Raw genomic sequence first — 133,412 nt, 5'->3', positions numbered from 1 at the left:
GTAAGATGATATTTTGTGTGTGTGTGTGTGTGTGTGTGTGTGTGTGTGTTTGAGACAGTCTCGCTCTGTCACTCAGGCTGGAGTGCAGTGAAATGATTTCAGCTCACTGCAACCGTCACCTCCTGGGTTCAAGCGATTCTCCTGCCTCAGCTTCTGGGGTAGCTGGGATTACAGGTGCTCACAACCAAGCCCAGCTAATTTTTGTATTTTTAGTAGAGTTGGGGTTTAACCTTATTGGTCAGGCTGTTCTGAAACTCCTGACCTCAGGTGATCCACTCGCTTTGGCCTCCCAAAGTACTGGGATTACAGGTGTGAGCCACTGCGCCCGGCCTTTATTGTGGCTTTAATTTGCATTTCTCTGATGATTGCTGATGTTGAGCAAGTTTTCATGTTTGGTGGCCACTTGTATGTCTTCTTCTGAGAAATGTCTGTTCATATCCTTTGTGGTCTTTTTAATGGGGTTGTTTATTCTTGGTTGTTGTTGAGTTGTTTGTGTTCTTTGTAGATTCTGTGTATTAGTCCTTTTTCAGATGCAAAGTTTGCAAATATTTTGTTCCTGTTGTGTAGATTGTCTGTTTACTCTGTTGATTATTTCTTTTGCTGTGCTCTTTAGTTTAAGTCCCATTTGTGTATATTTGGTTTTGCTGCATTTGCTTTTCAGGACTAATTTATGAATTATTTGCCTAGGCCAATATCTGGAAGAGTTTTTCCTACATTTTCTTCTAGGATTTTTATAGCATCTAGTGTTTCATTTAAGTCATTAATGCATATTGAGTTAAAGTTTGCATATGATAAGAGATGGGGATTCAGTTTCATTCTTTTGCCTATGGGTAGCCAATTTTCGCATCACCATTTATTAAATAGAATGCCCTTTCCCCATTGTTTATTTTTGCCAACTTTGTCAAAGATCACTTGGATGTAGGCATGTGGCTTTATTACTGGTTCTTTATTCTCTTTTCTTTCAGTTTTTTTCTCCCTTTTTTAGATGTATCCTTCCTAGCAATGGACTCTTTATTCTGTTCCTTTAATCAATCGGTCTGTTTTTGTACCAATGCCATACTGGTTTATTTAGTATTGCATTATAGTATGATTTGAAGTCAGACACATGATGCCTCTGGCTTAGTTCTTTTTGCTTAGGATTACTTTGGCTATTTAGATGCATTTTTGGTTCCATATGATATTTTGGATTTTTTTTTGTAATCCTGTAAAAAATGTTATTGGTAATTTGATAGGAATTGTGGTGAATTTTTAGGTTGCTTTGGTTAATATGGTCTTGGTAATGTTATTGATTCTTCCAATTGAAAAATTCCATAAATTTTTGGAATAGTTTCAGTAAGACTGATACCAGCTCTTCATTGTACTTCTGGCAAAATTTGGCTGTCAACCCATTTGTTCTTGTTTTTTTGTTTGTTTGTTTGAAATTATTTTATTACTGAGTCTATTTCATTACTGAGTCTATTTTATTACTGAGTCTGTTTAGGATATCTATTTTTTTTCTGGTTCAGTCTTAAGAGGTTGTATGTTTCCAGGAATTTATCCATTTTCTTTCTTTTTTTTTTAAGGAATATGAAACCATTATTGACAGCTGTTCACCAGTATTTACAATAAGGTAAACAACATACAGTTGGATAACATTCTCATTACCACAAAGTTGTTTTTCCTGGCTTTTACTAAACCAGTAAAGCAAATGCTGAAAAGATTGCGTCTATATGTAAGGAATGAGTTCGGGTAAAGAAAAACATGTAAGTCTTTTAGTTTACTTTTGTAATTTAAGCCATGAAGAGGACTTTTTTTTTTTTTTTTTTTTTTGAGACAGAGTCTCGCTCTGTTGTCCAGACTGGAGAGCAGTGACGCCATCTCAGCTCACTGCATTATCTGCCTCCCGGGTTCAAACAATTCTCTAGAAGAGGCCATTTTTTATTGCAGACTTGAAGAGCTATTATTCACTGCCTCCAAGCTGCTCTGGGTTGAAGGTCTGTGGCGTCTCGCCCTGTGCACCTCCAGCTCGAGCCACATCTGAGCAGGGAGGGATAAATTTAATGATTTTATCTAGGTTTTCTAGTTTGTATGCATAGAGATATTATATTAGTTTCTGATGATCTTTTGTTTTCTGTGGTATCAGTTGTAATGTCACTTTTATCACTTCTGATTGTGCGTGTGCTTACTTGAATCTTCTCTGTTTTTTCTTGGTTAATCTAGCTAGCACCACATCAATTTTCTTTCTTTTCTTTTCTTTTTTTTCTCTGAGACAGAGTTTCACTTTGTTGTCCAGGCTGGGTGCACTTCGGCATGATCTGACTCACTACAACCTCTGCCTCCCAGGTGTGAGCACCTCACAGCTCAGCCTCCTGAAGTTGGGATTACAGACACCTGCCCCCATGGCCAGCTGATTTTTGTATTTTAGTAGAGACAGGGGTTTCCTATCTTGCCCAGGCTGGTCTCGAACTCCTGAGCTCAGGAAGCATTCAATCTGTCTCTGCCCCTCCGGCGATAAGATTTTACAGGCATGAGCCACTGTGCCTGGCCTGGTCGACCATATCAATTTTCTTATCTTTTCAAAACAAACAGGTCTTTTGAACTAACACAGGTAAAAAAAAATAAAGAAAATTTAAATAAATAAGAGGTCAAGAAATAGGAAATTATGTAAAGCAACCCAACTTATGAGCTGTAGGCATTCCTGAGAGAGAAGAGGAGAAGGTAAAAGATTTGAAACATATTGGAGGGAATAACTAGAAAAACTCTCTTTGGCCTTGCTAGAAAGGCATGACATCCAGATGCAAGAAGCCTTAGAGAATTTGGAAATACTTTGCAAAATGAACTTCACCAGACTCCAAAGTCAACTAGAAGGAAAATACCTTGAAAGAAGCAAGGAGAAATTTCAAATCACCTATAAAGGAAATCACATTAGACTAAATTACAGACTTCACAGAAGAAATCTCATGCTCCAGAAGTCAGTGGATTCTATTTTCTGTCTGCCTTCTCTGCTTAGTCTAGCTCTATTGTTAAAAGCTTTCTCAACTGTAAATCGGTCCTTCAGTCTGTTTTTGTTTGTAGAAATTCCATTCTTTTAATTTAAAGATATCTGTATTTAATTCACATTCTGCATTGCTCTGATATTCTTTGTGATGATTTTCAATGTTCTCTCGATCTCATTGAGCTTCCTTATAATCCATATTTTGAATTCATTATCTTTCATTTCAGAATTGCTTCATTTTGGTCGGTTAGATCCATCGCCAGAGAGCTTTCGGTGCTGCCCTTTGGTAGTGTGTCAAACATTCTACTTTCTTTCTTTTTTTTAAATTCATGATGCCAAAGTTCTTATGATGGTTTCTTCTCATCTGGGAAAGCTTTCGTCACTTCTTGTTTTTGAATTTACTTAATTTAGATGGGGCTTTCCCCTTGTGGGTGTAACTATAACATCTATTGGGTAGGGGCTTTGGCTTTGTTTCTTGTTTGTGCCCTTCTGTCAGTAGATTTTTATTGTTTTGTACATTTAACCTTCATGCCAGTAAGTGGCACTCATAAGTAAGAGTCAGGCTATGGCAGAAGCAGATGGTGTGTGGTTTGATCTTGTTTACTGTGATTTCGCCTCCCTGTTGTTTCAGGTGATAGGCTGGCTCCAATGCCTAGACTCTGAGTTGCCTGTTCACCCCAGAGGGAAGACAGCTGGGCAGAGCTGCACCAGCTTACCCACCAACATCTCAAGATGAACGTGAACAGTAGCCTTACGGGGTGGCTGGGGCAGCCCTGTTGAAATGCTCACAGGTCTCTCAGGAGTGGAGGAGCTGTACCAGCTCTGCCTCCTAAGTGTAGGTAGGAACATGATCGTTTCCCTATCCTTACCCCTAAGTCCCACAGAGCTCATGACTGTTAGTTCAGACAGACACTGTCATCTACCTCCAGGTCATAATGTAGCCAAGAGCCATTGAGTGCCTGTCTGATGACTCTTTCATAGGAGCAACTCAGGGTAGGACCTCTTCCCTCAGCCCACAGACAGCCCTGTGGCTTGCCTGTTCTCTCATGCAGGAACGCTGCTACTTTGTGCATAGGGGAAGCAGCTTCACCTTTCAGTACAGGAGGGTGGGTTTCAGCTGCTGTAGTGTCGGTCGGCTGGGTCAGCACAGCCTTAGTCTCTAGAAGAAGTGATCAGGTGCCAGTGGTGGACTGGGCTAGCCATTTTCTTGATTCTCAGATCCCAAATGGTGTTCTGATGGTATGCAGCATAAGTACTGGAGGGACTGGACTGTGAAACAGGCTGGCATATGTGTCCTCAGGTACCCAGGGTCTGGGGAGCTGGCTGTGATAGAGAGGGCAGGCTGGCCCCACACAACTGGCAGAAAACTTAGGCAGGGGTGGCAGAAGAATGCTCAGGCAACTGCAGAATGCTAAAGCGACAGCAGTGCCAGGGCTGATTGCAAGTACCTGGGGCTGGGCTCTCAGAAGAGTGCCAGGCCACAGCTGAAATGATCAGATGGGAACATTGTTCTTAATTCTTTTTCTTTGAGACAGAGTTTTGCTCTTGGTGCCCAGGCTGGAGTGCAATGATGGGGCCTCAGGTCACTGCAGCCTCTGCCTCCAGGATTCAAACAATTCTCCTCCCTCAGCCTCCTGAGCAGCTGGCATTACAGGCACCTGCCATCACACCAGCTCATTTTAGTATTTTTAGTAGAGATGGGGTTTTGCCACGTTTGCCAGGCTGGTCTTGAACTCCTGACCTCAGGTGATTTGCCTTCCTCAGCCTCCCAGAGTGCTGGGATTACAGGCGTGATCCACCGCGCCCAGCCTGTCCTTTATTCTTAAAGGACAGTTTTTTGGGGGTAAAGTATTCATTTTGGTCTTTCTCTTTCTTCCAGTACATTGAATCATCCCACTGTTTCTTGACCTGCAAGATTTCTGGGGAGATACCCATTGATAGTCTTATGCAGGCTCCCTTATATGGGACAAGATGTTTTTCTCTTGCTGCTTTCAGAATTCTCTTTGTGATATAGGTCAGAGTATACAAAGATTCAGTTTGCAAAATGAGTAATTTATTTTTCTTTCTTTTTTTTTTTTTTTTTTTTGAGATGTAGTCTCACTGTGTTGTCCAGGCTGGAGTGCAGTGGCAGTGATCTTGGCTCACTGCAAGCTCTGCCTCCTTCTGAGATTTCTATAATGCGTACATTGGTTTTCTTGATGATTTTCTGTAAGTTCCATATGCTCTCTTCACTTTTTCCATCCTTTTTGTTTTTGTTTATCTAATGATAATTTCAAATACTTTGTTTTAGAGTTCACTCGTTCTTTCTTCTGCTTGATTGAGCGCCCCAGACAAGCCGTCCACTAAAAATTCTCAGTGCACCTTATTTTACTTGTGGAGCCAGAATTTTGTGTTTTTTCTTTTCTTTTATTGAACTTCTAATTTTGTTCATGCATTGTTTTCCTGATTTCATTTTGTCATTTATCCGTATTTGTTTGAAGCTTATTTAGCTTTTTTTAGACAATGATTTTGAATTTTGTTTGGTGTGGTGGCTCACACCTGTAATTCCAGCACTTTTGGGAAGCTTTGTGATGGGCGGATCACCTGAGGCCTGTGGAGCTCGAGGCTAGCCTGGCCAACATGGTGACACCCTGCCCCCTACTAAAATACAAAAACTAGCTGAGCATGGTGGTGCGGCCTGTAGTTCCAGCTACTCGGGAGGCTGAGGCAGAATCGCTTTGAACTTGGGAAGTGGAGGTGGTGAGCTGGAGATCACACCACTGTACTCCAGCCTGGGTGACAGAACGAGACAAACAAAACAACAAACAAACGTAATTATTTTGAATTCTTTTTCAAGTAGCACATGGATCTTTCATTATTTTAGGGCCTGTTAATGGCTCCATATTGGGGATTTTTTCTCTTTTTTTTTTTTTTTGTGGGGTCATGTTTGACTTATTCCTCATGATCTTCATTGTCTTGCATTGGTCTTTGCTTATTTAAAGGAGCAATTTTGTCTCTTGTCTTTAAAGACTCATTTTATTAGGTAAAGACACTCTCATCTTAGGCTCCCAACTGGTGTAACTACCTTTAGGACCATGGTTGCAGGATTGGATCGGTCCTGGTCTTCTGTGAGTTCTGTAGTCAGTCTGTATGTGGGTGCAGGAAGCCTGGGCGGAAGGACTTTGGACAAGGAGCTTCAGTGCTTCGGCATGTGGGCTGGAGTCAAGTCCACAGAGAAATGCGGATGCTTATGTAGTGGGTCTTGCCGGAGTCTGCACTTTGTGTGTTTGCTACTAAGGTGTGAGCCTGTCTTCTTAAAGCTGCTTTCCTTGGTCTTCAAAATGTACTAGAATATCATAATCTGGTATCTGATCCCAAAGCTCCCATTAATGGCCCTTTTGTCCATGTAGATATTACAAATTAGCATTTTTCGGGAGATAAGAACTGGGATCTCCTAGTCTCTTATGTTGCAGGTGTCACTTTAATTCTTCTTTTTAATCTTGCTTCTCTTATATTCGGTAGGACCTAATTATAATGACTATTAGAAATAAAATATTTTTGATAAATCCAACATCTGAACAGTGTCACAGCCAGTTTCTTGCTTGACCACTTTTGTTTCTTTTTTTGAGACGGAGTCTTCTGTCACCCAGGCTGAAGTGCAGTGGCCGGATCTCAGCTCACTGCAAGCCCCTGTCTCCCGGTTTCCAAGTGCCATTCTCCTGCCTCAGCCTCCCGAGTAGCTGGGACTACAGGCACCTGCCACCTTGCCCGGCTAGTCCTTTGTATTTTTTCTTAGAGATGGGTTTCACCGTTAGGATGGTCTCGGTTTCCTGATTCCTCGCGGATCCACCTGTCTCGCCTCCCAGTGCTGGGATTACAGGCTTGAGCCACTGCGGCCCGGCCTGTTTTTTTAAGGGCATATTTTGTTTTTATAAGACAGCATGTAATATTTTGTTACAAATGGGGTATTTTAGATACTACATTGTGACAACTTGGGATGTGAGTTCTATCTCTTCCCCTAGAGCTTGTTATGTATTTGTTCAGTAACTGGCAGAATTGTTTGAGTAAAGTCTGTTTCTCCTCCTACAATGTTAAGCCTCTGATGTTGCTCAAGGTGCAGTTTTAGGCAGGCCCATAGCCGCACTGAACATGGGTTTTGGTTGCCCTCTCTCTTTTCACATGATCATACCCAGCTGATAAGCTCCACTAATTGCCAGCTGATTGCTCAATTGTTTGCAGCACTGCCCTGTTAAAGATATTGTTCTCTAAATGAATTCTATCAAATTGTCTCCTTTTAAGGAATGATTTCTGAAGTCAGTGTTTGACATTTGTTGCAACCTGAGGATGCCTCCTCCCAGCTTTCTTATTGTTTGTTTCTGTCTTGCAAACTAGTTGGACTACAATTTAGCCTTTATTGGAATCTCCTTATAATTTTATTTCACCCCAACCTCCATCTTTCTTTTTTTTTTTTTTTTTTTTTTTGTGAGATGGAGTCTTACTTTCTCGCCCAGGCTGGAGTGCAGTGGCATGATCTCGGCTCACTGCAACCTCTGCCTCTGAGGTTCAAGCAATTCTCCTGCCTCCACTTCCTGAGTAGCTGGGATTACAGGCACCCACCACCACGCCTGGCTAATTTTTGTATTTTTAGTAGAGACAGGGTCTCACCACATTGGCCAAACTGGTCTCAAACTCCTGAGCTCAAATGATCCACCCACCTCGGCCTCCCAAAGTGCTGGGATTACAGGTGTGAGCCACAAGCCTGGCCCCATCCTTCTTTTTAAATGTAAAATACTTTTTTTTTTTTTTTGAGTAGTTTTACATTTGTAGAAAAATTGAGTGGAAAGAACAGAGAGATCTTAAGGCCCTTCCTTGATTTTCTTCTATTATTAACATCCTGCCTGAAGTGTGGTACATTTGTTACACTTAATGAGGCAATACTGGTAAGTTGTCAACTAAAGTTCGTATCTGACAAGTCTTCACTGTTTGTGTTGAACATTGTATGGGTTTGAACAAATGTCTAGTGACCTCTATCCCATACTACAGTAACATTCACCATAGTTTCACTGCCCTAAATATCACCTGTACTTGACCTATTCATTTCTGTCTCCTCCTCTTCCCTTTATCCTTGGCAACTATTGATCTTTTTACTCTCCATAATTTTTTATTTTGGGAATATCATGTAATTGGAATCATAGTTCGTGTAAAACTTTCAGATTGGCTTCATCCACTTAGAAATATGTATTTGAGTTTTCTCTGTGTCTTTTTTTGTGGCTTGATAGCTGATTTCTTGTTATCATTGAATAATATTTCATGTTTAGGTACGTCACAGATTGTTTATCCACTCACCAATTGAAGGACATCTTGGATGCTTTCAAGTTTAGCAATTATGAACAAAGTTGCTATAAACATTTGTGTGCAGGCTTTTGTACGGACGCAAGTTTTCAACTTATTTGGATAAATATTGATGAGTGCACTTCTGGATCATATGATAAAAGTACATTTAGTTTTGAAAGAAACTGCCCAACAATCTTACAACGTGGCTATGCCATTTTGCATTCCCACAGGCAATGAGTGATAGTTCCTGCTGCTCTGTATCTTTGCCAGGATTTGGTGTTGTCAGTGTTTTGGATTTTGGAAATTTAATTTTTTTTTTTGAAATGGAGTCTCATTCTTGTTACCCAGGCTGTAGTGTAGTGGCGTGATCTTGGCTCACTGCAACTTCCACCTGCCGGGTTCAAGCAATTCTCCTGCCTCAGCCTCCCAGGTATCTGGGATTACAGGTGCACACCACCATGCCTGGCTACTTTTTTGTGTGTGTTTTTAGTAGAGATGGGGTTTCACCATGTTGGCCAGACTGGTCTCGAACTCCTCACCTCAGGTGATCCAACCACCTCAGCCTTCCAAAGTGCTGGGATTAACAGGGGGGAGCCACTGTGCCTGACCTAAAAATTTTTTTTAACTTTTATTTTAGATTCAGTGGGTGGAAATTTAATAATTGTGTAGTATCATGTATTTTTCTTTTAATTTGCAATTCCTTGAGGATGTATGATGTTGATCATCTTTTTTACATGCTGATTTGTTATCTGAATACCTTTTCTGTTGACGTGGCTATTTGGATCTTGTGCCCATTCTTAATTGGGTTGTCATTTTCTTGTTGAGTTTTAAGAGTTCTTTGTATATTTTGGACATCAGTCCTTTATCAAGTGTGTGTTGTATAAAGATTTTCTCTCAGTCTGTGGCTTATCTTGTTATCTTTAACAGTGTCTTTTGCTAGCAGAAGTTCTAGTTTTAATGAAGTCTAACTCATCAATTCTTTCCATTCATCGATGATGTTTTCAGTGTTATATCGATGAAGTCATTGCTAAACCCAAAGTCACCTACATTTCCTTTTATGTTATCTGTTGCGAGGGAGTGATGACTATCTGGACTGGTGTAGGCATAAAAGAATTAACTGGCCGGGCTTGGTGGCTCATGTCTGTAATCCCAGCACTTTGGGAGGCCGAGGTGGGTGGATCACCTGAGGTCGGGAGTTTGAGACTAGCCTGACCAACATGGTGAAACCCTGCCTCTACTAAAAATACAAAATTAGCTGGGTGTGGTGCTGCATGCCTGTAATCCCAGCTACTTGGGAGGCTGAGGCAGGATAATCACTTGAACCTTGGAGGCGGAGATTGCTGTGAGCCGAGATCACTCCATTGCAGTCCAGCCTGGTTACCAAGAGCGAAACTCCATCTCTAAAAAAAAAAAGAATTTACCTCATTGAGGCAAAGGTTGCAGTGAGCCAAGATTGCACCACTGCCCTCCAGCCTGGGTGACAGAGTGAGATTCTCTCAAAGAAAAGGAAAAAAAAAAAAGGAAAAATTTAACTTGTTGTAGGTAGGGAAGGTAGACTTATTAAAGAAAGTAGGAAAATACATTGCTAGGGAGGCAATGGGCAGCTTGCAATAAAGAAGCTGACTGCAAACAAAGGATTGCCTGAGATTTTATAAGCTAGTTCTTAGGCTGTATGCTGAAGAGGGCTTTGTGTAGTGCTGATAATGCCAAAGTTGTGATGCAAGATTCTTAGTCATTTTGCCAGCCAAGGACCTCTGGCCAGTGACACCCCCACCTGGGCCTTGCTTGGGCACGCTACCTGCCACACAGGAGGCTCCCCATCCACTTGGCCCAGTCTGGCTTGCACAGCAACTCAGCCTGCGGCTGGACCAGCATGCCCCAGCCTGCCTGTGTTATAGCTTCTACCTGAGATGGGGGGTTCACCAGCTCTTTTCTCACATCCAAGAAGAATGAGGATACCTTGACAATTGAAGGATGAGGAAGGCAGAGAAGAATTTTATTGAGTGATGAAACAGCTTTCAGTGGAGAGAGGACCTGGGGGCAGTTTCTCTCCTTGTGTGGCTAAGCCCAGGGCTTTTATGGGCTCAGAACAGGGGAGTGCATGCTGATTGGTTTGTGCGTGTGCAAAAAGATTAAAACAAAGGTACCACCCAAAGGTGGGCACAGCAATGTGAAAAAACAATTAGGAAGTGTAGGTGTATTTAAACCAGGTGAAGGGCGGGGATCAGTCAGAGGAAAGAGCACCAGGCAGGGAGGCAGCTTCTCAGTCCAGTCCGTGGATTTGACTTGTAGCTTGGCTTTTAGGCTTTAAATTGTCCTTGGCTTGGAGGTGGGATTTCCCTGGGGACTTGTCCCTGTCTGCCTAGGCATTTGTCTGCCTCCTGCCACTATCAGTGCAGTGAGCTAACTTGCAATTTTTTATGTCAACCGAGGGTCTGCTGGTAGCCAAGCACAGGAAGATTATGAGTTGTTTGTGCAGTAGGGCTGTGTGTTCCAGATTATGAAGAAAGGCAGACTTGTAGCTTATCTGCTTCCCTTTTTTTTTCGGTTTCCCCTGCTCCCACGAGTCTGACTCCCCTTCCCTAATTAGGACTCTACATTATCTTCTAGGAATTTTATCATTTTATGCTTTACATTTAGGCCTATGATCTGGTTTGAGTTAATTTCGTGAAATATGTAAGGTCTATTTATAGATTCTTATTTTTGCATGTAAATATCCAGTTCCAACACCATTTATTGAAAAGAATATCTTTTCTCCATTGAATTCCCATTGCTTCTTTGTCAAATATCAATTGACTATATTTGTGTAGGCATATTTCTGGGCTCTCTATTCTGTTCTGTTGATCTGTTTGTCTATCATTTTGCCTATGCCCTGCTGTTTTGATTACTATGGATTTGTAGTAAATCCTGAGGTTGAATAGTTTGTCTTCCAACTTGGTTCTTCCTCAATATTGTGTTGGCTATTCTAGTTCTTTTGCCTTTTCATATAAATTTTGGAGTTAGTTTATTATTCACAAAATAATTTGGTGAAATTTTGATTGGGATTGTGGTGAATCCATAGGTTAAATTATAGAAAATTGACGTGTTGACAATAGTGAGTCTTTCTATCCAGGTACGTGGAATGGCTCCCCATTTATTTAGATAGTCCCTGAGTTTTTCTTTTCTTTTCTTTTCTTTCTTTTTCTTCCTTTTTTAAAAAATTTTTTTATTTTTGTATTTTTGGTAGAGATGGGGTTGGCCATGTCAGCTGGCCATGTTGGCCAGGCTGGTTTTGAACTCCTGACCTCAGGTGATCCACCCTTTGTGGCCTCCCAAAGGACTGGGATTACAGGCATGAGCCACCACACCCAGCCTGTCTCTGATTTTTTCAATACAGTTTTATAGTTTTTCTCATGTAGAACCACTACGAATAACAATATGGTGGTGGTATGGTTTGGCTGTGTCTCCACCCAAATCTGAACTTGAATTGTATTACCCAGAATTCCCCCATGTTTTGGGAGGAACTCAGGGGAAGGTAATTGAATTATGGGGGCCGGTCTTTCCCGTGCTATTCTCGTGATAGTGAATAAGTCTCACAAGATCTGATGCGTTTATCAAGGGTTTCTGCTTTTGCTTCTTCCTAATTTTCTCTTGCTACTGCCATGTAAGAAGTGCCTTTCACCTCCCACCATGCTTCTAAGGCCTCCCCAGCCATGTGGAAGTGTAAGTCCAGTTAAACCTCTTTTTCTTCCCAGTCTCGGGTATATCTTTATCAGCAGTGTGAAAACAAACTAATACAGGTGGTTTCTCCAAAATTGAAAATAAAATTACAATATGATCTCACAATCCTGTTTCTGGGTATATATCTGAAAGAATTGAAAGCAGGGTCTTAGATATTTGCAAAGCCATATAAATTGTGTTATTATTCACAGTAGCTGAGAGCTGGAAGCAACCCAAATGTCTATCAACAGAAGAATAGGTAAGGGAGGATTAACTCTGGGCTCTGTATTTGATTCCATTGGTCTAAATGTCTGTCTTTATGCTACTTCCAAACTATTTTGATTACTGTAGCTTTGTAATATGTTTTGAATTCTAGAAGTGTGAGACCTCTAACTTTGGTCTTTCTTTTCAATACTTTTTTTGGCTATTCAGGTCCCTTGGGATGACATTTAAATTTTTGGATGGGTTTTCTCTGTTTCATGGCCTGTTCCCCCTCCAGGGCAAAATCTCTGAGGCAGTGTTCTGTAATTGTGGGTGGAAACAATGACAGGTTACCCATCCCACCCATCCCACCTTGAAACTTCAGGCACCCACTGGTAACTAACTGAGCTCATTGTGGAGGAGCAGCAGTCTGAGGTTCTTTGAATTGCTTCCCCACATAATGAGCCACTCCCTCATGAACTAGGCAAGGATGGTCAGGGCCCCCATCTCCTCCATTTGCTGCATCTAAGGCAGGGCCCCTATTTCACAAGTAGGTCTTGAGTGTTAAAAGGGAGCCTCCAACTCTCAAATGCACTTGCCTCAAAACAAATAGATGGGGGTTGGATGCGGAATGCTGTGTTGTCTCTGGTTTTAGAATCAGGGCAGTAGTAAAGATGACTAAACTCTTTATTTGTATAAACATTTTGTGGTAGTAAATACCTAAAATATTAGCTTAAACTTTGAAAGGTGATAATTTTTTTTTGTTGTTTTTTTTGAGATGGAGTCTTGCTCTTGTTGTTCAGGCTAGAGTGCAATGGTGCGATCTCAGCTCACTGCAACCTCTGCCTCCTGGATTCAAGCAATTCTCCTGCCTCAGCCTTCTGAGTAGCTGGGATTATACATGCCCATCACCACACCCAACTCATTTCTGTGTTTTTAATAGAGATGGGGTTTCACCATGTTGACAAGGCTGGTCTTGAACTCCTGGCCTCAGGTGATCTGCCCACCACGGCCTGTCAAAGCGCTGGGATTATAGGCATGAGCCACCATGCCCGGCTGAAAGATGATAAATTTTGAAAGTATGTAGATTTAGATTTCCATCCTATCTTCTCTACTTAAAAGCCAAGAGATCCTACACAATTCACTCATCTTCCCTGAGACTGTTAACTTATCTATGCTATGGGATCAATGACACCTCTATTAAGGCTTTTTTTTTTTTTTTTTTTTTTTTTGAGGTGTAAGTGCCAAAATCTTTGTGAAGGATCTGAAACACAGAATCTAAACTGATAACTGTTAATTCCATTTCTTCCAGTTCTCTTTTCTTATTATTTATACCTCCTTTATTTATTTTTTTTTTTGTGAAATACTTCCTTTATTTTAAGATACTGCAAACAGTAAATAGATTTCTGAATTGAAATGCTAAGTACAAAAAATGTAAAAAATTATTTTTGCTGGGCATGGTGGCTCATGCCTGTAATCCCAGCACTTTGGGAGGCTGACGTGGGTGGATCACCTGAGGTCAGGAGTTCAAGACCAGCCTGGCTAACATGGTGAAACTCAGTGTCTACTAAACAATACAAAAATTAGCCAGGCGTGGTGGCGGGTGCCTGTAATCCCAGCTACTAGGGAGACTGAGGTGGGAGATGGAAGGTGGAGGTTGCAGTGAGCCAAGCACACACCACTGTGCTCCAGCCTGGGTGACAGAGCCAGACTCTGTCTGAAAAAAACAAATGTAATTTATTGAGATATATACAGTATTGCTTATTAATACATTTTATATTATATCCATTAATTATTCTAATAGTTGTAGTTATTTTTAATACTTTTGTCTTTTGACTTTATACTAGAGTTAAAAGTTATTTGTATGTTATTTCTTCAACATTCAGGGTAAACATGGTTCAGGGTAAAGATAGTGGGAGAAAAATTATGTCTACTAAAAATCTTTTTACTTTGTGTTTCCCACAGCAGGATACCTTGCTTTAGGCTCTGCTCAGTAGACAGTTTCCAACTGTGTGCACAGCCTGAGACTGATGCTGACAGAAACCAATTAGTGCATATTGTTAAGTCTTAAAATGAGATGCAGGGTAGATCCCTAATTAAATATACTACAATATCATCATCACTGTCATTTTTATAACAGGATTGAGAGTAATAGAGTAAGCTCTATTGGTGCTAGAGAATTCAATTGATATCATTCTTGATCTCTAGACGCTGTTACCCTTTGCTGTGGTGGGGAGTATGGATGAAGTGAAAGTTGTAGAAAGGATGGTCAGAGGCCGTCACTACCCTTGGGGAGTTTTGCAAGGTAAAAATGAAAGAGGGCAGGCTTTGGAATGATTAAGTTAAATATATGTGTATCATTCATAGTCTCAAAGTAACATTTTAACTTGGGCTAATATTGGTAACTCTGGTAATCTGTAAGTTAACAGTTACTAATGAGGAACATAAACTCTGTTTTATTTAAACTAATGCTTACTTTAACCGTGATTCATTCTCATAGAAGTTTGCTGAACGCTGCTTTAAGCCAAAATCTACAGAGTCTGGGAAGAACCTCTTTGTTTATCCCAGTGTTCCCAATGCGCCATGTGCATATTATCTGTCTCTGTATCAATCATGACATTGAGAATGCTGGAAAGCACTTTAAACAAAATGGAAGCAAAAATACTAGTGTGTAGACATGTTACATAAACTCATTAGTACCTAATGTAGAAACCATTTTAAGCTGGTCACTAGAAAAAAGAGTGATAAACTTTTTAAAACAAGAAAGTACAATTTACCTTTGGCTAAAGATTATACCTTTGACATTTATATAATTATTTAGCGTCATACTAAGCTAGAATAGTGTAGTAAGCAGTAATTTATTGTCTGATTCATATACTTGTGGTACTAATTATTGGAGAATGGAAAATTTCTACTTGTACTGGTTTCCAAATGATACGTTTTGTTTTTTTGTTTGTTTTTTGAGACAGAGTTTTGCTCTTGTCACCCAGGCTTGAGTGCAGTGGCACAATTTTGGCCCACTACAACCTCCACTTCCTGGGTTCAAGTGATTCTCCTGCCTCGGCCTTCCTAGTAGCTGGGATTACATGCGCCTGCCACCAGACCTGGCTAATTTTTGTATTTTTAGTAGAGACAGGGTTTCACCATATTAGGCTGATCTTGAACTCCTGATCTCAGGTGATCCACTTGCCTCAGTCTCCCAAAGTGCTGGGATAAGGCATGAGCCACTGTGCCCAGCCCCAAATGATGTTTTTAGTAAATTGACATATTAGAGATTTTAAAATTTGTTAAACATACTTAAAACTTAGTGTTTTAATATTTGTTGTATTATGTTGTATTACATATTAGTATATGTTATAAAATATATAACTACACTATATGTGGATGTATAAAATTTGGTCACAGTATTAATCACAATAAACCATATATTATAGTCAGTTTTCTGGACATGATAAATACAGGAGAGAGCCATATAAATTATTTTTCTTTAATGAATCTTCATTGACAAAACTGTATGTACTTTTCATGTACAACATATTGTTTTGAAATACATATACATTGTGGAATGGTTACATTGATTTAATTAACATGTGTTATCTCAATTATTTTTGTGATGAAAACTTAACATCTATCTTAGCAATTTTCAAGAATATAAAATATTTTTATTAACATGGTTACTATGTTGTACAATAGATCTCTTTAACTTTTTCTTATCTAACTAAAATTTTGTAGCTTTTGACTAACATCTCTCCTACCATACCCTCTACCTAACTCACATAACCACCATTCTACTCTCTGTTTGTACAAGTTTAACTTGTAAAAATTTGATCTATTAGTGAGATCATTTACTATTTGTCTTTCTGTGCTTAACGTATTCACGTAGTGTAAAGTCCTCCAGTTCCATCCATGTTGCTGCAAATGATAGAATTTCCTGACTTTTAAGGCTGAATAGTATTCCATTGCACATGTATGCCACAGTTTTTTCTTCATGCATCTATTCATGGACACTTAGATTGCTTCCATATCTTGGCTCTTGTGAATAATGGTAGTGTAGGTATCTCTCTGACGTACTGACTTCATTTTTGGGAGGTAATATATCCAGTAGTGAGATGGCTGGATCATATGGTCGTTGATTTATTTTTAATTTTTTGAAGAAACTCCATACTGTTTTTCTATCCTAATTTACTGCTATCCTAATTTACATTGCCACCAACAGTGTACAAGGGTTCTCTTTTTTCCATGTCCTCACCAGCACTTGTTTGTCTTATTGATAATAGCCATTTTAGCATGGGTGAAGTAACAGCTTATTGTGTTTTTAATTTTATTTTTTTTTTTTTTGAGATGGAGTTTAGCTCTTGTTGCCCAGGCTGGAGTGAAATGGTGTGATCTTGGCTCACTGCAACCTCCGCCTCCTGGGTTCAAGCAATTCTCCTTCCTCAGTCTCCCAAGTAGCTGGGATTTTTTTTTTTTTTTTTTTTTTTTTTGTATTTTTAATAGCGACAGGGTTTTGGCATGTTGGTCAGACTAATCTCAAACTCCTGACCTCAGGTAATCCACCTGCCTCAGCCTCCCAAAATGCTAGGATTATAGGCATGAGCCACCACACTGGGCCTGTGTTGTTTAATTTTTAATTTTTATGGATACATAGTAGGTGTATATATTTATAGGGTGCATGAGACATTTGATACTGGCGTTCAATGTGCAGTAATCACATCAGGGTAAATAGAGTACCCATCAACTCAAGCATTTATCCTTTCTTTGTGTTACAAACAATCCAATTATACTCTTAGTTATTCTAAAATGTACAGTAAATTATTGTTGACTGTAGTCACCCTTTTGTGCTATCAAATACTAGATCTTATTCATTCTATTTATGTATTTGTACCCATCAACCATCCCCACTTCTCTCCCTCCCAATCCTTTCCTAGTTACTGGTAATTAACATTCCACTCTTTATCCCCATGGGTTCAATTGTTTTAATTTTTAGCTCCACAAATGAGTGAGGACATGTCTTCCTGTGTGTTGCTTATTTCACTTAACATAATGTCCTCGGTTCCATCCATGTTGTTGCAAATGACAGGATCTCATTATTTTTTATGACTGAATAGTACTCCATCATGTATATGTACCGCATTTACTTTATTCATTCATCTGATGATGGATACTTAGGTTGCTTTCAAATTTTGGCTATTGTGAATAGTGCTGTAACAAACATGGGAGTGGAGCTATCTCTTTGATATACTACTTTCCTTTCTTCTGGGTATACACCTACTAGTGGGATTGCTGGATCATATGGTAGTTCTATTTTTTTTTTTTTTTTTTTTTTTTAGGAAACTCCATACTGTTTTCCATAGAGACTGTACTGATTGACATTCCAACCAACAGTGTACAGGGATTCCTTTTTCTCCACATCCTCACCAGCATTTGTTATTGCCTGTCTTTTGGATAAAAGCTTTTTTAACTGGGGTGAGATGATATCTCATTGTAGTTTTTATTTGCCTTTCTCTGGTAATGAGTGATGTTGAAAACCTGTTCATTTGTTTGTTTGGTATTTTAAAAACCCACAATGAAAGCAGTTACTTCACACATGTTAATATGGTTGTTGTCATTAAGACAAAAGAAGATATTTGTAAGGTCTCTTTGAGAAATGTCTATTCAGATCTTTTTGGTCTATTTTAAATCGGTTTTATATTAAATTTTTCCTACATGAGTTGTTTTGAGCTTCTAAATATATTCTGTTATTAACTTGTCAGATAAATTGTTTGGAAATATTTCTTTCATTATGTAGGTTATCTCTTCACTTTGTTGATTGTTTCCTTTGTTTTGCAGTTTTAACTTGAGATGATCCCATTTTTCTATGTTTGCTTTGATTGCCTGTGCTCATAGGGTATTACTCACAAATGTCCTAAAGAGTTTCCCATTGTTTTTGTAGTAGTTTCATAGTTTGGGTCTTAAATTTAAGTCTTTAATCCTTTTGACTTGATTTTTATATGGGTGAGATAAAAGTCTACTTCTTTCTTCTGCATATGGATAATATCCAGTTTCCTTAACACTACTATTGAAGAGCTTATCCCCTTTCCCCAATGTACATGTGTGCTTGGCACCTTTGTTGAAAATGAGTTCTCTGTGGTTGTATGGATTTATTTCTGTGTTCTCTATTCTGTTCACTTGGTCTATGTGTTCAGAGTTTTATAATTGATACCATGTTGTTTCACTTACTCTATAGCTTTGTAGGCATAATCTGAAGTCAGGTAATGCATCTAATTCAGTATTGTTATTTTTGCTCAAAATTGCTTTAAGTATTTTTTTTTTTTTGGTTCCATATACATCTTAGGATTGTTTTTCTTTTCTATGAAGAATGCCTACTGGTATTTTGATAGGGATTGCATTTAATCTATAGATTGCTTTAGTAGTATGGACATTAACAATATTATTGATTCTTCCAATCCATGAACATGTTTTGTGTCCTTTCATCAGTGTTTTATAGTTTCTACAGATTTTCATTTTTGGTCATGTTTATTTCTAGGTATTTTATTTTATTTATAGCTACTGTAAATTGGACTGCTTTATTTTTCCGATTGTTCACTTCATTATAAAATGTACTGATTTTTGTAGGTTGATTTTTGTGTATTGTAACTTATTAATTTTGTTTATCAGTTCTAATAGTTTTTTTTTGGTGGAGTCTTTAGGTTTTTGTGAATAGGAGATCAAATCATCTGCAAACAAGGATAATTTGACTTCTTCCTTTCCAGTTTGGATACTCTTTATAGCTTTCTCTTGTCTTATTGCTCTAGCTAGGACTTCCAGTTTAATAACAGCAATGAAAGTGGACATCCTTGTCATTTTCCAGACCTTAGAGGAAAAGCTTTTAGGTTTCTTCCCATTCAGTATGATACTAGCTGTGGGTCTGCGATACATGGCTTTTATTATGTGGAAGTATGTTCCTTCTATCCCCAGTTTTTTGAAATTTTTTATGATGAAAGGATATTGAATTTTATCAAATGCCCTTTCAGCATCTATTAAAATGATCATATGGTTTTTGTCTTTCATTCTGTTGATATGATGTACGATATTGATTGATTTTTGTGTGTTGAAGCATCATTGCATCCCTGGGATAAAGCCACTTGGTCATGATGAATGGTTTTTAATGTGTTGTTGAGTTCAGTTTGCTAGTAGTTTTTTGAGGGGTTTTTCATCAATGTTCCTCGGAGATATTGGCCTGGAGTTTTCTTGTTTTGATGTATCTTTATATGGTTTTGGTATCAGGGTAATACTGGCCTTTTTGAATGAGTTCTGATGCATTCCCTCCTCCTGTATGTTTTAGAAGAGTTTGAGTAGAATTAATATTAGTTCTTTAAATGTTTGGTGAAATTCAGCAGTGAAGCCATCATATCCTGGACTTGTCTTTGCTGGGAGACTACTTCTTATATCGGTTTTGATCTCATTACTTGTTATTGGTCCATTCAGGTTTAGAATTTCTTCATGGTTCCATCTTGATAGGTTGTATGCATCTAGGAAATCATCCATTTATTCTACGTTTTTTAATTTATTGGCATATGTAGCCTTTAATGAGCCTTTGGATTTCTGCAGCATCAGTTGTAATGCTTCCTTTTTCTTTTTCTTTTTTTTTTAATTTTTTTATTTTCAGAGATGGGGGTATCACAATGTTTCCCAGGTTGGTCTCAAACTCCTGGCTCAAGCAATCCTCCTGTCTCAGCCTCCCAAAGTTCTGAGATTACAGGCATGAGCCACTGCACCTGGCCATAATGTCTCCTTTTTCATCTCTGAGTTTATTTATTTGGGTCTACTCTTTTTTTTCCCCCTAGTCTGGCTAAAGGTTTGTAGATTTTGTTTATGTTTTCAAAAAATAAACTTTCATTTCATTGATCTTTGGTATTTTTTCATTTTAATTTCATTTATTTCTGCTCTGATTTTTATTCTTTCTTTTCTTATACTAGTTTTGGGGTTGGTTTCCTCTTGCTTTTCTAGTTCTTTAAGATGCATTGTTAGGTTGTTTATTTGATGTTTTTCTGCTTTTTTTGATGTAGGAACTTGTTACTATAAACTTTGTTCTTAGTACAGCTTTTGCTGTATCCCATAGGTTTTGGTATGTTATATTTCCATTTTCATTTGTTTCAATAAATTTTAAAATTACCTTCTTTATTTCCTCATTGACCCACTGGTCATCCAGGAACACATTACTTAATTTTCATGTGTTTGTGTAGTTTCCAAAGTTCCTCTTGTTATTGATCTATACTTTTATTCCTTTGTAGTCAGGGATAATACTTGATTTCATATTTTGAATTGTTTGAGACTTGTTTTGTGGCCTAACATATTCTGTATCCTTGAGAATATGCTACATGCTGAGGAGATGAATGTGCATTCTGTAGCCATTGTATGAAATGTCCTGTAACTGTCTTTTAGGTCCATTTGGTCCATACTGCAGATTAAGTCTAATGTTTTTGCTGATTTTCTGTCTGGATGATCTGTCCAATGCCAAAAGTGGAGTGTTGAAGTCTCCAGCTATTATTGTATTATAATCTTTTTCTTTAGCTCTAATAATATTTCCTTCATATATCTAAGTGCTCCAATGTTGGGTACATACATATTTATATTGTTTATGGTCTCTTGCTGAATTGATCCTTTTATCAATAAGTAATGAATCTTCCTTGTCTGTTTTTACAGTTTTTGTCTTGAAATGTATTTTATCTGATATAACTATACATTTTCGTGTTCTTTTTGGGTTTCCATTGGCATGGAATTATCTTCCCGTCCCTTTATTTTTAGTCTATGTGTGTCTTTTTAGGTGAAGTGTGTTCTAGTAGGTAACAGATCGTTGTTGTTTTTTTTTCTTTTTGGAAATCCAATCAGCTACTCTGTCTTTTCTTTTCTCTCTCTTTTTTTTTTTTTTTTTTGAGACAGAGTCTTGCTCTGTCACCCAGGCTGGAGTGCAATGGCACAATCTCGGCTCACAGCAACCTCCAACCTCCACTTCCTGGGTTCAAGCGATTCTCCTGCCTCAGCCTGCTGAGTAACTGGGATTACAGGCGCCCACCACCATGCCTGGCTAATCACTCTATATCTCTTGATTGGAGAGTTTAATCCATTTACATTCAATGTTGTTATTGATAAGTAAGGACTTACTCTTGTCATTTTGTTATTTGTTTTCTGGTGGGTTTGTGGTCTTCTCTTCCTTTTTACCTACTTTCTTGTCTTCTCTTTAGTCAGGGTGATTTTCTCTGATGGTATGCTTTAATTTCTATTTTTGTGTATCTTTGTACGTTTTTTGATTTGAGGTTACCATTGGGCTTGTATATAACATCTTATAACCCATTATTTTAAACTGATTACAACTTACCCCGATTGCATAAATGAACAAAGAAACTAACAAACAAACAAAAACTAATAAAAACTTTACACTTTAATTTCATCCCTCCACTTTATTAACATTTTAAAAATTTCTATTTATATCTTATACTATGTCTTGAAAAGTTGTCGTACTTATTATTTTTGATACATTTAGTTTTTAGTATTTCTACTCCAGATATGAGTGCTTTACCCATCACAATAAGCTTGTTTTAACATTCCATGTGTATCTGTATACTTACTATTAGGTTGGTGCAAAAGTAGTTGCAGTTTTTGCTATTAAAAGTTATGGCATTAAAAGTAATTGCAAAAAACACAGTTCCTCTTTTTTTCTTTGAGACGGAGTCTAGCTCTGTCGACCAGGCTGGAGTGCAATGGCGCGATCTCAGCTCACTGCAACCTCTGCCTCCCGGGTTCAAGCAATTCTCCTGCCTCAGCCTTCTAAGTAGCTGGGATTACTTAGGTACTTAGGTGTGTGCCCACCACCATGCCCAGCTAATTTTTGTATTTTTAGTAGAGATGGGGTTTCACTATGTTGACCAGGCTGGTCTCGAACTCCTGACCTCGTGAGCCTCAGCCTCTCAAAGTGCTGGGATTACAAGCATGAGCCACCGTGCCTGGCCTGCAGTTCCTCTTGAGTCAACCTAATATTACCAGTGAGTCTTGTACCTTCAAATGGTTTCATATATATATATATGAAAGAATTCTCTTTAGTATTTATTTTAGGACAGTTTTGGTGTTAATGAAATCCTTCGACTTCTATTTGTCTAGGAAAGTCTTCATTTATCCTTCATGTTTGTAGGATATTTTTGCTGGTTATACCATTCTTGGCTAAAAGGTTTTCTTCTTCAGCATTTTACATATGTCATGCCACTCTCTCTTGGCCTGTAAGGTTTTCACTGAAAAGTGTGCTGCCAGACACGTTGAGCCTCCATCGTATGTTGTTTGTTTGTTTTCTCTTGCTGCTTTTAGGATCCTTTCTTTATCCTTGACCTTTGGGAGTTTGATTATCACATGCATTGAGGTAGTCTTCTATGGGTTAAATCTGCTTGGTGTTCTATAACCATCTTGTACTTGAACATTGATATTTTTCTCTAGGTTTGAGATGTTCCCTGATATTATCCCTTGGTCTCTCTGCCTCCTTTTTAAGGCCAATAACTCTTAGATTTGCCATTTTGAGGCTATTTTTAGATCTCATAGGCACACTTTATTTTTAGTTTCATTTTTCTTTTCTTTTTTTTTTCTTTTTTTTTTTTTTTTGAGATGGAGTCTCGCTCTGTCACCCAGGCTAGAGTGCAGTGGCACAATCTCGGCTTACTGCAAGCTCCGCCTCCTGGGGGTCGCGCCATTCTCCTGCCTCAGCCTCCCGAGTAGCTGGGACTACAGGCGCCCGTCACCATGCCCAGCTAATTTTTTGTATGTTTTTTAGTAGAGATGGGGTTTCACCGTGTTAGCCAGGATGTTCTCGATCTCCTGACCTCGTGATCCGCCCATCTTGGCCTCCCAAAGTGCTGGGATTACAGGCGTGAGCCACCACATACGGCCTCATTTTTCTTTTGTCTGCTCTAACTGTATTTTCAAATAGCTTTCTTCAAGTTCACTAATTTTTTCTTCTGCCTGACCAGTTCTGCTGTTGAGAGACTCTGATGCATTCTTCAGTATGTCAATTAAATTTTTCAGTTTCATTATTTCTGCTTGATTTTTAAAATTATTTTAATCTCTTTGGTAAATTTGTCTAATGTAATTCTGGATTTCTTCTCTCTGTTATCTTGAATTTCATTGAGCTCTTCTAAAACAGCTATTTTGAGTTCTCTGAAAGGTTACATATCTCTGTCCTGAGATGTGTGATTGGGATTGGTCATTAGTGCCTTACATGGTTCATTTGGTGAGGTCATGTTTTCTGGGATGGTCTTGATGCTTGTCATTGTTCATCTATGTCTGGGCATTGAAGAGTTAGATATTTATTGTAGTCTTTGCCATCTAGAACTCAGTTGTACCTGTTCTTCTTAGAAGAGTTTTCAACCTTCAAGGGAATTTACAAGGGAGTACCCTAGAAGCCCGAAGTAGCACTGCGTTTCTAGCAGACTCGCCTGCCTCAGTGGTCTTGGATAATATCTGGGAGAATTCCTTGGACTATTAGGCAGAATCTCTCAAACTGTTTTCTCGCTTTCTCCCAAACTGAAGGAGTCTCTTTGTCTGTACTAGGTTACTTGGAGTTGAGGGAGGGGTGACATAGTTACTCCTGTGAACACCACAGCTGCTACTGTGCTGGGTCACGTGTAGAAATAAGCGTTACTAGGTCCTGCCCAAAATTACATGGTAACTACTGCTGCTTACTGCACAGTCTTATAAGGTCAAGGGCTCTTTAGTCAGCAGGTGGGCAGAGTCCTGCCCAGGCTGGGTCCCATGCCACTTCAATTGTAAGGTTCCATGTCACAGAGTGAGTCTAAAATGTATCCAGGAAGTAGGGCCTGGAATTGGGGGGCTTCAGGAATCAGTTTAGTGGTGTGTTTTTCCCTGTGGCTCAGGCTGCTACTCAGGTTAGACACAGTTCTCTTCTAATCTTCCTTCTCTTTCCACAGAGTGGAAGGAGTCTCTCTTTGAGCTGCATTGCCTGGAGTTGGGGAGGTGCTTAATTACAAGCACTTCTTGGCCACCAAGGCCGTGCTCTCATTGGAGTCATGCATTCCCATTCCACTGGCTCTGAGCAGAAGTTTGGCACCTGGATTTGCCCAGACTGCTGGACACTTGTGGTCTGACTGCCTTTTCAAATTTATTCAGGACCTCAGGGCCGCTGAGGTGGCAATTAGTTGGAGGCAGCTGGAACCAGAGTTCCTATCTGTCTCTGGCATGGGAGATTCCTCTTTAGTGGGAGCTAGGTTAAATGCTCCCTTTGGCCAGGAGTGGTGGCTCACACCTGTAGTCCCAGCACTTTGGGAGGCCAAGGCGGGCAGATCAGCTGAGATCAGGAGTTCGAGACCAGCCTGACCAATGTGGTGAAACCCTGTCTCAACTAAAAATACAAAAATTAGCTGAGCATGGTGGTGTGCAGCTGTAGTCCCAGCTACTCGAGAGAATGAGACAGGAGAATCACTTGAATCTGGGAAGTGGAGGGCGCAGTAAGCCGAGATCATGCCACTGCACTCCAGCCTGGTTGAAAGAGCAAGACTTCATCTTAAAAAAAAAAAAAAAAAAAAGGAGCTCCCTTTGTGGGCACTAAGCAGAATTCTGTCCTGTGTTGTGTTCCACTGTGACAGGGCAGTCACTGAGTTCCAATGCAAAGTCCCATAATCACTTCACTCTCCCTCCCCAAAGCACACAGATTCTCTGTTCAGAATCTGCTGCTGGGGGATGAATGTCAGATGGTATAGGCTATGCAAGACTCTCTTTACTACAATCTTCAGTGCCTCTTTTCTTGATATAATATTAAAACCAGGTACTGAGATTGCTCACCTGATTTTTCATTCTTACGAAGGTGCTTTTTTGCATGGATAATTGTTTAATTTGGTGTTTATGTAGGGGAATGATTGATGAGAGATTCTATTCAGCCATCTTGCTCCACCCCACTCCCCATTTTAGCAATTTTGAAATATGGAGTGGCTTATTATTAACTATGGACACCATGCAATGCAATAGATCACTGAAGCTTATTCCTCCAGTCTAACTACAACTTTGTACCGTTTGATCAATATTTTCTGTTTCCCCATCCCTCTGTCTCCCTACTTTCCTCCACTCACCACCTGTCTACTCTCTATTTCTGTGAGACTTTTAGTTACCACATGTAAGCGAGATTATACAGTATTTGTCCTTCTGTGCCTGGTCTATTTCTCTTAGCATAATGTCCTACGGTTTCATTCATGTTTTACACATGACAGGATTTCATTCTTTTTAAAAGCTTTATAGTATTTTATTGTGTACCTTGTTGATGGGCACTTAGATTGTTTCCATATCTTGGCTATTGTGAGTAATGCTGAAAAATAAAATGCTTAAGAATAAATCTAACCAAGGAAGTAAAATATCTGCACACTAAGAACGGTAAAACTTGGCCAGGTGCAGTGGCTCATACCTGCAATCCCAGCATTTCGGGAGGCTGAGGTGGGTGGATCACTTGAGGCCAGGAGCCTGAGACCAGCCTGGCCCACATGGCAAAACCACTTCTCTACTAAAAATACAAAAACTTAGCCATATGTGGTGGCGGGCACCTGTAATCCCAGCTACTCAGGAGGCTGAGGCAGGAGAATCACTTGAACCTGGGAGGTGGACGTTGCAGTGAGCCGAGATTGCACTACTGCACTCCAGCCTGGACAACAGAATGAGTCTCTGTCTCAAAAAAAAAAAAAAAAATGCTGGGTGCGGTGGCTCACATCTGTAATCCCAGCACTTTAGGTGACTTCCTACTGAGCAGCCTTCAGCCCTGAGGATGGACAGCAATAGGAGACCTTGGCATCCCACTGCTCCCTTATGCAGCCTCCTCCACCAGCATAGCTTTTCCCATGTCCCTGCTCCTTACTGGAATCAAGGGACACCTGGTCAGCCAAGACCACGACCACAGCATCTCAATTCCAAGGAGCCTGGGATGTGTGGGAAATGGTGCCTTCAGGAGCAAGGGCTAGAAGACAGCCCAGGAGTGCCTCATGCACACTGCAGAGGGTTCTCCAAGGGGGGCAGCTGGAGCAAGGGCCTCAACATGGCCTGCTCTACCCACCAGCATCAGAGGGCTCTGTGTGCTGAAAAGCCCAGCTGGTTCCTGTTTGGCACCTGCAAGAAACCATGAATCCAGCTCTTGGGATGAAGGTAGGGCCTGGAAAACCATCTGGATGGGCCCCTGGACAGTGGGCACAGGCAGGCAGGGGAAGGTGGGTGACCTGCATCACCACACACTCTCAGCATCCAGTTTATCAGCATGTCATCTACTGTCATCTCAAAAAACACCCCTGCCAGCCAATGACAGCAAGTGTCCACTTCCTAATGCACAGTATATAAACTGCAGAGACACACATCAAACCCAGGGGGTCTGACTGGATATTCAAAGACTGCCCAGGGTGACCTCATACTGGTAAGCCCCCAGGAACTACTCTATAGGGAACTTGACAGTGGCTTCCTTGAACCCGTTAGGTTAAAATGCAAAGTTGCCTTTAAAAACAAATAGAAGGCGTGGATGACAAGATTCTAGATAATGGTCCTGCCTAGGACCGGAGGCCCCCTTTGCAACACAAGTGGTCAGCTCAACTTGGTGCTGTTTTTCTCTTATGAGCTTGGATTTCCAGAAGTAGAACTCCTGCTGGCTTCCTTTAAAAACGCACACCCTCCTTTAAAAACGCACCCCCTCCTTTAAAAACGCACCCCTGCCTTTAAAAACGCACCCCCTCCTTTAAAAACGCACCCTCTCCTTTAAAAACGCACACCCTCCTTTAAAAACGCACACTGTCTTGCGACACGTGTCAGGCGTAGCTCCCACTACCGGAAGAAGTGACCTACTCTTTGGCTGAGAGAGCTTAGGCCATGGTCCTCACACTCCACTATGCGCCAGAAAGAAATTATTGCTCATTTTTAGGTGGGATAATAATATTATGGTTATGTCTTTAAAAAGGCTCCCTTATGTTTTAGATTGGGGGACCTGTCTATGGATGAAATAATTTAATGTCTGGGATTTGATTCAAAATAATACTGGGGACAGTGAGTAGGAGTAGAGATGCAACAAGATTGGCCATCTATGGGTAACTGTTGAAGCCGGGCTGTGGGTGTATAGGGTTCATTTTACTATCCTGTCTACTTTTGTGTATGTTTAAAGTTTTCTATAATAAAAGCAGAATGAGGAGGAGGAAGAAACACACAGCAAGGTGAAAACACAGCTCTTCAGGTTCTGGCTCAGGAGTGTGAATGAAGGCTGAGGGCCCGTGAATCTGCTTTTCTCAGGCTCACTGCAGGCCAGTGAGAAACCTCACCTTCGGGGTCCCAAAGCCTGCAGAGGCCAAGAGTCTGAGGCCAGAGGTCTGCTGGAGCAGCCCCTGAAAGGGTCCCTGTCTATAGTCAGCCATCATTTAGGCTGCAGTGGGCTCATCAGTGCCAGGAATATGAATGGCCTCACAGTCTATTTATTCTTGCCCAGCATCACTGTCAAGATCACAGTAAGCAGCGTGGCAGGATCTACGCACGGAGCCGGCTGAATCTTTATTAAAATCTTTTTTTTTTTTTTTTTTTTTTTGCCCACAATGTTCCCAATTTGTTGCTTTGTTCCTGGTATCTGGAGTCATGCAGTTTCTGATATTTGTCTTGGAGATGGAGGAAGTTTGACATGTCATGGTGGTGGAAAGGTAGTATTTATATCCTGAAAAACCTTTTCCATCCAGCGAGAAATACCACCCCATAGTCCAGGCTGCTGTGTCCGAGCCGCCTCCAAGGCTCGTCATTTTGGAGGCCCTGGTGAGGTTCTCAGCATGGCTGGCAGGTGCTGTGGCCCAGAACGTAAGTGAAAGTCCAATCTGACTCACGTTTATCACCTAGAGCGGGTGTTCTACATGTATGTGTTCTTAGGACCCCAGAGCTGGAAGAGGTGACCCAGGGCCTCAGGCGCCACACACCTCCTACAACCCTTCTGCCAAAGCATCTGTCTCCTTACACACTTTACTCACTAGGGGTCTAGGGATGGCTTTTTTTTTTTTTTTTTAAGGTTTCTGCTTCTTAAAAAACAAAACAAAACAAAAGACATTGGGAGGCCAAGACAGACAAATCTCTTGAGGCCAGGAGTTTGAAATCAACCTGGGAAACATGACAAAACCCCATCGCTACTAAAAATACAAAAATTAGCCAGGGATGGTGGTGTGCACACCTGTAGTCCCAGCTACTCCAGAGACTGGGGTGGGAGAACCCTTGAGCCTGGAAGGTGGAGGCTGCAGTGAGCTGAGATCATGCCACTGCATTCCAGCCTGGATGATAGATCAAGACCCTGTCTCAAAAACAAACCCAAATTTTTTAAAGTTTGAAAAGCACTAACTTTGATATATGGGGAAGAAATGAAAATGTGGCAAGAGAGTATGTAGAACTAGAACCAGTGGGAATGTAAAATGGTACCACCACATAAAAGAGCTTAAAAATTCAATAGATGCCTACCCTTTGATCCAGCCATTCCACTCCTAGATATTTGTCAGGATAAATGAAAGCATGTGTTCATATAATGAGTTATACACAAATGTTTATAGTAACTTTATTTGTAAAATCCCCAAACTGGACCCAAACAACCCAAATGTCCACAGATGAACTGATAGTGGCATATTCATGAAAGGGAGCACGATTCAGCAGTGAAACAGAACAAACTGTTGATATACACAACAACAGATGAATCTCAAAGTCATTCTCTTGAGTGAAAGAAGGCAGACAAAAAAATACAAACCATACAACTCCATCAACATATGGTTTTAGAAAATACACATTCAACTGTCGTGACAGGAAGCTGATCTGTTTTGGAGTTTGTCGGGGAAAGGGAGGTAGAGATGACAAAGGGGCGTGGGCACCACTCAGGGGTGAAGAACATGTTCACTCTCTCGATTGTGGGGCGGCTTTACAGGTGTATACATATCTCACAATTCATCCAATTGCACACCTTAAATAAATTATACCTCAACACATTTGTGGGAAAAAATTTAGTAGGAAAAATAGCTTTAATAAAATGTGGTCAGGAAAAGAAAAACCCTCTCCAGGGCTGAGACAGAAATTCATTCCAAACCAGGTTTTTCCAGCGATCTATGTCTCCTGAGCCCCACAATGTGAATGGCACCCTGCTAGGTGCTGGAAGAGGCACAAAGCTAATGGTTTAATTGGGAAGATAAGATCTTGACACATCAACCACCACAGGGCGACATGACAGGTGTCTCATGTATATCAGCGAGAGCTACAGGTGTTATGACTTGAGATGATCAAAGAAGGCTCCTTGGGAGAAGCAACATTTGAGTTATGTCTTGAATACATAGAGTTTTGAAAGATGAAGATGGAGCAAGCCGTGTTCCAGGCGGAGAGGCCAGCATGAAGAGATGTACAGATGGAGAAGGGCCACTGTTTAAAAAAAAAAAAAAAAAAAAAAAAAAGGTAAATTCAGCAGCAGTGATTTTCATCGAGAGGAATAATGGGAGGACATTATGGAGGCTGGATGATGGAAGTCCTTGAGTGCCAGATGACAGAGCCTGGATTTACAAGGCAGCCATGGAGGGCAGAGGAGAAACATGGCTCATTCATTAATGAAGCCTTTACTGCGAACCTGCCATGTGTCACGTCCAATGTGGGGGGCCTTGGGATACAAAGATGACCCCTGCCAGCAGAGCATGCATCTGGCGAGAGATCTTGATATGTAAACACATAAACAAAACCAGATGGTGTTGGTACCTCAAGCAGAGCCTCCAAGGGCACGTATTATCCAAGATTCTTTTACTTGAAGTGATAGACATTGAACTCCAATTGGCTTAAGTAAAAAGGAAAATTTACTGGCTCACATACATGAAAGTTCCTGGGGGCATCAGGTACAGTTGGATCCAGGAATTCCATCCATGTCATCAGCACTGCTCCTTGTCTCTCAGCCTTGCTTTCCTCTAGGTTGGAACCATCTCAGGTCAGCTTTCTGTAAGGGGTAGGCTGAGGATCTCAGCAGTTTATGCTATGCTTAAATCCAAACAAAAGATCTCTTTCCCAATAGTTTCAACTGAAGTCCTGGAATTGAGTCTCATCATCTCTTAATTTCCCTAGCTTAGTCACATGCCCTTTCATGAAACAATCCCTGTGGCAAGAGTGATGTCATGCTCTGATTGGTCATCAGTGACATGCCTGGAGTGGGGGTCAAGTCCGCCACATGTGCTGAGACTGGGGAGAAGTTTTCTATAGTAGACAGCATTGGCTGCATAACCCCACACCCCCGAGCTCCTTTTCTCTTTATCTCTATTTTGGAGGCTAGAAAAATGAAATGCTAGCCTTCCTCATCTCCTTTGCAGCTAGAGAGAATCTTAACACAGCTCTAGCTAATGAGATATAAATGGAAGTATGCTGGGGACAACTGGAAAAACTTTGGCTTTTCTCATTTAAAAAAAAAAAAAAAAGAACAAATGCAAATTGTGCTTCCTTCCTCCATTCCTTCATCCTGCTTTGAGTGCTGATGTGATGCCTGGAGCTGCTGAGCATGAGGATAGAAAGGCTGAATCAAAGCAGGCAACCACCTATCTTCAGACTTAGTGCTATGTGAATGAAATAAATCCTTATGTTGCAGCCACTCTGCGTCAGCTTTCTTATTTGCAGCTGAATGCATTCCTAACTTATCCATCCCCATATGAAAGTCTGGGTGCTGTCATCTGAGGAATGAGGAACTGGGGCTGGAGAGACAAAAACAATTTCAGGGAGGGTGCAGAAGAGGGCAAAGCCAGAGGAGGCTGCAGGCAGGTAGGAAGACGCAACTGAGTCTCTAGAAAAGGGGGACACATTCAAGAGAAACTGAGAAAGAAGAATTGTTAGGTAGAGGGAAAAAGCTAGGAAGGAGGTAATGACAAGGAAGGTTTGAGTCTGGACACCTAAAGTATCCTCAGAATCCCTGGTCATGCAATAGAAGCATGAGCCATGAGCCATTCGTAGGGCTGTAGATACACACAGAGACAGGATGACTTAGACCCAGCTCTTGTGCAACCAGGTGGGCATCACCTTCTCCCAATCTTCACATGGGCAACCGCCCAGGCCAGAGGTGGGGGAATCCCGATGAGTGCTGTTGACATCTTTCATGATGAGGAAGAGAACTATCACAGGACAAGTCCTGCCATGAAATAACTTGCTTCCTCAGTTGTAAATCATAAGCTGTAAGGTAGCTCGTAATAAGAGCATTTATAGGCTGGGTGTGGCGGCTCATGCCTGTAATCCCAACACTTTGGGAGGTCGAGGCAGACGGATCATCTGAGATCAGGAGTTTGAGACCAGTCTGGCCAACATGGTGAAACTCCGTCTCTACTAAAAATACAAAAATTAGCCATGCTTGGTGGCAGGCACCTGTAATCCCAGCTACTTGGGAGGCTGAGGCAGGGGAATCACTTGAACCCAGGAGGCGGAAGTTGCAGTGAGCCGAGATTGCACCATCGCACTTCAGCCTGGGGGACAAGAGCAAGACTTTGACTCAAAAAAAAAAAAAAAAAAAAAAAGATGTATAATAAACATAATAATGAGCATAATGATTGGCTTTTACTGAGCCTTCACCTGGTTCCAAAAACTTGTTAGGCATTCTACAGATACCACCTGATTAAAAACCACAACAACCCTATAAAATAGTATCATTCCCATTGACAGATGAGGAAACTAAGGCTCAGAGAGATTAAGTAACTGGCCCTTTTTATACAGCTGGTAAGTGGCAGTTGGAGGACAGCACATACTCTTTTAGTTATTGGCATCACACGACAGAAGTTGCTTCGCTGCTGCCTTTGATGTAGTCGAAGAGATTAATCAAATTCTCTAGGTCAAGTTCCCCATTTTGGCTTGCTATTTCATAAAAGCACAGGCCTGGTTATCCTTCCATCAGCACCTTCCTGAAGAACCATCGCTCCTTCCCTTTATACTTGTCGCCACGTCCCTGGCAAGGCCACCTAGGTGGAGAATGGGAATTTGATAGATTTGTTAAAGCATTGCTGGGAAACAGGGAAGCTGTCCAACGAGCCTGGGATTCCTCCATCTATGAAGTCCAATATGCATGGTCATTGCTACTCTTATCATAATAGTTAATACCCCTTGAGTGTTTTCTCTTTTAAAAAATGTATTAATTAACCTTCACACAATTCCTTGAGATTGATGCTATTATTATCTCATCTTACAAATGAGAACAAAGGCCTGGAGAGCTTAAATAACCTACCAAAGATCACACAGCAAAGACAAAAGTTCTCAGGTAGAAGGGTCTCCTGCTCTAGTTACACACAGATCCTGTGTAGTCCTGGGCTAGTGTATGTGTTTATGTCTTTGTTTTTAACAAAAAGTTTTAAGCCAGACATGGATTACACCTGTAATCCAATGCTTTGGGAAGCCAAGGCTGGAGGACTACTTATGCCCAGGGGTTGGAGACCAGCCTGGGCAACATAGTGAGACACCTTGTCTCTACAAAAAATTTAAAAATTAGCCTGGTGTGGTTGCGCACGACTGTGGTCCCAGCTACTTGGGAGGTTGAGGCAGGAAGATTGCTAGAAAAAAAAATTTATTTTAAAGAACAAACCAAGGAAAAGTACATATGCAACCAAGCAAATGATGGCCCTCCAAAGAAATGAAAGGGGCACTCTCTAAATCTGGCCAGCGTTTCCTTCCTTGAATGGAAATAGTGGTAGAGGGGATAGAAATCATGCAGCTTTTGATTGAATTTAGGAGAGAAAACACTTGGTAAAAATAATGGTATGAAAAGTAACCACTAGGACCCAAGCACCCCGGTACACCTACATGAAATAAATCATAGCTCACAGCTACACGAGATTTGCAAGGTAGTACAGAATGGGATGTGTTGGTAGCTTTGACCTGTGCTTGGTCAAGTGTTTCATGGCATGTCATGTGTCATCTTCCCTGTGAGGATGGTGTGTGGGGATGTAGGAAATACAGTCAGACCAGCGGCCAGCCTGTGAGTCCCCAGATGTCCATCCAGTTCCAGCAGAGCACAGCTCTTCCTTAGGGAGAGAGGTCCAAGCCTGCAGCAAGCTCACAAAATGCAAATGCAAAGAAGGCACTTGATTATGTAGACTGATTTAGAAATGTCCCCAATCTAAAAGTCCTTGTCGCCTTTGGGGGCAGCCATGTCTCCCATCACACAATGAATGCCAGAAAGCAGCTCTGGAATTCTCCTCCACATTCTTCTTTTCATGAAGACTGGAACTAGCTAGGCCAGATTATCAAGAGCTCCCAGCAGATGAAGCTCAGGGCTTGCTCAGACCTGGATGGGGCAAACGCACCCACTGTACTGCAGTCACTGTCCTCCAGGCTGCCAGTAAGCCCCATACTCAGATCACCATGCAGAAGTTATGTGAGGCCCAACCCACTTGAATGAGTCTTGAAAAATAACCGTCAGCATTGTGGAGAAGATGTGATGAAAGATACTAATTAAAGGCGAGGTGGGGGTGGGGAGGTAATACTCTCCCAATCCGTCTCAGGAGCCCAGAGCAGAGAAGGTAGAGAATATCCTTTCAGAGAGGGGAGCTGGGGCAGACCCATGGGCTCCAGTCCCCCAACCCCTGACCACACAGCCCCAGTGTGTTGACTTACTAAACAGCTAACTGCAAGCACAGCTGTGGAGCTTCAGAAGAGCCACACGGGGCTGGTGACACGCATGCTCAGTCCCTACCTGAGTGAACTCAGGGGGCCACATACAGCCACTGCCTTACTTGCTGGGGTTGTGCCCAGGCTCTAATCTTTCCAGGTCCATGAGGAACCAAACTCTGAAATGGACATGGTTGGTCTGACTGGAAAGAAACGGGAAAATGAAGTCCACTTCCAGGTCTAGCTTAGCTGCCCAAGCATCCCGGGGTCCAGGAGCCCCATTAATGGTTCTAGGACTTTGTTGTAGAAACGGAAAAGCCGCCTAAAGAAAACACTGTCCTGAGGAAGAAAATGCCAAAAATACCATCATCCCCTTCTGCCCCATATTCCTAAGAAGCCTCCCAAATTAAAGCCAATAGGCATTTGGCTAACACCGCCTGATGCCATTGGCCAGGCCCCTCCCGGCTCAGGGTCAAGGAGTCCAGGAAGGGAGAATGGCTGTCTCTGATCTCCCTCACCCCCACCACTTAGCCAAGAGGCCATAGAGCTCCAATATATACCCATAAACACACAAACCCCTAGCATCTAGGAAGGGAAATTCTATCTCTTGCTTCTAACCAAGTTACTCCACTTTCTGACTTTAAAAAAGAACAGCAGGTTTCCTTCAAAGGATTCAGACCTCATTAGCCACAGTGGGAAATGATGCTTTAATGGGCCTGTGATGGTCTCAGCTTCAGGTGTCTGTGTTGCAACCATATCACTTAGCAACACCATAGCCATTTAGGTTTAATTTCCTAGCTTGCCTGATAAGGAGGCTGCAAGTGTAATTTGTGATGCTTCAAGCTGGGCAAACTCACAGGGCTATTAGATGAGTCACTGGGTGATCCAGGCCGCTGGTCCCAGCTCTGCAGAAGAGAAATTAACTCTGATTCGTGGGGCTGATCACAATTTTCTAAGTGTCTGTGAGCTGTGCTTCCATCTCTCCTGCTTTCTGGTTTGGTGCCATTATTGATTAAGGGAAGCTTCACTCACCTCTCAACCCGTTAGTATCATCTTCCAGCTTTCTGAAATTCTCATGCAAACTCAAAGCCTGGCAAGGTAATAATAATAATATCAATAATAACAGCAATAACAATAATAGCTCACATTTCTGAATGCTATTTGAGTGCTACTCATAAGTTATCTCTGTTAATTTTCCTTACAGCCCCAGGAGGTAGGAACTACTCTTACTCCTATTTTCAAATGAGGAAATCAGGGCACAGACAGGATAGCAGTTGGCTGTAAGACAATGAGAGAGTAGGGGACTGAGCACGGCACACTTTACCGAAGAGCCGCACTGTTATTCATCACCACCCAGCATTGCCATATCTTTCACTTTTCCAAAAGATGCCGTAAATCCAGATTTTGATATAAACTCCCGCGAGTTTTAAACATCAACAAGTAATTTCATTGTTTAGTAAATATTGTGAGAACCAAACTAAACAGATTGGCCAGCCAGATTTGGCTCCTGAGCCACCAGTTTGCAAGCTCCACTTCATTCAAACAAGTAAGCATGTTCATCAATAAATACTCTCCAATTGTATAGCTTGGCTTCTGTGAGTTGGTGGTGGCCCAGCTCTTTGTTCCTCCCTCCCTCCAGCTGCATTCCCCCCAGAGCCTCGGTGAGAGCTCTATTCTTCCAGTTGCTCAGGCTAAAAATCTTAGGGTCATCTATGGCTCCTTTCCATCTCTCACACTTCAAATAATCTGTCAACAGATCCTGTCTGCTCTACTTTTAAAATTTATTCACAAGCCCTCCACTTTTCATACCCCTACCACGACCACTCTGGTTCAAGCCACCAGCATCTCTTGCCTGGATATCATGAGCCGCCAGCTGACGTCACTTTATCCCTTGCCGTGTTCTCACCAGAGGAACTGGGGTATCTGTGTAAAACCTAAGTCAGATCCTGCGCTTCTCTGCTCAGCCCCTCCAACGGCTCCCATCTCACTCAGTGAAAGTCAGCATCCTAAATGACCCACAAAACCCTTCATGACCTGGCCCCTTCCCACCTCTCTCTGCTTCCCTCCCTGCACTACAGGCACGTGGCTTCCTCCTTGCTGTTGCTCAAATACACCAAATGTGCTCCAACCTCAGGCCTTAGCTACTCACAGCTCCCTTGGAAACTCTCCCCTCCACTGTCTTCTTGACTTCTGCTCTCTTTTGCTCTGTTCAGTCTCTACCAAAGTAGAAACATCTTCCTAGACAACTTATCCAAACTGGTAATCTCCCAGTCACACCCCCTCCCCTTTCCCTTACCAAGCATCTCTGCTGCACAGCATACATTTATCTATTTCTGGTCCTCTCTCCTCTAACTGGAATGTATGCTCCGTAAAAGTAGGAAATTTGTTTTAAAAAAAAAGTAGGGAATTTGTTTGCTTCTCTGCTCTATCCCTGGTATCTAGAACTGTGCCTGGTACATAGCCAAAATTCATTATAAATATCTGTTAAATAAAGAATGGTCCACATAATAGTGCCTTATGATAGCTCCATTCTCCAAATGTTGCACACGCTTTGCCCTTACTATTTCCTCTGCATTCCATCTGCACCTGAGAGAGAGGAGCACTCCCCACTAGCTCTTATCACCTGCACCATGGCCATGGACTAACAACGTGAGTGCAGTATCATGCCATGTTGGCCACTGGCTGAAAAATGACAAGGAGGCAATCATTTCTCTCATCCACCTGCTATGTCAAATAGTAGCTTATGATTTGTGGGTGTCTTGCCCTTGATGGATACACAACAGCTCAATCATGAGGCTGATGAATTTTATAATTAGTCTTGCTGGCAGAGGTGGCAGATTTTATGTGAGGGTGAACCATTTTAATCCTTAATTATAAGGCTGGATGTAGCTGGGTGTGGTGGCATACGCCTGTAATCCCAGCTACTCGGGAGGTTGAGGCAGAAGAACTGCTTGAACTTGGGAGGCAGAGGTTGCAGTGAGCTGATATCACACCACTGCCCTCCAGCCTGGGCAACAGAGTGAGACTCTTTCTCTAAATAAATAAATAAACAAATAAATAAGACTGAATAAAAGTGCTTTACTCATTTATCTGCAGATTTTGTGTATTTACTCTTTGACCTTATTTATTTATTTGTTTTTGAGACTGGGTCTCGCTCTGTGACCCAGGCTGGAATGCAGTAGCACAATCACAGCTCACTGCAGCCTCAACCTCCTGGGCACACACAATGCCCCTGTTTCAGCTTCCCAAGAAGCTGGGACTACAGGCACACACCATCACGTGTGCCTAATTTTTGAATTTTTTGTAGAGACGGTCCCACTGTGTTGCCCAGGCTGGTCTCGAACTCATGGGCTCAAGCGATGCCCCCAATTCAGCTTCCCAAAGTGCTGGGATTAAAGGTGTGGGCCACTATACCAGGCAATTTTTGTTTCTGTATTTATTTGAAAGCCCATATATCCTAGGAAGGTAGATATGGTTCCGTCCTTCCTATTTTTTTCACATAGACAAAAACAGAGAAATATTGGCTAGATCTCAACTCCGTCCAGGTCCTGCATAAAATCTGGACAAAGCTGCCAATGATTTAGTGCAAGATCCCTCCATGGACAATTAAGGGTCTTTCGTATCCAGCATTGTACATGATCAGCTCAGCGAGATCCAGACACCTCTTTGTCGGCAGGTCCCGCCTGATTGCCATTAGGTGATTCCCCTGGATGCTTGTCCTTTCTTAGCCACCTAAATGCTCCAGCTCAAAAAGAGGTAAACGACGCCAGGGATGCCCCTTTCTGCTTCGAATACCTGTGAAGGAGTGATCTGCCACATCCATGGAGGAAAAGATCCAACCATCACTCAAAGTTTCGATAGAAGAGGCTCCAGGAAGATATTCAGAGGTATGGTCCACTTCTATGCAAGGGGCGGGGAATGCAGCTGGGCCACTTTTCTTTCTTTCTTTCTTTCTTTCTTTCTTTCTTTCTTTCTTTCTTTCTTTCTTTCTTTCTTTCTTTCTTTCTTTCTTTCTTTCTTTCTTCTTTCTTTCTTTCTCTCTCTCTCTCTCTCTTTCTTTCTTTCTTTCTTTCTTTTTTTTGAGACAGAGTCTCATTCTGTGACCCAGGCAGGAGTGTAGTGGTGTGATCTCCGCTAACTGCAACCTCTGCCTCCTGGGTTCAAGCAATTCTCATGCCTCAGCCACCGGAGTAGGTGGGGTTACAGGTGTGCACCACCACACCTGGCTAAGTTATTTTTAATTTTTAGTAGAGACAGGGTTCCACCATGTTGGCCAGGCTGGTCTCGAACTCTTGGTCTCATATGATCTGCCTGCCTCAGCCTCCCAACGTGCTGGGATTACAGGCGTGAACCATCGTGCCCGGCCAGCATTCAATCTTAATTATTAAATTGATTAATAATTAAGCTCTGCACTGTCAGTTGTATCTGCAGCTTCTATAGTGATCGGACAGCAGAATGGTTACACATATTTAACAGGTTATAAGAGGAGCCGTGAATATTCATGAAGGCGGTCCTGACACAGGTGTTTTGAATTAATGAATATGCATGTAATATAGAATCCATGTTCATTTTGGGATGCAGACTTAACATTTAAATGTACAGTTAGATTTTATCTGTCAAAAGGTCTTTTCAGTACACAAAGGCATGCAGATGTGTAATTTCTGTCATTCAGCCAGAACTAGTGCATGGTCAGTGGGCGTTTATCAGGAGAAAGTTACTAGAGTCTCTTGTCTCATTAAAATTGTCATTATGGCTGGTGGGATAGGAAATGGGGATCAGTTGGTCAGCCTCTAGTGAAGCCATAAATTGTTTTTTTGTTCGTTTATTTTTGTTTTTTTGTTTTGTTTTGTTTTTTTGAGATGGAGTCTGGCTCTGTGCCCAGGCTGGAGTGCAGTGGTGCAATCTCAGCTCACTGCAACATCCACTGCCCAGGTTCAGGCAATTCTTCTGCCTCAGCCAGGATTACAGGTGGTTTCCACCACGCCTGGCTAATTTTTGTATTTTTAGTCGAGATGGGGTTTCACCACCTTGGCCAGGCCGGTCTCGAACTCCTGACCTCACGAGATCCACCTGCGTTGGCCTCCCAAAGTGCTGGGATTATAGGCACGAGTCACTGCACCCGGACTTTGATCAGGCTTTCACCAAATACACAATGTACATCTGGGGGAATGGTCACTTATGCCTTTTTTGTTTTGTTTCATTTTGTTTTATTTTGTTTTGTTTCGAGACAGAGTTTCACTCTTGTTGCCCAGGCTGGAGTGAAATGGTGCAACATCAGCTCACTGCAAACCTCTGCCTTCCGCATTCAAGCAGTACTCCTGCCTCAGGCTCCTAAGTAGCTGGGATTGCAGGCACCTTCCACCACACCTGGCTAATTTTTACAGGCATGGTGGCTCACTCCTGTAATCCTAGCACTTTGGAAAGCTGAGGCAGGTGGATCACCTGAGGTCAGGACTTTGAGACCAGACTGGCCAAGATGCTTCAAGATATCCCGCCTTTTGGGGCCAAAGCATTTTATGGATTGATTGATGACTTTGCCTGTAACCTCAGCCTCCCTGCCTTTAAAAATCTTTCCTTATGGGCCGGTGGGTCCTGTAATCCCAGCACTTTTCAGAGGCCTGTAATCCCAGCACTTTTCAGAGGCCAAGGCAGACAGATCACTTGAGGTCAGGAGTTCAAGACCAGCCTGGCCAACATGATGAAGCCCCAACTCTAATAAAACAAAAACAAAAACAAAACTACAAAATTAGCCAGGTGTGGTGGTGCACATTTGTAGTCCCAGCTACTTGGGAGGCTGAGAAATTGCTTGAACCCAGGAGGCAGAGGATGCAGTGTGCCACTGTACTACAGCCTAGGCAACAGAGCAAGACTCCATCTCAAAAAAAAAAAAAAAAGATGTGATTCCCAGTATGAGATTGACAATGAAAAAGAAACGCGTTGGCTGGGCATGGTGGTTCACGCCTGTAATCCCAGCACTCTGAAAGGCCGAGGTGGGTGAATTACCTGACATCAGGAGTTCAAGACCAGCATGGCCAACATGGTGAAACCCTGTCTCTACTAAAATACAAAAATTGGTTGGGCGTGGTGGTGGGCACCTGTATTCCCAGCTACTCAGAAGACTGAGACAGAATCGCCTGATCCCGGGAGGCAGAGGTTGCAGTGAGCTGAGATGGCACCACTGCACTCTGGCCTGGGTGACAGAGCTAGACTCCGTCTCAAAACAAAAAAAAAAAAAAAAAAGAAAGAAAGAAAAAAGAAAGCATCTTCTCTGATACCTTTTAGTCTTTTTCTTTTTGGAAATGAAGTCTCTCTCTGTTACCCAGACTGGAGTGCAGTGGCACAATCTCGGCTCACTGCAACCTCTGCTTTCCAGGCTCACTCAATCCTCCTTCCTCAGCCTCCCATATATCTGCCCACCTGGCTAATTTTTTTATTTTTTAATATTTTGTAGAGACAGCAGTCTCGCTATGTTGTCCAGGCTGGTCACAAACCCCTGGGCTCAAGTTATCCTCCTGACTTCACCTCCCAAAGTGCTGGGATTACAGTTGAGCTGCTGTGGCCATGCCCTTTAGTCTTTTACAATATTTTACAAAACAATGTAGGTAAACAAAAGGCTAATCTCTAATCAGAGGAACAAAGATTACAGCTGCCTAGGTTACAGAGGTCTGCCCTGTGACTTAAGTCCCACAGTCTCATTCCTTTAAAGCTCCAAATAATTTAAAGTTCCAACAGCTTTGACTTTGAATTACTGATTTTCCCTTTTTTTTTTTTTTTTGAGATGGAGTTTTGCTCTTGTCACCCAAACTCGATTGCAATGGCTTGATCTCAGCTCACTGCAACCCCCACCTCCTAGGTTCAAGCGGTTCTCGTGCCTCAGCCTCCTAAGTAGCTGGGATTACAGGTGCCTGCCGCCATGCCAGGCTAATTTTTGTATTTTTAGTAGAACTGGGTTTCACCATGTTGGCCACACTGGTCTTGAACTCCTTACCTCAGATAATTCACCCTCCTCGGCCTCCCAAAGTGCTGGGATTACAGGTGTGAGCCACCATGCCTGGCCTGAATTACTGATTTTTACAAACTATATAAGCTTTTGCATCCTACTTTTTTTTAAACTTGTGTTAAATTTGGCCTAAAACTGCCTCATAAACAGTGAACTCTATCCTAATGTAAGCATTTCACTAAAAGACATTTAGTAAACATTTAGTAAACATTTCACTAAAGGAATATAAAAGTAAAATTTTAAAAAAAGAAAATATGAGAAAAAGAGCATAAACATTTGGGGAAAAGCCTTTAGGCTTTGTCAGTTCCTAGAATGTATTTATTTTCACTACGCTGGGGACTCCATTTCCAGTATTAAGGTCCATTTTCAGAAGGTTGATTTGGTGAGCATTAAAAAAGGGAGTGGGGGAGTAATTGTACAAACAATTGTGTCCAGGCCAGGTTCCTAGGACTTGAGGGCCCCCTCTTTATGGCAGAGGCACCTGACATCCGTAACTAATGTGAACCCTGACAATGACTTTATGGTCTAAGAAAAATGTGTGTTCAGAGCCCCAAGCTAAGGAATCAGGAGTGGCAAGATCCAGGAAGAATGCCAACCTATGAAACCCTGAGTCAAGAGGTTAAGCTGGGCACTTGGTTTCTCAGGTCGCCCGCTTAGCCCTCTTCCAAGTTTTACTTTCTCTCTTTCCTATCCTTCCTGTTCTAAAGCTTTTTAATAAACTTTTTTTTTCTTTCTTTTTTTTTTTTTTTGAGATGTTGTCTCACTCTTTAGCCCAGGCTCGAGTACAGTGGTGCAATCTCAGCTCATGCTACCTCTGCCTTCCAAGCTCAAGTGATTCTCCTGCCTCAGCCTCCCAAGTAGCTGGGATTACAGGCGCTGACCACCACGTCCAGCTAATTTTTGTATTTTTAGTAGAGATAGGGTTTCACCATGTTGGCCAGGCTGTTCTCAAACTCCTGACCTCAGATAATCCACCCGGCTCAGCCTCCTGAAGTGCTGGGATTACAGGCTTGAGCCACTGTGCCCGGCCTACGTTTTAACAAACTTTTACTCCTGCTCTGCAACTTGCCTCCATTTAGGTTTCTGCCTTATGACCCTCAGTCTGATTCTTTCTTCTGAGGAGGCAAGAATTGAGGTAGTTGCAGATGTGTACGGATTCATCACCAGGAACTCGGACACCTACCACCAGTAACAGGTGGAGGATGCTAGGTGAAAATGTTATGTAAGCTGCATGCTTTTTACAAATGGTAGTGCTTCTCATGTCCAGCCATGGCCACGGCACCTTCCCTGTATGAAAGTCCCCTCCATAAACCTATGTCTCCTTTGCCGTCTCCAGATCTCCTCCTCTACCCTCTTCCACACGGTGCCTTCCCTACTGGAGTAGGGTGGGGTCTCGCAGGAAACCCTCTCCCTGCAATTTTGTGTGTTGTGACAGAGTCTCGTTCTTTCGCCCAGAGCTGCAGTGCAGTGGTGTGATCTCGGTTCACTGAAACCTTCGCCTCCCGTATTCAAGCGATTCTCCAGCCTCAGCCTCCCTAGTAGCTGGAATTACAGGCACCCACCACCACGGCCCTTTTTTTCTTTTCTCTTCTCTTCTCTTCTCTTCTCTTCTCTTCTCTTCTCTTTTCTTTCTTTTTTTGTAGTAGAAACGGGGTTTCCACATTTTGTTCAGGCTGCTCTTGAACTCCTGGCCTCAAGTGATCCGCTTCGCTCGGGTTCCCAAAGTGCTGGTTACAGGCGTGAGCCACTGCGCCAGGCCCTCTCCCTGCATCCTTACGTGCCTGCAATGCCAAGAGGGAGCTCTTGGCCCCCGGGTTAGGATCAGGGCCCCAGAGGCCCAGGGTCAAGGCTACGGGCCGCATCCCAAGGACGTGCATCCCTCCAAGAGGCTGTGTCCAACAGGCATAGAAGAGGCTCTGCTGGAGCCTGCTCGGAGTCCGGCTGGGGAAAGCCAGTGGAAGTGCTTCTTGAAGAAAGAGGGGAATCCCGCCTATCTCAGGGGTTCTGTCCTGGCGTGCAGCCCTGGATCGTCAGGACTGGGCCGAGGTGGGGAGCAGACTTCACCCTTCTTGGCTGCGGCTGAGGGTGAGGGTCCTGCTTGAAGGGCCTAGCCCTGGGTTCCCAGCCACCGACTCCACTCTGTAGCACCTGGCCCCGCCCAGCCCCTCAAGGACTGGCAGTCGCCCTCAACAAAGATGGCGAGGATGGCCTCAGGCGCGTCACGTCGCGCGTCACGTCGCGCGTCACGTACGTCGCGCGTCACGTCGCGCGAGATGCAGGGCTCCTCCCGCGCTGCTCTTAGACCCGTAGACGGCGGCCCAGGGAGGAGCAGGAAGTGTGGTCTGTGGGGCTGCCTGACACCTGGTAGGCACTCGGGCCGCTCTTGTGGGACTGCGCCCTGGCGCTGCAGGGCTGAATGTTATACCCCCGAGAGAGGCCGTTGCGGGAGCGCAACGAGCTGGAGGCCTCTGGAGCTTCGGCGCCGACTTCTTCGACATCAGGTGCGGCGGTTTCTAGGAGCGGCCCGGGGGCGGGAGTGGAGGAGCCCGGGCCCCCCGGCAGGCTCCTTCACCTGGGCGTCCGGAGCTGGGAGCCCGGAGGAGGTTAAAGGTCAACGGGCTTGGGTGCGCCGGGTTGGGGGACAGGTGGACGGGGGGACCCAGGATGGCCGAGGAGGAGGAGGAAGCGCTTCTGCGGAGTCCCCTCCGTGGGCGAAGGCTGAGCCCGGGCAGTATCTATCTTTTTAGTGTTTATTTTTAATTTAAAAAAATTTTTTGAGACTGGGTTTGGCCCTGTCACCCATGTTGGAGCGCAGTGGTGCAATCCTATCTTCTGAGCTCAAGCGATCCCCCCACCCCAGCCTTGCAAGTTAGCTGGAGCCACCATCCCTGGCTAATTAAAAAAAAAGCCGAGGCCGGTCGCAGTGGCTCACACCTGTAATCCCAGCACTTTTGGAGGCCGAGACGGGCGGATCACGAGGTCAGGAGTTTGAGACCATCCTGGCTAACACGGTGAAACCCTGTCTCTGCTTAAAAAAAAAGAAAAAAAGAAAATTAGCCGGGTGTGGTGGCGGGGCCTGTAGTTTCAGCTACTCGGGAGGCTGAGGTAGGAGAATGGCATGAATCCGGGAGGCGGAGCTTGCAGTGAGCAGAGATTGCGCCACTGCACTCCAGCCTGGGCTACAGAGTGAGACTCTTGTCTCAAAAAAAAAAAAAAAAGAAAGAAAAGAAAAAATGTACCCGTGCTTGGTGGCGCACGCCTGTAATGCCAGCACTTTGGGAGGCTGAGACGGGTAAATCACCTGAGGCCAGGAGTTCAAGACCAGCCTGGCCAACATGGTGAAACCCCATCTCCATTGAAAATATAAAAACTAGCCGGGTGTGGTGGTGCATATCTGTAATTCCAGCTACTTGGGAAGCTAAGCCAAGAGAATCACTTGAACCCAGGAGGCAGAGGTTGCAGTGAGCTGAGATCACCCCCACTGCACTCCAGCCTTGGTGACAGAGTGAGATTCTTGTCTTAAAAATAATAATAATTTTTTTTTTTTTTTTAAGATATAGAGTCTCACTACGTTGCCCAGGCTGGTCTCGAACTCCTGGCCTCAAGCCATCGTCCCACGTTAACCTTCCAAAGCGCTGATTACAGGCATGAGCCACCCCGACACTGGGGGGCCAGAGCGGCAGGCGCTGCACAGAGCTGGGCCCAGGGATCGGGAGGAGGGGACAGTTTAGATGTCCTGAGGTCAGCCCTGCCAAGGCAGGAAGGTCCTTTGGTTTTCAAGCTTCAGATACGGGACAGGATGTGACAGGCCAAGGACGCCACCCCTGTTCCCCTCCTGACTTGGATGTGGCCAGGAGAGAAGTGGGACTGGGTAAGGTCTGGGCCACTTTTGCCTGGTCTGCATCCTCTTTTTCTGACTTTGTGGTATTCAGTGCAGGAGGAAGAGAGGAGAGAACTGGGTGCTAGTGTGCGCCCCACTCAGTGTCCTAAGGAAAGCCCCCTCAAACCCCCCAACCACAGGGAGGAAGCTCTCTGTGACAGGCAGTGGGTCATCTACCTCTTAGTCACCAGTCTAAACCTTCTTGCCTCGAGCTGGGATGAGGCCCTGGGCTCACTCGTGTTTCGAGAGATATTGGGCCCCATCCACTCCGAGGATGGACTCCTGGCCCCACTGGCCCAGGTGCACAAACCGCCCTGACAGTTGACCTGTCCTCAGCAAGTTATCTGTCTGTTTTGCTAAGATTCCCTGCTATGTGTCAGGGCTTGCGCTAGGCCTGGGGGCACAGCTGTGCAGCACACTGGTCCCGGATCCCTTTGGGGGCCTAGGAGCTGAGACTGGCCCTTCTTTCCACAGTCGGGCCCCACCCTGGACATGCCGGTTCCTTCCAGCTTCAACGACATTGGCCAGGACTGGTGGCTGCGGCATTTTGTCAGCCAGGTGTAGTATGAACAGGAGGTGACCCTGCCGGAGCAATGAACCCAGGACCTGCGCACAAGAGTGGTGCTGAGGCTTGGCGGTGCCCACTCCTATGCCATCGTGGTCAGTGCAGCCAGGAGCAGGCAGGGCGGGTGGGTGGGCATGGCTGCTGAACAGCCTTTCTCCTGGGGTGGGACTGTGGGGGGCCCTGCCCTGCCCTGCCCTGCCCTGGGGTCTGTGCCCTGTGTAGGGGGATAGGTGGCCTGATCTACCCCATTGGGATGCCATTCTTCCCGTCTGACTGGCAGGCCCCTGAGCTCCATGCTGTAGTTTATGTGAGGGAGTGCCCAATAGCAGGGCCCCTCCTCATGCCCTGACCTGCCCCCCACCCTCCCCATATCCCCTGTGTCTACAGTGGGTAAATGGGGTCAATGTGCTAGAGCATGAGGGGTCTACCTCCCCTTCAAGGCCGACATCAGCAGCCTTTTCAGGAGATGCCTGTTGCCTGTTTTCCCCGGGGCAGGAATTGAAGGGAGCCGTCCAGGCTGGAGTGGTTCAGCCGGGCTGTCACAAGCCTTTGAAGCTTCCCATCTTCAAGCCTGGCTGTTGGAGAGTGTGGGTTTGGAACTTGAGGATAGGGGGTTCTGTTCTGTCCTGTCCCAGCCAGCCACAGCCAGCTTTGAATGGGCAGAGCAATGATGGGGGGAGGGTGTAAAAGAAGAAATGAACTTAGGAAAGAGAAGAGGAAAAGAGGCTTCAACAACAGTCTAGGCCTGAACATGATGGCTCATGTCTGTAATCCCAGCACTTTGGGAGGCCAAGGTGGGTGGATCACTTGAGGTCAGGAGTTCAAGACCAGCCTGACCAACAGATAGTGAAACCCCATCTCTGCTAAAAATACAAAGATAAGCCGGGCATGGTGGTGTGCGCCTGTAATCCCAGCTACTCGGGAGGCTGAAGCAGGAGAATCACTTAAAACCAGGAAGGGGAGGTTGTACTCCAGCCTGGGCTACAGAATGAGACCCTGTCTCTAAAAAAAAAATTACTGTGGAGGCCTGGGGCGGGTGCTAGAAGCTCTGACCACAGGCTGGTCCCTATGTTGGGTTTTTCTTCCCTTTATCCCTCCTGGTTAACTTGACCTGGCATAAAGGCTGTTTCTTCTAAGAGGCTGTCCCTGACTCTCCAGTCCAAGTTATGTTTATTGTCTTGCAGAGCCCAATTCCTGCCACCACTTGTCATTTCCATTTGCAACATTTCTTTCATTGTTTCTTTTTCAGAGTCAGAGTCTTGCTCTGTTGCCCAAGATGGAGTGCAGTGGTGCAGTCATGGCTTGTTGCCACCTCAACCTCCTGGGCTTAAGCTATCCTCCCCCTCAGCCTCCCAAAGAGCTGGGACCACAGATGTGTGCCACCATGCCAGGCTAAGTTTAAATTTATTTTTTTCCCACTGAGAAAAAGTCTCTTGCTCTGTTGCCCAGTCTGGAGAGCAGTGGTGCAATCTCGACTCACTGCAACCTCTACCTCCTGGGTTCAAGCAATTCTCTTGCCTCAGCCTCCCCAGTAGCTAGGATTACGGGCAGGTGCTACCAGGCCCAGCCAGTTGTTTTTTTCTTGTATTTTTTTGTAGAGATGGGGTTTCACCATGTTGGCCAGTCTGGTCTTGAACTCTTGACCTCGTGATCTACCTGCCTTGGCCTCCCAAAGTGCTGGGATTATAGGTGTGAGCCACCATGCCCCACCCTAATTTATACATTTGTTGTAGAAACGGTCTTGCTATGTTGCCCAGGCTGGTCTCGAACTCCTGGTCTCTAGTAAGCCTCCTGACGTGCTGGGATTCTAGGCGTGAGCCACCTTGCCCGGCACTTACACCATTTCTCTGTGCATGTTTCTCCATTCCCACTGCCCAGGACCTGTGGCCTTCGATTTGAGCCACTACTGAGCACCTCGCACCAAGCCCCATGCCTACCTCCCAGCCTGCACTCCCTGTTTGCTTGATGCATTAATAAATATCCCTCCTGAATCTGCACCCATCCATTCCTGTGTTCAAGAGCTGTTTCAGAGAGTCAACCTCATTTTTGGCAGTGTCCAGCCCACTGACCTCAGCTCTGTGTGCCTGGAAGGGTGGCTGCTCCTCTGGGGGGATAGGATTCGGAGGCAGGGGGAGAAAGAGTGATGTTAGAGAGCTCGGTCTAGGACTAGAGGATCATGTGCCCTTATGTAAAATACATCTCAAGTTAGGGAAGAAAGCAGTGGCTGCATGTTTTTTTTCTTTTTGTTTGTTTGTTTGTTTTGAGACAGGGTCTTCTTCTGTGGACCAGGCTAGAGTGCAGTGGCGTGATCTCGGCTCACTGCAGCCTCCATGTCCCGGGTTCAAGCGAGTCTCGTGCCTCAGCTTCCGAGTAGCTGGTGATACAGACGTGCCACGATGACCGGCTAATTTTTGTATTTGTAATAGAGACGGGGTTTTGCCATGTTGGCCACGCTGATCTTCAACCCCCGACCTCAAGTGATCTACCCTCTTTCGGCCTCCCAAAGTGCTGAGATTAAAGGTATGAGCCATCGTGCCTGGCCCCGTGTTGTGTTCTGATGGGGGAAGATGGGACAGAAAGGATGGGAGGGTGTCTGAGCCCTTCCTGGACTGACAGAATCTGTGCCTTCTACCTTTTGTGGACAGGATGGTGATCGCTCACACCAAAGCCTTGGACCCTTCCCGGCCTGTGACCTTTGTGACCAACTCCAACTATGTAGCAGACAAGAGGGTGAGCCTGGGGGTCCCCACCCCATTTTCCCCACCTTTGCCTGGCCTTGTCCTGAAGTCTGCTCATGGGAACAGCTGGAAAGAACCATGAGCTGCCAGTGTGGGATTTTTTATTTTGTTTTTTTACTTGAAAAAATAGAGACAGGGTCTTGCCATGTTGCCCAGGCTGATCTCGAACTCCTGGGCTCAAGCGATCCTCCTGCCTCAACCTCCCAAAGGGCTGGGGTTACAGGTGTGGGCCACCGCACTCAGCTGCAGCCAGTCTGTTTTCAAAGATGGTCTTTGGGTTAATGAGAATTCTCTCCCTGCTTACTCGCCAGGCAGTGTGACTTTCTGAATCCAGGGAGGCTGCACATAGGGAGATGGGATTTGTTTGCTCAGTTTGGACTCAGCGTTTTTTGCACTTTGATTTAATAGACTCATAGAATGTCAAAGGTTTAAGGGGGCTTAGAGTTCATCTGGTCCACACCTGGCTGATCAGAATCTCTAGGGAGTTTTTTTGAAATGGCAGATCTCTGCATTCTGAGATCCTGATTCAGTAAGTCCTGGGTTGGAACCTGAGTTTTCTTTTTCTTCTGTAGAGGCAAGGTCTTACTCTGTTGCCCTGGCTGGAGTGCAGTGGTGCGATCACAGCTCATTGCAGCCTTGAGGACTGTGGGCTCAGGAGAGAGAAGGAAGTCCTGTTTATTGTTGCTTCCAAGGTACTCTGCAATATCTGACACAGCATGTGGTAAATAATACCTATTGAGGGTATGGGTGAGATCTTAGAGCCACGTTTAATCACTCACTTTGTCCTTTTTTTTTTTTTTTTTTTTTTTTTTTTTTTGAGATGCAGTGTTGCTCTGTCACCCAGGCTGTAGTCCAGTGGTGTGATCTCAGGGCTTCTCACCAAGGCCGAGATGGACCGGATACTACATGGCCTAGACAAGGTACTTGCCGTGGCCCAAGCCCCACCTGAGACCCCCTCCCTGTGGCCACAGGCTCCCACCAAATCCCTGAGCAAATAGTGCAGTGTTGCCAGTCTGTGGTTTCACGTTGAACTAAGTATATTCTCATGTGCTGTTTAACTGGGTGCCTTGACGACCACCTCTCTCCATCTTTTAATGACCCCTGTGGCCCATATGGCTCATGGGTAAAGGTGTGCAGGGCCCCAGATGCACCTTCTCAGGGTGCGCTTTCAGGACTCAGCTCCTGGACAGGAACAGTCAGTCATCACGGAGGGTGGGACCAGGGCAGGGGCCCTCTTGGCTGCTGATGCCTGCTCACCTGACCCCTGGCATTGCTGCTACCCGCTATAGGTGGCTGAGGAGTGGGCCCAGGGCACCTTCAAACTCAACTCCAACGATGAGGACATCCACACAGCCAATGAGCGCCGCCTGAAGGTACGACCCATGGAGCCCCACCGCTTTCCTGGCCTCCCCTCTCCACCTTGCCCGGGGCATCATTCTGTTTACTTCGTCATTGGCAGACAGCAGGTGAGACCTCAGGACATGGGCCAGGTGCGGTGGCTCGTGTCTGTAATCCTAGCCACTTTGGGAGGCTGAGGTGGGAGGATCGCTTGAACTGGGGAGTTGGAGATTACAGTGAGCGGAGATCACGCCATTGCACTCCAGCCTGTGTGACAGAGCAATACTTCACCTAAAAACAAAGGGAAAAAAAACCTGTTTCTTGAAACTAGTCAACTAGCAGCACCAGCATCACCTCAGAACTCCTGAGAAATGTGATGTGAGGCCCCACTCTAGATGGTTGAATCAGAGACTCTGGGGGTGGTCCCCAGGGATGTATATTTATTTTATTTATTTATTTTTTTGAGATGGAGTTTCATTCTTGTTGCCCAGGCTGGAGTGCAATGACGTGATCTTGACTCACCACAACCTCCGCCTCCCAGGTTCAAGCGATTGCCTCAGCCTCCCGAGTAGCTGTGATTACAGGCACGCACTACCATGCCTGGCTAATTTTGTATTATTAGTAGGGACGGGGTTTCACCATGTTGGCCACGCTGCTCTCAAACTCCCGACCTTAGGTGATCCGCCTGCCTCAGCCTCCCGAAATGCTGGGATTACAGGTGTGGGCCACCATGGCTGTCCAGTAATTTGTATTTTTCATAAATTCTCCAGTCACTATGCCTGGTGGCTCACGCGTGTAATCCCACCATTTTGAGAGGTTGAGGCAGGAGCATCACTTGAGCCCAGGAGTTCAAAACCAGCCTGAACAACATAGCGAGACCCTGTCTCTAAAATCAAAAAAATTAAATTAGCCAGTCATGATGGCGTGTACATGTGGTCCTAGCCACTCTGGAGACTGATGTGGGAGGATCCCTTGAGCCCAGGAGGTCAAGGATGCAGAGAGCCATGATTGTGCCATTGCACTCCAACCTGGGTGACAGAGCAAGACCCTGTCCCAAAAAAGCCCAAATCAGCAACAACAACAAATTAGCTGGGTATGGTGCCGGTGCGCTTGTAGTCCCAGCTACTCAGGAGGCCAAGGCTGGAAGATCCCTTGAGTCCAGGCTGCAATGAGCTGTGATGGCCACTGCAGTCCAGCCTGGGCAACAGGGCAAGACCCTGTCTCCTACAACAGAAAACAAATCCTCCAGGAACATCTGATGCATGCTAAAGATAAGGACTCTTTGAAAACATAAAGGCCAGTAAAACCTACAGGCCAGTAAGCGTTAATAGTGTATGTAAATATTATCAGTAATTATGGAGAAGATGGTTCAAGCTGAGAGTGAGACAGAGCCGAGTGGGTAAGAGAGGATCTGCCCAAGCCAGGGACATCCTGGCAGAGGGACAGGTCCTGGGTTTGACAGCTTCAGACCCGCGGGGTGCCCAGGGCTCACCACTTGCCCACCTGTGCCCCCAGGTTCACTGAGAGAACATAGGACAGGCCCTCAACCCTGACATACTGGCTGACCTCGCCTACTACCTGGTCTGCAAAGAGGTGAGTGTGTATCAGCCAGGGGGAGGTTGAGGAGATGGGGTGCCCCTCAGAGGGTAGGGGAGCTCAGGGTGCAGGTTCCTGGCCTGGTGGCTCACACCTGTAATCCCAGCACTTTGGGAGGCCTTGGTGGGTGGGTAACTTGAGGTCAGGAGTTCGAGACCAGCCTGATCAACATGGTGAAACCTCATCTCTACTAAAAATACAACAGTTAACTGGACGTGGTGGCACAGTCATATAATCCCAGCTTCTCAGGAGGCTAAGGCAGGAGAATCGGGCTCCTTTTACCTGGGAGGTGGAGGTTGCAGTGAGGTGAGGTCGGGACACCACTCCAGCCTGGGCGACAGAGTGAGACTTTGTATCAAAAAAAAAAAAAAAAAAAGGAAGAGGCGCAGGCAATGGAGGCAGATCAGGGCGTGGAGGAAGCTGCCTCAGTGCCACCTTCCTCCCCAGCACCCAGATGCCATTCTGCAAGGCCCACAAGGCCTCTGGGAAAGCCGTGTTCATGGCTGAGTCCAAAGGGGTCGCCCTCAACCAGCTGTCATTGCAGGAGCTGCACATCATCAGGTGCGGCACACCCTTTTCCCGACACTGTCTTCTAATAGGTGAGCTTGCGTGCCTGGAGGCCAGGGTGCCCCGGTGTCCTGGCCCACCTCTTCCTCTCTCCCCAGCCCCCTGTTCTCAGGTGACATGAGCCACGTGTGGGACTGTGGGCACAGTGTGGGGCAGTATCGTGCCCTGGGTGGCACTGCGTGCTCCGACATCAACAGGCAGATCTGCCAGGTGCGGGCACTATTGCAGGCACAGCAGGCTTAGGTCCTCCCATGCCTGGCCCCATATAAAGTGGGCACAAGAGGACGCTGCTGCGTGTTTCTTGCCCCAGCCTGGCTCCCTCATTGCTGCGCTTTCCAGGGCTGGCCAGTGGGGACAGTCAGAGACTGGAGAGGCAGGGCGGGGTGGCCTGTAATCCTAGCACTTTGGAAGGGCAAGGTGCAAGGATGCTTGAGGACAGGAATTTGAGACCAGCCTGGACAACACAGGGAGACTCCTGTGTTATTACCTGTACCTAATAATAAAACAAATAATTAGTCCAGCATGGTGGGGCATGCCTGTAAGTCCCAGCTACTTGTAAGACTGCAGTGAGAAGATCATTTACGTTCAGGAGTGGAGCTGCAGTGAGCTATGATCACGCCGCTGCATTCCAGCCTGGACAACACAGTGAGACCCTGTCTCTAAAAGCAAAACTTAAAAAAATAAAATGGAAGCAGAGAAAACTGGGCAAAGGCAATGAGAATCATAGATAGGAAGGGAAGAAGGGGCTCCTGTCATAGCCTCCACCTGGTCCAGGCCCCATCCCCTTCAAACAGGGTATCACAGTGACCTCAGGCCAGGATCAGTGGCTCATGCCTGTAATTCTAGCACTTTGGGAGGCCTGGGCAACATAGCAAGACCTCAGCTAACACATTAAAAAGAAAACAATACCCAAGCGGGCATGGTGGCTCACACCTATAATCCCAGCACTGTAGGAGGCTGAGGCTGGTGGATCATTTGAGGTCAAGAGTTCGAGATCAGCCTGGCCAACATGGTGAAACCCCGTTTGTACTAAAAATACAACAATTAGCTGGGTGTGCTGGTAGGATCCTGTAATCCCAGCTACTGGGGAGGCTGAGGCAGAATTGCTTGAACCCAGGAGGTGAAGGTTGCAGTGAGCCAAGATCGCCTCTACTGCACTCTAGCCCAGGTGAAAAGAGCAAGCTTCTGTCTTAAAAAAAAAAAAAAAAATGAAGAAGAGGAAGAAGAAACAGCCAGACGTGGTGGCTCACTCCTGTAAAGGAGAAGGAGAAGGGAGGAGGATGACGAAAACAGCTTAGGCAATGGCGGTCACTGCAAAGCTGAGGAAGAGGAGGAAGAAACAGCCAGGAGCAGTGGCTCACACCTTTAAATGAGGAAGAGGAGGAGGAGGAAAAGAAAGAACCAGGTGAGGGGTGGCTCCATGCCCGGTGGAGGAGGGAAACACCGAAGGCATATCTCACCTATAAAGGAAGAAGAGGAATTGCACAGCATGGTGGCCTCACACCAGTAAAAAGAGGAGGCGGAGGGAGCCTGAAACATGAGGTGGTCTACACTGCCAGGGAAGAGGAGGAGGGATGAAACAGCCAGGCGGGTGGTCTGGCGCCTGTAAAAGAGGAGGAGGAGGGGAGGAAACAGCCAGGCTGACCCTGGCCTTGGCGCCATAGATTTAAGAGGAGGAGGAGGAGGAAACACCCATGTGCAATGGCTCACACCTGTTGAGGAGGAAGGAATAGCCAGGCCGGTGGACTCATAATCTGTAAAGAGGAGGAAATGGAAACAAAGGAAGGAAGAGGAGGAGGAGGAGTGGAATGGAAAGAGGAGGAGGAAATGGAAGGAAAGAGGAGGAGGAGGAGGAAAACACCCATGTGCAATGGCTCACACCTGTTGAGGAGGAAGGAACAGCCAGGCGAGGTGACTCACACACCTGTAAAGAGGGGAGGAATACACAGGCGGTATGGCTCATGCCTGTAAAAGAGGAGGAGGAGGAGGGAAATGAAGCTAGGAATGCAGAGTTCATGGCCAAAGAGGGAGGAGGAGGAGGGAGGGAAATAGGGTGGAAGGAAGGGAATGGAAGAGGGAAAGCAGGGACGGAAGGGGTGGAGGAAATAATGGAAGGAAAGCACCTGTTGGAGGAGGAATGAATGAAATAGGAGGGGGTGATCTCATTAATAATCCAACAGGAGGAGGAGGAGGAGGAAACAGCCAGGCGGGTGGCTCACGCCCGTAAAAGAGGAGGAGGAGGAGGAAAGCGGTGGGTCTGCACATAAAAAGAGGAGGAGGAGGAGGAGGAGGAAATGAAGAAGGTGGAAGAAGAAGAGGGGAATGGAGAGGGAAGGATGGTGGAAGAGGGATGGTTCGCTCAGGACGCGGCAGGTCCGCTACCGCGCGATGATGATGATGATGAAACACCATGGGCGGGCGGTCTACCGCAAAAGATGATGATGATGATGGTTCGTACCAGTAATTAACTTTATTCACGGTAATGCAAAAGATGATGAGCGATGATGAAACAGCCAGGCGGCACCGCCCGCAAAAATATGGATGATGATAAAACGTTTCAGGCGCATATCTCGCTGCACAAAGATGATGATGATGATGATGATGATGATGAGTGATGGTTCGTTTCAGCGATCTGGCCCATGCCTGGTAGATGCTGGTGATGAGGATGGAACAATCTACGCGCAACGGTCCGCTAACTGGCTGATGATGGCCGAAAATCGAGCCAGGCCGAAAGTGTGGACTCACACCCTTTGTAAAAGATGAGGAGGAGGAGGAAATTGCCAGGCGGGTGGCTCACACCTGTAAAAGAGGAGGAGGAAAACAGCCAGGCTGAGGATTCCAGCACACCTGTAAAGAGGAGGAGGAGGAGGAGCCTGAGCCAGGGCGTGAGTGGGTCTCAACAATGCCTGTAGCAAAGAGGAGGAGGAGGGAGGACAGCCAGTATGTGGTGGACTTGGCTAATGCCTAAAAGAGGAGGGAGGGAGGAAACAGCTGAAGGAATGGCCTTATGCTTGTAGAGGCAGGAAGAAATGGAATGGAATGGAATGAAAGGAGGAATAGGTGGAATGGGAGAGGAGGAACAGCCAGGCGGGTGACTCACACACCTGTAAAAGAGGAGGAGGAGGAAAACAGCTGAAAGGGAATTCCACACCTGTAAAAGAGGAGGAGGAGGAGGAAATGGAAATAGGTGGGTGGACGAAGGAAGAGGGAGGGAGGGAAGGAAAGGAAGGAGGAAGGAAGGAAGGAAGAATGGAATGGAATGGAAGAAGGAAGGGAAATGGAAGAGAGAGGAGGGAAGCAGCTGAGGTGTGTGTGGGATCACACCTGTAAAGGAGGAAGAGGAGGAGAAAGAAATAGCCAGTGGCAGTGGCTCCTGCATTAAATGCCGAGGAGGAAGAAAAGAAAGAACCAGTCAAGGTGGTTCAATCAAATGCACATTTGTCTCAGATGAGCAGAGGAATGACTTAGAGTTCAGTAAAGTTTTCGGGGCTCACAAGGAATTTCCTAGCAGGCAAATTCGGTAGGAGGTATGTAGTGTTTTGTTTTGGTTTTTCCTTTTTTTGAGACAGCCTAACTCTGTGGACCAGGCTGGAGTGCAGTGGAACCCTGTGCTCACTGCAACCTCCTCCTCCTGGGTTTCCAGGCTGCATTCTCCTGCCCCCAGCCTCCCGAGTAACTAGGGATTACAGGCATGCACCACCATGCCCAGTTAATTTTTTACATTTTCAGTAGAGACAGGTGTATCACCAGGTTGGCTAACCTGGTCTCCAACTCCTGACTTCAGGTTATCTGCCCACCTCAGCCTCCCAAAGTGGGATGAGCCACTGCATTTGGCCCCTCTCCCTGTATCTTCATATGCCTGCAACCCCAAGAGAGGGCTCCTGGCTCCTTGGTTAGGGTCCGGCCCCAGAGGCCCAGGGTCAAGGCTATGGCACCATCCCAAGAACATTCTTCTCTTCAAGTGGCTGCATCTGACAGGCATGGATGCTACAGGCTGGGGCCTGCTCGAATTCCTGCTGTGGAAGGCAAGAGAAGGTGCTCCTTGATGAACGAGAGATCCCACTGATCTCAGGAGTTCTGTCCTGGCCTGCAGCCCGGCCCAGGTCTGTGGGTTTCACCTGCCCTTCTTGGCTGGGGTTGAGGGTTCCGCTTACCCAAAGGCATAGCCTGGGGTTACAGCTCCAGTTCCCACTGGGCAGCACCGGGCCCCGCCCTGCCCCTGCAGGCCTGGCACTTGTCCTCAGCAAAGATGGCTTGGACGGCCCTAGGCGCCTAATGCAACCCTTCCGCTGGGCTCCTCCCGTGCTGCTCTTAGCCCCGCTGCTCTTAGTCCCACAGATAGCGGGCGGCCTAGCCGTGGAGCGGAAAGTGTGACCCGGTGGACAGGGTGGCCTGGACGGCGCTCTGGCCACTTTTGTATGGCTCTGCGGCACTTTTGGCTGCAGAGTGAGGATGCAGCCTTGCCCCTGGGAGGCTGGGCAGGAGGCTGGGTGGCCTCTGGAGCTTCTGCTCCGACTTGGACAACCGAAGCGGGGCATTAAGGAGCAGTGGTACCCCTGGCAGCTGCAGGAGGTGAGGGCTCCGGGCAGGGCCGGGAGGCACCGTTGTTCACCCTGCCTTAAGATGTAGTTTACTGTAGCCCCAAACTCCTGGCTCAAGCAGGAAATCCTTCCCGTAGCCTCCCAAATGCTTCTGGGGCTGCTGGGCTGCAGGCCAAACACCACCAGACTTAGCTCATTTTTGTATTTTTGAGGAAAGTGGTTTCTATATTTACTGAGCTGGTCTTGAACTCCTGTGACTCCATGATCTTCCCTCAGCCTCCCCAAGTGTTGGGTTGAGTGTGACCACTGTGCAAAAATCTTTTTTTCCAATTAAAAAAGCACTGGACGATAGCCTGCAATTCTAGCACTTTGGGAGGCTGGTCAGTGGGATTACCTGAGGGAATTAAGTCTGACTTCTACAATTGGTTTGGTGGAAATCAAATCCAAGTACAACTACAGCCGATGTCAAGGGGACCAGACCTTCTGCGATGGTGAGTGATAGCATCCCCAAAAAGTTAAAATGCCAGTTGCATGACAGTGCTCCCGTGACTGGTTAATAGGGTGATAGTCACTAGTCCATCGAAAGTGTCTTATTTAAGGGAACATGTGGGCCAGTCTTAGTTTTACAAACCCTGAGGTGGGAACCAGATGCAGGTAGTTTCAGTACAGTCACCGAGTATTCCGGGCCATTTGAGGCGAGGAGGTAACAGCCGAGTGGGATGATGATGATTTCTCAGAGGTTGGTAAATTAGAGACCAAAGGTGGTAGGAGATATCCATGTGTTGGCGAAATTGGTTTTGACTGAAATGTACTGTCAATGAACAAATGAATGTACTATGTAATATATGAAGAATTTTGAGTACTGGAGTGATATCAAATTGTAGAACTAGTTCTGTATATAGAAGTGTGGCTATGTATGATAGTTAAGAAATTGTAGACACTTGCTTACGCATGCATGTGGAGCAAAGCTTATAATATCATCTAATCTATGGAATATACTATGCACAATGCGCTTATTAGCAATTACCTATATAATCACTGGGACTAGCGGTAATGCACCTGCAGAAGTACATAAAAGTATTAATGTATTGGTGGCACAGTGGTCAGTATAGAAATTAAAATGGGTGCGAAGAATGCAGAGGAATAGTTTAAGTCTCAACTGGGTGTTGATGGTGAAATGGGAATACTTTTTTCTCTGGGTGCCTGGGGAGAGGGACTCTCCATTTCTGGTTTACAAGACTGGCGTATTGGATTATACTACAAAGGCAGTTTCATTTCAAATGAATTTATTCTTGATTAGGGCAGTGATGCCAGTGGTATAGGAACAAAAGGAATAATAGAAATATCTCATAGATGCTGTCATATCCATTAGTGAAAGGATGTTCTTGGCTGTCCTCCGATCCATGTGGTGTTAGTAGGTCAGGCTGAGATTCAAGAACAGATGTGTGCCTTAATGGAATATTATCTTTGTTGTTTGGATGTGTGGAGTGCAGGAATAGCTACTAGAAAGGAGAGTGGAATAATAGAAAGACCAGGCCACACCTCTGGTTTGCTTGGGGATGGACTGTAAGATTGAGTATGCAAATAAAAGTATCACTCTGGGACACTGAGAAATGTGGGGCAAGGTATTTAGGAGGTTGACTAAGGTAATTATCTGTGTCCTCAGGAGGTCAGGTGAGAAACGATACTAAGAGATTATTAAAAGGGAGGGAGGGAAAAAAAGAAATTAAAACAGCCACAGACAGCTTTGGTTGTAGTAAGGGTGGAAGGTGACTTTTGTTGGATGGTGGGATTTCTAAAGGTTAGTTAGACCTGTTTGGTGGCAGGAATATAAAAGGTGGAGAATTGTTAGGGCTATGATGATGAAAGGTAAGATGAAATGGGAGGTGAAGAATTTGGAACGTGCGCGGGGAGTCGCATGGGTTTAGTCAGACAAAGTCAGTTCCAGTATATAGGATGGCTGATAGGTTTGCTTGATTACTGTAAGCCTCAGAATGATGTGGCCTCATGAGCACATAGCCTATAAATGCTATTTAACTGCTGTAGTTGTGAGTAGGAGGATAATCACCAATATTTCTGTTTCCCTACGTATAGAGTAACCCATAATATAAGCCTCCACCAACGTGTAGGAAGAGGCAGACGAAGAATGTTGAAGAGCCATTAGTGTGAAAGCCATGGACTCTTCAGCCGTGAGTCCCACACATCTTAAGTTAATATGGGCAACAGAAGAGAAAGCAATTGAAGTGCTCCGGTGTGTAGTGGCATGACCAGAAATGCTTTCATGATGATCCTCTGGAGGATTAAGCGGGTACAGAAGTAGGCTAGAGTTTCATCATATACAGAATGTGGAGATGGTGTGGGGAAGATCAATGTATTAGATGATTAATGGTTTTATTGGTGAGCACACATATAATGGTCGTTAGTATTCTTATAGTTGAAGTACAATGATGGCTATTCATATCAGTCATGGCTATAATCCATGTGGGATAGTGACATAGGCTTTTTTCTTACTAAGTGTTCTTTTGTTATGGGATTTGTGGTTTTTTTCTAAACCTTCTCCTATTTATGGGGGCTTAGGGTTCGACAACTGTAGTGCTGTAGGGATATTTATTGTGTGTTGAACCATGGTGGGGCTTTTATGGGATTAATAGTCTTTTTGATTTATTTGGGGGGGATGATGGTTGTTTTAGTTGCCACTGTAGTAATGCGGCTGTGAGGAATACCCTGAGTAATGAGGATCAAGTATTGAAGTTTTAGAAACTTTATTATTGGGGCTCTCGTAGAGGTTAGTGTGTATTCATTGAATAGTAGAGTAGGTAGGAATTGGTGATCATAGTTAATTTTATGAGTGTGGGAAGTTGAATAATCTTTGAGGGTGAGGGCCCAGGGCTGATTCATAGAGATTCTGGTCGCAGGTGCTATATATAATTATAGATGTTGATTGAGTGTGTTGCTAGTTGGAACATTTATTTATTGAAGTATTTATGTTACAATTAAAATTACTCAAGTATGGATAGATTGGGATGAGTTAGAGGGATGGAATGAAAAGGGGGAAATAAACAATTAGGCCTCTTTTGAGTGGTTATGGTAATGGAGGCTGTGATTTGGGTCTGTAGAGAGTGTCTTTGGTAGGGACTTTCTGGTCAGGTGGGTCTGGCAGGGGTGTGGTTCGTTTAGCTTGTAGATAGGTTTAGGTAGGGTTGTGTGAGTGAACTGTGATTGGAATAGAATCCTAATATATTGGGAGAAGCTGAATATTTTGCGTGGATAAACATCTTAAGATTATTAGTTATAAGAAACTAAGTTCCATTGCCAGTAAAGTCCCTGGATGGATTACCCCATGTGCTGTGAGTTTAGGAAATTAGTATTGTTGTTTGGGGGGACGGTGGGGATTATGCTCTTGGTAATGAAATCAGTGAAGACTGCTGACTGTAAAGGCATTAATTAGGTTTATTAGAGAAAGTTATTTTCATCAGTAGCACTGTGATTAGGAGTTGGGAAATGGGGTTGTCCTATTGGAGGCAAAGAATAATTTGGATACTATAGACACTTGTGCAGGAAGTAACAATAGAAGTAGTAGAGAGCTCAGGCATTGGTATATGATATGTTTGCGGTTTGATAATGGGAATCTTTAGAAGTAAAAATCCTGTGAGAAGGCATGCCTGTAGAGTGCAGGCTGCCATTAAGGGAGGGAGAGAGAGTAGGGGTAAAGGTCTTTGGTGGTCCTCCTGTTTCGGATGTCTTGTTCGTCATTTGAGGGTTATGGATTGATGGATCTGGACATGTAAATGATATGGGTTTTAAAAAGGCGTGGAGTGTAGATGTGCTTAGGAATGCCAGGTGTAGTTGATTCATGCCAGTTGTAACTATTATAAGGCCTATGAATTGACTTGGGAGATGGGGAGATGTTACGATTTTGGTAAGTACCATTTTGTATTAGAGCACAATTGCTGCATAAATAAGGTGTTAATAGCCCCTAAACACAGGGTAAGGGTTTGGACTAATATACTATTTTCTATTAAGGGGTAGAAGCGGATAAGCAGGAAAACTCCTGCTACAGCTATAGTGCTACAGTGGAGTAGGGCTGAGACTGGGGTTGGGCCTTCCATGGTCAAAGGAAGTCAGGGGTGGAGGCCAAATTGAGCTGATTTTCCTGCTGCTGCTAAGAGAAGGCCAATTAATGGAAGAAGATCGGGGGTAGGATTTAGGATAAATGCTTGTTGAGGTTCTCATATATTGGAGGAGAGAAATCATGCTATAGCTAAAATGAAATTAATATCATAATCACAGTTGCTGGGAGAATCGCTTGGAGGGCTGCTGTATTAGCATCTGCTCAGCTCTGTCATCAGCCAATTAGTAAAAAAGACTAATTCCTATGCCTTCTCATCCAATAACAAGTTGAAAAAGATTGTTGGCAATAACTAGAATTAATATTTTGGTGAGGAAAATAAGTAAATATTTGAAAAATTGATGTTAGGATCTGATTTTATGTATCATATTGAGAATTCTCTAATAGATCAAGTGACAAATAGTGCTACTGAGATATAACTATTATGGAGAAGTAGCCTAGTTTGAAGCTTAATGAGAGTTTGAGGGTTTGGATTGTTACTGGATGTCAGTTTGAGATGATGGCTTCTGGGTCTATATATACAAAAATTGTGGGAATGAGGCTAATGGTGAAGGTGCATGAGATAGATATTTTCTTTTTTTTTTTTTTTTTTTTTCTTTTTTTTTTTTTTGAGGCCGGAGTCTGGCTCTGTCGCCCAGGCTGGAGTGCAGTGGCGGATCTCAGCTCACTGCAAGAGCTCCACACCTCCTGGGTTCACATGCATTCCTCCTGCCTCAGCCTCCCGAGTGGCGCTGGGACTAGGCCACGCCACCACCTCACCAGTGGGGTACATATTTTTTAGTAGAAACCCAAGGGTTTCACATTATCAGGCCAGGGATGGTCTCAGATCTCACAGGCCTCAGATCCCGTCCCCAAAGTACTTAGGATTACATTTGGAGTCTACGCGCCAGCCGAGATAGATAGCCCTCACGTAATATAAGATTTTTAGAGTTCTTTGGGGTTGATTGAGATGGTAATGGCAGGTAAGGTTAAAGGGATTAAGGTTATAGTATTGGAAAAAATGCATGATTATACTTTTATTTTGGAGTTGCACCAGTATTTTTGGTTCCTGTAATGGTGTGATTGTCTTATCCTCTAAGAGCATACATGTTGTTAGGCATAGGGCCCAGGAGTTAGTTCTTGCATAATTTACCTGAAGTAAATAAGAAGTTGCAGACTTCTATCAGTGAACCCTGATCTAAATGTTTTTGATTAAAGAGTATCTTTACAGGGTATGAAAACCTATATAATAATCTCTTAGGTTGGGGATAATGGGAATAGGTGCAAGGTGTGCATAAGTATTGGTATATTTTTCTCAATATAAAGGAAGTTTAATACTATTAATGTAATATGTAAGTGTTTTATGTTTGTGTTGTGATACATGTGTAGGGAATTAAAGGGCTGCCGATTTAATATAATGAAGTCCTATAAAACATAATGGAAGTGATGCTGATCAGGAGAATGAAGCCACTATTACAAAAAAGGGTTTCTCCTGTGCAAGATTAATGTTAGGGCCCTAAGAAGGCAAAGTCAGTAAGATTGCTACAAGTCATCAAAATTGTAGCAGTGTGGGATGGGTGGGTGATGCTACAGGACCTCAGGAGGCTGACCAGTTGGCTGTGGGTTGCCAAGGCAGAATAAGTAAGGACCAGAGAGTAGGGTCAGATTTGATTTGTAGATAGTACACTAGTAAAAACTAGGGAGTTTGAATAGAGAATAGCCATAGCCAGCAAGTGCAGCGGCATAGAGGAATATCTGGCAAGTGATTTTTAGATCCAGTTTGTCATAGAGAAATAGAGCTTATCATAACTATACCTCATAAGGATAACATGAGGAAGGGGTAGGCTGTATATTCTGTTGGGTGCTGAGGATAAGGGTAAGCGTATTATGCCATAGCTGCCTAGTTTTAGGAGAACCGCTACAAGTACTATTGTGCTGGCAATAGGAACTTCTGCGTGGGCTTTAGGAAGTCATAGGTGAAGTCCATATAGGGATAATTTTACTATACAACCCATAATACATGCTAATCATGTAAGGTTATTGGATCAGGAAATTAATAGTTCTTGGGTATTAAATATTATTATCATGTTCAGTAAACTGAGGGCATTTTGAGTATAAATAAGTATAATAAGTAGGGGGAGAGATCCCACTAGTGTATAAAATAAGAAATATGAACTTGCATTGAGGCATTCTGGTTGGTTACCCCAGAGAGGGGCAGTGATAATTAAAGATTTTTGAGGGAATAGAGGTGCTTAGCTAAAGAGAATATAAAATATAATTAATAGTTGTCTGGCTGCTTGGATGCCATGAATTTTAAAAGGGTGTGGAATCAATGAGAATGGGGCTTTTTTCCATGGGAGTGACTTGTTGGAGAGGTGGTACTGGCTTGCTATAATTTTGCAGAGTAGTAAGTCAGGCTGTTAAGATTAGAAGGGAGTGATGTCAACTGATCAGAAGAGAAGGTTAATGAGGAAGTTGAATAAGGTGTCATTAGATTGATTAAAAATAATAGGGCAATGAAGCTGATGATTAGGCTGTGAATAATAGTCTTAGCCGATTCGATTATGAGAGTTTTAAGAGAGTCATGTTATTGGTAGCAGTATAATTTATTTGGAATAATAATTTTTGAAGTAAATTTAGGTTATGTACATAGTCTAGGCATACATGTTGGGAGACTGAAACCCTGGTAAAGGCGAAACCCACTCGGCTTCACAGGCAATAAATACTAGGAGGAGTAAAATTATTATAAGATGCTAGGGGTGGAATGGATATTTAAAGGTTATAAAGGGAGTATTTATGATAGACCAATCATAATATTCCTTCTAAGTGTAATCTCATAATCTAATAAAGTCCAAGAAATCATTGATTTTGCTTAAACTATCTAATTCAATTCAATCTAATCCATACAGGCACAATCACTTGAATTAAACCTAGGACTAAAATGATGACTATTTTCAGGGCTGTGTACAGTTATTGAGTGTCAGGTTGCTTGTTTGAAGGGCTCATGGCAGAGTAGTAGTAGGGCAGTTTTAAGGTCAGGTAGAGATGTGATGAGCACAGAAGGATTTTTGCAGGAAGGGTCTTTTGGTTGGGTCAGATCTGCGTTTAGGTGGGGTTTTCTTGTAGGTATTGGGTTGGGATTAAAGATGTAATAACTTTGTGTAGTGATAGACATTAGAGATTGTTTGATTGCTGGGGCTGGTAATGAGTTAATTACTCTTGGATGTCAAGGCTAATTGATTGGAGTCAATGGTGCTGTTTATATTAAAGTGAAGATCCTCATCAGTAAATAGAATATACAGAATAGTCATACTACATCTACAAATTATCAATATCAGGCGAAGCTGCAGAGAGCCAGCGATGGCTAGATGTAAGTGTCATTTAATTGAGGGAGACAGATGGTAGGAATGTTGATCCAATAATGACATGAAGTCCGTGAAAGCTTGTAGCTATAAAGAATGTTGAGCCATAAATTCCATCAGAAATAGCAAAGGGAGCCTCAAAGTATTCTGAGACTTGTAGGAGGGTGAAGTAAATACCTAAGGTAGGCAATGCTTGGATTATTTTGTTTCGATTGTTTTCTGTTGAACATGATGGGCTCCAGTAATTTAGAGCCCGGTTCAGGTAATGCGGATGTTCGGGAGGGTGCATCACGGAGTTAGGAGTGGCATGGGTCGGTGTCATGCTGTGGTTCTTGGGTGGGGGTTTTGGAGCTAGAATGGTAGAGATGATGCAGAAAGACAGCAAGAAACAATGCTTCTGAGATAACAAATAGGACTATTCCATATCGGAGGCCTTTTTGAACAATTGTTGTATGGTGACCTTGAAATGTACTTTCTCAGATATCCCACACCACCATTGATATATAGTCAATTAATATGTATTGGATTTAGTAGAGCCTAAAGGTTAAAAAGAGTAATAGAAGTTAAAATTAAGGAAATCGTATAGCCTAGGCTGGATGTTGTGGGAGGCTGAGAGGCCCTGTTAAGGCCAAGGACTGGGTTTGATTAAATGATAGGTGTGTGTTTGGTGGGTCATTATGTGTTGTCATATAAATAAAGGCTTACTAATAGCATAAAGACATAAGCTTGGATAGGGCCACAGCGAAGATAGAATTAGAATAATAAGGGTGACTGAAGCTGTGGGAAGGTTAATAGTTGATACTAGTGCAGCTCCTCCAATTAAGTGTATGTGTGACTGGCTGTAATGTTGACTGTTAAACGTGCAGCTAGTGCCATTGGTTAAATAAGTAGACTAATGGTTCCGATGATTACTAGTATAGGGATAAGTGGTCTGGGTGTGCCTGGTGGTAGGAAGTGAGCTAAGGAGTTTTTAGTTTTAAAGTAGAAGCCTGTGATTACTGTGCCTGCTCATAAGGGGATTGCTATACCTATGTTTTATTGACAGTTAGGTAAATTTGGAGTATAGAGCTAAGAGTCAGGTAGAAAGCCCAAAGAGGAGATTAGAGTAAGGCAATATAAAGAGAATTGGGATAGTAGTATAAAGGATCAGATTTGTCCTTTAATGTGTAATATAATTATTACTTGTTTTAGAACAAGTTAGACTAGTAATCATTGTTGAATAGGAAAATCAATTGGTTATTATTAGATTTTAGATAGTTGGAGGTTGGAAGGAGTGTGGTGAGAAACAAGATGATTAGTGCTGCTGTGTGTAAACCTAGGATTATCAGGGCAGTAAATGAGGTGAACAGATTTTCATTCATTTTAGTTCTCAAGCATTATTTTGTAATGTTTGTGTTTACTGAGTATTATTTTTGGTGTGTGTAGAAGGGTGTACTTAAAATGAACTTTGATAGTTTTAATTGAATAATGGAGAATAAAAGTTATGATTATTGATATAATAATATATATATAGATCTATGAAAGATTGCCTGGTTTGGGGCGTTCATACAGAGGTGTATTTGATTTCTCTCTCGGCACAGAAGGTTAGCAGCTGGTAGCTACAGTAGAGATTATAAATTAATGGAGGATATAGACCAGTTTTGAACGTTTTAATGGGACTGGTTCTGGAACCCAACGGGTATAGAGCTGTGGTTAGATCCACAAATTTCTGAGCATTGTCCATAGTAGAGGCCTGGTCGTATAGCGGTTAAGGCAAATTGGTTTAAGTGTCCAGGTATTGCATCTGCTTTGAACCCTAATGAGGGAATAGTTCATGAATGCAGGACATCTTCGGAGGAGATTAACATGCGGATGGGAGTTTCCATTGAGAGGATTGTTTGGTTATTGAATTCGAGGAGTTGAAGTTCATCTGATTTTAAGTTGGCTGTTGGAAGTATATAAGAATTGAAGCTTAATTCTTCATAATCTGTATACTCGTAGCTTCAATACCATTGATGTCCAATTGTTTTAACAGTGAGAGAAGGGTTATTGATTTCATCTGTTATATACAGGCTGTGTAGGAATGGGAGGGCAATTAAGATTAGATGATAGCAGGCAAGATAGTTCAGACAGTCTCTATTTCTTAGGCATCTATGGTGCTAGTATGAATCAATTTTGTTGTGGTATTGAAATGATGTATGGGAACCAGGGGGCTAATTGGGAAATAGTGTAAAGGTGTGATGGAGGTGGTGGTTTATTGGGGAGTTGGAGATGGGGATACCAGTTGGTTGGAACCCATTAAAATACCAAAGCTTAACCAACACTTTGACAAAGTTATGAAATAACTACTAATATATTTAATGAGAAAGAATCATAGAGTTGTAGGATTAAGCAAGGCAATCTAATAGAGGATTCAATTCCTTCCTTTTTCGCTCAGGTCTTCATGTAGGTTGGTTGTTCAAATGCTTTATATTTTTGGAAAACCTGATAGGAGATAAAAGTAGGTTCCCAGTGAATTACCCGTTTTATTATGATATAATATCCTTTTTTGTCTCGTGTGTTTTGACTTAAACTATATATTATAAAATATGACAGCTTTTGACTTAATATAATTCTCCACCTCTCATTTTAGTTAACATTTGCATGGGATATCTTTCCATCCTGCCACTTTCAGTCTGTTGCATCAGTATTAGATCTAGGTGAGTCTCTTGGAGACGCCTTGGCCTTAGATTGGACCCTGTTTTCTAAAATTAAAAAAAAAATCCCTTTATGTAATATTTGCCTTTTGATTGGGAAGTTTAGTCCATGCATATTTTAATACTTTTCTGAAAGGAAATGACTTACAATTACCATTTTATTGTTTTATTTGACTGTTATTTTCGGCAGCATCCCTATTCACTTTGTATTCCTTTATTGTCTTGTTGATATTTGTAGTGACGTGCTTTGTTGCTTTTATTTTTTCTGTTATTATGGCTGCATTTTCTTTTGCTAGACACATATAAATTACATAAAATCTCTTAACCAAAGTTGGCTGTATAATTTAAACTGGTAACAACTTGCCTCAATGATTGCATACAAAATCTCTTGCTCGGTATCTACCCTTAACTTGCAAATACATCACTAAGTATATCATATATTAAAAGGGTGTTTTGAATTTTTCATGATATCTTTTCAGATTTTAAAGCACAATTGACTTTATGCCTAATTATCAGGAATACTACAAAGTTTCACTTTTTATTGTACGTGCATATCTTTCCAAGAGGGTCGTATATTTTTTATATGTTTGGTTTGTTTTTCTATTATTTTTAAATTTTTGAATAGGAAGACTTCTTTTACATTTCTTGTAGGACAGTTATATATTGCTGATGTACTTTCTCAGCATTTAGTTATCTTAAAATCTTATTTTAAAAATTATGAATAATTACTGAAAAAGATTTCACTAACCGTCTCTCTTTACAAAGGATTTTATTCATCCACTAATATCTTGCAGGAGCATGCATACCATTGATTCATCTCTTTTGTCTTTCTGCATTCAAGATTCTTACTGCTGACACCAAACTTTGCTTCTCTTATAAATGTTATTGTAATGTCTCTTTATCCCAGTTGGAGTTTGATCTTTGGTTTTGTGTTTTCTTTGTTAGATAATTTCTCAGTCATTTTTTGTATGTCTTCTCTAAAACTTGTTTCTTTTTGTCATTTTGTTGATATTCTTATTTTTCTAGTTACACTTAGTTGTGTTCCCATGTTAAACACTGAGCATAATTGAGATGGTTCTGTTGATTTTTTCAGATAATTTATACAGCTTAATTTCTTTACGGTTGATTTCTGCATACTTGTTTCTTTGATTGGGCCATCTTAGTCTGATACTTTGTATACATTCTAACATTTGGTTGAGAAATGAGCCAGACTCCATCTCAAAAATAGATAAATAAATAAATAAATAAATAAATAAATAAATAAATAACCACCTATCACAGTCTGTATAAAGTGGCTTTCTTTCCTGCAGTGTCTGACACCAATTTACCAGGATAGATATTGAGAATTTCTCAAACCTATTCTTAAGATGTCTCTTCCCTAGATTTGTGTTCCCTTTATTGAGTTATGTGGATTTGCCCATGTTTCTGCTTAAGAGCCTGTATTGGATTACATTTATGCCGGCTGTTTATCTGTGAAATTCCTGCAGTCTCTGCTGCTTTAAAATCCATTTACCTTTTCCTCTCACAGACACTACCCTGTCATTTCAAAGTATAGCACCATTTCTTTATGCGGCATTAAGCAGCCAGGGGGGTAGGATAAAATTTGGGTGAAACATTTTTTTTTTTTTTTTTCCTTTTTAGGAGAATGGGGTTGAGTTTGCCAAAGACATTGTTCTGTGTTGGGAGAGGTGGAGTAAATGTAACAAATGTTCCATTGTCTTTTATGTGGCTCTTAGCATCATTCTCATCTATGGCACTGCAATCCTCTTAACGTTTCGATTACAAAGGCATTTTAGTCCAATATATATTTTTTGTTATATTTTGCATCTATTAGGAATTTAGGCATGTGGTATTATACCATCTTATTGTGCCAGTATAATTTTATAACATATTTTATAAAGTGTATTCTCCTGAGATCTAATCAATTAGGTACAATTCATTTTATTTCTTTTTAGCTGTATCCTCTCATTTACTCCAGACCTTTTACTAGGCAAAGCATAAAACCCATTTATTCCCAAAAGTGACACTGAGAGAGATAAGAAAGCTATGGCACTGAGAAATTCAAACAAGAAGACTGGACATGAAGTGTGGGTGAGTGTAAGGGACAGAAAAAAGGTTATAATGGACTTAACCAATATTTATCAACTACTCTTAGCAAAATCTTCCAATGCGATGAATGTAGCAAAGCTTTTAACTGAGTTATCAATCCCTTGCCGAGAGAATTTTTCGCCTGGGAGAGAAACCATACAAATGTAGGAATGTAGCCAGCCGTTAACTGGATTTCTCAAACCTTACTCAAAATAGATAGAATTCATACTGGCAGGAGGCACAAATGAAAATAGCAAAGCACTTAATCTGGTACTCACTGCTGTGGACATAAAAGAATTCATACTGGAAAGAAACCTTACATGTAGAAGAATGTGGCTGGCCTTCCTGGGAGCTTACATCTCCCACTGGACTAAAACCAACCATACTAGAAGAAACTCATGTGAAGCCCACCATAGAGACACACAAGCTGGTTCATACTTTCTCAATGCTCAAGGGAATTCCTTGCTGAGAAAACACACACTGAGTGTGAAGGAATGTGGAAAAGCTTTTGCTTGACAATCCTGACTAAAAACAAAGGATTATACTGAAATACCCTGTGGTGAAGAATGTAGCAAAACAACACAACCAGAGCTCATCTTAATGGACATAAGAGAATTCATACATGGAAAACCCACCTACAATAGGCAGAAAATATACAAACTTTCTCATAGCTCAATCATTAGAGCAAAGGGTGCTGGAGTACTGGATGTGGAGACATGAAAACCTTTAGCCAGAACCATCTTATTGGACACAAGAATTCGTACTGGAGGCAACGCTGTAAATGTGAAAATGTGTAGGCATACTGGCCTGGTTCACCTCGACCTTTTCAAGCGTAAAAGAATTCATGCTGGAGAGACCCTGAATTATAAGGAAATAAGTAAATCTTGTGTCCACAGTCCTTACTAGATATAAGATAATTCACATGATAGAGAACCCCTACAATTGTAAGAATGTATGAATTTAATTTGTATGCTCAACATAAGTAAGAATTCATTCTGGAGAGAAACCCTACCAAGGTAAAAAATGTGGCAAAACCATTAATGAATGCTGACATCACAATCTACATGATTTCATCCTAAATAAATGTGGTATTAATGTAATGACTGTAGCAGGATCTTTCACAAAATAGAACCCTTAATGTGCACGAGATTATTTTGGTGAAGGAAAGCATTGCAAATATAAAGAAAGGCACAATACCTTACTTATACCACAGATTGTATTGTACACTGGAAAATTTATACTGAAGGGAAACTCTCCGGGAGTTCCTCAGACTTTCTGTTGGGGAGAAACCCTATGGATGTAATAAATGTGGAAAAACTTCTGTTCCATACATATACCTTAGAAAACACTGGAGAGTTTCTACTAGAATATATTATACAGATTTAGGAACTGTGAAAAATACATTAGAAACCAAGCCTAAGTAAACATTATAGATTGACAGTAGAAAGCACCAAGGCAGTAAGAATTTGAGACATTGCTCTAATCAGTGTTGACTATAGATAATAATTTAAAATAGGTTGCTTACTTGTATGTAAGTTTAAATGGAGAAGGAGATTGATTTTCTCTTTGGACAGTTATAAATTACATTCAAATTATACTTTTGGGGATTGGAATAATTATAATTACTTTGAAAAGCAAATATTTATGTCAAGTAAACTCACAAATTTCTTGATGTTATATTGTCATTTCTAGTGCTCATGTGAAAGCACGTGGTTAATGGTTTCTGCATCAGAGCTCGGAGACATCTGCACCATTAATACACTTTTCCATGGAACACTAAGGACACTTGAATATAAGACACATGAAGAAACTCTAGGTGGAGAGGCCCTTTATAACAGTGTAGTAAGTGATTTGTGAGGTAGTTGTTCAGGATAATATGATTATGCATTGTAGGAGAAGAGAAACATTTTGAATCTTAGAAGTGAATTGTTTTACTAGTTACACATAAAAATAATGAAATACTGTGGAGTTTAAAATGCTTTTCGACATATTATTTGAACTTAATTTATTTTAATGGAACAAAGTTGTTTTTAATGTCTTAAGACTATTTTCCATTGAATGAAATGCATCTTACCACCACCATTAACCTATCCCACCTTATCCCATGTTGTAGGTAACTGATGGTCACAATATACTATTGGATAGCATAGTGGAGGGTAACATAGTACAATGACATCTTTTGTAATCCCTTCTCTCAGTGGAATATTGTTACCAGAGGTAATATTTTTATTTTTTTCTTGTTTTTGTAACTATAGGATCATTATGATGGTTACAATAAAGATTACATAAGACTATAATAAAATATATTCACATATTTCTGAATTCTGATTGTTTTAAAATTGTATTCTTTATTTTTTCTGAGTGTGCCCACTCTAGTCTGCAAAACACAGATTTTTAGTTTTGATTTACATGGGTTTACATATACAAATATATCACTTTATAGATAAACTTCAGGTGTAAGAGATTTGTGGTGAATGTAGTTATGTTTGTGTGTAAGTGTGTACCTATTTTGAGAAGAAAAACATCAGATCAATACAGATAAATTTTAAAAGTGTTGATAATTTACTAGGCAGGTCAAAACCTCAAAGATTCTGAAAACAAATCTGTTTTCTCTGCTTTGTATTGAATTCATTTATCTAAAATCTTATGGCCCCTTGGCTCAGAATCTCTTTGGAAATCCTTTGTGTTTTTCTTGCCTGTTTCTTATGCTGGACCTAGTATATAATTTTCTCATTCCAAAGTTCATGTAGTATTCTTTATATGATGTCCTCTGTGATTGTAAGAATGACTTTTATGAAATTTAATAGTGCTCAGAAAATAACTTTTAGACGTTAGTGTTTCTACAGCGAGTGTTTTTAAGTTGCATTCAGTTCTTTTTCTTTTCATTGGAGAACTCCATTTAAGCCACTTTTCTTTTTTTTTTTTTTTTTTTGAGGCAGGAGTCTGCATCTGTCGCCAGGCTGGAGTGCAGTGGCGATCTACGGCGGCTCACTGGCTCCGCCTCCGGGTTCACGCCATTCTCCTGCCTCAGCCTCCCGAGTAGCTGGGACTACAGGCACCATGCAACACCTGGCTAATTTTTGTATTTTATTTCACTGTGTTAGCAAGGATGGTCTCGATCTCCCTGACACTCGTGATCATGCCTAGGCCTCCCAAAGATGCTGGGATTACAGGCGTGAGCCACCGCGCCCGGCTAAGCCACTTTTTCTTTTGTGATTGTTCTTTTTGTAATTGACATAATCAAGTTTATTGAGCTAATTTGTTTATGTAAACAATAGGAGGCTTCATACACCATGAGGTTGTTTTGGCACATAAATGAACATACACAGGGCAGTGCTCGCTGTGTAATAGAAGCTCCATAATTAGCAGTAAACATGCAGAGGCCCAGGGACTGTCATTTGTTCACTGAATTATGCCAAGCATCTAGAAAACTGACTTTACACATTGTGCTGAAAGTATATGTCTTTAATAAACAAACCTCAACAAGAACCTCCTCAGATAGCTGAGTTGGGTAGGGACTCCTCTTTCAGCATCCTAGAAGGTTTGTCTTTCTGTGTCAAGGACAAAAATCCAGCTAGAAAGAATCTCAAATGTGGTTTACCAATGCAAAAACAGCTTTGCTTTTTATGTGCATTTTCCAAATGTTGAGGGACACAGACCAATGAGGCAGAGGACTTCTTGGGCAAAAAGACAGAAAAAAAAAAAAAAATATATATATATATATATATAAGCAACCAGAGCATCCTAAGTAGTCTTTGTACGGGAGCCAGGCACCAGGCATCTGCTTACTGTGTCTTATGCCGTTTAGTCCCTATAATAACTCAGGTTCATCTTTCCGCTTTTCAGAGGCATAGACAGGCTCCGAGAGAGCTGCAGTTATATCCTTAATAGCCACCCACCTGGTAGCTTGCAGAGTCACCACTGTTTCTTGGAGGAGACAGACACCTACTAAATAGCTGGCCTGGGAACTGTGCATTGGTGGTGAGGTCCTGGTAGGAGCCCAGGAAAGTGGTAAAGGAGAAGATGGCTCAACCTGGAAGTCTAGTACCAGAGGCTCATTTGGCTTCTCCCTTGTACCTGGCTGGGAGTATCTGGATTATTCTCAAGGTTTCGGGTAGACTTACTTTTATATGGAGGGGAACAAGAAGAGGCATATGGTGAATGACAGCACTGTGAACCACTGGCCGTTTGGGGGCTGCGGCTTATATCAAGAAGGTCCTATTTTTCAGAGACTTGTGCATGTGGAGGACACAGGTGTCCGTGGTGAAGAAGGTTCTAGGCTTCCAGAGTTTTATGTGGGCCAGGTGCAGTGGCTCATGCTTGTAATACCAGCACTTTGGGAGTCAAATGTATGTGTGGATCACCTGAGGTCAAGAGATCAAAACCAGCCTGATCAACACGGTGAAACCCTGCCTCTACTAATAATACAAAAAATTAGCCAGGTGTGGTGGCAGGCACCTGTAATCCCAGCTACTCAGGAGGCTGAGGCAGGAGAATCACTTGGGCAGGGAGACTACAGGTTGCAGTGAGCCAAGATCGCACCATTGCCCTCCAGCCTGGGTGACAAGAGTGAAACTCCATCTGAAAATCAAAGAAACAAAGACAAGAAAGTTTTATGTGGCAGTGTTAAGCCATTAACACTGTCAAGGCATCTTCATGATACTTTGTCCTCTGTGGAGCACCAGCACCCACCTATATTAACAGCCTGTACAAAGAGAATTATCCCAGACAGTCCTCAAAAAACGTCGTTCTTATAGAGTTGGGAAAACACAGGTTCAACAGCACATGGGTCAGAACTGAGAACTGTAAACAGTGAGGCCTGCAAGAAATTTCCCTCAAGCTTCTGGAGACTCTGTCTGCTCCTCACGTGGATGGAAATGGCCTCAAGAAGCCTCATTTTTTATTTTAGAAACAGTGCACAGGGCAAGACAGCCTAGGAATACTTTTTTGACTTTAGCAATACAGTTTTTTAACATTAAAAGGAACTTTGCCAAACAACTACAATTCCAGATTGTCATGACAAGGGGGCATATGCTGGGAGAGTCCAGGATGGGAGAAAGCCCATTTAAAGGGCCAAGAATTGAAGCAGATGACTCAGGGAAAACACATATGTGAAGCAATTCAAAGATGACTCAAAAATTTCGGTCGGAAAACTGGAAATCAACATGATTTTATTTGCCATATGGATATCAGATTGGCAACAAATTAAAAGAAAGTGAACATCGAGGAGAATCTGGATTCAGGGAAGCAGCTACATTTAGACATTGCTGGTGGCAGTGTACCTTCAAAGCCCTTTTGGTAGCCGGTCTATAGCTGACCCACAATTTTACATGTGCATATCCTCACTGAGTAATCTCTGGGAGTTGTCATCTAGGGAATAATGTCCAGTGGGCTGAGTGGTGTCCCCTCCCCAAAGTTCCGCGTTCTCACCTCAATTTTCAGAATGTCACTAGTTTTGAGTTGTGGGAGTAGACCCAAATCCAATATGACTGGAGTCCTTATTAGAAAGGCAGTAGGGCCTTGAGATAGAAGTCAGCTATCTACACAAGCCAAGAAGAGAGTTCGCAGACAAACCATCCCAGCTAACAGCTTGTTGGATTTCTATTCTCTAGAATTGTGGAAATCTAAGTTTCTGCTGTTAAAGTCCTTCAGTCTGCAGTGGTGTGTATGGACGCTCTAACAGATGGTTACAGACTACTGGGGCACATGTAGGATGTTTCCTGAAGAATGGCCGAAATTGAAACAGAAGATCATCATGTCCAGGCTCCACCTGCAAGGCTGAACTGCTGAGGGAAATGGCCCTCCTTGTCAGTCTTGGGGTTGCCTTCAGCCCCTGATGGGGCTACAGGAATGAGTTCTGTGGGATAACCAATACATAGAGCAGCTTAACCATCCTTCCTCCCCCTTTTGACTCCCTTTTTGTGTAAAAAGCACACTAGAGTGTGGACTTTTAAATCTTAAAGTTCTGGCAGGGCAGGGGGGTTGCCTGCTACAGGAAATACATGGGGTGGGTGTTTAAAACAATATAAATAGGCTGGGCATTGTGTTTCATGCTTGTAATCCTAGCACTTTGGAAGGCTGAGGCAGGCAGATCACCTGAAGTCAAGAGTCAGGACCAGCCTGGCTAACATGGTGAAACCCTGTCTCTCCTAAAAATACAAAACTTAGTTGGGTGTGGTGGCACCTGCCTGCAATCTCAGCTGCCTGGGAGGCTGAGGCAGTAGAATTGCTGGAACCTGGGAGGCAGAGGTTGCAGTGAGCAGAGATCGGGCCACTGCACTCCAACCTGGGTGAGAGAGTGAGACCTCTGTCTCAAAAAAAAAAAAACAACAACAACTATGTAGGTAGCAACATAAAAAGACACTCATGGCCTAGTGTAAACAAGACAAAACTATTTCTCTCCTCTTACTACAACTATGTGAGCAAGAACTTAGCATCAAACCAAATTTCTGTTGGAGACGAATGAAGGTCCAGTTCTTTTGGGCGGGAACTGTGGGTCACTTAGGTGTGAAAGCACTGAGGCAGAGGCAATGGAGTTTCCATATTTGAGTCTGGGTCCTGGGCCTGCCCTGATTTTCTTGGATTCCTGTCTGAGATGACCCCTCTGTTCCTACTGTCGCCCCACAGCAGTGCTGGCCATGGTTGGCATGGTGCTCCTGTCCTTTGTCCAAGGAGATGGAGTGGTTGAACCTATTACTTATTTTTACTGATCTGTGTGAAGCTGTGCAAGGAGAGTGCCCAGCAGCTGGGCCAAAAGGTGTCAGTAACCTGCCTGGCTATTTCCGCAGGGAGAAAGCCCAATTAAAAATTCTGCTCCCTAGATCAGACACATAAGTGCATCTGCATAGACTTCCAGCCAGAGAGAAAACCAGATTACAGTGTGAAGTCTTGGGGTTAGCATCTGAGTGGACAAACTTGTTCCCCAACACTCACTTCTTATCCTGCCAGCCATGACCTGGAATATGATCTTGGTAGACCCATCAGATTCCCAACACCTGACAGCCTGCTCCTGTCCGGGGAGGGAAGCCTCATCTCTGGCTCCCCTAACACATGGTGATGGGCAGGAATGTGGGGTTGCCCAGGTGGGATCTTAGGCGAGGTCTGGCCTGGATGGGTCTGCCCTGAGCTGCCCTGTGTTACCTATGAATGCCCCCTGTCAAGTGACGCCGTCACTTCAAGCCTTCCACAGATGAGAGCCTCAGGAAGTCAGGATATAGCAGGAGAACATCTTGCTCTTGAGCATCTCCATGAAATTAGCTTGATACAGGACTGTGTCTGGAATAAGGGTTTCTGGTTACCAGAGTTTGAAGTTCTGGTGGGTCTGTCACCAAGGACATGAGGTTACTTGAAAGTTCCATCACCTGGGCCCCTTCCTTCAGTACGACCTGCTCACAGGCTCTGCTGGGGTCCTGACTACTCAGCCTCCTTAACCATATCAACTTCTAGAACTGTCTTAATTGCAAATGACATAATCCGTTATATAAAAACGTGTAAGAGTTTCACTAAAATACCACTAGCATTAATAAGTTAATCAGTGTCACAAGATACAAGATACACATAAAAAATTATACTTAAATAGCTTCAAAAATAATTAGAAAAAGTAATGTAAGTGCAACAATTTTACACTTTTTTTTTTTTGTGGACAAGATCTTGCTCTGTTGCCCAGGCTGGAGTGCAGTGGTGTGATCACAGCTCACTGCAGTCTCGACCTCCTGGACTCAATTGATCCACCTGCCTCAGCCTCAGCAGTAGTTGGGACTACAGGTGTGTGCCACCATGCCTGACTAATGTTTGTATTTCTTGTAGAGACAGGTTTCTCCATGTTCCCCACTCTGGTCTCCAACTAGGCTCAAGCAATCTGCCTGCTTCTGCCTACTATAGTGTTGGGATTATGGTCGGGAGCCACCATGCCAGGCCTACACTTAATTTTTATTAATGCTGAAAGAAATCAAGATCTGAAATAATTGAAAGGTGTCTAATTTTTAAGGATGAAAATACTTAATATTTCCAAGATAACAATATCCCACAAATGGACCGAGAAATTCGATATAATCCCTTCAAATTCCCAGCTATATTTTTATGTAGAAATTGACAACTCTCCCCCCAGCAAAACCGATATAGATATGCACAGGATACCAAATACAGGAAATGATCTTGAAGAACAACTGACTTCCACTTCCCAATACAAATTCTTATTGCAGGCCAGGCGTGGTAGGTCACACCTGTAATCCCAGGACTTTGGGAGGCCAAGGGGGGCGGATCACTTGAGGTCAGGAGCTCCAAGCAGTCTGGTCAACATGGTGACACTCTGTCTCTACTAAAAATATAAAAATTAGATGGGCGTGGTTGTGGGCGCCTGTAATCCCAGCTACTTGGCAGGCTGAGGCAGAAGAATTGCTTGAACCCAGGAGGAGGAGGTTGCTGTGAGCTGAGATCACAGCAATACACTCCATCGTGGGTGACAGAGTGGGACTCCATCTCAAAAAAAAAAAGAGAAAATCTTACTGCAAAGAATAATGGCTGTTACCTCACTTCCTCCCCACTTTTTTTCCTCTGTCAAGACAGAATTACAGAGTAACTTGAACACTCTTGTGATACGGCCAGCTTCAGCTTCAGGTTTTTCCCTGCAGGCTTCAACCCAAGCCAGGGTCTGGACCATTCCCAGGTGCTGATAAAAATGTTTAGGATGTTGCCCACAGCATTGAAAGAAACTAGCCCTGGCCCGAGGCCAAATTCCTTAAACCTTCATGTGAACTCCATAACCAGACCCACTCATCGCAGACATACTTGGGTAGAATATCTCTGATTCATGCCTTGCAAGGATACGCTGCAGCCCCCTCTGTGTTGGTTCCTCTAATGCATGCTTTGGACAAACCACTCTGGGCTTCAGGGCTTCTTTCTTTGGAATTCCAACTGCCCCATTTCAGGATGGTTTGGGGTAGTGTCTTGTGGGAATTCTGCTTCTGTCACTTTTGGGGCAACTCCAGCCACTGGTTCAGCCTGAGGGAAGAGCTGGTGTAGTCGGCATTACTCTAAAGAATGGGCTGGGAGGCCGGGCGTGGTGACTCACGCCTGTAATCCGAGCACTTTGGGAGGCTGAGGTGGGCAGATCAGGAGGTCAGGAGTTTGAGACCAGCCTGGCCAACATGGTGAAAGCCTGTCTCTACTAAAAATACAAAAATCACCCAGGCGTGGTGATGGGTGCCTGTAATCCCAGCTACTTGGGAGGCTGTGGCAGCAAAATTGCTTGAACCTGGGAAGCGGAGTTTGCAGTGAGCCAAGGCCACTGCACTCCAGCCTGGGTCAGAGACTGTGTCCCAAAAAAAAAAAAAAAAAAAAACAGCTAGGGAAAACAAGACCCTTCTGAGGAGATCCCAGGATGCCTGCAAGTGCCTATGTGAGGCTCTGTCAGCCGCTGCCTGATGCCTGCAGGCTGCCCTGCCCTGTGAGTGCCAAGATGCTGTGAAAGCTCCAGCAGGCTAGAGGAGGCTGATGGGTTAAAAATTGCCAAGGAGCCCAGACCTCAGCGGGTGGAAAGGGGTTAGGCTGGCCTCTGCCATGGGCAGGCCACCTAGGAACAAAGGCTCTGCTGGGGGCCGAGAGCAAGGTCCCTGAGTCAGAGGAGGAGGAATTGCGCCTGGAGAAAGACCTGCCCATTGTCGCCCACTGTTAGTTGCCCCTGTGGAGGTTAAATGGAAGAAAGACTCTGTGGAGAGGTGCTAGGGGAGCCTGCAGCCTCAGGCCTACTTCTGAGGGTAGCTTTTGATGGTGGTGGCAGCAGGGGCTCTGAGTCCCGTTTTCTGTGGCAGGCAGAGAAAAAAAAAAAGAGAAGCTGCGCCACCTGCCCCACACTCACCCCAAGCTCACTGTGGCTCTAGATGGTCTGAGGCGGTAGCTGGGCCAGGCCTTGAGGGACAGGGCTGAGGGCCACAGCAGTGGCTGTTTTGGTGTAGACAGCAGGCATGGCTGATACTGGGACCCGTGCAGGCCAGGAGTAGAATTTTTGTGGCTGGGGATGGAGTGTGGGTGCCAGTGTGAGGAGCAGGCTGGTCCCGCCGCCTCTTCCCTCTCCCAGCCAACATGACAGGAAGGCCAATGTTCTCAATGTTGGGCCATTGAAGGGCACCAGAGGCCCCATGTGGCTAGAATGAGTCACTGGCCCCTTCAGAGCAGGCAATGAGATTTGTCTCTGAAGGGTCTACATCTTCCCAATACCCGAGCACATGCTGGAGACAAACATTCTCCTGAGAACTGTCCTTGAGGCAACCTTAGACAAGTTCTCTCTGTAGGTGAGGGTCGCAAAAGCCATGCTCTGAGGGGAAGCCAAAAGGAAACCAGTGACGTTATCCTGCACAAGAGGAGTGGTGTGCATCAAACAATGTCACCTCCCAGGAGGGCACAGGAGATCACGGCTTTTTCTTTTTTTTTTTTTTTTTTTTTTGACAGAGTCCCTCTGTCACCCAGGCTGGAGTGTATGGCATGATTTTGGCTCATTGCAGCCTTCACTTCTCAGGTTCAAGTGATTCTCTTGTCTCAGATCCCCAGTAGCTGGGATTACAGGCAAGCACCATGATGCCAGTAAGTTTTGTATTTTTAGTAGAGATAGAGTTTCACCATTTTGACCAGGCTGGTCTCAACCTCCTGAACTCAAGTGATCTGCCCACCTCAGCTTCCCAAAGTGCTGGGATTGCAGGCGTGAGCCACTGTGCTTGGCTTGAGATCATGGCTTCTGTTCAGGACTTCGAAAGGATGGGGATTGCATGTCTGCACAGAGCCCATAAAACAGGTTTGTGTGGTTGGTGCCAAAGCCTGATGGCACATGGAGTGTGACAGTTGATTTTTGGGATATTATGACAGTTGATCATTGATTATTTGGAACTGAATAAGGTGACTCTGGCCATGCAGGCTGCTGTCCCCCAAATGGCTCAAATCCTGGAAAAACTAAACACTTGCTCAGGTCCATGGCGTACTGTCCTGAATGTAGCAAATGCTTTCTGCAGCACACCCTTAGACCCAAAGTCCCAGGACCATTTTGCCTTCAGCTGAGAGGACCAACAGTGTACCTTTTGATTGCTCCCAGAGAAACTTACACAGCACAACTCTGTGACATGGTTTAGAGTGACGCGAGACATTTTGGAGTGATGTGCCCGATGTTCTCTGGGAAAACCATATGGATACTATTATTCTAATCTCTACAGATTGAAATCTTTTGTAGAAACCTACCCAGAAACTCCTAGAGCATTTACAATCCAGAGGATGGGCCAGTCGTGCCCAGAAAGTCCAGGGACCATGGGGCACCATAACATTCCCGGGCATGGTCAGGTTAAGTAAGACCCAAGTTTTGCCAACAGTTGTGATCATCAAAATCCAGCCATCCCCACAGGCCTGTGTATAGTTTGGATCTGTGTCCCCACCTGAATCTCTAATTGTAATCTGCAGTGTTGGAGGTGAGGCATGGTGGGAGGTGATTGGATCATGGAGGTGGTCCCTCATGAATTGTTTAGCACCATACCTTCCGTGCTGTTCTTGTGATAGTGAGAGCTCTCACAAGATCTAGTTGTTTAAAGTGTGTAGGCCAGGTATGGTGGCTCATGCATGTAATCCCAGCACTTTGGGAGGCCAAGGCAGGTGGATCACAAGGTCAGGAGATCGAGACCATCTTGGCTAACATGGTGAAACCCCATCTTTACTAAAAATACAAAAATTAACCAGGCATGGTGGCACGTGCCTGTAGTCCCAACTACTCAGGAGGCTGAGGCAGGAGAATTACTTGAACCCGGGAGGCAAAAGTTGAAGTGAGTTGAAATCACACCATTGCATTCCAGCCTGGGTGACAGAACAACACTCCCTCTCAAAATAAAATAAAATAAAATAAGTGTGTAGCACCTCTCCCCGCTCTCTCTTGTTCTTGCACCAGTCATGTAACATGTGCCTGCCTGCTTCCTCTTCCCCTTCCACCATGATTTTAAGCTCCCTGAGGCCTCTCCAGAAGCTGAGCAGAAGCCACTTAGCTTCCTCTACAGCCTGTGGAACTGTGAGCCAATGAAACCCAGTTCCACGTATTTCTTTATAGCAGTGTGAGCATGGACTAATATACGTTGTTTTATGAAAGGGATGTATCTGCAGAGAGATCCCCAACACAGGAGTCCAGAAATCAAAGAATGAGACAGACAAATCCAGTTTGTCAGTGAGTAGTCTTGTGGGGAATTTGTGGGCCAGGAAGCATGGTCTTGAGGTGAGTAGCATGACAGAGGCTGATTACCAGGCTACCCCAAGATTTAGAGACTTACTTAGATGTAGAAAAAGTAAATATACCAAGAATGTGCAGAGCAATTAAGACCAGCCTTCAGAAAGGAAATAGGGTGCACATCACAAGTAGCCTATGGTTTGTGTGTGATGACATCTAGGTAGCTTTGATGACCCGGGAGAGGGGCTTTCAGTAGTATGTGCTCTTACAAAGCAGCAGATCAAGTAGAAATCTTAAGGCATTCCCAAGGCAGGGGTTAACCCAAAGTCAACATGGTGAGATTAGCAACCAAGAGATGGAGCTGCTGTAGCTCCACGACTCCCAGACCAGCATGGAGCCCTTAGGGTTTACAGGACCAGCGTAGAAATTCTCATCCAGGCAGTTTGATCCTTTTGGTTCTCAAAAGGGAATGGAATGTACGTATCTGCTTATTATTCTCAAATAATTTCTTCTTTCACTTTATTATTTCTCAAATCTTTCCTTCTTTTCCCTCTCCACAGAAAAAGCTCCAGAAGATTTACAAGTCTTTTCAGAAAAGACAGTACACTGAGCAGGATTTGCACATCAAGAAAAAGTAGAGATGGGAGATGGGAGTCAAGAGCTTTGTGGGGTAGAGAGAAAGATTAGGCTGGAAGGGGTACTGGACCAGGGGTGTGTGTGTGTGTGTGTGTGTGTGTGTGTGTGTGTGTGTGTGTGTGTGTGTGTGTGTGTGTGTGTAGTGGTGTGTGTAACTTTGTTACTGAATGTTTACTTGAAAAACTCCAGCACTGTCTAGCCTGGATTAACAGAAAGATGTGTGTTTGCCCATGGGCAGGTAGGGGATTTGGGGGGCAAGTGACCCTGGTAATGAGATGGTGATGGCAGCTGGACTGTTGAGCAGGGCCCCAGTTTCCCCCCTCCCCAAGGGCCCTTCAGCGTCTTCCATCCAGGCCCTGTCAGCCTCCTGTCCTTCCCTCTGGCTCCAGGAGATCAGAGTCCTCCAAGAAATGCAGCTGTTTCATGACAAGAGGGAATTATCATCTTCAGACTCAGGAGGACTCTGGGGTTTGTTTCAAGTCCATGGAGCAGCACAGTCCAATTGAAAGGTGAGAGCTTAGCGGACTGACAGAAGGTGGGCGGAGATTCTGTCTTGTGGTGAGTTTCAGACAGCCTGTGGCCACGGCTCCCTGGTCAGCAGCAGGCCCTGTTGAATGGGAGCCCTGGGCAGGGACTGGGAGGGAGGCCTGAGGTGTGGCTCCTGGAGCCTCACAGCTGCTACTCTGTCCTACAGCTACAGCCTATCCTGCCACTGAGCCCCCATCCCAGTAGGCCAGCCATGCCCTCATGGCCAAGAAAACGAGGCCATGAAGAATCTCAGGTCCACTGAGTGCCAGGGTGGCAGGGGCAGAGTGCCTCAGGGCTCAGTGAAGTTTGGACTGATATATCACAAATATCACAAATGTTCCGTAAAAGTAAGTAGACATAAAAGTATACATACTGTGTAATTTGATTTATACAAAATCCAATAAGCAGACAAAACTGAGGTCCTAGCTTTCAGTAATACTGGAGTAGCTTGTTGAATTAACACAGATTATAATGATAACACCAGAATAATATATATTGTTATAGAAACACATCTGTATAATACAAATATGACCTATGTGTGAGTAAGAACTGAATGGGGATTTCAGCTGTGCCCACTATAGGGGAGATAGATATTGAGGTTTGAATCCAGCCCAATTAACACCTTTTGTAAAACATACTGCTCTTCAAAGTTACACAACAGAATTGAGCATCTCTATAATGATTCTTTACAGTTTTAGAACACAATTTTAAAATTCATGAGACATGTAGAAACATGAAAATGTAATCTATTCACAATTTAAAAAGCAGGCAGTAGAAGTGATCCTAAGATATTCAAGGTTTTCTAATTCAGGATGTTTAAAGGCAGCTATTATAAATCTGTTCATGGGGGTAAAGGAAAATATTCTAACAGTGAAGAGATGTGGAACCTCAGCAAAGAAATGGAAATTATGACACAATAGAAAGATAAGGAAATTTAAAAAATACTTTTGAGCTTATTCAAAGATTAGAAACAGGAGACAGAGCAATAGAAATTGCCCATTCCGAATAAAAGAGTGAAAAAGCTTAAAGAAAATGAAGAGTCTTAGAGACCTATGGAGTGATTGAGTCCAAGTTGGAGGGGGGACAGAAAAATGAAGTACAAAAATACATCACCAACTAATAGCTGAAAACTTCCAAACATCAGTCAAAACCCCCCAATATTTATATCCAACACGTCAACAAACCCCTTCAAAAAATACAAATAAAACCATACCAAGGCCATATTGTGATTTCGGAGAATGGCAGGGCAGAGCTTTCTATTGATTTGCTGTGATTTCTAATTTTAGCTACTTAGAAGAATGAAAAATAGGTTCTCCTTAGAATTTCTTTCTTTCTTTTTTTTTTTTCTTGGAGAAAGTCTGACTTAGGCACAGATGACTGGCAGTTATTAAAGTCAGATGTCTTTCCAGCCTTCTCTTAAATTTGCAGTGTCTTACCTTGGAAATTATTTAAAGTTGTTACTTCCAAATCCCGCAGTAATACTGATGCTCCCAAAAGATGTCCCACAGAGATTTTTGCTCTTGTGCATCCATCCTGCCTAGCTGCATTAGCGTGTAGTCATGGGGTACTTCGAGTTAATCTGGAAAACTAAATGTTAAAATGGATTCAGGGCGCGGTAGCTCACGCCTGTAATCCTAGCACTTTGGGAGGCCTAGGCGGGCATATCACTGGAGGTCAGGAGTTCAAGACTAGACTGGCCAACATGTCAAAACCCCATCTGTACTGAAAATACAAAAATGAGCCAGGTGTGGTGGTGAGTGACTGTAATTTCAGCTACTGGGAAGGCTGAGGCAGGAGAATCGCTTGAACCCAGAAGGCGGAAGCCACAGTGAGCCCAGATCAAGTCATTGCACTACAGCCTGGGCTGCAGAGCAAGACTACATCTCTAAAAAAGAAAAAAGAAAAATGGATTCAAAGAATAATCACTGCTAAGTTCCAGCAGCAAATTATTAAACGTGGTTCCAAAGGAATATTTAAAAAGGGAAATTAAAAGTGTTTCTAAGAAAGCCCTATTCACAGCAGCAGCGCAGACACGGTTCATGACCTCACCACACAAACTTCCCTCATGTGTTGGGAGGGACCAAGGGTCTCTCTGGTCCTGCACCTGCGTTAATTGTGGCCAGGAGGTCCACACTAGGACCCCAAGGCCTGGGAACCAGCCTGGGTCGGGGGGCAGAGAAGTGGTAGATGCGGTTCCCATCCCTGTGGCTGTTTCCTGACTGGATGCAGCAGGGTCAGGTCTTTCGCTGTGACATTTTCTACTCTATTAGAGTGACAGGAGTATCCCTGGGTGAGGCCTGACCCAGGTGTGGGCCAGGCAGTCAGTCCCAGGTCCGAGGGGCACTCCTGGCATGCAGAGGAGGATTTGTGACAGCCCAGAGGATAGAGGAAATGGTGGCTTTGAAAACGCAAGTGCCAGGTTGTCAGGGACCATGTATCTCCATTTCTGGCAGTAAACTGATGGTTTCAGACACTCATGAGAAAGCGGAGTCTCGCTCTTGTTACCCAGGCTTGAGTTAATGGTGTCATCTCAGCTCACTGCAACCTCCGCCTCCTGGGTTTAAGCGATTCTCTTGTCTCAGCCTCCTGAGTAGCTGGGATTATAGGCATGCACCACCATGCCTGGCTAATTTTGTAATTTTAGTAGAGATGGGGTTTCACCATGTTGGTCAGGCTGGTCTTGAACTCCCGACCTCAGGTGGTCCGCCCATCTCTGCCTCCCAAAGTGCTGGGATTACAGGCTTAAGCTGCCACACCCAGTCTAGTATGAGTATGTCTTAAGGCTCCTCTAGTAATTCTATTATGCACCCGGGGTTGATAGATACTGGATTCAACAAGTAAGAGGTGATGATCTTGCCTAGAGGTTTTCAGGGAACAATGAAACAATGAGTTTCGGGTATTTCAGGTGGACTGATGGGAGTAGGGCACATAGATGGTCATGTCAAGTCATGGGCTGAGAGGTCACGTGCCATTTCTCATTGTGGGTGTTGTCAGCACTCGGAGCAGTTGTTCACTCTCTGCTCTGAGCACCCCCATATCTCCTTTACTACACTCAACATTTTGTTTCCGTTTTGCTATCTCTAGAGATATGTGTCTATCTACTGACCATCTAGCTATCTATCCATCTGTCTATCATATCTGTGTCTCTCCTATTGATTTTGTTTCACTGGACTACCTTGATAATACACAGTCAATCCGTAATTTGAGACAGACAAACTCAGTCTGGGTGTGGTACCTTGAGCCTGTAATCCCAACATTTTGGGAGGCTGAGGTGAGAGGATCACTTGAGGCCAGAAGTTTCAGACCAGCCTAGACAGCATAGCAAGAAACCATATCTCCAAGAAAGTAAAAATAAAAGTTAGCCAAGCCCAGTGATGCATGCCTGTAGTCCCAGCTACTCAGAAGGCGGAGGTGGGAAAATTGCTGGAGTCCAGGAGTTTGAGGTTACAGTGAGCTGTGATTGCACTACGGCACTCCAGCCTGGGGACAGAGAAAGACCCAATCTCTAAAATATAAAATTATGAGAAAGGCTTGTCCAGACCCCTAAAATAATCTTGTAAAGATGTATTTGCTCTTTGTTCTCCTCACTTAATAAAGTGTGGGTTTCCCTTCTACTTTCTCAATTCAAACTTAACAAAACCCATTTGCTTCCTAGAATGTGTATGATCTTAGTCTTGACATAGTCATGCAGATTGAAAGGAAAGAGGGAGGATAAAAATAAAATAAGCAAAAGTTTCCATTCTTAAAGAGTTAGTGGGAAAAAATGGTTATGTTTTCAAATACCTATATGGCAGATTATATTTTTCAAAAATAGCAGCAACAGTATTTCCTTTCCCATATATTCTCCTGCAATGTGACTTTGCCATTTTCTCAACAAGAAGTGGAGTTTAATTTTCCTTCCTATAAATCTGGTTGACCTTAGTTACTTCCTTGACCAATATAATTCAGTAAATGTGATAGTCTGTGATTGTCCTGCCTCAGCCTCCCCCTTGACCAATACAAGTCAGTGAATATGATCGTCTGTGATTGTCCTGCCTCAGCCTCCCAAGTAGCTGGGACTACAGGCTCCTGCCACCATGCCTGGCTAATTTTTGTCTTTTAAGTAGAGATGGGGTTTTACCATGTTGGCCAGTCTGGTCTCGGTCTCCTGACTGCAATCCGCCAACCGCCAAAATGCACTAAAGATACAAAATGAGCCCAGTGCACACAGCCAGGAGCTATTTCTAATTTCAAAAATGATTATGTTTTATTTGTGGAAATGTGTATTCATCCTATGTGGCCTTAGAAGAAACATGTTTGAAGAGACCTAAGAGAAAAATAGATCCTATATCCCATCAATATTTTCTTTCATCAATTATTCAAAATTACTATATCATTATTTTTTTTTATATTGCTCTCATTTTTTCTTGATTAACCCCATCTTATATAGAGATTCTTGATAAAGTAATCCTCACCTTATAATATAAAACCAGTCTCTGAAATGTATGTATGTAATTATGGAATCTCTATATAATGAAATGCATTTTTCAGTTTTGCCTAGATTGCACATGCTATCTGTATTCTCCAATGTACCTTGGCTGACCATCTCAGTAAAGTCACCCAGGGTGGAGTGCAGTGGCCGGATCTCCGCTCACTGCAAGCTCCGCCTCCCGGGTTGACGCCATTCTCCTGCCTCAGCCTCCCGAGTAGCTGGGACTACAGGCTCCCGCCACGTCGTCCGGCTAGTTTTTTGTATTTTTTAGTAGAGACGGGGTTTCACCGTGTTAGCCACGATGGTCTCGATCTCCTGACCTCGTGATCCGCCCGTCTCGGCCTCCCAAAGTGCTGGGATTATAGGCTTGAGCCACCGCGCCCAGCCATCAGTTTATTTTTATACCTTGGTTAATAGTTATAGACATAGATTTTATTGCAATGAAATAGTTGTTTTCTTAATGTTGAAACAACAATTTCTGTTTCCATGGTGATTTTATGATTACTTTATGGATTGTAATCGAAAGTAAAAATTCACAAAGAAATTTGGAAAACTTTTATTTTTTAAAACGGGCCTTAATTTACTTTCAACATTGGAGAAAACTGTCAGAATAATAGTATTTATAGAACCACGTTCATAATTTCTATACTCTGAAATGAAGAGACTGTCATACGTTTCTAAAGGACAAACATTTCTGTTATAATATAAGCCTTCTTTTGCTCTTATAAGATAAAAAGGTGTATAATAAATCAAATATATAATATTTTATTAAAGAAACATTATCTTAACTAAGTCTATGTGGGTAATTTTTCAGCTTCACTTTTAATTATTAGTGGTTAAAGAAAAACGTGGTACTATTTGAAGTCTAGAACTTATAAATATTTTCAATATCATGAGAGGGACATAAAATAAGTTTGCTCACATGTGTTGATTAAATTTCAACTACTATGTTAGCAAGGCTGTTCAATTCTTAGAAAAGATCTTTATTATTAATTGTAGCAACTTATTCGCTATCTTTAAAATTCTGAAAGAAAATAACTGCCAATCTAGTTTTTATAGCTTGTGAAGATAATGTTGAAAGTGAAGCTAAAGGAAAAGGACAAAGCAAGGGAGACAGAGAGAAGGAGAAACAGAGAGAGAGACCCAGATTAACAGAAAATTGAGAGAAATGTTTGTTCTCAATTAATATTAAAGAAATACTAAAAAGTTCTTTGGGCAGAAACATGGAAATGAAGGAAAGAACAATGAGTAGCAGAAAGGGTGGCTATCTGGGTAAATGTTAATGAGTATTGGTCCCACCAAACAATGACAATATGGTCTCATGTTGCTAAAGTGTATGTAGAGAGTGCTCTGGATAGGTGGTGGTGGCAGTACTCCACACACGTTCCCCATAAAAACAGACACCACAATTACAATGGTGAAATCAAAAAAAATCCAAATCTAAGATATACAACAAGTATTGGTGACAAGGTTGAGGTGGTTAACTTCTCATCAAAAAAATCTATGTGTGAATTTTTAGGCTCAAACATAGGCAGTTACAAAGCCTTTACCAGACAGGCCTCATGGGGGAAAGCTGCCCTCCCTACCCTAGACTAGGTACACAGCCAGGGCACTGCAGTCTCTGAAGGGAGTTGCAGTGTTAAAAGACTCAGGCTCCCCGGCCTGCCATACTCTTATGCATATCTGCATTTCTAGACCAGGTATTTCCATTCAGTAGTTTATTTATTTGAGCTCTTTCCCAGAGGCCTTCCTCAGAGCTTCTGTAAAGACCTCCTTATCAGGGGAGAGGCAAGACATTTTGAAGGCAGTTTTCTCCGTTTAGACTCAGTACTCAGCATTTTTCCACTTCTAGCCCTAGCCCCTTGTCTTCTCCCAGCTTCTGGGTCCATAAAACGGCAAACTCATTTTGTTCAGAGTTCTGTCGGCAGTAAGATGACCCTCAAGTCTGTTTTGATCCATCTGAACCTCAACCATTACACCAATCCATGGGGAAAATAGATTGGAAAGGGGTGACATTGTTTTCCTCCATTTCGTTTCTAGCTCACACTATCACAGTAAGTGATTAAAGAGTTGACTGTTACCTTCATTTTGGCTTGTTGTTTTACTTGGCTACTTTCTCCAGCTTAGCTGAGCTCCTGAGAAAAATATGCCATGAACCCTCAAAGATGGGTAAGTACATGGAGAGAAATTATTACCTGCTGCAAGATCTACATAGCATAGCTGTTATCTGTGTGGGAGAAAGAGGAATAAAAATAACTGGGCCTCTCTGAGAACAGGACAGTTCAAGCAGCTACTCCCTTCAGATATAGTAGATCCACATGGAAATAGCATCCAAAACTTGCAAAGGGCTCTCATGATCCAATCTGTGAATACATAAAAAGGGTCTGTATTTTGAGGAAGGTTCTTCATGCTAGAGAGGTTTGGTCCTTTTAAACTCTCAATTAACAACCAGTAATTTTCTTCCAAGCAAAGCCAAACATTGCAGTGAAAAGAAATTGCATAAATAAATTCCAAGTTGAACAGAAAGCAAATTAGGTCCAAAAAGAAAAAGAAAAAAAGAAATGACTCAAATAAAATTGAGGAAGAAAGAGCAGTAAAGAGAACTCAAGTTATAAAAGGACATGTTTCAAAATCACTTTAGAAAACAAAAAAGTAAGCGTTCTAATGATGTAAAGCTAGAAAACCTATTCTGCCTTACTTTATCCCTTCTGAAAACATTGAAAAGTGAATTTCCTTTTAAGATGTGCAACAGGAATAGATCACATTCGAGTCTCCAAATAGGTTTTAAGAGAAAATGTAAGTAAACAAGAACTGGAAATACGGCCACACAGATGACAAAAGCACACTGGAAATATATGTCCACAAAACAACAAAATTATAACACATAATTTCAACATGTGCTAAAGCTTCTAAGGAAATGGTGGTAACTATTAAATAAGTATAGCAATTAGAATAAGAAAGTCCATATAATGACATGAGTGGAGAACAGGGTATCTGTAAACGTGCGATAGAATTCAGGAAATATTTGAAAATGACAGAAAATAGTTTCATAAAGAAAGCCTATGCTAGAAGAGATATGTGAACAAATAAACACAGAAAATCATGCTTAAGAGAAATATGAGATGGAAAGGAGGTAAATTTTAAAGATCAAAAATAAACTTTAAAACAAGGTGAAAAGGATTTGAGAAAAAGCAATAAACGTAGAAGGTAGCAAAGAAACGTTAAATGATATAAATTAACTACTATAAATTACAAGTTGAGAACACTTTCCTGAAAAACAAAATCTAATTTGAAAATATACACTAAAGGAACACATTTCTAACCTGGAGAAATTGATCCAGAACAGCTAACAAGTGAAAGTGACCTTCAAGGATAAAGGCTACAACTTTGAGGATAAAAGCGGTAGCTCAGGGAATATTATTCCCATTAGCTTTTCTGGGGAATATACTAAAAGTCAAGCTTCAGACAATGAAAACCACTGGAAACCTGGGTAAGGACGCATGGTAAACGTTTACCAGAGAACTCAACTCTCAAAAATGATATCAACTTTTAGATACGTATATATCATTCACATGAATGTTCACCAAATTGTGGCATATTATCCCACAAAGAAAACTTCAATAATACAATAAATCAATGACAATAAAAAGATATTTCTAGAGATAAAAAGAAAAAACTTGGCCAGGTGCAGTGGCTCACACCTGTAATCCCAGCACTTTGGGAGGTCAAGGTGGGCGGGTCCTGAGGTCAGGAGATCGAGACCATCCTGGCCAACATGATGAAGCCCCATCGCTACTGAAAATACAAAAAGTTAGCTGGGAGTGGTGGCATGTGCCTGTAGTCCCAGCTACTTGGGAGGCTGAGGCAGGAGAATCACTTGAACCCAGGAGGTGGAGGTTGCAGTGAGCAAAGATCACGACATTGCACTCCAGCCTGGCGACAGAGCAACACTCTGTCTCAAAAAAAGAAAAAAAAAAAAAAAGATAAAACTTAAACAGTGTTTTTGGATCAAAGAATAACTAAAAATAAAACTACATAATTTTAGAAAAAATATGGCTTAATATATCAAATTCCAGAAATAATGCTAAATACCTGAAAATAAAAATTAAGAATAAAAAGTAACACCCACTTAAAAGATGGAAAAAATGTTTAAAATAAATGGGAGTTGAACAATGAGAACACAGGGAGGGGAATATCACACACCGGGGCCTGTTGGAAGGGGCCAGGGGAGGGAGAGCTTTAGGACAAATACCTAATGCATGTGGGGCTTAAAACCTAGATGACAGGTTAATGGGTGCAGCAAACCACCATGGCACAGGTACACCTTTGGAACAAATCTACACATTCTGCACATGTATCCCAGAACTTAAAGTAAAATAAAAAAAAAAAATTAAATAAAACTAGAACTAGGAAATAAATCTAATAGATTGTTATTTGAGAACTCCAACAAAATAGACAAAGCAATATCTATCCTAACAAAAATAATAAGGGGGAGAGGAGAGTAAGAAAGCACAATTATTATTGAAGAAATGAAGTTATTCAAGAGCCCAACCCACCCCTAAAATGCCTAGATACACTTGGTTATCCAGGGGAATCCTTTCAAATCTTTAAAGATCAGATAACCCAAGCACAGTAAAAGAAGAAATGTTCGGAATTCATATTGTGCCAGAGTATAAGATTTCTCCAAAAAAGTAAACAACTAATCAACCCACTTATAAACACAAATTCTAAATTCTAAAATTTATCTAACAATTCAGCAACATAATAACAAATACATCACAGCCAAGTGGCATTTATTATTAAGAAATTCATTAATTCACAGTCATCTATCACATTGGTAGAGTTGTGGAGAAAAGTCAGATGGTCATCTCCATGATGCTAAAAAGATGTTTGACAAAATTCAGTACCTAAGTACATATTTACATTAAGACTTCTCTCTTGGCTGAGCGTGGTTGCTCATGTCTGTAATCCCAACATCTTGGGAGGCTGAGGTTAGGCAGATCAGTTGAGCCCAGGAGTTTGAGACCTGCATGGACAACATAGAAAACCCCTATCTCTATTAAAAGTACAAAATTAGCTGGGCGTGGTGGCATGTGCCTATAATCACAGCTAATCCAGAGGTTGAGATAGGAGGATCACTGGAGCCTGGGAGGTTGAGGCTGCAGTGAGCGGAGATTGTGCCACTGCACTCCAGCCTGGGCAACAGAGTAAGACCTTGTCAAAAAAAAAAAAAAAAAAAAATTCGTTCTTTTTCTCTTCTCTCTTTATCTCTCTCTCCAATGTCTCATCCTGCCCTGCCACTTCCTCTACCAATTTTTGGTAGAGATAGGGTCTTGCTATGTTGCCCAGGCCCATAGCCTACCTCTTGGCCTTAAGCAATTCCCCAACCTTGGCCTCCCAAAGGGTTGGGTTTACAGGCATGGGCCACCACTTCTGGCCCTGGGTAAACAATTTTTAAGAAATGCTCCAACTTGATGCAGTGTAAGGTTTCGACATGTTTGCCCCCAATTACTGCAGTTGTGGGTAGGATGTGGAATAATTTGTAAATAAGGAAAAGCTTCAGGAAAGGTGGAGTGGGAGTACCCGTGGCATAAAGTTAGGGGCACAAGTCGCAGGCAGCAAAGCTAATGGGGCTTCATTAGTGGGCAGAGCTGGATCCAGAGCAGTGTCCCTGGCAGGCAGCCAGAACACAACCGCACTTAAAGCCCAGGAATCCCTCCCCGCCCCGTGAAGCTGAGTCTCTGGTCTCCCATCATGGCTTACTCCTTCCAGATGATGGCGGCATCCGCTGTGAGGACGAGGACATGTGCCCCTCAGCTCACAGCCAAGATAAGCCTGTTAAAAATGTCCCCGCAGACCCCGGGGGCCACCCATTAACCTCAGAACAAGGAGAAATAGGGGCTGGGCCCAGTGGCTCACACCTGTTATCCCTGCACTTTGGGAGGCCGAGGAGGGCAGATCATGAGGTCAGGAGTTTGAGACCAGCCTGACCAACATTGTGAAACCCTGTCTCTACTAAAAATACAAAAATCAGCCAGGCATGGTAACAGGCGCCTGTAATCCCAGCTACTCGGGAGGCTGAGGCAGGAGGCTCGCTTGAACTCGGGAGGCAGAGGTTGCAGTGAGTCAAGATCCCACCACTGGACTCCAGCCTGAGCGAAAGAGTGAAACCCTGTCTCAAAAACAAAACAAAACAACACCAAAAAAACAAAACAAACAAACAAAAACCAAGGAGAATGAAAAGAAATCCATGGTAGCAGGATAGATTTCTGTCTTCCTATTAGTGTTTTAAATACGGGAAGGGTACCTTTTTTGTGTGTGTTGTTGAATGTCTGGCAAAAAATGAGTAATAGCCGAACAGAACAGTCAGAGATTCAAGTGTTCACTTCTGAATGGTTCTCAGGCAACAGGCACAGTGCCTCTCCCAGAAACAGCTCTCTCTGCAAAGATGAACAGAACACAATGGCCTCCTTGTGTGACATGCTACATTGGAGCCCCACACGGAGTCGGGAGCAGAAGTCACGGAAGCACATGAGGCGGGACGGAGGGGCTCGTCTAGTAATTATCTGGTGAGGTCATGTGCAGGGGGCTAGACTTCTGGCCCCTTTATAACCAGAAGACCAATCCTTGGCTGCATCTCTAAGCAAACAAGGAGAGTAGCACCTTGTCAGGGGATGTGATTGTTGTGACATCTGTCCCACAGCCCCCATTCATTCACACCCAGCGTCTTCGTGACTCATGTCCTTGAATTAGCCATTTTTGGGCCTGAGGGAGGCGAACAGGAAAACCAAACAGTGGAAAGTTGTGGGGAAGGGAACGTTCTGTTCTGTCCTTCAACGATAAGCCCCTGTTTGGCAGCATCATGTCAGGGACAATGCAGAGATGGCCTTGAAAATTCTCAGACTCTCAGGCTGAGGGGCAAAGAAAAGTCACCAGCAGCTGACAGTGGAAAGAGCAGAGCAAGAATTCATCATTCATGTATTCATTCATGAGTGGTTTAGGGGTTTTTCTCTGTGACAAGCACCCCTCTCATGGAGCTGATGTTTCATGGAGATAGAGATGTTGAAAACTGGTGCTGAAATCATCAGCTTTTGTGAGAAGCCCATATTCAACCCCACACAGGTGTGTGAGGGAGTTAGAAAAACTCCATCATAGGGGCTGTGCTTGCACGTGTAATCCTAGTGCTTTGGGAGGGCAAAGAGGTTACTTGAGGCCAAGAGTTTGAGAACAGGCTGGACAACATAGAAAGACCCTGTCTCTACATAATTTTTTTTTATAAATTAGCCAGGCATGATGGTGTGTGCCTGTAGTCCCTGTGGCTCAGGAGGCTCAGGAGGCTGAGGAGGGAGGATCACTTGAGCCCAGGAGGTGGAGGCTGCAGTGAGCTATGATTGCACCACTCCACTCCAGCCTGGTCAATAAAGCAAGACCCTGTCTCTAAAAAATAAAAAATTAATAAAAGTAAATTTCAAGACGAATAATATATGGTTCCTGCCCTGGAGGAGGGACTCTCCCATGGCGCCGCTACCTGGAGGGCTCAGCAAGGCATCCTGAAAGAACAGGGCGGTAAGGAAAGGGACCCCACTTGCAGAGTTGAATTATGGACTTGAGACGCCCTGCATCAGAGTGGAGTGGGCAAAGGTCACCTTAAAGAGAGTCCTCAGTCAGCAGGACTATAACTGGATTTAATGTTTAACTTATATAAAGAAAGATTGTGAGGCCGGGTGCGGTGGCTCAAGCCTGTAATCCCAGCACTTTGGGAGGCCGAGACGGGCGGATCACGAGGTCAGGAGATCGAGACCATCCTGGCTAACACGGTGAAACCCCATCTCTACTAAAAAATACAAAAAAACTAGCCGGGCGAGGTGGCGGGCGCCTGTAGTCCCAGCTACTCGGGAGGCTGAGGCAGGAGAATGGCGTAAACCCGGGAGGCGGAGCTTGCAGTGAGCTGAGATCTGGCCACTGCACTCCAGCCTGGGCGACAGAGCGAGACTCTGTCTCCAAAAAAAAAAAAAAAAAAAAAAAAAAGAAAGATTGTGTTGAGGGGAAAGAAAGTCATTGGACAGGGCACCTCCCCGACCTGTCCTAGCTCTGCCAGGGAGATTTGGCACCCTGGTCCAATCCCCAATAGCAAGCACATTTGCATGGCATAGAGACACTGCCAGGCTAGCTGTGGTAGTCAGGTTGCATTATTTGCATAAAATTCTTCCTTCCTTCCCTGCCATCATCATGATTTTCCTTGGTATGGGCTTACTTTAGCCAAAGGGAGGTTAGCAGTTGTAACCTGAGCTTTACACCTGTGGGTTTAAACATGTGAGCTTCATTGGCCTCATGGTGGGCTTGCAAAAAGGAGTTGATCCTCCAAGAGCCAAGGCCTCTGCCTGGCTCGGCCTGGTTTCTGGATGTCCAAGTTGCATCCAGAGAAACAAATCCACTCGTTCATGGCCTTAAAACACATTTTCTGGTTATCTCCTCTGTCTGGGCTCTCGAGGTACGATGATGAACAAGACATACCATTCCCCAAGGTGGACTGTCACCAGCAATGAAAGACGAACTCTGGAGCTGTGAGTTGGGCAAGGGAGCCTATTTGTCTGCCCATGGCTGTGGCTGAGAAGAGGCTGAATCTCATTGTGCCATATGCCTTAACCTTTCTACAAATGGGCACTCTTTGCATGACAAGGGCAGGAGGGGAAGGACATGTGCAGCCACCCAAGCCTGTCCGGTGGAAGCCATGGCCTGTACCCCACTCCACTTCCAACAGCACCTGAATCCCACTCCGCCCTTTCAAGGTCTTGAAGCCCATTTTAATCAAATGTCTTGTACATAAATGTGTCACAATGCTATGCACCTGGGGATAGATGTGGATGTGGCTTGCCCTGTTTGTAAGGCTACCAAGAGGGCTCCTCCATCCAGACAGCCCTCAAAAAAGATGGCGCCCTTCCCACTAGTGACCCAAGAGGCATAATTTGGTAGGGTAAGCACTTTACAAATGTTTGCAAGGATGACAACCAACAGTGAACTCATTGCTCCTGCTGGGATAGGAAAAAAAATGTGTTCAATAAATAAAAGCTGATTTTCCCAAATACTGTCTTGAAGACAGTGGTTTAATTGGTGGCAGTTGCTCCACACTTGCAGGCTGAACTGTCCCATTTCGAGTCATTTCCTGTCCAGAATGCCACAGCGTCTGTGTCAGGAGGACTTGGGACCACTATACCAACGACCCACAGTTTCTCAACTGTGTGAAACCCAAAACAAAACAGAATAGAGCTTGGTTTGTCTATTTTCCTGATGGAGATATAATCTACCTAAAGTCAAATTCACCCTTCATAGTGCATTGCTCTATGAGTTCTAACAAGGACATAGGGTCGTGTAACTATATGATCACCCCAAAATGTGCCCAAGTGCCCCTGAAATAGTCAATCTTTCTGCCCATCTCTTCCCTCTTCCCCTGATCTATTTTCTGTCTCTGTTGTTGTTGTTTGAGACGGAGTCTCTCTCTGTCGCCCAGGCTAGAGTGCAGTGGCGCGATCTCGGCTCACTGCAACCTCCGCCTCCTGGATTCAAGTAATTCTCCTGCCTCAGCCTCCAGAGTAGCTGGGATTACAGGCGCCCACCACCATGCCCAGCTAATTTTCGTATTGTTAGTAGAGACGGGTTTTCACCGTGTTGGCTAGGCTGGTCTGCCACTCCTGACTTCAGGTGATCCACCCTCCTCGGTCTCCCAAAGTGTTGGCATTACAGGCATGAGCCACCGCACCCTGCTGTTTCTGCCCCTTTCCAGAATATCATATAAGTAGAATCATATAATATGTGGCCTTTCCACATTGGCCTCTGTCAGCATTTGACATTTAACTGTTACCATGCCTATAAACCGTCCATTCCTTTTTATTGTCTGGTCTTATTCCGTGGTATGCATATACCACAATGTGTTAATCCCTTCCCCAGTTGAAGGACACTTGGATGGTTTCTGGTATCTTTCAGTGATTATGAATAAAGCAGTTATAAATATTCATGTTCAAGTTTTATGTGAACATAAGTTTTCATTTCTCTCAGGTGAATACTTAGGAGTGGGATTTGCAGGTCATGTGGTAAAGATAGATTTAATGTTATAAGAAATTGCCAAGGCTGGCCACCATGGCTCACACCTGAAATCCCAGCACTTTAGGAGGCCAAGGCAGGCAGATTAGTTGAGGTCAGGAGTTCTAGACCAGCCTGACCAACATGGTAAAACCCCATCTCTACTAAAAGTAGAAAATTAGCTGGGTGTGGTGGCGCACACCTGTAATCCCAGCTACTTGGGAGGCTGAGGCAGGAGAATCACTTGAACCTGAGAGGTGGAGGTTGCAGTGAGCAGAGATCGCACCACCACACTCCAGCCTGGGCCCCTTCTATCTCAAAAGGAAAAGAAAGAAAGAAAAATTGCTGAGGCTGGGTGCAGTGGCTCACGCCTATAATCCTAGCACTTCAGGAGGCTCAGGTGGGAGGATCACTTGAGGTCAGGAGTTTGAGACCACCCTGGTTAACATGGTGAAACCCGGTCTCTACTAAAAGTATAAAAAAGTTAGCTGGGCATGGTGGCATGTCCCTGTAATCCCAGCGAGTCAAGAGGCTGAGGCAGGAGAATAGCTTGAACCCAGGAGTTGGGAAGTGGAGGTTGCAGTGAGCTGAGATTGCACCAGTGCACTCCAGCCTGGGCTACAGAGCGAGACTATGTCTTTAAAAAAGAAAGAAAGAAATTGCCAACCTGCTTGCCAAAGTGGCTGTACCATTTGGTATTCCCATCAACAATGAGTGGAAGTTTCACTTGTTCCCATGCTCATAGGCGTTTTGTGTTGTCAGGCTTTTGTAGTTTGTTTGTTTTAAGCCATTCTAATATGTAAGTAATGGTATCTCACTGTGGCTTAAATTTGCATTTCTCTAATGACTAATAACTAATGATATTGAGCCTCTTTTCATGGGCATATTTGCCATACTTATATTTTCTTTGGTAAAGTGTCTGTTCAAATCCTTTGCTCGACTGTATCTTTTGTGTTTTTTGTTGTTTTTTTTTTCTTGAGTGTTTTAGAGTTCTTTACATCTTCGACATACAAGTCCTTAATCACGATATATAGCTATTCTTTTTGCTTTATACAGCCAATTATCTCTTAGGACAATGTAGAACAAGAAAAAGAGTTTAAAAATATTTATCTTCTTTCAAGCTATTTTTAGAGATCTTCTCTTCTTTGTGTAAATCCAGATTTCTGCCTGGTATCATAGTCTTCTGCCTGAAGAATTTTTCTTAACATTTCCTATATTACAGATCCGCAAATAATGAATTCTCTCTGCTTTTGTTTGTCTGGAAAGAGTCTTTGTTTCTTGTTTATTTTCAAGCACTAGAATTCTGGGGTGACAGTTTTTTTTTTTTTTTTTTTGCTTTACAAAGGTCACTCCATTATCTTCTGGCATGCACAGTTTCTGATAAGAAGTCTTGCACTATAATTCTATTTGTGCTTCTGTATGTAATGTGTCTGCTTTTTTTCTAGCTTCCTTTTAGATACTGTCTTTATCACTGGTTTTTAGAAGTTTGAATAGGATGCATCTGAGCTTTTTGGTTTTTTGTATTTTGGGGATGAGCTATTTGTTCTAGTGTGGTCCTATGATTTTTTAAAAGTCATATTTAATATTGACTGAGTTTATTTTTTTTAAATTTCCAACTTTTAAGTTCAAGGGTACCTGTGCAGGATGTGCAGGTTTGTTACGTAGGTAAACGTGTGCCATGGTGGTTTGCTGCACAGACCCTCCCATCACCTGGGTATTAAGCCCAGCATCCACTAGCTATTCCTCCTGATCCTCTCCCTCCTCCCACCCGCTGTCCTCTGACAGGCCCCAGTGTGTGTTGTTCCCCTCTATGCATCCCTATGATTTTTTAAATCTATAATTTAATGTGATTTTATTTTTGGAAAATTATTGGTCATTATCTCCTCAACTATTTATTCTGCCTCATTTTTTTCTCTTTGCCTTCTGGGATTTCAGTTTCACTTACGTTAAACTTTTTTTTTTTTAAGAGACATGGTCTTGCTCATTTCCAAGGATGGAGTGCAGTGGCATGATCTTGGCTCACTACAGCCTTGACCTCCCAGATTCAAGTCATCCTCCCATCTCAACCTCCCAAATAGCTGAGACTACAGGTGTGTGCCACCACACTCTGCTAAATTAAAAAAAAAATTCTGTAGAGACAAGGTCTCATAATGTGGCCAATTCCAAACTTGTGGGCTCAAGTGATCTGCCTGCCTCAGTCTTCCAAAGTGCTGGGATGACAGGCATGAGCCACTGTGCCCAGCTTTCACCATTAATTATTATCCCACACCTATTGGGTGCTCTATCTTGCAAAATGTCTATAAAATGTTTTTACTCTTTGTGTGTCTGTGTGTGTGTCTCTGTGTGTGTGTGTGTGTGTGTGTGTTTGTCAGTTTGGGTAATTCTCACTGACCCCCCTTAACATTCAGTTATTTTCTCAGTAGTGTCAAATATTCTTATGAGCTCTTTAAAGCCATTTAAAAAATCTCTGTTGTTGTTGTTTACAAAATATTTCTAACATTTACAGTTGACCCTTTCTTACATCTTGCATATCTCTGCTGAAATTTCTCATGTGTTCATGAATATTTTTTACCTTTTCTACCACAACCTTTAACATATCAATCATAGCCATTTTTAAATCTCTGTCTTATAGTTCTAACATCTAAGTCACTTCTGAGTCTAGTTCTCTTGATTGATTTATCTCTTGAAAGAGGAGTGCTATCACTTTCTTTTTTGATGAATCTTGTACTTTTTGATTCAGTGCCAGACAGTGTATACCTACAGAACAGTAGAGGCAGAAACAAAGTTATGCCTGAAAATATGGCAAGTCTTTTCTTTTGCCCAGCTGCCAGTATAGGAGAGGGGAGTTGAGTCACTCTAGCCAAGAATGAAACTGGAAGGTGGGTTTTGTTTTTATTATATTTATCATCAGTGCACTGCAACACATTTTCTAGAGTGTCTTGTGCTTATCATGGGGGCTGTGAGTTGCTGGAGGTTTTGCCACTGCTCCCATGACACTGGCATCTTTTTGGCCTTCCTGTGTTGTTATTTGCCATCTCAGAAAGATTTCTATGTTCTTGCCTCCTACTGCACAGTAGATGATTGCTGTCACTTGGTACTTACCCAGCCTGGTGGTGGTGGACAAGATGTTCCCTTGTTTTCCTGGCCCAGCCTCAGTAATCTTGAGCAAGTCTTTATGTTTTTTCAAGTATTTTTGCATCTGTGTTCATGAGATACTGGTCCCGCAATTTTCACATGCATTCTGCACGCTGGTAATACTGGTCTTATAGAGTGAGTTTGGAGTAATTTCCTCCTCTGTTTATTTTAAAAAGATTTGAGAAGTACGGTACACCTTCTGTAATGCTTCTGCATGCTGCAGCCACCATCCCTTTTTAGAGGAGAGTCTTTGATTTTAGTTTATCCTGACACTATTTGTCTTTTTTATGTTTGCTGTTTTTCTCATGACAATCTTAGCCAGGCTGTCACCACTGCATTACCTGGCTTTTCTCAGTTTTCAGCCTACAAGGCAGCCTGATCTGGCCAGTCTCAGATCTCGATGTTGAGAATTATTCACAGCCGAGCCTCTTGTTTCCTTTAAGTTCTCTGCTTTTACTATTTTTATTTCATCTGCTATTTCTACTTTTTTGACATTTGCCTTTCTGCTCTGCCTTTTGAGATGTAACATTAGGCTGTTGATCGGCATCTCTTCATGTAGGTGTCTATTGTTATAAACTTTTCTCTTATGTTGCTTTTTGCTATCTCACTTTTTGATATATGTAATGTTTCATTTCATTTGTCTCAAGAAACTTTTCAGTTTTTCACTTACCTACTCATTGTTCTAAGAGCATCATTAAGTTCTACTCGTTGTATGATTTCACCACCTTCTATTCATTTTTGGTTTTCTTACATTTTAGTGGGTAATACAGTTAATATAATTTTCTATATTTATAAATTTATTAAGACCTTTGTGTGACTTAACATGGTCTATGTAAAGAATATCCCATGTCCTGTCAAGAAAATTTATATTTTGCTGATGGAGAAATGCTTTCATTAAATAGTCATCCACCTGTAGGTACATTTTAACAAAGTGCAGTTAACTCTATTTTGTGGTGACACATTTTCCTAAGTATTATTGTATTATAGTTAATTTCTCCCTCTAAATACAATAATATTTACTTTAGATATTTTGATGCCTCAGTGTTTAGTACATATTTATTTGAATTTTGGTTTATAAACTCTTGTAATATTGACCTCTTTATTATTTTAATGGCATTTTACCATTCAGTTAAATCAATTTTATCTAATATAACTATATCTACTCTTGCTCTTTCTGGGTTTTCACTTCATGGTATACCTTTTCCATCACTTTAAGTCATGTGTTTTGCAGTTAAGTGACATTTTGTAGACAACACATATATTTGGTCTTTTTAATCCATTCAGCCATGCTTCATTTTAATTGAATAATATAATCCATTTGCATTCAAGTTATTATTTATAGTGAGTTTTCCACTTCTGTTGTGTTACTCTTTTCTGTTTTTGTGATCTTTTTCTTTCTTCCTCTCTGCCATCTTCAGCATGTGGTTAAGTGATTTTCTCATAGTAGATGTATAGATTTTTATGCTGTAATCTTGTAATGTATCTATTATAGTTTTGTTTTGTAATAACATATTAGATGTATAAAACTTCTATGGTTGCTGTATATTCTTTTAAACTAACAACTTAACTTTGAATTACAAATACAAGTAATATAAAACCTCTACTTTAACACACCATCCCCACACTTGACATTCTGCTTACTTTTGATATTTAAATTAACATCTTCTTATTAAACCTATCTGTAGATTGTCATAATTATTCTTGTGTGGTACTTGTATTATGTCCCATACTTATGATATATTAGTTACCTACCACCAATTATAGTATTATTCAGAGTTTTCTGTATTCCTATTAATACTTCCACCGTAAGTTTTATAGCTTTAAGATGTTTCTTTATTATGTCAGTGTTCATTCCTTTTAAAAATTGTCCTTGGCATTTCTGTAAAGACTCATCTGGTGTCAAAAGTTATCAACTTTTCAGTTGCCTGGGAAAGTCTTTATTTATTTTTGTGTTTAAAGGAAGGCTAGCTTTGGTGGCACAGTATTCTCGTTTTATTTTTGAGACAGAATGTCTCTGTCATCTCCAGGATAAAATGCACCTTTATACAAGATCATAGATGCATGCAGCACTGAATTCTTAGTCCCAAGTGATCCTTCCATCCCCATGCCTTCCAAGTACCTGGGACGACACAGTTGTTTTAAATTATTCATAAAACAAACATAAACCTGTTTTGTCTTTGACTTGTTTTCTGAAGGTTTATTTTATTCTATTAGACACATTTCCTGTTTATATGCTTCATAATCTTTTTATGAGTGAAAAGGAATTTGCAGAAAAATGGCACTTTTATTCCTTTTCTTATGGTGGGCTTGCAGAATAAACTGTCACTAGTCAGTGTGGTGTAAGTGCTGAGAACTCTAAAAGCTTCCTGGGCTTTTTAGTGTATGTTTTATTCAGTTTCTGATAAATATGCTTCTCATGTATGCTCCCTAAGGAGAGGGTCTAAAATTTGGGCTGGCATCAGGCCAGAAGGAGTCTTCTTGGAGGGGTCTGTGCCTTCACCCTGTTTGTCCTGGGCACCTGCACTGGGCAGTGCTGGGTCCTTTCTGGACACCCCTAGGATCCAGCTCTGCACAGGAGGCCATGGATCAGGGAGGCTTAGGCAGGGAAGCACTTGCCACACTCCTGCGTTTTATCTGAGTTGTGTCAGGGGTAGGTTCAGTTTCCAAGAGGACTCATGGTGCCCTGTCCAGCCCACCAGGCCTGGCTTGGCTTGGCCCTCCCTCTGGGCTAAAGCAGAGGGTCCTGTGGGAAGTGTGAGCTCTGCCCTTGGACCAGGTTTGGTGTGCTTGTGTGCTCCCCCTGGCACCTTCTGTACATGGGGACAAGGTTCTATGTACTTTCAATGCTGCATGTGCCCTGGCTATGAGCGTGAGCTCGCCCTGCAGAAGGCAGATGTTCCAGAGGCTCAGGATAAGTTTGTGATGAGCTTGAAGTTGGTTTGTGAGGACAGTAGGCATGGGAGGACCTGGCCCTTCAAGGCAGAGGGCTGGTGGCCTGAGCAGGGCCTACTGGGGCCTCAGTCTGTGGTGTTGGGGTCCCCCTCTGCATGGGATGAGGCCCCCCCCAAGGAGGCTGGATCAGATAAGGTCCTGCAGCTGCTTATGGGGGTGTTCTCATCTCCATCAAAGGTGGCCCCTGACAAAAGGGGCTTCCCAAGTGCTCTCCCAAGATGAGTCCTGACCCAGTCTGCCCAGGATGCTGGCCCTGAGTCCCAGCCTCAGCTGTGTGATGTCCCTTCTATGGCAGGGCATGGTTTGCATGCCCTTCAAGGACCTGCCTCTACTTCCTGTGCAGAAAAGGGGAGCTGGATCCTTCTGCAGGAGCCAGACCCCTGGGCTGGGGAAACCAGGCCCTGTGGGGTAGCAAGGTACCTGACCTGGGGTTTCCTGTGCACACTTGTCCCATCAATCAAGCACTGTAGGAGCCACTTTAAAGTGGCAATCTGGGTGCACAGCATTTGCTTGTCTTCATGGAAGGAGCAGAGGTGCTAAGAACCTCCTGGACTGCCCTGGAAACCTTACTGTTTCAGGCCCTTCTGCAGACCCTTCCCAAGGCCAGATCTCCAGGCAGTAGGCTGGGCTATCACCCTCTTCTCTGAGACCCTACCCCTGTCCTGAGACCTCCCCACTGTCCCTCAGATGCCCCATCCCTCCGGATTCCCCACCTCCCCTGGGACCCTCCGGGCCCCACCTGCCTTACTTGATGCTGCAGCGCTCTCTGAACATGGCGTGGCTTGTGAAGGTTTGGCTCACATCTAGGTCATTCTGGTGCATGTTCACTGAGGACATCTTGGCCTGCTCCATTTTCTATACAGCAGTGCCAAGCCTCAGAACGACACAAGACTCACTGTCAAAACTGCTGTCATAAAACAACCATTATGCAAGGAAAGGAGGCTTTTTCTGCAGTTACCTCATTTCCATAGCCAGGGAAAGTCAGCAGCGTGCATCTCACCTGTTTTGCCCACGCCACTGTCTGCCCAGGATGCGTGACTGATTCCTTCCACCCCCTTGGGGTTGACTTTCCCTCCATCTGGGCAACTGGGCTTCTGACACGGTCTGGCCTATGCATTCTACTCTGGCTGGGACTGGAAGGACCAGAGCTGGTGTTTCCCTGGTTCTTGGCCTTCACCTTCTTGACATTCAGTAGGGGTGACCATACTGGACCCCAGACCTCTGTGAGGATTCCTTCGTAGAGCCAATGAGACATCTGTGGACAGAAGAATGCTCTGGTGAGACAGGCCTCAGGGTGACCTCAAGGAGGATCTGAGCCTAAGGATTCTGGAAGCTTCCAGCCTTTGGCTCCATGGTTCCTCAGGAGAGGTTCAGTCTGCCAAGAACTGGGCCTCCCTTCCAGTGAAAAAAGAGTGGGCAAGAGCTCAGGTTGTGAACTGTGGTCTGGATTTATTCCTTCCTTTGGAGTGACTAGAAGGTTCCTGTTCCTGGCTTAGAAGTGGCCCAGGCCCAGGCATCAGGTTACTCCCAGCAAGATGATCCTTGCAGAGATGGGCAGGAAGGCTGGGGACCAGGCCTGTTGTCCTTTGAGTGAGGAGAATGTGCCCTGCTCTGTCTGAGAGACAGGCAGCACCAGGCAGCAAAAGTGGGCACCTGTCCTAAACCCTGAAGAGCAGTCACAGGGACCCTCACTCACTGCTGCGCCTTTTCGCTGTTCCTAGATTTATTCCACCTGTTAAGCATTCACGGCCATTTATCTGTGCAGCTGATGCCGTGATGTTTTTGCTGTAGGTAAGAAGTGATGGAGTGAGCTGAGCTGCCAGGCTTCCTGGAGTGATTCTTGGATGCTGGGTCATGTGCTTAGAGGCCCCAATGGGACTGAACTGGAAGGAGCCACAATAGGACAGAACCCAGTCCCTGATGAGTGGGCACTGGTGGCCTGGCCTCATGACCACAGAACACACTGTTCCCAGGGCACAGACATCCTGGGCTTTGGTTGGGTCTTGGCCTCTTAACTTAGCTCAATGATGCTTTCTAACAGCTCTGCTTCATCTAGACTTTTGACTAGTTTTCTTAGTATCATCTGTGAACCATATATAAGAAGCTAATAACAATGTCCCAGAAAATATTGCATATTTGCAATACAAATCAAATAGGTGGTATGAAAAAAAATCATGAGTGAGAGATCCTTCAACAAGGGTTAGATTGAGTTAAATGGAGTGTTTGGCACCTTTTTTTTGCAGTTACGTTGTAGAGGGGGAAAGACTGCAGTTATGCAGTTAACACACCAGCCTGATATAGCATTTCCAATATGGTATGATTCATTATGGATTCATGCCTTTGGACTGTTGAGAAAATAAAGGTACAATTTAAACAAAAATATGACTTACATTTGATATAACTACTGTTATCATTACCATTCAAATACTCTCCACATGGTTATTGGTAAAATTTAACCCATTTTAAACTGTGATAGTGATTTCTGGAGTATGAAATTATAAACACACATGAATAGCAATTTCTTAGCCACTTAGGAAGGACTTCAATATATTGAAATATATAGATAGGAGAATGACAATAGAACTTCGTGTCAACTTTTTTCTTAATGCTCTATACTAAAGTAGGAATCAGACATGTAAGAAAATAGCTAACAATCCTAATTTTATTTAATTAATTATAAATGTTTCCAATAGATACCCCATTATTATTATTGTCAATCTGGACATTTACTTGATTTTAATTAGTCTTAGACTATTTCCAGAACATAAATGATCTTATGTAATAAAATATGTCAGAATTAAAATGGCAGAATTTTTCTCTCTCTGTTGTTTCTAATAAATGACTACTTCTTCCTCTTGGTTGATTAAAAAGAATAATTCATGGAGAAATCTGTGCCAGTTAAAACTTTTAGACAAATTTTCATAAGATACTTGGCTTACTGTGTACCAGACACTATGGTAAGTGCTTTATATAGATTATCTCATTTAATACTATTAATATCCTATAAAATGGACTATTATTACCTTCCATTACAAAAGAGAAACAGAGGCTTCAAGAATTCAAGTAATGTAGTCAAGACAAAACACATGACAAGTCATGGAGATGAAACATGGACAAAGATTTATCATCATCATAATAGCTGTTTAAGACACTTAGAGCTAACAATAATTGAGCATATCCAATGTGCCAGCTCTCTGCAGGATACTTAACATGTATCAGTTAATGTAATCCTCAAAATTCTATATTATGTGTGTAATAAAGTGACATTATATCAGGCTCTGGGCATATAGACATGAAATCTCTGATGTATCTCTGAGTACAGTCAATATTTGGGGTTACAATAGATATAGCCAGGAGAATTCATAACTCTGGATATGGGAAGGTGTGAAGCAAAGTGTTCAGAAAGAAAAGTTCTGTGATCATTGTAAAACATGTTCTAACACCTAAGTAAAGAGGGAAGATCTATGTCACCTCCCTTTGAGTAACTGAACTTAATGACTTATCTGAAACCAATGGAAAGGAATGTAAATGATGCTGTGTGACTTCCAAGGCACAGTGTGATAAGGCAATGCAACTTTGGTCTTATTTGCTGCAACACTTGCACTTGGGGCCCTGAGCCCCAACATGGAAAGTTCAACCTCAGATGCCAAGCAGTGAGGAGGTCAAACTACATGGAGAGGCCACATGTGGCTATAGGTGGCCATCCTTGTCTTTAAGTTAACCCAGATTAGGCAACAGATACGTGAATGAACAAGATTCCAGAAGATTCTAGATCCCAGACATTGAGCCATTCCCAGTCAACAAGACTTACCTTCAAGGCTCTAGAACCTGTGGAGCAGAAACATGTCACCTCTGCTCTGCCTTTTCATATCCTGACCACAGAATCTATGAGCATAATAAAATGGTGATTTTACACTAATACGATTTGGGGTGACTTATTATGCAGCAATAGTAATTGGAGCAATGCTTTTAGAAATTTAAACAATAGTCATAATGATAAGATATCTCACTAATATTGGATATTTTTGGCCTGAAAGGAGAATATTACTGAAAATAACTTGAAAATATCTATAATTTGAATATTTATCCCCTTCAAATTTCACATTGAAATTTGATTCTCAGTGTTGGAGGTGGGACCTAATGGACAGTGTTTGGGTCATGGTGATGGATCCTTCACCAGGTGAGTGACTTCTTGATGTATTAGTAACCGTAAGAGCTGATTGTTTAAAATACCCTGGCACCGCCCCCTCCCCCATTCCTTTCTATGCTTATGCTGGTCCACTTTGTCTTCCACTTTGAGTGGAAGCTGCCTAAGGTGCTCATCAGAAACTGAGCAGATGTCAGCACCCTCCTTCTTGTATATAGTAACTCAAAATGGATTAAGACATAGACAATACAAATATATTTGCCATTAATTAATATTTCATTTGTTGACTTAATGAATAAATGAATGGAATGAAGATATTCCATTCATTGGGACAGAATGGAATGTCCCAATTTCTGCTGTCTTATATGATAACACAAGCCACAAGTGGCTATCAATCGAATAGAGATGTGCTATAAGTATAAAATACAAGTGTTTGAAGACAGTTTTTAAACTTATCTCAATAATTTTACATTAACCATTGAAGTGATATTTTGGATATCTGAATAATTTTTATATTGATTACTTGATAAAATAATATTTTGGATAGTGGGTTTGATAAAATACACTATGAAGATTAATTTCATCAGTTTGTTTTTTAAATTTTTATTAATTTGGTTCCTAGAAAATGTTAAATTTAACAGCAACTCATATCTGTGATTCATATTGTTTATCTATGTGACAGCACTAGACTGACCATTATTTTATCTTGGAAAATACTAAAACTAGTGAAAGAAAATAGAATCTGATTAATAATTCTCATTTTGCATAATTTTCTCAAATTCCAAAAAGCGAGAAGATAGATATTAGTTTATCCAATGATTTATATAACCCAAGTAACTAAAATAATGACTTTGAGATGCTTGTCATTCCAAAATAAGAAAGCAAAAAAGACTTGGTGTCGAAAACACATGCACAGTAAAGTTGATGGTACTGCTGATGCCAGCCCTGTCTGGAACTGCCATTACTAAGATGTGGGCTGCACAGAGGAGGCACGCCAGGGTTACACACTCCACAGAGTCAGCAGGTGCCATGAACAGGCAGGATCCCTGCCCGCTACCAAGTCATCAGGGCTGGAGCCCCATGCTGCTTCCTGGGCACAGCTGCAACTGACTAGCCATGGCTTTGGACCCAGGCATCCCTGTGCTCTTGGGAACCCAGGAAGCCCCTTACCCCTTCAGGTTTGAAAGGGCTTGCTCCCACTGCCTGTCCTCTGCCCGCTCCTGGCACCTGGGAGTTGGTGGAGGAAAGTTGTGGCCGAGCCTGGGTGCTGTTGCAACCCAGCCACATGTGTGCATGCTTGGCCCCCTCCAGACTTTGGGCACCGATGATCGTGGGAGGGAGGCCTGGGGGGCTGAGGACTGCTTGGCATGGGCCTGCAGGTGCCATTCCATATGAACAGCCTGGGCGCCATGGATGACATGTTGATGGTGGGAGGAGGCAGACAGGCTCCTGGGCAGAAAGGGGCGGTCTCCAGTGAAGCCCCACCTTCAAGCTGGAGACAGCCTGAAGCCTGTGGGCTGAGCTGTCAGTTGCAGGTGTAGTCTGTGGCCCGGAGTGAGAACTTATGGTGCTTTTTCTGGTCCTGCCCATGTCTGCCTATGGACGAATCAGCATGCACTTCCTCCCTTCTGAGCTCATAAAACCTCCAGACCCAACCAGACTCACATAGACTTTAAGACCAACAGCTGCCCAAAAAGGAGCTAACCACTTTGGGTCTCCTTGACTTGTTGGGACAGCCTGCCTGTGAAAGGAGCTACCCACTGCAGGTCATCTCTCCACTGAGAGCTGGAGACGTGTTGGGACAACCTGCTTGTGGATAGGAGCTACCCACTTTGGGTCTCCTTTCTGCTGAGATCTGGACACTCATTGGGATGATCTGCTTGTGGAAAATTGGCTACCCACTTCAGGTCTCCTGAGAGCTGTTCTGTCATGCAATAAACCTCCTCTGCACCTTGCTAACCTACCAGTTGTCTATGTACCTCATTCTTCCTGGAAGTGGGACAACTGAAAGAGCTGTAACATAAACAGGGCTGAAACACCACCCCTGACTTGCCACATTGCAGGCAACTAGAAGGAAAGAAGAGCTGCAGCCCAATAGGAGCCCAGACCTAGGTGAGATTGACTGTTTCCTTCCCTCAAGGAAGTGTATAACCCCTGAGCCAGGGCTGTGACACCCTCTTTGGGGCTCTGTGGTTGCAGCTCCAAGCTTCCGGGCACCACTGCCTTCCCCTTGACAAGATGTAGATGCCCACAGCAGAAGCTGCTTGTGGTGCATCTAATCCAGCCACAGGCTTGCACTTGGTGCCTGTGCTAGCACCCGGAGCTGCCCATCCCACTGCAGCAGCCGGTGTGCCTGGCTGTGTGCAGTGGCCAGACCTTGTGCTCACTTGCTCGTGCATCCCTTGCCACTCTGTGCCTGGCTCACCCTTGGAAGGCATGAGATCTGGACCAGTAGCATGAGATGAGTGCACTTGCCAGGCTGAGTGGGCGGAAAAAGCCCAGCGGGCCCAAGCAAAAATTCAGGCAAAGGCACCTCCGGCTACAGAGGTTTCTGGCTGGAAAAGCAATTCCCTAAGGTTCCCATGACAGTGTCACATTAGATGATTTATTTTATTAAATTAAGGTTGCTCTATTTACTGTGTTTTATTAGACTATTCAAAATCTTGATTGGCTTAGAATCTCTTTTTCATTTTCACACAAAAATATAATGAATCAAAACTTTTCACAAATTTTCTGAAGTTTCTCATTACCTTTAAATGTATTTACTGTAATCTCTGCCCCTTTAACATGTAATTTATTTATACTTTCTCACATTTCCCTAGCTCTTAAAGCAGAGACTAGAGTGACAAAATGCAGTAAGTTACAATAATCTTTAGATAGAATCTCAACATCTTGAAAACTATTTAAAAAAAAGGAGGGGGGATTTATATTAACATTTCAAAAGTAAAGGGATTAAAAGTTATCATTTTAATAAAATTCTGACAGTTTTTCTTCGGAGTGTTAAGATAATTTTGAACTCTTAAATCTATATATATTTTAGCCTTTCTATCCCTAATCAAACCCCATGCGTGCGCTGAGCACAGCCTAACTTCCTTTTCTGCCAGCAAACACAGTCTTCTCTTTGCCACTCGCCATTCATCTGTCACTCTTAATTCCAGACTTCAGTCTACCTGCCGTGCTGCTACAGAGCTGCCACCAGTTTCATCTTAAAAGCCTGACATTTAGTCTTTCCTGCTCAGCTTCAGTCAGTCAACTCCTTGAACTTTGTGAATGTATCTTGCAAAATATGTGGATAGTGTCAGCCTGACTAAAAACTATGAGATTGACTGTTTCCTTCCCTCAAGGAAGTGTAAAATTATGCCAAATGCAACTGTTGGCCTGCTTATCTGATGGCGTTTCTGTCATACACTCTCCTCAGAAAGACCTAAAAACTGTCAGATAAAAGCTGTGTGAAGAGGTTGGTGTCACCTCTGGGAAAACACCTGTCAGCTTCTATGTACAAGTCAAAAACTCAGAACAAGAAGACACTCAAGGTGATGGAATTACAATGAGAGAGATAGGTACTGTAAACTAACATGCAGCTTGATCAGGAGTTCTGTCAATAACCTCCAGTCATTTTGCTGTGGACCAGTGCCAAGGTCTGATTAAGGTTTAGAGTTGCAGTCACAAATTCAAACGTCTTCAGAAGCCAAGGAGGTAAGATGTATTTGTGGCGAGACCAGATATTACTCTTACTCTTACTACAACTATTACAATTATTGAGAACTTACTATATGCCAGGTTTTGTCTCAAGCAATAGATAGATCTAGATCTAGATCTGGATCTTTATTTAACCTTTAAAAAATGCTACGAGTTAGGTACTATGATTTTCATTACTTTATGGATAAGTATAGTGAGGTGTAGACCACATAAGCAAGAAGTGTGGCATTCAATTTAAACTACTTCTGGAGACTGTGTGCTAGAAGGAGTGGTGGCACCTGTGTCAATCTGAAGAGCAAATGTATTACCTTAAGGCATTCAATTTTGGCCACATAAAAAAAAAAATGCATCTGCCATCCCAATTCTGCTAGTGATTTGTCTACAAAATCAAAGTTGGCACAATTTTTTTCTAAATTCCGGCCATGTGTGCTCATGCAACCTGAAATTAAATATAAATATTTAACTGTAAAACACAATTTTTTTTTGTAGTAAGCAAAACACGTGTTTTACTTACAACTTCTTTACAGTATCCCTTAATGCTTAAGTTCAGTGCTTTCTTCATTTATATTTATAGGATAAAGAAGAAACATAAAAATTTCACAGTATATGAAAATGAATGTTGCTTACTTTCACAGTCTAAAATAGTTTTAATGTTTTGTTTTTAAACTAGCAAGTAAATGCTTGAAGAAAAAAATCACTGATTATTCCTTATTTTGTGGTCAAATATGTGACACTCTCTTTTTTAATATTAACCACTGGATATGCCATTGTGAAATATTCTTTTTCCTTTATAATTAGGAAGGAGGTGATAGAATAATGACTTGTTTCATATCCAATATTGTCATTCCTTTAAATCTGGCTATGTTGCCCAGGCTGGTCTCTAACTCCTGGGCTCAAGCGTTCCTCCCACTGCGGCTTCCCAATTACCTGAGATTAAAGGTGCACACCGCTGTGCCCAGCCAATATTCCCTTTTCTAAAGCTGCAGGGTAATCAAAGCTAGAACTGCCTTCAATCACTTTCTGTCCCTGCAGAAGTCATCAGATTTAGGTTGCTGAAATCACTTATCTTAATTTTCAAGTAGAGACTCTTGGAAATGCCAATGAGATAAAATCCCCTCCCATTAGTTTGACATGCTTAATCAAAAAGCAGAGGATATCCATGTCTGAATCTGTCATGGCACAGAGTTCCCATTGATGCCCCTGTGCAGTAAGAATGAGCCTTTGCTGTGTCAGCAAGATAAGTGCCAAAAGAATGATCTTTTATTGACTAAACTGTCTACCTCAATCTTGTGAGGAAGAACACTTTCCATGCTGCACTAGACAATTATTGACCAGCAGTATTGCATAAAAATGTAAATTGTTTCATTAAAAATTTTATCCACAAGCTAAAGCAAACCAATTATACTGCTTCTATAATTCTATAGAAGAAAGTGAGTCTTTCAAATTATCTTAGGTTGTATTTAAAATTGTTTGAATAATCTTCACTATTTCATATAAAACATACATATCTCAAATACAAGATTTTATGTTTATTTTTGATTAGAAACAAGTAATAGGCACACATGTTTAGGTCTGGCTTATAAACAAGTGACAGGCACATGTGGGGTTTTAATGAGAGATTCAGTAGCACTGAAATAAATAGAAAAGATATTTTTAATTTCTACTGCAGAATAAAAATGTAATGCTATAATTATAAACTGTAATCTTTTTTATAATTCAAAAATCTGAGGTTGAAGGTCTCTGTATCATCAAGGGGGAAGAAATGAAAGTAAAATCTTAGATTATTCTGGCACTGAGTGAAAACAGCCAGAACTTTGTGGATTCCAGAAATTTTTAGCTTACATGTCATGTAAACAACTATTTTTTAATTATAAATAAAAATATATGATGATTCTTACTAAATTTTAGTCTGATGTCATAAGAATGGAGATATAACCAAATATTTAATTTTATTAATGGTTAGAAATATTCCAAATAAAACATTACTTAATTCTACTTTCAGCCATGACAGAGTCACTAAAATCACCTTGAGCCTACTGCCATAAATAACTACATTCAGTGACTATATGCATGGGAAACAAACTGAGAACACAGGACAAGAAACATGTGAAGTATGTCTTGTGATATCACCCAAGCTTTCTGCCAGGAGGATTTTTCAGATCGTGGTGAAAAAAAGGTGTGAAGGGTAGAGAGAGGGATAATTAGTGACAATAGGCTTTCTGGGTCGAGGAGACAGAGAAAAGTGTTTGGGAAAATTGAGACACCTGGAATATCTTGGGCAAAGTGCTGGAGAAAAGGGAGCACTGTGGAAAAAGAATCCAAAAATCTGCATAGGAGTCTCCCTGAGAGTGTTACTGAATATTAAGCCATGCATATATATGGAAAAACTTCAGAAGGCCAGCCGAAGAACAACTATGGGAGCTATAAATGTGAGTTCAACAATTATCAGAATGCACAAAGGACTGGAGACATATTGGTTCTGATAAGTCTTTTTTAAACAACCAAAGAATTAAGGAGCGGCATTAGAAGAGTAATATTTTAGGGTAAAAGTAGGTCATTTTGGTAAAAGTAGGGTAAAAGTAGGTCATTTTGGAAAAGTTTTAAAATATGCCTCAAAAAGAAACAAGCTAATCTACAAGTAACTTTAGTTGCTTGTCAGATTAAAGCCTAACGCTCTTTAAAGACAACTAAACTCAACAATGACATCAACATAAATTTATAAGGTCCAGTATCCAATTAAAGCTTAACAGACATGGAAGAATCTAAATTTGTAATGAGTAGAAAGGTTAGTAGAAAAAGATACTTAGAAATGACAGAGCAGGTGGAGATACTATAAGCAAGCCTAAAATTAAAAGAAAAGCATGAAAATAATGAACAGAGAAATGAAAAGTATATAAAAGAACAAACTGAACTTGTGTGGATGAAAAATACAATTATCAGAAGTGAAGAATTCTGTGGATGGGATTAATAGCTGATTTAACACAATTCAAAAAAGATCAGTGAAAATACAGCAATAGCAAATATCCAAAGTGAAGAACAGAGAAAGATAAAAGGTGGGAACTGACAAGAACTTCAGTAAACAGCTTAAAAATATTAAGATGTTAAACATACATGAATTGGAGTTCAAAAAGAGAGAAAAATAAATACTTGAAAAATATTCCACATTCTATGAAACAAACTTACTGATTCAAAACCTGTTAAAAAAACCTTACTGGGTAAATCTAAAGACAATCATACCAAAGTATTTCCTAATGAAATTGTTGAAAACCAGTGAACGAAGGAAAATTTTGAAAGTAGCCAGAGGAGAAAAGACCTATTTTGTACATAGGAGCAAAGATTACCATAGTTTTTGCATCAAAAATTAAGTCAGAAATCAATTAAATTCTATTTTTAAAGGCCTGATAGAAAAAAAAAAACTATAATACTAAAGTTCTATCCAGCAGAACTGTTCTTAAAAATGAGGACAAAGTAGCTGAGAGAATTTGCTGCTAGATCTGCAAGGTGTTTTTCACATGGAAAGAAAAGAACCCTAGAAGGAAATTTCCATTTACATAAAGGAATAAAAAATACCAGAAATAATAAATGTATGAATAAAAAATTTTTAAATTTATTTAAAAGACAAGTGATCATTTAAAGTAAAAAATAATATATATTGTGTTAATAATATACATAAAGTATAATGTGAAAATAGTAGGAAAAAACAATAAAAGGTTATGGAAGTATATTGTTGAAAGATTCTTACATTATATATGAAGTGAAATAATAGGATTTGAAGATACACTGGGATTATATAAAGTTGTAAATTTTAAACTGTAACCTGACCACTAAAAAAAGAAGCAAAAAAATCCGACAGCAGAGATAAAACGATATTCTAAAAAATAATTATTGAGAAGATTGGAAAAAAAGGAAATAGAACAATGAATGGACAAATGAAGGCAGATAAGATAGTAAATTTAAATGCAACCATAATAATTACATTATTATTTAAAGTGCAGATATCTTAAGATGGGATCATTTTCTTATATGTCATTGCAAAATTTTTCACTTACTTCTTTTGCTCTTTCACTTATTCTAAAGTGCATCAAAATCAGAATTCTCTTCAAAATCTATATATGAATCAATCAGAACAGAGGATTCTATTTGTTATTGTAAATAGAAGAGGAGAGTGGTTAGAAGGGAAATGAGTTAAAACGATAAGAAAGATGATTTTCCAAATTTTGTGAATATCACTGTATAAGACACGGTTCTACAGTAAAACAGAACCAATAGGTTGTGTACTTGTGCATATGTGTGTGTTTAATTTTAAGGAATTGATTGACACAATTGTGGGAGTTGGCTTCTCTGAAATCTGGAGGGCAGGCCATCAGGCTGGAAATGTAGGCAAAAGTTGATGTTGTAGCCTTGAGACCACAATTCGAAGGCAGGCTGGAAAACTGAAAACTCAGGCAGAATTTATATGTTACAGTCTTGAGGCAAAATTTCTTATTTCTCCAGGAAACCTCAGTGTTTGCTCTTTGTGCCTTCAGTTTAATGGATGGTGCCCACCAATGTTATTGAAGGTAATATCTTCTACTTATCAGTCAATTGATTGCAGATGTGATTAACATCTGCAAATATGTTAATGGCAACATATAGACTAGTGTTTGAAAAAACAAAAACAAAAACAAAACAAAACAAAACACTGGGCACCACTGCCTAATCATATTGACACTGTCACGCTCAAGAGTGAACCCTATTTTATTCTCAAAGGAGGTCCAGTTTAGAGGACATATTAATCAAAATGGGAGGTTCTCCTGACAGTTTGGCTGTAAATTATGACAATGGGTAAATCTTGACACATTAGAATCTTCTAGAGGGCTTGTTAAAAAATATAGCTATTTGAAACCAAAATCAAAGACACAACAAGAAAAGAAAGCACATACAGACTGATCTGTTTTATGAAAATTGATGTAAATATCCTCCAGAAAATACTAGCAAATTGAATTCAGCAGTGTACTAAAAGAATTATAGAACATGACCAAGTTAGATTTATTTCTAGAATGTAGGGATGGTTCATTAAACAAAATTTGATCAATGTGATACTTTACATTCACAGAATGAATTAAAAAACATAAGATCATCTCGATTGATGCAGAAAAAGCATCTGACAAAATTCAGTGGCCTTTCATGATTAAAAAAAAGGAATACAAGAAAACAATCTCAACATAAAAGCCGTACATGTAAAACTCATAGTCAACGTTATACTTAATGGTGAAAGATTAAAAGATTTTTTTTTTTTTTTAAACAACAGGAACAAGGCACAAATGCATGCTTTTACTACTTCTATTCAACATAGCACTAGAAGTTCTAGCCAGAGCAGTTAGGAAAAAACAAAAAACAAAGCAAAACAAAGAAAGAGGCATCCACATTGGAAATAAATACATAAAATTATCTCTTTTTTTCAATAATATGATCTTATATACAGAAAATACTGAAAATGCCACAAACAACTGTTAGAGTTAATAAATGAAATAAACATAGTATCAGGTAGCAGGATAAAAATTTGACCTACAAAAATCAATTTGACCTACAATAAAAAAATCTAAAAAATTTGAAAAAACAATTCAACTTACAATAGTATCAAAAGAAATGAAAAACATAGAATTTAATTAAACCAAGGAGGTTAAAGACTTACCCAATGAAAATTAGAGAATAAATTAAGACAAAGAAATGGAAACACATCCCATGTTCATAGATCGAGAGTCTTAATATTGTTAAGAGGTCCATATTACCCAAATCGATCTGCAGACTCAATGCAATCCCTGTCAAAATCCCAATGACATGCTTTTGCAGAAATAGAACCCATACTAAAATTCATGTGGAATGTGAAGCAACCCTGAATATACAAAACTATCTTGAAAACGAACAATAAAGCTGGAGGACTCATATTTCCTGATGTTAAAAGTTACTACAAGGCTATAGTAATCTATACTATGTGGTACTGGCATAAAGACAGACATATCAACTAATGGAGTAGAATAGAGAACCCGGAAATAAATTCTTGCATATATGGTCAAGTAATATTTCACAAGGCTGCCAAGATCACTCAATGGGAAAAGAACAGTCTTTCAGACCAACAGTTCTGGGGAAACTGATACTCAAATGAAAAAGAATAGAACTCAACCCTTACCTAACATCACATACAAAAATTAACTCAAAATGGATTAAAGACCTAAATATAAGACCTCAAACTATAAAACTCTTAGAAGAAAACATAAACAAAAACTTAAGAACACTGGATTTGGCAATAATTTCTTGGATATGACCCAAAGGCAAAAGCAGCAAAAGAAAAAACAGACAAATTGAGCATCATTAGATCAAAAACATTTTGTGCAACAAAAGGTAATATTGGGTTCTGGTGTTCGAGATGGCTGACTAGAAGCAGTTAGTGGGTGCCTCTCATGGAAGAGAATCAAAATAGTCAATAAATACTAACGCTTCAAGTGGATCAAGTATATTTGAATTCATTAGAGAAGTGATAGGATTTATGGAAAGCAGAGGAGAGTGAAGCCAGGCAGCCTATAGAGCTGGCACCACAGCGGAACTGGGAGAGGCTCCTTAATGTGGGCAAGGGGTGAGTGAGTGAGAGACTCCCAGGGTTCCACACTTTCACCATGGACCTTTACAATCCTAGTTATAAGGGAGCCTCTTTGACCCCCTTGGGCTTCCAGGTGAACACAGAGAGCTGCCTGAAGATTGTGTAGAGGCACTGCTCAAGACCAAGTGGAATACCACAGGCTTTTAATTCCCAAACATCCTGGTGTCAGCTGTTGCCACCTGATAAGGGCAGAGTGGGGAGGACAGGCACTTTCACACATCCCAAAGACATATTGCAGACATGGTAGGAAGCAGTGGACAGACTACACTGCACAACTCCCTGCTTCCACTGTTGACTGCTAAACAGGGCCCACCTACCTCAGCATTAGGCTCCCAGCACAGCTGCCTTGTTCCCACATGAGCACTATGGCTGCAGCTCCTTACAGTCTGACGTCCAGGCTGTAAGGACACCAGTAAGCACTTCAGCTCCCCAAAAAGTCACTGCCACTACTACTACTGCCTCTGCTGTCCTTGGGCCAGGGAGTGAGCAGAGAGTCAGGGCACATTCATGCACTCCCAGCAATGAAATGCACTGCTGCTTCTGTGGGAGGGAAATGCCAGTCTCTATTGGTCCAATCGAGTGGGGCATGACTTCCCCAGTGAAAAGCCCACAGCATAACCACCATGCTACAACCTGACCATTTCAGCTGCAGCCTGGAGCACTTTTGACAGTCCTCCTACCACAGGTTTGTGATCTGCCCTCAGGCTCCTACCACCTAAGCATTCTGCCTGCTCCCACCTTACAGTTCTTTGAGTGACCCTAGAGAACAGTGTTCCCTGCTCTAACACAGCCAGCACATGAATTCTTGGTCCCAGAGAGCAAGTCTGGTGTTGTGGTCCTGGTCCAGCCCTTTCAGGACATGTCTGGGCCATGCTATAGACCATCTAGGGGTCTGGGAATTGGAGAATTGCCTCGTCCAGTCCAACACTACTGGCATCTGACCACTGCCCCCAGGGGTTGAGGTTGGGCTGACCCAAGTAACAAGTACCACCACAACTGACATGACTTGTATGGAAGCTCAAGATGTGGACTATATGAAAGCTCAATGAAATGTAAGAGAAAGTTGAAAACCAACAAAAAGTAACCACAAAAGCAATCCAGGAAATGAAAAAAGGGATATGTATTTAAAACAAACAAACAGAACTAGTAGAAATAAAAAATTCACTAAAGAAATTTCAAAATACAGTTGAAGTTTTAACAATCTACTAGACAAATCAGAAGAAAGAATTTCAGAACTTGAAGGTCAACCTTTCAAATTAACCCAGTCAGACAAAAATATAGAAAAAATAATTTTTAGAAAGGACTTTGATAAATATGGCATTCTGTAAAACAACAAAACCTACTACTTGCAGGCATTCCTGAGAGAGAAAAAAAAGTAGTAAATCTAAAAAACATATTTGAGAGAATAATGCAGGAAAATTTCCCTGATCTTGTTAGAGATGTAGACATTCAGATCCAAGAAATGCAGAGAATGCCTGAAAGATACTGTACAAGACAAATATTACCAAGTTATATAGTCATCAGACTATCCAAGGTCAACATGAAAGAACAAATCTTAAAAGCAGTTAGAGAGTAATGTCACATCACCTATAAAAAGAACCCCATGAGACTAACAGCAAACTTCTCAGCAGAACCATTATAAGGCAGAAAAGAGTATAGGCCTATTTTTGGCCTCCATAAAGAAAATAATGGCAGCCAAGAATTTAATTTGCTCCCAAATCAATCTTCATAAATGAAGGAAAGAAAGTTAAGTCTTTCCCAGACAAGCAAACACTAAGGGAATTTATCACTATTAGATCAACCCTATAAGAAACACTCAAAGGAGTTCTAAACATGGAAATGGATGGATGATACTCACCATCATAAAAGGGCATGTAAGCACAAATATCACAGATCCCAAAAAGTAATTACACAAATGAAACTTCAAGGCAACTAGCTAACAACATTATGACTGGAAAAATTCTCACATATCAATATTAACCTTGAATGTAAATGGCCTAAATGCACTATTTAGAAGATAGAGTGGCTAAAGGATAAAAACCAACCAATCAACAACAACAACAACAACAACAAAAACCAAGACCCAAATGTCTGCTGCATACAACAGACCCAGCTAATTGCTAAAGACATATACTGACTCAATTTAGGACTTAAACTGGACTACAGAACAAGTGGACACAATGGACATTTACAGAATATTCTACCCAACAAAGGCAGAATATACATTCTTTTCATATATGCATGGAACTTTCTCCAGAAATTGCCATATGCTTGGCCATAAAACAAGTCTCAAAAACATCAAATTCATATGAAATGTACTCTCAGACTACAGTTGAATAAAATTGGAAATCAATTCCAAGAGGAGCTCTCAAAACTGCAAAAATGCATGAAAACTAAACAATCTGCTCCTGAATGGCTTTTGGGTAAATAAAGAAATTAAAGCAGATATCAGAAAAATTTTTCAAAACAAATGAAAATAGACAAACTATAACAAAAACCTCTGGAATAAAACAAAAGTGCTGTTAAGGGAAAAGTTTACTGCATTAACTACCTACATAAAAAAGAAAGATCTAAAATTAACAACCTAATATCACACCTTAAGAAACTGGAAAAACAAGAACAAATTAAACACAAAGCTAGCATAAGAAAATAAATAACAAAGATTAGAGGAGAACTAAATGAGATTGAGACAAAAAAAATTATACAAAGTACCAATGAAAGAAAAAGTTGGTTCTTTGAAATGATAAACAAAGTCGAAAGACCACTGCCTAGTTTAACCAAGAAAAAAGAAGATTTTTACAAGTACAATTAGAAATTTTAAAGGTGATATTAACAACTTATATCACAGAAATACAAAAGATCATCAGAGACTGCTATGAACAAATGGATAAATTTCAGGTCAGACAAACCTTAACAGACCAAAAATGAGTAATAAAATTGAATTGGTAATAAAAAAAATCTTCCAACAAAAGGAATCCCAACACTAGAAGGATTCATAACTGAATGTTATCAAACATAAAGGAAGAACTATTTCAAAATATCAAGGGGGAAAGATTCCTCCTAGCTCATTCTAAGAAATCAATGTCGAGTGAGCAAGATGGCGAATAGGAACAGCTCAGTCTCCAACTCTGTAGCAGTGGCACAGAAGACCCGATTGATTTCTGCATTTTCAACTGGTACTGGGTTCATCTCACTGGGAGTGCGGACTTGTCGGTGCTGGTCAACTGCTGCAGCCCGACCAGCGACTGAGCAGGCCGAGGCATCGCCTCACCTGGGAGGCGCAGAGGGAAAGGAATCCCTTTTTCCGCCAGGGGAACTGAGACACACAACACCTGGGAAATCAGTTAACCACCCCAATGCACTGAGCTTTAAGCAAACAGGCACCAGGAGATCATATCCCACACACCCTAGCCCGGGAGGTCTCACACCCACAGAGCCTCCTCATTGTGCCCACAGCAGTCTGTGATCTACCGGCAAGGCAGCAGCGAGGCTGAAGGGTGCCACGCCATTGCTGTGAGGCTTAAGTAGGTAAACAAAGCCGCTGGGAAGCTCGAACTGGGTGGAGCTCACAGCAGCTCAAAGAAACCTGCCTGTCTCTGTAGACTCCCACCTCTGGGGACAGGGCACAGTAAAGCAATAACAAGCGCTTGAAACCTCTGCAGGCATAAGCGACTCTGTCTGACAGCTTTGAAGAGCAGTGGATCTCCCAACACGGAGGTTGAGATCTGAGAAGGACAGACTCCTGCTCCAGTGGGTCCCTGACCCTGAGTAGCTAACTGAGAGACATCCCCACTAGGGGGCAGTCTGACACCCACCTCAGGGGTGGAGTACACCCCTGAGAGGAGAAGCTTCCAAGCAAAGAATCAGACAGGTACACTGCGGCTGTTCAGAAATATTCTATCTTCTGCTGATACCCAGGCAAACAGGGTCTGGAGTGGACCTCAAGCAATCTCCAACAGACCTACAGCTGAGGGTCCTAACTGTTAGAAGGAAAACTATCAAACAGAAAGGACACCTACACCAAGAAAACCCCATCAGTACATCACCATCATCAAGGATGAGAGGCAGATAAAACCACAAGATGGGGAAAAAGCAGGGCAGCTGGAAATTCAAAAATAAGGCGCATCTCCCCGGCAAAGGAGTGCAGCTCATGTAGCGGATCAAAGCTGGGCCGGAGAATGACTTTGAGATGAGAGAAAGGCTTCAGTCCATCCAAATTTCTCCAGAGCTAAAGGAGGAATTACATTACCCAGCATAAAGAAACTAAAAATCTTGAAAAAATTATAAATTGATGGCTAGAGTAGTGAAAATGCAGAGAAGGTCATAAGCGAGGAAATAGAAAAGGGTAAAACCATGACGAGAAATCGTGACAAATGCACAAGCTTCAGTAACCAACTTCGATCAACTGGAAGAAGAGTATATCAGCAATTGAGAGTCAAATGAATGAAATGAAGCGAAGAGAAACCAAAGAAAAGAAGAAAAAGAAATGAACAAAGCCTGCAAAGTATGGGATTATGTAAAAGACCAAATCTCGTCACAGTTGGGGTGCCTGAAAGTGAGGAAAATGGAACCAAGTTGGAAACACACTTCAGGATATAATCCAGGCTTCCCCAACCCTAGTAGGGCGAATGGCTTATAAATCAGGAAATACAGAGAGCATACAAAGATACTCACCGAGAAGAACTAACTCAAGACACATAATTGCCAGATTCACCAAAGTTGAAATGAAGAAAAAATCTTAAGGGCAGCCAGAGAGAGAAATTCGGGTTACCCACAAAGGAAGTATCGAGACTAACAGCAGATCTCGGCAGAAACTCTACAAGCCAGAAAGAGACTGGGGCCAATATTCAACATTCTTAAAGAAAGGTACTAAACCAAATTTCCTTATCAATACAAGTTCATAAGTGAAGGAGAAATAAAATCCTTTGGATAAACAAATGCTGAGTTTTGTCACCACTAGGCCTGCAAAGGACCCTGGAAGGAAGCACTAAACATGGAAAAGAACAGCGGTACCAGCCATTTGAAAAAAGCGGTAGTAAATCTAAAAATATTTGAGAGAATAATGCAGAAAATTTGATCTTTTTGCTAGGAGATGCAGACATTCAGATCCAAGAAATGCAGAATGCCTGAAAGATACTGCATAAGACAACATTACTCATTTCAAGTTATATAGTCATCAGACTATCCAAGGTCAACATGAAAGAACAATCTAAAAGCAGTTAGAGAGTAATGTCACATCACCTATAAAAAGAATCCCATGAGACTAACAGCAAACTTCTCAAAGTAGAACTATTATAAGGCAGAAAAGAGTACAGGCCTATTTTCAAGCCTCCATGAAGAAAAATAATTGGCAGCCAACACTGCTCCCAAATCAATCTTTCTATAATGAAGGAAAGAAAGTTAAATCTTTCCAGACAAGCAAACACTAAGGAATTTATCACTATTATCAACTTATAAGAAAAGAGACCTGGGGAGTTCTAACATGGAAATGGATGGATGATAATTACCATCATAAAAGGGCATACAAGCACAATAAATATCACAGACCCCTAAAAAGTACTACTACACAAATGAAACTTCAAGCAACTAGCTAACAACACCTTCCAGACTGGAAAAATTTCTCACATATCAATATTAACCTGAATGTAAATGGTATCTTAAATAAAAACTATTTTAGAAGATAGAGTGGCTAAAGGATAAAACCAACCAACCAACAACAACAACAACAACAAATAACTAAGACCAAAATATCTGCTGCATACAACAGACTCACCTAATTGCTAAAATACATATACTGACCTAATTTAGGACTTAAAACCACTACAGACCAAGGGACACAATGACATTTACAGAATATTCACCCAACAAAGGGCAGAATATACATTCTTTTCATATATGCTATGAACTTTCCAGAAATTGCTTATATATGCTTGCTTATAAAACAAGTCTCAAAAACATCAAATTATATGAAATGTATTCTCAAGACTACAGTTGAATAAAATTGGAAATCAATTCCAAGAGGAGCCTGAAACTACAAAAGTGCATGAGAACTAAACAATTTGTTCTTCTGAATGGCTTTCTCTTTAGTAAATAAAGAAATTAGCAGATATCAGAAAAATTTTTCAAAACGAATGAAAATAGACAAAACTATAAACAAAAACCTTCTGAAATAAAACAAAAGTGCTGCTATGAAAAGCCGCATTAACTGCCTGCTATATAAAAAGAAGAAGAAAAAGATCTAAAATTAACAACCTAATATCATACACTCTTAAGAAACTGGAAAACAAGAACAAATTAAACACAAAGCTAGCATAAGAAAAATAAATAACAAAGATTAGAGGAGAACTAATGAGATTGAGACAAAAATTATACAAAGTAAATTAAATGAAAAGAAAAGTTGAGTTCTTTGAAATGATAAAACAAAGTCGAAAAAGCATCTACTGCCTAGTTTAACCAAGAAAAGAAGATTCGGAACAAGCACAATTAGAAATTTTAAAGGTGATATTAACAACTTATATCACAGAAATACAAAAGATCATCAGAGACTGCTATGAACACTCTATTTGCACAAACTAGGAAAACCTGTGTGAAATGGATAAATTTCTAAAACATGCCACAAGGCCAAGATTGAACCAAGAAGAAAAAGAAACCCTAAAATTTAATTCAAATGAGTACAACTGAATTGGTAATAAAAATCTTTTCCAACAAAAGGAATCCCAACACTAGAAGGATTCATAACTGAATGTTATCAAACATAAAAGGAAGAACTATTTCAAAATATCAAGGGGGAAAGATTCTCCCTAGCTCATTCTAAGAAATCAATATCACCCCTGATTCCAAAATCAGACAACAAAAAGAGAACTACAGGCCAACATCCAAGATGAACCTAGATGCAAAACTCCTCAACAAAATACTAGCAAACAGAATCCAAAGCATAAGAATTAATTTGTCATGGTCAAGTGGGTTTTATTCCATGCATGCAAGATTGGTTCAACATACTCAAATCAATAAATGTGATTTATGACATGAACAGAATTAAAAATATATATATGATCATCTCAATAGATGCAGAAGAAGCATCCAATAAAATCCAACATCCCTTCGTGATTAAAAATCCACAAAAACAGGCATCAAAGGAAAATAATTTCAAAATATTACAGAGCCATCCATGGTAGATACACAGCCAATATCATAGTAAATGGAGAAAAGTTGAGCACTTCTATGAACTGGCACAAGACAAACATGTCCACTTTCCCCACTCCTTATTCAACATAGTATTGCAGTTCTAGCCAGAGCTTATCAGGCAAGAGAAGGGAAATAAAAATGTATTCAAATTGGAAAAGAGGGAGTCAAATTATCTCTCGTCCTCAAGGACATGATTGTATACTCTAGAATAACCCTTGGGTATTCCTTCTCCAAAAGACTCCCAAAGTCAATAAATGATGTCAGCAGTTTCATGATACAAAATCAATGTGCATAACTCAGTAACATTTCTACACACAACGTTCAAGCTGCTGAGAGCAAAACCAAGAACCTAACTTATTTACAGTGCAGCCAGAAAAATATTTTGTAGAATACTTAACCAATTAGTGGAAAGATCCACAAAGAACTAAAAACACTGATGAAAGAAATCATAGATGACACAAGAAATAAAAACCCATGGATTGAAAGCATCAATATTGTTAAATGATTATACTGCCCAAGGCAAGGCAGTATAGATTCAGCACAGTTCCTATCCATTACTAATGTCATTTTTCACAGAATTAGAAAATCAATCCTAAAATTCCTATGAAGCAAAAAGAGCTAGAATAGCCAAAGTAACTTCTCAGCAAAGAGGAAATCTGAGGCATCATATATTACTTTAATTCAATTCATACTACAAGGCTATAGCAGGTGTAAAAGCAGTTGCACGACACAAAATAGACACAGAGAACAATGAAAAGGACATAGAACCCAGAAATAAATCACATACCCAGCATTGATTGATTTTTGACAAAAGGTCAAAATAAAAATGGCAAAAATGAAAACTATTTGGATAAGTGGTGCTGGGAAAAGTTAATAGCCATATGCAAATACATGAAACTGGACTGAATGCTCATCATATATAGTAAAAATCAACGAGATTGATTAAAGACTTAAATATATGACGTAAAACTGTAAAAATCTTCAAAGAAAACCTAGAAAAAAGTCTTCTGGAGACAGACCAGGCAAGAATTTAGCATGAAGACCCTAAAAAGTAAACGCAACAAAAACAAAATAGACAAACACATGTAATTAAACTGAAAACCTTCCCCACAGAAAAAGAAATAATCACCAGAGTAAGTGCATAACCTAGAGAATGAGAGAAAATATTTGCAAATTATGCCTCCAACAAAGGACTAATAATATCTAGAATCTACAAAAAACTCAACACATCAACAAGAAAAAAATTAACAATCCCATTAAAAACTGGGGAAAAGACATGAGCAGACATTTCTCAAAAGAAAACACACAAGCAACCAACAAACACATGAAAAGAATGCTCAACATCACTTAATCAGAGGGAGACAAATTAAAACCATACTGAGGTATCATCTTGCAACAGTCAGAATGGCTACCATTAAAAAGTCAACAAACAACAGATGTTGGCATGGATGTGGAGAAAAGGGAATGCTTATGCCCTGTTGGTGGGAATGTCAGTTAATTAAACCTCTATGGAAAACAGTATGAAGATACCTCAAAGAACTAAAAATAGAATTACTATTCAATGCAGCAATTCCACTACTAGGTATCTACCTAAGGGAAAATGAATCATTATAGGAAAAAAAAAAAAAAACAAACCTTCACTCGTATATTTATCACAGCACTATTCACAATAGCAAAGTCATGGAACCAACCTAAGTGCTCATTAATGGTTGATTAGATAAAGAAAATGTGGTATATATACACACCATGGAATACTATGTAGCCATAAATAAAACAATAAAATTGTTCGCTTTGAGGCAACATAGATGGAGATGGAGACCTAAGTAAAATATCTCAGAACAAAAAATCAAATGCTGCACATTTTCACTTATAAATGGGAGCTGAACAATGGCTAAACATGGACATACATACAAAATTTTAAAAGTTAATATGAACTGAATTCTAGAAAACCCACAGAATGGGAGAAAACATTTGCACATATTATATCTGACAAGTGATTAATGATGAGAATACATAGAGAACTCCTAAAACTCAACAAAATAAACAACCCTATTCAAAAATGGGCAAAAGACTTGAATAGAAATTTCTTCAAAGAAGATACACAAATGGCCATAAAGCACATGAAAAGATGCTCAATATCACTAATCATCAGGTAAATGTAAATTAAAACCACAATGAGATATACTCTTAAACCTGTTAGAATTTCTATTATCAGAAAAACAAAAGATAAGTGTTGGTGAGGATGTGGAAGAAAGGGAACTCTTGAACACTGTTGGTGTAAATATGAATTCATACAGTCAGTATGAAAAACAGTAATGAGGTTCCTCAAAAAATTAAAAATAGAGCTAGTATATGATCCAGCCATCCAACTTCTAGATCTATATCCAAAGGGAATGGAATTAGAATGTCAAAGAGATAGCTGCACTTCATTGCACCATTATCCACACGAACCAAAATATGGAAGCAACCCAAGTGTTCATCAACGGATGAATGGGTCAACAAAATGTGGTATATACATACCATGAAATAATATTCAGCCTTAAAAAGGAAGGAAATTCTGGCATGTCCTACAACACAGATAAACCTTGAGGATATTATGCTGAGTGAAATAAGCCAGTCCAAAAAAAAATATTGTATGATCCTACTTGGGTGAGGTATTCAGAGTAGTCAAAATCATAAGACAGAAAGTTGAATGGTGGTTGCTAGAAGTTGGGGGAGAGAGGAAATGGGAGTTATTGTTTAATGGATATGCAGTTTTGGTTTTAAAGGATGAAAAGATTTCTGTAGTTGGAAGGTGATTATGATTGCAAAACTTATGAATATACTATTATTAATACCATTAAATTGCATACTTATAAATAAATGGTCAAGATGATAAATTTTACATTAGGTATATTTATCACAATAAAAATATTGAAAAAGAAATGCTGCCATCTGTATCTTACTCCTCAGTAAATCTGAGGCAGCTCTTGGTCCTTACAGAGTCACACATTAATTGATACATGCCAAGTGATCTTCCTGCCTCAGTCTCCCAAAGTGCTGGGATGACAGGCATGAGCCACTGTGCCCAGCTTTCACTATTAATTATTATCCCACACCTATTGGGTGCTCTATCTTGCAAAATGTCTATAAAATGTTTTTACTCTTTGTGTGTCTGTGTGTGTGTCTCTCTGTGTGTGTGTGTGTGTGTGTGTGTGTGTCAGTTTGGGTAATTCTCACTGATCCCCCTTAACATTCAGTTATTTTCTCAGTAGTGTCAAATATTCTTATGAGCTCTTTAAAGCCATTTTAAAAATCTCTGTTGTTTACAAAATATTTCTAACATTTACAGTTGACCCTTTCTTACACCTTGCATATCTCTGCTGAAATTTCTCATGTGTTCATGAATATTTTTCACCTTTTCTACCACAACCTTTAACATATCAATCATAGCCATTTTTAAATCTCTGTCTTATAGTTCTAACATCTAAGTCACTTCTGAATCTAGTTCTCTTGATCGATTTATCTCTTGAAAGAGGAGTGCTATCACTTCCTTTTTTGATGAATCTGTACTTTTTGATTCAGTGCCAGACATTGTACACAGAACAGTAGAGACTGAAGTAAAAATTTATGCCTGAAAATGGCAAGTCTTTTCTTTTGCTTGGCTGCCAGTATGGGGGAGGGGGGAGTTGAGTCACTCTAGCCAGGAATGAAACTGGAATTGGGTTTTGTTGTTATTATATTTATCGTCAGTGCACTACCAGCTTGCATTTTTCTAGAGGTGTCTTGTGCTTATCATGGGGGCTGAGTTGCTGGAGGGTTTTTGCCACTGCTCCCATGACACTGTCATCTTTTGGCCTTCCCTGTGTGCCTGCATCTCAGAGAAGATTTCTATGTTCTTGCCTCTCCTACTGCAGTAGACTGATTGCTGTCACTTGGTACTTACTAGCCTGGTGGTGGTGGACAAAGATGTTCCTTGTTTTCCTGGCCCAGCCTCAATCTTAGGCAAGTCTTGTGTCTCTGGGTCTTGGCAGTGGGATTTTCTCAGTGATCCTGCCCTCCCACCTGTGGAAGTCAAACTCTGTCTTACAGTGTGCCTTCTCCAGGAGAAAATTTATTGTCCCTCAACCAGCAAAAGACCTCTAGTGGAATTAGTATAAAGTTCTGGGCCCAGTATGATTTCCTGCTCCTCCTTGTGAGATATATTTTTATTCTTCTACTCTTCTCCCACCTGCAATGGGTCCTCACCTGTCTCCCGGGGGTGACAGCATTCTCTGCTCTTCACCCAGCAGCTTATGGTCTTTGTTCCAAGAGGACACGTGTCTCAGTGAGTTCTGTGCCTTTCCCACAGTGGCAGCCCCTCCCCTCATCCAGGGGCTGAGGCTGTATCTCAGCCATGCAGATTGATCCCATTGGAGGTGAGGGCTAGAGCCTGGTCTCCTGATAGGTCTGATGGAAGAGAAGCAGGAGCTTGGCAAGTAACAACCTTTGCGCCGTGAAAGGTGGCTGACATACAGTACTATATCCCCAAAGTGTCCAGCAAATAAACCCCCAAAAGTCTCCTCCCCTGCAACTCAGACTGCTTTGTGCACGAGGGTTTTCATCTCCTGATTTTGGTAGCTTCAGAGCCCTGCCTGTTTTACTTTCTTCCCCCCAAAATTTTTCTTTCCACCCTCATTTTTTTTTTTTTAATTTTTGAGATTGTCTCACTCTGTCACCCAGATTGGAGTGCAGTGGCCCCATCATAGCTCACTGTAGTCTCAAACTTCTGGGCTCAAGTGATCCCCCTGCTTTAGCCTCCCAAGTAGCCGTGGCATTTGTAAACTGTGGGAGTGTAACAGTGAGGATGACCAGAGGTCACTCTCATGGCTCTCTTGGTTTTCAGCATTTTAGCAAGCTTCTTTACAGCAATCTGTTTTATCAGCAAGGTCTTTATGACCTGTATCTTGTGCTGACCTCCTGTGTCATCCTGTGACTTAGAATGCCTTCACTGTCTGGGAATGCAGCCCAGTAGGTCTCAGCCTCACTTTACCCATCTCCTATTCAAGATGGAGCTGCTCTGGTTTAAATGCCTCTGACAATTTTATCACCCACTGATGGTTCTTACCCAAATCAATCATTCCTAGAGTAACTGCCAAATGGTGATCTTCTAATGCTATCATTCCCTCTGCAATTATTTGCTAAATTTCTATGTAAGAAAAAGCTTTATGAAATTAAAGAAAATCTAAATAAATGGAAGCACTTATTTAGAACATTCTTGTTCATGAATCAGAAAACTTAATATTGTTAAGACAGCAATACTCTCCAAATTGATCTATAAATTCAATGCAATCCCTATCAGAATCCCAGCTGATGTATGTGTGTGTGATTTTATTTTGTTTTTATTTTGTTTTGTTTTTGCAGAAATTAACGAGAAGACCCTAAAATTGACATGGAAATGCAAGGTACCCAGAGCAACCAAATGATCTTGAAAAAGAAGAACAAAGTAGGAGGACTCACACTTTCTAAGTTAAAACTGACTTCAAAGCTCCATTAATCAGGACAATGTGGTGCTGGCATAAGGGTAACATAGATGAATGGAACAAAATATTCAGTGCAGAAATACACTTTTAAATCATGGACATTTGACTTTTGACAGAGTTGCCAAGACAATTCAATGGGGGAAAGATTAGTCTTTTCAACCAATGATGCTGGGACAACTGGACATCCATTTGCAGAAGAATGATGTGAGATCCCTATGTCAGACCATACATAAAACAATAAAAATGGATCAAAGAGTTGGGCGCAGTGGCTCATATCTGTAATCCCAGCACTTTCGGGGGCTGAGGCAGGAGGATTGCTTGAGCACAGGAGTTCAAGACCAGCCTGGGCAGCACGGCGAAATCCCGTCTCTACCAAAAAATACAAAAATTAGACAGGCATGGTGGCACATGCCTGCAATCCTCCCAAAATCAGGAGGCTGAGGCACAAGAATTGCTTGAACCTGGGAGGTGGAGGTTGCAGTGAGCTGAGATCATGCCACTGTACCCCAGCCTGGGCAACAGAGAGAGACTGTCTCAAAAAAAAAAAAAAATAAAATAAAATAAAAAAAAGATAACAGATGTAAATATAAGAGCTAAAAATATTAAAACATTAAAAGGAAACATAGGAATAAATCTTCATGACCTTGGGTCAGGGTTAGGCGATGGTTTCTTAGATATCACACCAAAAACACAAGTGACAAAAGGAAATAGACATAATTGGACAAATCATGTAACTGATAAGGGGTGTGTATCGAGATAGCATAAAGCACCCCTACAACTCTATAGTGAAAAGATAAATCAGCCAGGCACAGTGACTCACGTCTGTAATCCCGCCACTGGGAGGCTGGGGGTAAGGATCATGAGGTCGGGGAGTTTGAGACCAGCCTGGCCAGCGTCGGAGTAATTCGTCTCTACTAAAAGCCACAAAAATTAGCCAGGCATGGTGGGGACAATCCCAGCTACTAGAGAGGCTGAGACAGGAGAATGCAGCCTGAACCAGGTGGAGGTTGCAGTGGCCGGAGACGAGGCCACTGCCTCCAGCCTGAGTAACGAGCAGACTCTGTCTCAAAAAAAAAAAAAAAAAGAAAGAAAAAAGAAAGAAAGAAAGAAAAGAAAGATAAATCCACCAGAATGGACAGAGGATCTTGACTGATATTTCTGCTGTCTAAATGACCAACAAGCATATGTAAGATGCTCAATGTCGGTAGTCATTGTAGTGAAATCGAAATCAAAACCACAATGAGATCGCGTTTCACATGTAAAGTAGGGAGCTAAGGCAGTAACAGGATGAGGAGAAATAAGAAGACTCATGTATTTGCTGGTAGAGATGTAAAATGCAGAATGTAAAAATGGGTGAAGCTGTGCTGGAAAATAGTTTGGCAGTTCCTCCAAAATGTTCAACCACACGTTTGTAGCAATCCACTCATAGAGAAACCCACCCAAGAAATTAAAGCATATAGTCACACAAAAATTCGCAGGTGAAATGTTCATAGCATCTTTATTTATTTATTTTTATTGAGACGGAGTCTCACTTTGTCGCCCACACTGCAGTGCAGTGGGGTGATCTCAGCTCACTGCAACCTCTGCCTCCCGGGTTCAAACAATTCTCCTGCCTCAGCCTCCCAAGTAGCTGAGATTACAGGCGTGTGCCACCACGTCCAGCTAATTTTTCTATTTTTATTAGAGGCAGAGTTTCACAATGTTGGCCAGGCTGGTCTCAAACCCTTGACCTCAAACAATCCACCCATTTTGGCCTCCCAAAGTGCTGGGATTACTGGTGTGAGCCACTGTGCCCGGCCATAGCAGCACGAGGCCCTGGGGATTCTTCCCCAGCGTTTTGCCAGTCGGAGCGGAGGATGCTGGCGGGACCGTGGAGTGCGTCCGGGGGACCGTTGCATCCGGAGGCGGCTGTTGTGTGGCCCCTTCCCGCCTGGAGAATGAGGCGGCCCAGTCTTGTGGAGGCGGTCCATGCCTGCGGCTGGGGTGGCTCGCGAAGGCGGCCAGAGTTCGAGTCCCGCCTTGGGGGCTGCTCCTGCTGGGGAAAATGCCTCCCTGAGGGCGGCGGCTAAGGCACAGGGAGGCCCCGCGCCGCGCCGGAAGCCACCCTGAGGAAGGGGCACCGGGGCATCAATGGGCTCCCGGCTTTTCCTCAGCCTGTGACGCCTGCGTCCTGGGGTGGGTTCGAGGGGCGCCCGGGCACTGCCGTACTAGGCTCTCCAGGGTCCTACGTGGTTTTCCACTTTAGGCCTCCTTTTCTGAGGCGGGGCCCGGAACTTCCGGCTCTTGCCCCAAGCTCCAATCCACGCCCCCGCCCGGCCGCCTAGCGCGCAACGTGCAGCGCCCCCCCCCCCCCCCCCCCCCCCCCCCCCGGCCCCCCGGCGGGCCACCCAACGGGCCGCCCCCCCCCCCCGCCCCTCCCACTGCATGGCGCGCACCCGGTCGAGCCAATCAGAGCTCGCGGCGCACGCCCCACGCGCCGGCTCCCTCTGCACCCCAGCTTAAGAAAAGGCTCGAGGGCTGGATTGATTCAGAGCACCTGGCTGCGTCTAAGATAAGGCTACGGGACTGCAAGGCTACCGGACTGCAGGCGCCGCCGCGGTGCACGCGGTACTCCAGAGGCCTTCCTGGCTACTGCCAGCCCCAAAGGCGCCCGCCCTCCGATGCGGAGCTGAGCGCGGCGTCAGCGTCGGGATGCTGCTGCTGGCCGCCTGCTTGGCGCTCGCGGTGGCCGCGGGGGCGCAAGAGAGCCCGGCGCAGAGCAGCCGCTTAGTGTACACCTCGCTGCCCCCGGAGGCGGTGCGCGCCGGCTGCCCGCTGCCAGCGATGCCCATGCAGCGCGCGCGCTGATCCCGAGGAGGAGCTGCGGGCCGAGGTCCTGCAGCTGCGCGAGCCGGTCGAACCGCTGAAAGAGACACTGGGCTCGCAGCGCGAGGCCATCCACGAGCTCACGGGCGAGCTGCCGCGCTGCCAGGGCCTGGCGAGCGGCAAGGCGCGCGGCGCGGAGGGCCACGGGCAAGGACACTATGGGCGACTTTGGCGCGGAACCCCGGATGCGTCGTAGAATAGTTCAGCCGTTCGCTGGAGACCCTAAAGGACCGCCTGAAGAGCCTCAAGGTAGCGGGCGGAGCGCGGGGGACCTGGAAATGGGGACGCTCCCGAGTCGTGGGGCTGATGGGGGGAAGGGAGCATGACCCTGGGGAGAGTGTGATCGTCCGCGGGATGAGTTGGACTTGGGGATGAAAGGTGGGGGTCTCGATCCTGCTCGGAACTCCCCTGTAGCATCCCTTCCCGCCCCGCTGTCCTTATTTGTAAGGAAACGTTTGAATTCCACCCCACCCCCCACCTGGCGCGCCAGGACTGCCGGCGGGACCCGCCTAGCACTTCCCGAGGTCCGGGCTACCGAACCCACTCGGCCAAGCCGCGGGCACCAAATACCCAGGGACGCGGTGGCCTCTATTCTCTTGCAAATCTTCAGATCTCCACGAGCCGAGATGTGCTCCCGCAGGCCGTGTTTGTGTTGGGTACATTAAAAATCCTCTTTGCTAGCTATTTGAGAAGATATAGTAAATTATTGTTAGCTGTATTCACCCTACAGTGTTGTAGAGCACCAGAATTTAGTTCTTCTATCTGGCTGCCATGTGACTGCCAAGGTTATTTCGCAGCGGGTTCCTGCGAGGCTGCCGCGAGAGGTCAGCTGCAAATTCGCAATTGCAAAACCGTGCAACCAGCCCAAATGCCCGTCACATGGGTAATGGATAAAGAAACTGTGAGAAAAATTGTTTTTTACAGTAGCTGCACCATTTTACATTTCCACAGGCAACGCATGAGGATTCCATTTTTCCACGTCCTTGCCAACACTTGTTGTTGTCCATCCTTTTTTTTTTTTTTCATTATAGTTATCTTAGTGGGTATGAAGTGGTATCTCAATGTGCTTTTGATTTGTGTTTCCCTAATGACTAATGATGTGGAGCACCTTGTCATACTCTCACTGGCCGTTTGTATGTCT

General features: G+C 42.6%; 1 protein-coding gene and 1 long non-coding RNA gene across 17 annotated transcripts; both read left to right on the top strand.

The window, feature by feature from the left end:
- The first annotated feature begins 13,942 nt into the window (after positions 1-13,942).
- On the top strand, positions 13,943-30,803 carry LOC116274417. The gene is made up of 2 exons (XR_004183037.1): positions 13,943-14,492; positions 29,280-30,803. It is a non-coding gene; the product is annotated as an uncharacterized LOC116274417 (long non-coding RNA).
- Positions 30,804-42,460: 11,657 nt separating this feature from the next.
- LOC103881521 (beta-glucuronidase-like) lies at positions 42,461-129,636 on the top strand. 16 transcript variants are annotated; one of them, XR_004183025.1, is made up of 8 exons: positions 47,707-47,758; positions 47,884-47,968; positions 48,549-48,668; positions 48,803-48,896; positions 49,266-49,442; positions 50,830-50,907; positions 51,358-51,509; positions 68,119-68,167. XR_004183025.1 is itself a non-coding variant. In XM_021933601.2 (3 exons), the coding sequence occupies exons 1-2, from the start codon at positions 42,989-42,991 to the stop codon at positions 45,235-45,237; spliced, it is 396 nt and encodes a 131-aa protein (XP_021789293.2). In that variant the 5' UTR covers positions 42,461-42,988; the 3' UTR covers positions 45,238-45,333; positions 47,665-47,712. The 16 variants fall into 16 exon arrangements, 4 of the variants coding, with proteins under 4 accessions (XP_021789293.2, XP_021789292.2, XP_031520747.1 ...); XR_004183027.1 differs by lacking the exons at positions 47,707-47,758; positions 68,119-68,167 and adding an exon at positions 43,050-43,294 and having other exon boundaries at positions 51,358-52,394; XR_004183033.1 differs by lacking the exons at positions 51,358-51,509; positions 68,119-68,167 and adding an exon at positions 55,440-55,570 and having other exon boundaries at positions 49,266-49,349.
- The last annotated feature ends 3,776 nt before the right edge of the window (positions 129,637-133,412 follow it).

Source organism: Papio anubis, chromosome 4 (assembly GCF_008728515.1).
Source record: "Papio anubis isolate 15944 chromosome 4, Panubis1.0, whole genome shotgun sequence".
NCBI lineage: Eukaryota > Metazoa > Chordata > Mammalia > Primates > Cercopithecidae > Papio > Papio anubis.
This window is presented reverse-complemented; position numbering and strand designations above follow the sequence as displayed.

Excerpts from the sequence above, each read along its gene's own strand:
- LOC103881521 (XM_021933601.2), top strand. The coding sequence starts at position 42,989 with ATGGCGAGGATGGCCTCAGGCGCGTCACGTCGCGCGTCACGTCGCGCG. Across the intron at positions 43,295-45,147 it reads GCCGACTTCTTCGACATCAG|TCGGGCCCCACCCTGGACAT; the intron begins GTGCGGCGGTTT and ends TTCTTTCCACAG.